The following is a 143,054-nucleotide window of genomic DNA, read 5'->3' on the forward strand; positions in this document are numbered from 1 at the left end:
GAGATATATGCATTGCTGAGAGATTTAAAATGGCTCAATCAAAAAATTGGTACCATATATACAGATTCTAAATATGCATATGGGGTGGTATTGTACGTTTGGAAAAATCTGGGTAGAGAGGGGGTTTATTAACTCAAAAGAGAAGACATTAACACATGAAAGTTTAATGAAAGAACTATCAGAAGCTGTGAAAGGCCCCTTAGAAATAGCAGTAGTACATGTATGAGGACACCAAAAAGGAAGCTCAATGGAAGTCAAAGAAAATAACCTTGCTGACCAGGTAGCAAAAAAGGCTGCCCTTGAGGATAGTGAAAGAGTCTTATATGTGACAAGTTAAGGAGATAACAATGATAAGGAAGTTCCAGTGTTTAGTAAAAAAGAGCAAGAAGAAATACAGAAACATGGAGCCGTTAAAAAAGAGAATGGAGAGTGGAGAATGTCAGATGGAAGACTAGTGTTAAATAAAATATTAACAAGAAGAGTATTAGAAAACCTTCATACCTCAACCCATTGGGGAACTCAAGCACTTTGTGATCATTTTATCTGGACTTATGTATGTATTGGAGTATTTGAAATAGCAAGAACCATAACAAAACAGAGTATGATCTGCCAAAAAATAGATAAGAAGGTAATGCAAAAAATTCCCCAAGGGGGAAGAGAATTGGCTAGGAGGCCCTTCCAGAACATACAAATAGATTTTACTGTATTACCGCAAGTGCAGAGGTTTAAGTACTTACTAGTTATAATAGATCATCTAACTCATTGGGTTGAGGCATATTCGACTACAAAGGCCACTGCAGATGTAGTTAGTAAAATCTTACTGGAACAAATTATACCAAGGTATGGAATAGTAAATAGAATTGACTCAGACAGGGGCCCACATTTTACAGCTGAAGTGTTACATCAAATAACTAGTGCCCTAAATATTACATGGAGGCTTCATACCCCATGGAGTCCCCAGAGTTCTGTGAGAGTTGAAACAATGAACTAAATGCTAAAAAAATACACTCACCAAATTAACAGAAGAGATGAAAACAAACTGGTTAAAATATCTTCTGTTGGCATTACTGAGGATCAGAACAAGACCTATAGCAGATATTGGTGTTTCTCCATACGAGACGATGTCTGGCTCACCCCTTCTAAGCACTTCTGGCAACCTTGGAACTTATGAAGAAGGTGAACAGAGTGTAAAGAAATATATACAAACCATCTCCAGCACCTTAAAAGAACTAAGAGAAAAAGGATACCTTCCCCAGACTACACCTCTTGATTTCAACATCCATAAGTTCCAACTTGGTGACTGGGTCCCAATTAAAACTTGAAAAGAACAACCTTTGACTCCAAACTGGAAAGGTCCCTTTCAGATCCTACTGACTACAGAGACTGCAGTGCAAATACAGGAGAGAGGATGGACACACGTTTCTAGAGTAAAAGGGCCAGTCCCTCCTCCAACCGAATGGGCCATGGTAAAAGCTACCAATGCCAGGTTAACCCCAAAGAGAGAACCATCTAAGAAGAAAAATTCTACCTGAGATTGTTAAAATAAGTTATTATATAGATAAAATTCTGTGCAAATTATGTATATAAAGCTTGTTCTAATGGTTAGTAGTTCTTGTTGCAGATACTACCATCTGGAAAGATAGAGCATCCTCCCATGCACGGTAGTAATCAGAATACAAAAAGGAAAGAAAGAAACAAGTTGATACAAAATGGGAAGTAAGTTCCTGCAGCAAAAAGGGTGACAGTAATTGGTAAGAATATTGCGGGAGGCAAGACCGGATCAGAATACACTCTTGCCACAGGGAGTTGCAGATCCTCTAAGGTGAACAGAGGGGAGACGTGGATGGGATAGTACCCTGTACTGGACCCCCATTAATATTGGCCCTCCTGTTGACAATAGTTACAAAAGGGAGAGCAAAGCTTTGTTACCAGTGTTACTACCCCTTGTATGCAGGAGACTCGAACGGCTGTCCTCAGAATTCATTTTAACCCAAGCCCTAATTGTGTGGACTTTTCATCATTAACAACATGTACAGAGGACAGAAAATGGTATTGGCTTTTCAAAAATATAAAAACTTTTAAACAAAAATTGTTGGGAGAATGCTCTATTAAAGAAAAATGGATCTGTTCTGAGAGGAAGCTGGTAAAACAAGTGGAAAAAGAGTCCATGAGTGTGGAGAGGATAGCTGAAAAATGGGTAGAGGATAAGGGACACAATAGCTCTCAGACTAATATTGTAACTAGAAGCTAGGACAAGGCCAGCATGAGGATGAAGGAGAGAAACTGAGATCATGAGAAAAGAGGAACTAAATGCTACAAGGCGATACAACTGTTGCAATATGCTGATATAACATGAAGTAAGCTATTGTTTAGTCACTACCAATCAGGAGCTTGGCTTTTGCAATATGTATGAACTAATTACTTAGAATATAAATGTAAGCGAGAAAACAAATAAAATCGAGCCTGATTGATCAACATCGGTTGAGTCAGTCTCCCTCTTTCCAACAAATGGTGACCCCGACGTGATACGGCACCACGGTTGGAGGAGTAGGAGTTCAGGTCCTGCAAGCAGAGGGACGGCGAAAAAGAAGCTCTTCCGCGCCCCGGTGCTCACATCAGTGGGGCCGGCTGAAAAACGGCGAAAGAAGCAATTACGCTTCCGCGCCCCAGTGCTCACATCGGTGGGGCCGGTAGAGAAACGGCGAAAGAAGCAATTACGCTTCCGCGCCCCGGTGCTCACATAGGTGGGGCCGGCTGAGGAACGGCGAAAGAAGAGCTTCCGCGCCCCGGTGCTCACATAGGTGGGGCCGGCTGATACGTGCTGCTGAGACCTCTGGGAGCTGCACAGCGCTGACTAACATGGAGAGGCAAGCAGCATATGATTTATTTGCCTGTATGCTAGAAAAATGGCAAGTCCAGGGTATAGATATTAAAAAGGAGTTGCCAGGCTTGCTAGCATATGGGTATGCTAAAGGGTGCTTTATGAACCCCCATTCAGTACATGAGCTTTCTGAATGGCGAAAATTTGGGGATAAACTATGGGATGCAAGTTTAGATGATGATAAAACAGCTAAGAAGTTAGGGAAACAGTGGCGAGCAGTACATAATGCTCTGCTGCAACACCAAGTAGAAAAACGAGCAGCTCAACAGGCAGTAGCAGCCCAGGGAATGAATCTGACATATTCATCAGAGTCAGACTTTCCCTTGCCTCCTGGATGTACAACAGTACATCTGCCTCCAGAGCAAATGGGTGCCACCAGAGGGGACACGGTAGCTGCAGACTCTGTACCATCAGCTCCCCCAATGCCTCCAGTTGCTGTGGGTCAGCTGACAGATTCATGTCCATTACCATGGACTGGGGAGAGCGATGAAACTATTCCGAAAGTTGAATCAGATTTGACAGAGGTAGTGGCCAGGAATCGGAGGGAGGCATGGAATGCACTAGCTAGAGAAGGAGTAGAACGGGGGGATGCACAGATGACAGAAGCAGGAAGCTCGATGGCATGCCCGGTAATATATAATCCTGCACCGGGAGGAGGTGTCACTGCCCAATTGACTTCCCTTGATTGGAAATTACTTTCCCAATTGTGCTCAACTGTTAACCAATATGGAGTAAACAGTGAGCCTGCTCAGCAAATGCTGAATTATATCTGGAGTACATATTTGCTGTTGCCAGCAGATTGTCGGGGTATTTCTAAGCTTGTGTTTACACCCCACCAACTTTTGTTATTTCAAGCTCACTGGCAAACCCTAGCGCAGGAGTCAGTTGCCACACAGCGACAACCTGGGGATCCTCTACATGGGGTTACCTTAGATGAATTGCCGGGAATAGGCAATTGGATAAGGACAGAGGCACAGGCTCTGTTAGAACCGGAAAAATGTTGAGAGGTCATGAAGCTCGCTAGAGCTGCTATGGATAAGGTAAAAGATCCACATGGAACCCCTATATATATATGAGAATAAAACAGAGTAGAGAAGAACCATTAGGCAAATTTGTAGATCGACTAGTAGAGGGAATAGAAAAAGCTAGAGTGCCACTCTATATGCAAGGAGCTATTTTAAAACACTGTATACTTCAAAATGGTAATCAGGCTACAAAAAACCTAGTTAACACCTTGGGAGCTAATTGGTCTGTAGAAGAGGCTCTAGAGAAAGCAGCATTTGTACCCTCTGGGCCTCAGGCATTTATTGTCGAGGCTATTAAAAGGCTAGGTGAAACATTTCAGAAACAGACAGAGAGTAGTCAGGCTCAAGTTTTTGCTGCTCTTGCTCCACTCCAAGCTGCTGTTACAGCAAGTCAGACGAAGCGAGGCGGAGGAGACCGAGGAAGGAGCCTGTCGGAGGAAATCGGGAAACGGCAAAACCAGCGCGCCATCCAGCCGCCGCGCCGGGACACAAATAGCAGCTGTACAGCAGCCAGCGACCTGCACCCCGCCACCTCCGGAAGCCTCGACCTGGACTTGGAAGCCACAGTGGACATATCTATTAAGGACAATTGCACTGTGCCAATTCCCACTGGAGTAAAGGGACCAGTAACCTATCAGGGACAGTCGGTTCCTGCTTTACTTTTGGGACGATCTTCTACTTTTTTAAAAGGATTGGACATTACTGTGGGATTTATTGATGCTGATTTCACAGGCGAGATTTGTATTTTAGCACGGACACTGTATCCTCCAGTGCTCACTCCAGCTGGCACCCGGATAGCTCAATTGTTACCATTTTCGACCTTGGCTCCGAACATCGCTCGGAAACACAAAGAGGATACTATGGTTTTGACTCTACAGGAGGATCAGCATTCTTAACACTGGACCTGCTGAAGTACAATATATTAGTTGAGGTCACATGTGTGTGCTTACACCCACAGGTCCTGTGTGGATTCCCAGCCGCTAAACACAAGCAGTGAATGACAGCACATAGCAGTCCAGCAGAACGAGAGCGGCATCGCCTGCTCCTGATCCTTCAACCTGTGATAGCTCGGCTCCAGCCACTGTGGCCTAATCCTCTAGTAGTAGAAAATAGAACTGATGTACTAACATTGTTACATGAACTACAAAGCACCCGACTACAATTAATTAAGAGTTCTAACTGTCTGCACTGCAACAAGCCTAACTGTGGTGCTTCAGTAAAAATATATTGTGGGGCTTGTTGCAGACAGTGGTGAGTCTTCCAACAGCGGCTTGCACAGCCATGGTGCCCACGCTGCTCCTTTTATTGGCATCGTTATAATTGGCAAACAGCCATAAAAAATTATACAGGGTGCAGTACTGTGCCAGAAGCAGTAAACCTTGTTCAAGATTTAGGTCAAAGAGATAGGCTGGAATTGGTATTTTTAATAGAAAGAGAGGTGTGTCGCCTGTTGGCACAAAAGGCTACTCGCATATTGCAGACAACCTGCAAATATGGGGTGGGGATACCTCATATGCATCAGGTGGATCCTGCTGATTGGGATATGTGTTGTCGCCGCTGGGCTCACAGAGCTACCAAAAATAGACAAAAGGCAAAACATGTGGGTCACTTGGGTTAATCAATCTGGTCAGGATAATTTGTGTTTATCACTTGCCACGCCTTCCAATCCATTTCGCACTTGTTTAATTGGAAAACAAGAATGTGCGAGGGAAGCGTGGAAAAGTTACGTTTCTCACTGGCAAAATAAGACAACAGCACAACGGGAATATTGCTCTTGGTTTGCTGAAATCATTCAGCAAGGCAGTACTTCTCACCGTGACCCTCTCCTGCCTATTGATTTGGCTATATGGCTCGGTAAATGCCATCTTCTTGGAGCCCTTGTTCAGCAATTAAAGAAAAGGGGGGAGAATAGGGGAGAGGAGAAAGACATTCGGGTATTAGAATGGTTACAGCCACCCATGCAACAATGTAAAACTGTTTTTCAAAAATCAGAAATGTTGGCAGTCCTTATCCATAAAGGCAGACAGCGTGCACGACAGATTACGGGGAATGAACCAGGCACTATTCTGTTGCCAATAGCTCGAGATATACTGCAATGGTACATTGAAAATCATGAGGAGGTGGGCCTTGCTCTGCTGGGAGGAGGGGCCACAGTTGTGACAACGGTAAAGTGGCCCCACCCTTGCGATGGGTGGGAGAACAACAGTGGCTGAGCAAACCTCTGCGGAGTGAACAGCCCATCCCAGAAGCAATCACAGTTTTCACAGATGCTGGGAAAAGGTCACAAAAAGCTGCTGTTACATGGCAGCAGGGAAATGAGTGGCAAGAAGTAATATTGCCTACTGAAGAGGGGGATTCTTTACAAACTTTGGAATTGTCAGCTGTTGTATGGGTCATGACAAATTTGTCAGAACCGGTGAACATCATTACAGATTCGTTATATGTTGCTGGGATAGTGCAGAGAATTGAAAGTTCAGAAATAAGACAAATAAATAACAAAAGACTAGGGAACCTTCTCATTCAATTAAAGTTGGCAATTCAGACAAGAACACACCCCTATGCAGTTATTCACATTCGCAGTCATAAGTAGGACATTGAGTTAGGCAAAGGAAACAATAGAGCTGATAAGCTGGTTGCAGTAGCAGGAACACCACCCCTGCCCCCCCAGAACCAAGCTAGGGAATCACACGCTATATTCCAGCAGAATGCCAAGGGGTTGATGCGAGCATTTAAAATAACCTCAACCAAGGCTACTAATATAGTAATAGCTTGTCCTATTTGTAGTTACCACAATGGAGGTGTCGGTATAAGAGTGAAAGTCAACCCCCGGGGACAGAAAACAAATGACATATGGCAAATAGATGTTACTCATATTCCATCATTTGGTAGACTAAAATATGTGCATTTTACAGTAGACACATATAGCAAGTATGTATGAGCTACAGCTCAGGCAGGAGAACAGGCCCTTGATAAAAATTGTAATGACAAAGTAAAGCTACAAGGTCCTGCAGCTCGTATTTTTGCGTCTATAACCCCTAGAGTTAGCACAGCTCATGCATTGGTGTCACTTAATAAACTTGCATGTTAAGCTATAAAGCAAGCCAATATTACTACAGAGGTCATTTCAGCACTCACTCAGAATGTAAACAGCCTGAGACACGCAGTCCTTCAAATCAGAGCCGCTATAAACTTTTAGTCTAACACCATAGCTAACTCAGCTTTTGAAAGAAGGGCTACAATTTTTGCTTATAATTTTAATTGTCATTCTATGTGTGAGATTAGTGTTTGCTTGCTTTTTTTTGTCGTCAGTCCCAAGTGCTTGCAACCATTAAAGAAAAAGGGGGAATTGTGGAGAGGATAGCTGAAAAATGGGTAGAGGATAAGGGACACAATAGCTCTCAGACTAATATTGTAACTAGAAGCTAGGACAAGGCCAGCATGAGGATGAAGGAGAGAAACTGAGATCATGAGAAAAGAGGAACTAAATGCTACAAGGTGATACAACTGTTGCAATATGCTGATATAACATGAAGTAAGCTATTGTGTAGTCACTACCAATCAAGAGCTTGGCTTTTGCAATATGTATGAACTAATTACTTAGAATATAAATGTAAGCGAGAAAACAAATAAAATTGAGCCTGATTGATCAACATCGGTTGAGTCAGTCTCCTGCCATCCAACATATGAGCAGGATATAGTTAAAGAAAAGGAGGTAAAAGGGATAACTAAAAAGGGACCCCAAAACTCAAGTAGGAGAGAAGAACTTGTTCTTAGCTCTAGTAGAGAAAATAAGTCATGAATTTAACATCTCCAATTGTTGGATTTGTGGAAACACTAGAATGGGAGAGATCTGGCCATGGGAGGGGATTCTGTTAAGCCCACAGAACATACTAAAAGTATCGGAGAAGGAAACGCCAGGACCAGACCCAAGACCAGAAGAAGAAGAAGAAGTGTGGAGTCTAAGGTCAGAGGTAATTGGAGAAGAGTGCTTATGGAGAAGGGGTCCCAAGTATGTGATTTATGTGGGTGAACTACCATGCAAAAGTTATTATGTAACTAATCACAAACATCAATGGTGGATCCCCCAAGCCTCTAATTTATATTGAGCCAAAAAAACAAGAAAAAGGTTGTCCTTTCATCGAAAGAGAAAAATGATACAAATGTATTACACAGCAGCCCAACCTCTTCCATAGAATATTACAAATTTCAAAGTTTAGGACTAAAAATGGTGTAAATGAAGCAAATTTTCCTAAGTACTGAAGGGCTCCAAGAGGTCTCTTCTGGCTTTGTGGGAAAACAGCCTAAGTTATTCTGCCAAAAGACTGGGCTGGGAGTTGTACACCAGGAATAATTAGACCATCCTTTTTCCTACTTCCCTATATGGAAGGACAACATCTAGGAGTACCCCTCTATGATGAATTACAACGAAAAAGAAATACAAATAGGGGGTACCCAAAAGTGGGGGGGAAGATGAATGGCCTCCAGAAAGAATCATAGCAACTTATGACCCTGCCACCTGGGCCCAAGATGGATCATGGGGGTACAGAACACCAATATACATGTTAAACAGAATTATTTGTTTACAGTCATTAGTAGAGGTTATCACCAAACAGTCAAGTCTAGCAATTGATTTATTTTCAGCCCAGTCTCATCAAATGAGAACTATGATTTACCAAAACAGATTGGCCTTGGATTATTTGCTAGCAGAAGAAGGAGGGGTTTGTGGCAAATTTAACTCTTCAGAATGCTGTGTGGAGATAGATGATCATAGTGAGGCTATTAAAAACATTACGACTAACATCAGAAAAGTAGCCCATGTACCAGTTCAGAGGTGGACTCCAATGTTTAAATCAAATTGGTGGGATGCCCTTTTTAATGGAGAATGGTGGAAGAAAGCTTTATTGATTGTTGGAATTGCTTTAACAAGTGTTATTTTTCTTCCATGTATAATCTCCTGCCTGATCCGTTTAATCATGACTATTGTGCAAAATTCAATTGAAAAATTAAGTGATGAGAAGATAGAGCAAATCAAACTAGTGAGACTCAAAGAGCAACAAAAGAACCCTGAAACAGCTGAAAAAGTACATAAGAAGTACCAGCATCTCCAAAAAATGTACCAGATGTATGAAGAGATGGTTTAGTGTTCAACAATTGATGCAGGCTAAAGCCCAGTCAAAGCTTTTAAAGGGGGGAATTGTTATAAAATGTTTTAAGAGGGGCTTCTGAAATTGTTTGTTGCTGGTTTTATCTGTTCTAAAAAAGGTGTTGATTCAAAGGTTATAAGTTGTTGCGACACTGTATGGGTATAAAATGCCACGTAGCTGTCAATCAGAGGAAAGGGGGGAAAGACTTAGTCCGTTCAGGCTACATCACCCTGAGCCGTGATTGGTGGATGCGACTGACCAACCACTCAATGCCCTCGGGACGTGATTGGTCAGGAGTGACCCTCGATAAAAACCAATCAGAACCCTGACAACGAGCCAATCAGGGAGAGGATCCAAAGCACCCCAATCAGGAGAGAGCAAAAAGGATAAAAGAGACTGTAAAAGACTGTGGGGGAGGTCCTTCTTCAGAACACTGTGGGGGTCTGAAGGAGCACCCAGTGTGACGACACTGTCTCTTGTTTTCTGGCTCGCTAGGGGGGAACCTGGGCCTATCCGAGGTTCCTGCTCCCAGTGGTTGTTTAAAGTTAAATAAACGAGTGCCCTTTTTATGGTTGCACCCAATTCCCAGCCTCATTTATAACACAGTATAAATTTTAAGCCAAATCATTCAACATCAATAGGAGGAACAGTATATTGTTACTCATTGTTTGTATGTAGGTATGGTCACAAATATTCTGTGTACAGTAAATTCACTGAAAAATTAATATTTTCATTAATTCGAGTTACACTGAGAAGTATTTTAAGCCCAACTATGGCCAACTTTTTTTTCAAGGAAAAATTCCACTGTAAAATATTGAAATACATAAAAATTTCAAAAGGAATTTTTTTTTTTTTTTTTACAAATTAGCTACTCTTTAAGGTAAAATAAAAAAAAATAAAGAAAAGAAAAAAATTAAATATAAAAAAATAAAGAAAAAAATTAAAAATAAAAAGAGAAAAAAAGAGTGAGAAAGAACCCCAGAGAACCCAAGAAGTATCATGTACAATAGATTGACAAGTAGTGTTAAAACCAAAAATACATTGGGGGAGGTTGGCTTTTGTTTTTAGGCCTTTTAGATGAAGGACCAAAATACTATTTCAGTTGAACAGAGTCTTATTTTTCAGTTTAGCAAATAGTCAGAAACATCCATTTCCCTGGTTTGTGCTTGGGAGCAATAAACACATGTGAGGAAGGCAAGGAGAAATTGAAGGGGATCAAATAAGCAAAGTAAGGGGAGTAAACAAAGGACTTACCAAAGATGACAAGCCAGATGACAAATATAATTGTTTTTGAACTCCATCTGCTGACATCAAGATACCTTATGATCAATTCCTTTCCGACTTTTCTGATAGCTCCGCTCTTTCACTAATTCCTTTTCACTGGGGTAATAGGGAACTACTTTGTTTAATGAACCTCTAAAGATCCAAGAAGGCTAAATATCCTAATAAAGCAGTTTTATTTCACAAATAGTATTGCATTCACCAATATAATTAAATTGTAATGTTTTCTGCTGTAAGTCATGTCCCTAGCAATGGGGTATGCAACATCCTAATCCACAGGTAATTTTGGCAAAACGAGCTTGTTCTTTCCCAGAGCGCAGTATCAATCAGTGGAAAATCATCAAAAAAATGGTTTACACTGAGAGAATATTTAATATCCCAAGAAAAAGAGAGAAGAACCCTGACCATTGACTTCCTTTGGAGTGAAATTCCCCATGCTCACAGTTCTGTAATAGTTTATATCATTCTTTGATTGTAGGTGCAGCCTCAGGAAACAAAATTATTCTCAAATTATCTTCCTCCTAATCAAAAGCTTATCTTCTTCATTACAAAAATATGCAGACTCTGAATCAAGGTGTCAAGGATGTCTTCTGCTTAAAAGACAGAACTTACTGATGCAGCATCAGAAAAATCTTGCAAATAATTTAATCAGCTATTCTTTCACCTACATTACTTAACAACTAAACATATAATGGAGTAGTGGCCTTTAATTTGCTGGCATTCTGGAAATGTTTTAGAACAAATCGTCTGCTTAGTGCAGGTTGTGACAAAGGAGCCAGTCACCGTAACTAGGTTAACTGGTTTTATTAAAGAAAACAATTGGAAACAGGGACCTGAGATAAGCCCAAGGTCCCCAGCAACAAAGCAGATTTGACTTGAAGAGTCAACACCCCTTCGGGATGCCCCTTAGGTCACAAGTACCTTCAGAGGACCCTGCCCTTCCCCAGGGGAGTCCTTTTATAGTCTCCAGGTGGATCTAAATGTCTCTCTTCCAATTGGCTCTTATCTAGGGGTCCTGATTGGTTCAACGTCACGGTGCATTTCTGTCCAATCATTCTGCAACTCTGTTGAGTGATTGGCTGTTGTGGTGCACCAATCTAGTCCTCCATGATGTCACTTTTCTGGTCGAAGCTCCTTCTGGAAAATTCCTGTCATGGTATCCCCTCTCAGCTCCCCGCGGTGGTCACTCATTACACCCGGTATATTCACGCAGCCCAACCCTGAACACAAACTCAGCCTGAACAACCCCACCAAACAATAGCCCACAACTGTCCTATTCAACTTAATTCACCCACAGCACAATTTACAAAAGGTTACTGCAGCAGGCACTGGCTCAAACCCTGCCAAAGTGCACTGCCACATAACATCCTGAAACAAGCACTGAGAGGTCCCACAAAAATCCTTTCATTTCTATTTCTGTGGATCCCAGTGGTTTAGAGAAAAATTAATATATGCTTTTCTCTCGGCGTTAGGACCCTCTATTCATTTGCAGAACAAAAAGCTCTCAAAGCTTTTAATATAGGTCACACTCAACTCTTCATGGTGTATCAACCAAGATGCAGGTATTAAGCTTCCCTTTAAAATATTCTAATTTCTCAAGTAAGAGCCCTGGCTCAGCACTGTAATTATAAACTGCAAGTTCCAAAATTAGTAAGTGGTAAAGGTGAAAAAGGATAGAGGCACAACACACCCATGATTCATTATTTGTTGAGTGAGGTCAAACACTGAATGGGAAAACTAACAAGGACTTTGTGCTTTTTGAGCTGACTCAACTAAACTCATGGGAAGGACAATTTTCATTGGATGCACAGTAAACAGAGCTTCCACTTGAAAAGCAAAGGTGCTCCTCTTGCATCAGTGTGGAACTCTGGTGGTTTCAGATAACAAGAGACCTCTGCCAGATGTCTGCAGGGAGAGACACTTGCAAGTGCAGGCATCAAGTGTTCAGACAACTCAAGTGTCTGGCAGAGACCAAAGCAACAATTTCACAGAAACAAAAAATTTCTGTATGTAGGAACCTGAAACGTAGTATTTTTTCACTTAAGACAGCAGTTCTTTCAGAGCAGAAGAGAAGAACTCAGGCAAAATATAACAATATATCCTTGGAAAAACTGCTGGATCTGATGGAGGCTTTTTCCTAATCCAGAAGTGAGATCTACTAATCTGAAGACCTTTCTTCTTCCACAGTAAACAGGCTTTGTTAAAACAACAAGGAAAATGCATTCATTTCATGTTTTCCTTTCTTGCTGCTTGACTGCACTCATTTGCTTTTATCATGACCAGTAATTCCCTCTCACACACCCCCTGCTTCAGCCAGCAAGTTTCCATATTACTGTCATAGGGCTTGAGTACTGTTTAGCATGGAAATAGCATCAGATTACCCATTTTAAAATAATATTTTGCCCGGGTTCAATAATTATAGTCAAAGGATGCTTTATTTGTATTTCAGGTAGTAAAGTACTAATTCTTCCTCTTTCTACTTGAAGGGAATTTTAAAATTCTGGGTTCAGAATAAGCTAAGCTTTTGTGTTTCAGGAGATCTGAAGTGTGTTTAAAAAAAACAAACAACCCAATGTGATAAATGGAAATGATTCATGCTAACTAAATTGTAACTATTTAGAAAATTATTGTTATAAAGCAATAAAAGAAATTAGTGTTATAAAGCAGATGTTCCTCTTTTGCAGATGCTACATGTAAAAATAGGATACAGGATGTAGTTTTGAAATAAGTATTGTCCCAAGACAGGATTGACCTTGGGATGGACAAAGTTGGGACAGTTTCAAGTAAAAGATCTGAAGCTATGCTTTTATCCATGAAATACAAGGCTAATTTTTTTGGAACATAATGCTTACTTATATAACACAACGTTTAGTACGCACATGCAACCTGTAAAGTTAACCAGAGAACAATGATGAAGAGTGTGAGCCTTCCTCCAAAAAAGACCACCAAAAGAAGACAGAAGAGCCCCAAGCAAGAACTGAAGTATGCACCATGAAGTATAGTGACATAGATTTTAGACATAGGAGGGAATTTATGGGAAACATTGATGAATATGTATTAGCATATGGTATATGAGTATACTCTGAATTTTTTTGTACATGAGGCAGGGTGAGAAGCCCTCCCCGTACCCTGGTCGGTTTTGCTTATGCTTTATCTGAACCGTAATCATACTTAATTAATTACTGCCAAATATATACCCAATTATATTGACTAAATTGTATTCATTTATATCAATAATTCAATTAAATTTTATATAATTCAATTAAATTAAATTTGCTGCTAACTCAATAAACCTAGTTGTTTTACATCACTTATAACACAAACATTTAGAATCTTCAAGGATCCAAGTCATACCTGTCCTGTCAGAGCTGGGCCTCAGCACAGAGAGCAGGAGGCAGCCCATAAAGGAGCTATTGTGTGGGGAGCAGTAGGACACAATCCTGAATTTATGAAGGATTGACTGTTCTCTCCATTTTTTAATCAAGCTTTGTCTCAGAGCACCATGGTCAAATATCCCAAAGGTGCTCGTTACCACAACTTTTAAAATTGGATTTTTTGAAACTGATTTTCAATCTCTGCAAATATTCTGTGATTTATGGGTAAATTTTCTTAATTCTTAATACTTCTTAATTCTACTGCCTACCTACTCATTGTATGCTTTTGAAACCACCAATTTCCACAAAGAACAAACAGTCCCTGCCCAGGTAATGCAGTTCTGCTTCTTCTGCTTCTTCTGTCTTTAACTACAGACATAAAAAGCAAAATTTCAGTCACCACTTTTTCAGAGGGTTGTGTCATGGTTTGGAAATGGGATGTGAAATGCCGGGGAAAGAACCCCACAACTAATAATAGTTGTTAGAGTGGTATGCATTTAACGACATCGAGATGTGTGGGGAATAATTTCACCAAAGACACGCATACCCACCAGGGAACTTAACCCCCTAATTATTCCCTGAGGTCTTACATATGCATGACATTCCAGGTTCCCCTTCATACATATTCATTCCCTGAGCCCATCCGTGCTCGCTTGGTCTGGCAATTAACTCCACACCCTTCTGGGCAAGCTCAGCCCGTTGTGGTGGTCTTCAGCGTGGTCTTCAGGCATTCACGTCTTCACCTTTATCTCTCCCATGTGTGCTTTGGCCCTCTTGGCACGTTTTCAAGGGAACACACCATCTTAGAGTCTGTGTCCTCTTCTTTATCTCCGCCCTTAGCCCTGTTACTCTGGTGTTTAGGATAGTTCTTCTTCTGATTATCGCTGAAGGCTCCCGATACTTGTGGTGCTTAAAAATATGCAAAAAGAGTAACAGACACAGCATTCGGTGTTCACTAAATGTCTTCTAAAATGCGATCTCATATATTCTAAAGTACTACTTGGAATACATTCTAACATACAGTATATGTTCTTCAATCTACTATAAAGCATCAGCTGGGATTTTTCAAATCTATGTCTCAGGATAGAGAGGAGAACTGGAGGCACAAAAGACAAAACTCTCAACTTTGAACTTAAATCATATTGAACATTATGCTTTTAGTTTCAGCATCAATTAAAAGAACAGTTTAAATTATATTATGAAGATACACAACGATGGCTACGTGTAATTGGCTAACACTCATGGTTTTAACTGATATTCTTCACAAAGTTTGCAATGGAAACATGAAATAATTCCAAAGGGTTCCTCTGCAGAGCCTCCCTCTCTCATAAACAAACTGTGCTTGGAAACTGGAATTACTCATTTAACACAGCTTTGTTCAAAATCCTTCCCTTGGCACCCCCATCCCCCCTCTACCTTCCAGCAGGGAGAACAAGGGTGTTTTGGCCCTGTTTCACTTAAGAATGTGCCTAATTTCATCATAGCCGGCAAAATACTTAGGCACATGCTGTTCTTTATCTTTTATTTCCTTTTTAAAGTGGCTTCTTTAACTTCATTAGCCCTGAACTAATTTTTTTCAGAAAGCAGAGGGATTTACAAGTGGTTTTCTATCCCTTAGAGTTCTGTCAAAATAGAAACGAGATTTTTACTTGTGCAAATCAGTGAAAAAACACCAACCAAAGCAAAAACCATAGATACAGTATTTTTTCTGAGGAGAAAGATTTGCACGAGATCACCACTTTTCCTAGAGCAGCTGGCACAGCAGGAGAAAAAAAAAAAATCATGGACAAGATTTCCAGCCTGTAAACCCTTCCTCAATTCTGATACAGGAGTTCTGTAGAGCACAAGGAGTTATTAAGTTCAGTTTTATTGCACCAAGCATTGAGACGCATCCTGTAATACCTTGGGAGCTCCAGGGTTTTCCATGGACCTGGAGATTTTGTGTGTGCAGAAGCTTCAGTCCTTCTCTCCCACATTACTGAAGCAAGTCCTGCAGTTCCATTTTTTCCTACGATTTGGGGAATTTTTTCCCCTTTTCCCCCATCCTTTTACTAGAAAGACAGCTCTTATGCCTTCCCTTGAACTTTTTATAATAATTTTACAGAGCTGCACTTTGGGCCAGACTCATAACTAATTCCTCCTTTCTCCTCCTGAAAAAATGAGTCATAAGTGGGACATACAAGCACCTGGTTTTCCTGAGAGAACACAAATTTTAGGTAGCTGCTGCTAATTTCACTTCCTAAAATGCAACCCTCATCAGATGCAGCTAAAGTAAATCAAGGTGCAAACGGACAGTAGAAAATAGCCTTGTTTTGACAGGAACAACTTTGGAGTGTGTTTGTTCCTGAATAAAGCAAAGGTGGCTATTGATTGAGTCCAGCTCACTGGGATGATTCAAATTAAGCACCAGATTTAGCTGTTGATGTTCAGATCTCAGTCACAGAAGTTTTTCTGAGACCTTGCATGCAAAGCTGCTTGTATCACTTGCAAATATGCATTTATGGCAACTGTTCTGCTTGTCAAAAGAGAGAAATAGCTCTGAGATAGCCCAAAGACACAAATAAAAGTTGTCAACTTTGTGTTTGAAAGATACAAATAGAAGCTATCAATTGTTTGTTTGTCTGTTTACAAGAGGGCAAACAGGGACAATACAAGCCTGGGATAAGGGTTAGAGAGAAGAGGCTGGGAGAAAAAGGCAATGAGAGGAAACTGGAAAGAGAATTGCTCAGAGGAAAAGGCATTTGTAACACTAGAGGAGATATTTTTCAGAGCTGAAGTAAATGCTGGACTCCTAAAACTCAGCAGACATTTACTGTCTGTATTTATTTATTAAACCCAGTGAGAAAAGGCACAGTTCATTTCCTGTTAAGGTCTGGGCTCACATCTATGCTGAGCAGTAAATATAAAAGCCAGAGATTCCTACTCCAGATCCTGAACTGTTAAATAATTAGAACATCCTTATTAGCAAGCATGCCCTCAAGAAGCTTACCAAAAGGTGCAGAAAGAACCTAACTTATATTTCTGTAAAAATGTTTATTTAAAAATTTATTGATTGTGGTGGCTAACAGCTGGCCTGAAGGCCTCACAATTATAATTAATCCCTGTTTTACAACTGAAAGGTAACTAATTATATAAGTACCTTGATTATATAACTTGACCAGTGTGGACGGTTGGAGAGCAGGCCTAGGCTGTTGGGAACACAAACAGCCATTGGCTGGTTGGCCAGGTGGCAATTGGTTCAGTCAAAAGGATTGACCATGCAGACTTTCAGATCTATATAAGGAGGAGAGGACTCAATAAAAGTTGGCTGTTGTGAGTGAACCCGGTGTGTCTTGTCACTCGTCTGTCTCCCAAACAACAACAGCTATTATTATTATTCAGGATGTTTTTTTCAGCATGGGTTAGATAGATAACCAAGCACACTGTAAATGGTATATTCTGTTGACATATTCTTGCAGTTGTTCCATGATCTGCTGTTCAAAATGCTCCATATTTCAAAAAGGCTACAGGATCTAAATCTCTAAGACTGGCCTTCGTAAGAAAATTTTGAATTATTGAATATTTTCAAATATATAATCTACTTTTTCCACTTTTAATTTTTGAATTCATAGACTATAAATAACAAGGAACTCTTGCTACTTTTATCTGTTTCTGTCAAAGCTTCTGTGTGGGGATTGACATAGTTACATCATTGGTGAAAGAAGGAACATGCAATCTCTTTTTCCGAGGACAGAGATCTGATGTTACCCCTGCCCTTAGAGGGGCAACACGTTGCGACGTGGGAGCAGACCTTCACAGAGGACAGCAGGCAGCAGCTTGGTGAAACATGGAAGGCTCTTGTATTATCTGACTCCAATTAGCTTATATACATTTTGTACAGAGGGCCAAGATTGGCCCAAAGAGGTTACAACCTCCTGACTCCATTGGTCAATATGACCATCAGTCAAGTTCTCTCTCAGAGAACAAGAATGCAAAACATACAGATAATTTCTAAGAATACAATATTGTTTACATGAAGCAGCGTGAGAAGCTGCTGCAAAGACTCAAACACTTGAAAGCAAGAAATGCAGGGACGACAATCCTTTCAGGGAGTTTCACTTCTCAGGAATATAACAGCTATTTTCATTCTAGAAATTATTAACTTACCCCTTCAAGTGGCAAGTATCAACTGGAAACAATTGCCTTTGGAAAGGGGAAGTTTTCAATTTTAGGATGAGTGAGCACCATCTGTAATTTTGTGCCTTCAGGCTGCCTTAACTAAAAAGTTCAATAAGTTAAAGCCAGGAAAAGGGAAGAGGGAGGAAAAATAACAAACAAACCAAGACAAAAAAATCAAACCCTTTAATTATTTCCAGAAAAACAAGTATTTTAGCCTTTTGTTTGCACACAGATACTATGCTTGTGGAATGGTTGTAAGTAGTGCTCTTTTTTTAGCATTTTCTGAGTTTGTTTGAAGTGTCAGTGCTACAGCATTGTGAGGATGAAGCCCAGATGAAATAATTTTGAAGTCTAGGGCAGATGATGGATGATCCTCAACACTGTTTATAAACAGAGGGCAAACACAGAGTCAGCATAACAGCCTGGCTTGTCTTTCATTCTAGAAACATAAAAAAAAATATAAGAGATATTGGTTCATTCAGAAGAGTTCTAGAAATTCCATTTTTTAAAAATATCATTTTACATAAGAAAAAAGCCCCGAATGTTCACATAGAAAGACTTCCCACACACATAAATGAAATGTTTCTTTTTTGATCTTCATACAAAGCATTTCAGCAACTGGCAAACTGCAAAACCTATCACTTCTGTTAGAACAAATAACTAAAATAGGCTCTTATCTGAATCTTATCCTAACTCCCAGGCAATCTCCAATCTTGCGCCATCTCATTTAAATCTGCACAGGCCAAGAGATGCCAGTGGGAAAGAGACCAAGCACAAAAGTGGAACTTTATGAATTCTAATCAGTGATTGAACCTGTTATTTTACTTAAGTTTTCAAAATATTTGGTCACAATGCATAAAACAAACCTGGCAGTTAAAGTAGAAGAGTCTTCCACACTGGGCAGATCTCCTGAGGCTAACATAATACATTATCTCTCAAATCCAGCCTCTATTTCAGGCCTCTTTTCCTGCCCTATTTCAATTCACTATTTGTATGTATTTTAATGTAGCATTTAATTTTTAATTGTGGACACTCTATTGGTTAAAACTAATTCTGTTGTTTTACTGCAATATGAGTTGATGCTGATATAATTATATCAAATGTGAGGAACAAAAAATACCATGCAAAAATAAAAGCTGTGGTAAAACGGATGAGGCAAAATAAATATTCGTAGAAGACAGATTTAACCTTTATTTCCATGGCTGTGATAGCAACATTGGCATAAATCTCACCTATGAGATGATTATTAATAAGCAAAATCCTTTGTTGATGGTTTGAGCTAATTAATTAGGAGTAAGTGAACTGATGAGGTGAATAAAGCACCTCTAAAACTAAGCTACAAATCAATGACAGAATAACCATTTGAATTTCTACTCCTCTCTGTGTAATAAAGAACAGCTGGCCCTGCCAAGGATCACAATAGATTGGTGTAATTTTAAACAATGCCAAAACGTAGCTGCAACTCAGAGCAAGATGGATGGAAGGTGCTCCAAACATAAAGAAGTTACAGAGCATTCTTTGCTCAAGGATGAAACAAAGAATTTTATAAGAAGGAAAATTCCTATAAAGAATTATAAGATAATTGTATGGGAAAGGAGAACAGAGCAATTCTGGGCCTCACTTCCAAGGTACCTGGGTACTTTGGCACTAATTCAGGCTCCAGCAACTTTCCAGAGGTTCTGAGAGCTACATCAATTTGCATCATTTGTACACGTTGTATTTTCACCTGCAAATGTCAGTGGTTTCAGGAAACAGGCAACAATCAGTAAGAAGCTCTCTATAAAAACATCACTATTAGTCCCTTACATCAATATAACCAATTATTTCTTGGTAACTGCTCAGTAGAAAATGAAAAAGGTGTGTAAGATTTTGCTTTAGATAAAGGGGAGATGTTTTAGATATAAATTATATGAGGATGATGCCAATCTCCTCGGTTTTGAAGTTTAGACTGAAATACTCTTATATGCAATTGTCACTGTTGAGGGAGCCATGACACACAGAGGGACACAGCAAAAGTTCAGAAAGGCTTTTGTTTATTATGGTGGCAGGCTTTTATACATTCCTCAACGTAATTTATACTTGATCATTGGTTACAATAAATTAAGTGTTCATTGGTACAGAGCAGTCTCCACCACTGTTTTCAGCTAACATTCACAAAACTGTTCTAAAAATACTTTCTCCAGCGGAAGGTTTCTTCTGCTTTTCTTTCTTCTCAGTCTCCATGTCAACGGCCTTGGTAAAATTCCTTTCAGAGGTACACACAGATCTTATCAGCTTCTTCTTTAGCTAACTTACACTTCAGACTCACAGGCCAGCTGTCAGCCCCTTCCACATACAATGACATCCTAATGATGCAGGGACATATAAGCCATCAGGGTGGCACTCCCTGGGACAGGCAATCTTGAGTCTATTGTATTTTCCAGGCTAAACATTTTTTAAAACTAGAGGGAAAAATTCTTTTTTAACCTCTTCATGTGTTCACAATTAAAATCTATCCAGTTTCATTTCTGTCTCCCTTAAAAGCACTTGACCTCTGCCACCTTTGCTTAGGATGAAGTGCAGTTGACTTCATTAATAGTGACAGTTATTTTCCTTACAAGTAAGACAGATTATATTGCCTGTCCTCAGCTGCACTTTGTAGTGCAGTTTTTTTTCCTCTTCTCAAATGCAAGGTGTGAATGCAGAACAATTGCTGAGTGCGCTGTTCTGTATCTTAACAAAATATAGTGAGTGACAGGAGTTTTATGGTATAAAAGGAAAATAAATAAAAGAAATATGCAGTACCTTGGAATGGAAGGAGCTATAGAGAGGCAGAGCAAGGAAAGTATCCTTTAGGAATCAACCACATAGATTGTTATGCTGTTAGTATTTAATAATATTTCTGGGGAGAAATAAAATTACATTTTTCCAGTCAGTTTGCTGGCATCTTATCTCTCCAATTAAATTTTAATAACAAATGGAGTTCCTTCAATATGCTTCAGTCAATTCCATGGGCACATGTCATTCCTTTTTTAAATTCCATGTTCTCTAATAAGACTTTTAATACATCTACTTATGGGAAATGGAGAGGAATAAGAGTTCAGATCATAAATTTGAATAACTGTCTCATCAACTTTGATGCAGTGACAACAATTGACATCACTAGTAGCTGTGTCCATGTTATTCATTATTCTACTCTGTGTGTTGGGAAAAGGGGCTGTTTCCCAATTGACTTTAGTAACCTCCTTTGCATATAAATTTTTCAGGGTTACCAGAAGTCTTCAGGTTCAGCTGCCAAAAATTGAAACCAAGCTGAAATTATGTTCAGTCCCTGTTCCAAGTCTGGCTACATTTAAGTACCTCCTTAGGAAAGAATAAATAAAACAGCTGCAGAGCTGGAGGGAGGAAGGTGGAGGACCAAAATCATGAGCAACCAGCTGCAGTACCCACTGCAAAAGTATTTAGATGAAAACTAGAGACTACCTCTCACTTCTTCCCACCTGGTTAAAAATCTTCCTTTTGCCACTGACATGTCAGACAGTCCTACAAATTATTGCCATTTTGATTTCCACTGTGTCACATTCAGCCATATCAAATAATTAATCAATCTTAATATTGAGGTGATCATGTTGAAGCACATCCCTCTTTTCAAACATGTTCTTAAGTATCGTGGCATTTTCAGACTGATAATATATTAAAATTATATCACTACATAAATATATCAGCAAAGCTTCTTCCTTTTTAATACAGATTTCCTTCTGAGAAGTCAGCATCTATTTCTGGATAAATTTCCGTAAACATAATGCTATTAATTTTAAATATCCAGAATTTTGATCATATGGACATTTTCCCTTGACGTAGTTGAAGAATTTTTAATTGTGAGGTGGGATGCTGTTATGGATTAAAAGGTGATTAAGCTGTATGAAGAACAGAGAATAAAATGTTCTGTCCTCTGCAACATGGTTTAAAAATATTTAAGTTCCTTATCAAGGTTTTTAGAGTGCTGTATTTTATACAGCATTTTGCAACATTGAAATAGCTGAGACAAATGTAGAATTTATGAGTTTTCGTGAGTCTGTGGTTATTTGTAAAAAAAGTGAAGGGAATTTTAAAAACATATAATTAAAGAATGATGAAAAAAAATTTGAAACCCAAAGATAAAAGCCACGTAAGATTTCATGTCTCCTAAAATAAAATTTAGGGGGTAATTGGATTTTGTACTGAAAGCAACTTTCTCTGAATCTGAGAATTCTTTGGTTATAAAGATATTTCCAACAGCACTGAAGGACAATGCCAGCTTAAAAACTAGCCAGGAAATATATTCTAAGTATCAATTGTCAGTGCAATAAGTATGTGATGTCACTGTCATCACAATATAAAAATAGATTAAATTTATATTGTCCTACAGCAGAAGATACAAATTGAATGGAAATATGAACAACAGTTTCCCAATGACAACAACCTAAAAAATCAAACAAAACTATTAGCAAGATACTGGCAGAAATATTGAATTGGGTAAATAGTCTCTTATCTTCTTAGCCAAGCCCCAATTTAGAGATTTGTGAATTGATACCAGAACAATTTTTTTAAAAAATTTGAATTATTAGTATAACAGACAGGAGATGTTCTGAACAACTGAAATCTGACCAAGCCAGGCACATGCTTATGTAGCCAAGAAATTTCATCACTATGTTTGCAAAAACAAATACTGACTAGCAAAATGTGGTTAAGTGAAATTAAATGATTGAGAAATAGAATGACACACACTCTGAATTACATTAGCCTCGAGTGCTTGAGCAAAAGTGGATTTAACTGAATGAACTGGTGGAGTTTGCTGTCTTAACTGCTACAGCAAGATATATTTTATTCTAATTTAAACTGCAGGACCTGGGAGCAATTCCTGCTTCCTTGATCAGGGACTCCCATCCTTACTGCCACATCAGAGTGACATCTGTTCTGAATCATCCCCCTCCTGTAACTTCATTTCCATTGAAAGATAACCTAAATACGTGTGCATGAGCTGAACCACGGCTTTATGAAATTCATCTGTCCTTCATTCTGCCCTTCCATTGCTCTTCATTTTCCTTCAGTAAGCCCCTTAACACTCACAGAAAATACCTTACAGTCAACTGTAAGTTACTCTATAACTGCAACTGACAAACACAAAGGCAGTTGTTTAGATGTTGAATATTTGGACACAGTGGAGTCTTGTCAATTTTTTTGATTTATAGATCCCCTAAATTTATCCATTGATGGAAAGAACACTGTGCAATAAATCTGATCTACTGACAATAGACTCTTGTTCCAAATTCACTGGTGGGCCACAGGTGAAACAAAATCTCATTTTTGCATAGCAGGTTCCAGAGTAATTTACAATTAACATGAGGAGCAAGCTGGACCTCCAGTGCTTGACAGGAATTTTGCCATTGCCTGCAGTTTTATGGAGAGTCAGATGTTTTCTTTTGGGGACAAATCATTCAGTAGGAGTCAAGGAAAGTTAAGTTTAAATAATATGTGTGTTTTGAGTCTAATCCTAAACACAACGATTGTCAGAGGTAGCATTTGCCACATACTCCTCTGCTAGCAAAGATAACTTTTATAAGAAGCAATTATTTTAATGGCTCAGAGTGTAAATGGATAGCATGAGGTCATAAAGGTATTTCCTTTGCCTCTCCTGCAAATCTATGCCTGCTCTTGCATGGCACAGCAGTACATATTTAGAGCCAGACAGGCTGCTCACAGAGGTGCACTGCCATTGTCTGTAACCTACAGTGGTAAGATTCAGTTTTATGTGAGAAAAGGTTTATTTAAAATTAGTAGACACGTACTGAACCCAGGAAACATCTCAGCAGACACACAACTTCATAGGAGAGGTGATGGGTTTTCTGTCTTGTAGTGACATCACACCCAGGCTGGATTTCACTGTGCACTCAGAGTGATGTAAATGTGCACTTAAATTACAGGTAATGAAGTGTGAGATATAGATATATAACCCTTCTAATTTAGATCTATTATTTAAAATTTAGAAACATGTTGCTGAAAGACTTGAGTTTCTGCTTCCTGTGAAATTATGTATTCCAACTCTGGTGAAATTAATTATTTTAATTGAACTGAAGAACAAGTGGAATGTACTGCAAAAAAAAAAAATTTTTTTTGACACTCTGTCTGTGCTATTAGAGGATGAGAGAAGGAAAAGTTATGTAATTCCTTAAGACACATAATTGAGCCTTTCCCAGCTCAGGGGTACCTGAATGCTGTGGATCTCGGTTTCCTCAGAGTATGTCAGCATCCCAACCAAATTCCATTGGTGTGCAGTGTTTTCGGCATGTAGTATGAGATCACAGGTTTTTTCTAATTTAAAAATTGCTATAAATTACCCACGAGCACCACGGCTGTTTGTTTTCTCAGTGGATGTGTTCATCCCTAAAGAATGTCTAAGAGCTATAAATAACCCTCAACCACCTCATGACTGAACTGGCAGAATGAGAACCAGCAGTCGGAAGCCAAATGCTTTCACTATACACTATAACTATTCCTTTCACTAAAATAAACTCCACATATTTCATGACTTAGGCACAGAAGCTCAAAAAATCCAACATGAGGACAGCACACTTTGATAAATAATCACATTTTGGAAAAATGCAGGATAAATTTCATGATGGGCAAAAGTGTGTTGACTTTCACAGACATTTTGCATAAGCAGCGGAATTAGACCATTGGGTGTCAGAGGGATCCAGACTTGAATATGCCTCAGGGGATGGAGCCACTGTCATTTTTGGCCTTTACTATCCCACCAGAAGATGTGAGCAATCTGCATTCCCAGAGCCTATTGGAGTAGCAGCGTGTGACAGCAGTTATTGAACAGGTTTAGCTGAGCTTGGAAAAAACACAAATCTCATCTGCTTAAGATCAGAGGAGCTGATTTTGACCACAATTACAGTGCCCACTTTAGGAATTTATCTGGCTTTTTCTAAGGCCTGACAAATGCAAGGAACAAATTTCAATCCAAACAAATGCAAAGAGCAAAGAGAACTCATGCTCATAAACCCAGCCTTTCAGGATGTTGTATCTGGGGAGTATGTATCAGCAATTTTAAGAATCCAAAGTCCCAAATTAGAACTCTACTCCCCTTTATCCCCAGATTACAGGAGCGCTAAGAGGCCAAGTTTAAGTGTGATTGTGTTTATTGGGAGCTCAACTGACCCTCAAACAGGCTCTTGAATTGAAGAGTTAACAGCTTGAGTTAAAACCAACAGCAGAACAGAGGCAGCCAGCAAAGCCAGGGAAGGAGAGATACAAGTTATTTACATAAATCAGCTCTGGAAGGAGTTAGTAGAACCTAAACCCAGAAACATTTTATGTTCCATGAAAGCAACAGGCAAAGCGAGGTCTAAACCAAAGTGGAATCCACTTTTGTTCAGCGCTTTGAGATCTAAATGGGAGATCTAGAATATGGGGGATTTTCTTCAGAAAAAATGAGAATCACCATCTACAATCAATATTAAAAAAAAACTATCACTGCCACCCTTCAGAAATATTCAAATACTATCAACACCACAACCCCCCAAGAAAGATCTTCTCTGAAGACAGACAAAACCAGGTTGTTGTTACTTTTAAAAGCTAAGTCACACCATGTGGACAGTTCTGGATTGCAGCAGACCTCTGAAGAATGAGTATTCCTCCCAGCAGAATTCTGAGATGGGATTTGAAGGCTACTAATGGTATATAACTTTTTGGGGGTTGGTGAATAAAGGACAATGTTCAAGTTTATTATTTCATAGCTTGTGGATATAAATTTAAGGTAGAATAACCATGATTTATAACTCCATATTTTTCTTATCTAATTTTCTATTTTATTTTGGGGAGGGGGTCACATAAATAAGTCCTTTGTGAAAAGAAGTGTGGCATTGCCACAGATCCTACATTCACTCAGAAAGTATAAATTGATGAATTTTTAAGAAGAAATGCCTAATTGCCTAGGGGAGCTTTTCCCTAATGCTTTAAAAAGGGGAATTGTGAAAAGCTTTCATCAGCTGGGTGATTTTTCTTGAAGACAAAAAATTCTTCCCTGTGAGGGTTGTAAGGGTATGGCATAGGTTGCCCAGAGAAGCTGTGGCTGCCCCTGGATCCCTGGAAGTGCAAGGCCAGGCTGGACAGGGCTTGGAGCAGCCTGGGGTAGTGGAAGGTGTCACTGCCCATGAGGGGAATGAGGTAAGCCTTAATATCCCCTCCACCCAAACAATTCTGGGATTCTGTGATTTAATGAAAAGACTGATAATTTACTGAGAGCATGATTTTGGAAAGTTTGATGAAATTGGATTTCCCATTTATGCTTTTTCTTCAGCATTTGATGTATTTTAAGACTCAGAACCTCTGTTAGTGTCATAGGCTTGCAAGAAGTCAGAGATGATGTTTTAAACAAACTTTCCTCCAAAGGTATTATTTAGCTTAAAGAACTCTACCCTTAATTTTTTTTCTTCTGCTCCTGCTCATCCCACAGTCAGGAATATTAAATATTTTTTCTTGTTTTTCTTAGAGCTGGAAAACCTGACTTTCAAATTAATCTATCTCAGAGCAGAGAGAAACCCTTTTTCCACCTCTGAAATTAAGGCCTTCTTACTTCAGCCTTGCTCTCTTGCTTGTTTTGCCCTTTCTAAAAGACTAATGAAATAACTGAGTGATGCAGTTTAGCTGGTGTTCAGCTGAACCCAGGGACACAGACAGAGCACGCAAGTATTCCCAAATGAAGGGAAGAGAAAGTACTTCTAGACTATAAAAATAATCATCATTAGTTGTGTTTCCTGTCAGCTGCTGGACCCAAAGGCTTCTTTCCTCAGGAAGGTGAATGAAATTCTGGAAGAGTGAGGCGCACTCTGCCAACAGTTCTAACAAGCCAAATTAATCTAAAATTATTTTGTTTTCATCTTCAAGAATTAGGCCCATAGGAGAGGTGCTGCTGTCCTATAGAATATGTCACAACATCCTAACACCTCCCTACTTCTGTCTGGAGAAAAATCTTCATCTGCAGTCTCAGAATCTTGAGATGGAGCTTCAATTTTCCTCACCTGCTTGTGAGCTTTGCACCCACAACCACAGTACACTGTTGTAGATGCGCAAAATCACTGACAGAGGACTCCATACAAAACCACTGTGCTGTAAGAGCAAAGCACAGACACATTCTGGCAAGCCAAGTGTTCTGATTTGCTAAGTAGGCCACATTTAAAAAGATTATTTTACATATTTACAAAAGGCAAGCAGATATAAGCTAATAAGCCCCAAATTCTGAAGAAAAGCAAGATTGACCACACTAGTTTGGAATCTGGCCAAAGCCCTAAATGTCATGTTGCTCTCACAAGTCTAACCATCTGGCCTTTATGAATACTCATAAAAGCAGTTCAAGCAAGTCCATAGAGCTGTGCCTAACCGATCTGGCCCTTTGATTACATTTATTTTCTCACAACTGCAAAATTCAAGAACTACTCCATGCAATTTGATAATAGGGGGAGAAAAAAAAAAAAAAATCAGCATTCAAATGGCCAGAGCATCAAGCCACAGCTTTCCAGATGGAAATCCAGCAAGACATGGGCTGGCCAAATCTTGGCAGTGCATGAGTCACACCAGAAAGCCTTGTGATGGAGTTTTTAGTCCAGCCATTCTTAGGGAAAGCTCACAGGTTCCTGTGAATATTCATGTGAATTCCAGCCTGGTTTTTTAGCCAATGAGATGAAGTACTTAAATTTACCTCATCGTGGGAATGTGGGACAGTAACGAGTTTAATGTTCCCTCACGCTACTTACAGCTGAGTAGCAGGATAGTGCTCCTAAACGTTGGCACTGCTTTTCCTATTTTTAGACTGTGCTAGGAATTTGAAGATGCCTGGAGGGAAACCTGCTCCTCTGCCATGCTCCTGTTTTGGACAGGATCAGGAGACCACCAAGAAAAGAGATGGGGTGCTGCGGAGACAAGGTTTGTGACTTAATAGCTTGGCTCCCTCTCACTTTACTAGTGCCTCTCTCCTCACACAAACCAGGCTCCATTCCCAGTCCCATTTTGTGTTCCACTGCAGACTCTGCAATCACACAAAGCTGCAAAACAGGCTTCCAAATCCAAGTGTAGGTGTTGTAAGTCATGATAAGGCTCTGGAGTTAATTTTAACTTACATAACATTTCAGGCAATCAACAAACATTTTTAAGTTGTATGGAGGAATACCATGGTGGTTTGAAGGCATGGGCACGTAGTCAATCTTCCAGACAGATTTAAGGGCACCTGCTGCTACTTGTTCAGTGCAAGAGAAAAGCACAGCCTTGTCTCTCCATATTCTTACGCGTGCTTGGCTTTCAAACACATGAACAGTGCACGCAGGCCCACTGTTTTGTCAAAGGGAAGAGAAAGGGATTCCACAAAGATTTCATGGATTGTATTAATTTCCAAACCAAGCCTATTTGATTAGAGTGAGAATGAATAGGGCAGGAAGAATAAACAACATAGGCAATGCAAAAAAAAAAAAAAATTACAAGAAAATATTCTCCCTCCCTTAAGCAAAGGCCACAAGGATCAGCCATACTACACAAATATTCCAAGCCACGCAGAAGGGAAGAGTATATTAAAATAAAAATTAGCTACACACTGCCTTTGACAGCAGACTTAAAGAAGAACCAAAAGGAATCACACTTCACCCCTCTGATCCATAAGCAGCACCCCCTGGCCCATAGAAGCAGGGCAGTGGCAGCAGCACAGCCTCCCTCTGGCACAGTGCTAAATGCTGTAAGGCAGGAGTCGAAGTCCAATAAAATAAAATGCCCAAATGGATTGATCCAGATGAAAGCTCTTCTGGGCCCAGTGTTAGTCTTGGCACCCTTGCTAATGCAACCAAAATGGAGAACTCTTCAATTCATGCTGAGTTCACAGCAGTACAGACTTACTTTAGCGTAACCACCTGCCCTACAGACCAGAGAATCACTTCAAGAGGAGTAGGAAGACAATTCAGCAGGATTTGTTTATGAAAGCAGAAGGAAGGACAGACTTCCTACAAGGAAAAAAAAAAAAAAAAGGACAGCATATGTCTGTATGGGCTCTGGGATCCTCTCCCACTGTGCAGCTCTGAGGTCTCTGCTGATGACAGTCCTATGAGAAAGAAGGGCACATCTCTTGTGTCTTACAGCTGGTGGAGGGTCTGTAAGAGCATGTGGCGAGCAAATGAACAGGAGTCAAGAGCACGGTTGGGTCTGTGAAAAGAAGGGAGAGAGAGATTTAAAATACTGAATGGCTTTGTGTCAGCCTTTGACTGAGCAAATAAACACTATTTCCACTGCATTGGGTGTGTATGCCCCCAAAACGACAAATTTTGCCCTCAGTTATCTCTTCCAAAACCATTCCATCACTGCTGCCCAGATCACTGCTTCTCATTGAGAGTTTGCTGTGGAAAATTCTCTCTCCTGAGAGTCCAAGTAAGGAAGACAGTGGCTTAGAATCAGAACACTTATTTCCATCACTATAAACAATCTGCTACTGACTTATCTCTGCAGCTCCATGTCTCATTTTGGGTATAATGATGGAGGTAGAAACCCCCTTTCCTCTCTTCTGGCAATGGGCTTTTCCATAACGTTTCACTGTTTAGAGCCCCAAAACACAGGAGATGATCCTGCAAGCACTCAAATCTTTTCTCACCAAGTCACCTGCTATCTATAATCTGATGGTGACTTTGGTCTTGGGACTTTTAAAGTCTTTAAAAAATGCAGCATAACTTCCTGTACTCTTGCCTGAGGTCAAGTAACATCTGACTGGCTTTGCTGGGCTGATGCTGTTTAGGTTTTGCCTTCCTTCCCCACATTCTCTGTATTCTTTACAGATGTATTTGCAGCTCTGTAGTCTATTGTATTAGTGACTAGTTTTCCCAGTACTTTTCCATGGCCTTTCCTTAAGCAGAAAGACAAAACTGAAGACAAATTCCAGAGCTCCAAGCTCCAGGAGGTATAAGGGTACATGCTGTCTTGGGTCTTCCTGGGAATCAGGGCTGAGAACAACTCTTTGAGATACATTTTCATGGACAAAGTACAACTAGTGCTGAAGGAGGGCTCCAGAGAAGGGGCTTGACCTGGGGGAGGAATTGTATCACCACTTGTCCTCCTAATTGGTGCTTTTTATCTATTATGTTAATTTCCTAAAACCTATAAAATGTACTCACCCCTGGGGGGGTAGGCTTTTGTGGACATCTTTCCATAACTGCCTCTGGAGGCCTTCAAATAAAGATCCTCTTTTATATAACCTCCTTACTAAAATTATCTTGAGTTTCATTTCCAGGTTGGGTAAAAGGTAACAAGGCCACCTTTCCAGGTCCCTGACAAATAGCCCACAGAACATGCAGAACATCACCTGAAAGGGCCCAAGACAGAGGTTGCAATAGCTAAGTCAGATTTACACAGAATAATCTGCTCCCTGAAATTAAAGCATGGAAATACACTTACAGCATGGTTAAGATGAGGCTAAATTTCTGTATTGTTTCCATTGCCTCCCAGTAATGCACATTAGTTTCTGCAGACTTATTACTGGCTAAGCATCACTGAAACTTTTACCAGTCTCAATCCATCTATTAGGGAACTTCCTCCAAAGAATTTTAATCCAATGTTTTCCACTATTCTGAGAATAGAAGTCATTAATTTTACCTCTCTCCCACCTTACCACAGCAAAATACCTTTTAACAATGAACAGCTGTGAAGCCTACTCAATTTGGGAAAGAAGGGTGAGCTGAAATAAAGAGTGGAGTGCCTAGAAAGGAGCAAGGAGTTCACCTCCAGGTACAGCACACAACCAATAGCTGCAGAGGTTGTTTGGTACATCTCCCCACAGCTGCTGCAGTTTAATGAAGCACATCTTGGAGAAGACTCAACCCTTTTTATTCCTCCCAAGAGCCATTCAATGCCTCATACTGAGCACACAGTGTCACAGAATTACAGCTTGGAGTTCTTTAAAGTGGCTGGGAAACATATTTCAGCCCTCATCTTTGGAAGACCCAGGCCTGTTCGCAATGAGGGAGCTGGTTCCATCCAGGCAGCTGCCCATTTTTGGAAACAGAGAACCTGGACCGCTGATGTTGATCGCAGACAAGATCCCTCAGCCCCTTCTCTTAACACTAAGCCTCCTCTAGCAATGAAATCCTCCTGATTTGCTGTGGAGTTACCTGCCTGCCACTTTGTGCTACAGACTGCTGAAAGAGACAAGTGATGTGATGCAATTCAACAGCAAAGAGCAACGTTAGAAGAAAATCCAAAAGACCAACCAAACACAAAGCCCGCTACCTCCAGCAAGTCACAAGTGAGCAGCCAGACACACACATACTTTCAGTGTTTCCATCTAAAATATTATGGAAAAGTACATGTGGATTCACAGCACCCTCTTGTGTCCAAAAAACTCAAGGCTAGACAGCAAGCAGAGTAAGATGGATGCTGTTTACAGCCTGTATCCATAATTCTGTAATTATTATTCAATAGAGAACACTGCCTACAACAACAAATTGTCACAAAATGAAAGAGGTAAGTGCGTATTCCAGAAGCCCCGTGCCGTGAAAGACAGTAGAGCTCTGGCCTAGGCAGTTACAAGAACTTTACAGCTCCAAAAGCGCTAACTGCAAACCAAAAGGAGAAAAAAAATAGAAAATACAACAAAAAAGCATACCAGTTTTCTGCAAGTGAAAGAATCATAGGTTTGACGGAGTGGAATTAGATTTGTTGCAGAAACAGAGGCAAAATGAGCTCTGAATAGTACTAGGTTAACCAGGTAGATGTTTAACTTTAGGATTGCAATTTTACTCTGACTGAATTCCAAGAAGATACAAGGGATGGAGGTTAATTAAGAAGCTGTGTGTTGGTTTTATCTGCGATAATTTTCTTCACAGGAGGGGCTATGTTTTGGATTTGTGTTGGAAGCAGTGCTGATAACACAAGATGCTTCAATTACTGCTGAGCAGGGTTTCAAGGCATTTTGTTTCTCAACCCACCCCACCAGCAAGTAGGCCGGGGTGCACAAGAAGCCAGAGAGGACGCAGCCAGCTAATCCCAACTGCCCAAAGAGATATTTCATAGAACATAGCATCATGCTTATCACACAAAGCAGAAGGAAGAAGCTAGCTATGATGGAGTTTTCCTGGAGATGGTGGAAGTGGTAAATTAATTCCTTGTTCTGCTTTGCTTGCAAATAGCTTTTGTTTTACCTATTAACCTGTCTTCACATCAACACCAAGTCTGGTCACTTTCAGTCTTCCCCATCCCACTAGGAGGGCTGTGTGGGGCTTAGGTGGCAGCTGGGGTTAAATCACAACAGGCTGTTTTAACTGGACTGTGGGGTTCTTGAACTGTTTACATTTACCCATACAGATTTAAGAGCTGTTGTCCTTGTTCCCTTAAGGAAAAGCATTGTAAGAAATGAGTACGTTCACACAACAGAGAGAAACTGCTTGTATCTAGTGTGGATTTTATTATGCAGCACAGGGCAAAAGTCTCCCTATAAAATCACAACTTGCAACAGACTTGTAAAGCAGAAAACTTAATCTCCAGACATTTCATAGCACCAGGGACAGTGGAGGCTTGGCATTAGCACTAGTACATACCACAGGAAGGCAGGAAGATCTGCCTTCCACTGAAAGAGGCTCTCAGTTCTCACTCAGCTTCTACAGAACCTATGAACAGTCTCATACTTCCACCAAGAGACTCTCCCCTCTTGCTCTTAGAGTGAAATGTTGGCCCTGGATTCAATTGGATTTTTGCTGATGAATTCATGAAGACCAAAATTTTACTTTTTGTCACATACAGCATCATTGACAGCTTAAAAACATTTTATGGGAAAAGCCTACATGCACACATACAAGAAGACAGGAGACAAGTGTCTTTCCTGAACAAAATTTGTTAGGACACTTAGAATTAAGATCCTACTCTGAGTACTGTCACCTGACAAACAATTAGGACAGTCAAAGGCCCTGAACCAAAGTCTTTCTTCTGTATTCTCAGCTTCCAGCAATTTAAATTCCATTTTGAGGGCTGGGGCTTGATCAATAAGCAAGAGCAAAGCAGCAGTGTAGGAAACAACAGAAATTACCCAGTGATATGTCTGGGTAATTTCACATGGCAAGTCCTGGTACTTCTGGCTTAAGCCTGTAATGATTGAGTTGGAGGCATATTTGTTCAGTTGGTAAAGCACATGGTCACTGGCTTGTAAGTGCCTTAACCTCATCAACACAGAGAGGAGGCAGCAAGCAAAGAGTTTCACAAGAAGGGCCTGCAGTTAGCATTTGCACAATTGTAAATAAGATATTTTATTTTCTAAAACTGACCTTAGCATGGTTGGTGTTTATGGACACAAACCGCTGCTACATATCAGTTTTGACAGCTTCAGCCACACCAATGCTTGGAAAAACTCTTTTCCCCTACCACAACTGGCCAGCTTCCAAGCCCAGCAGAACTAAGACAAACTGCCAATATTTGACTGCATTCCTTCTGTCCATGTTTCATACTGACCACAACTATGATGCCAGCACCTTTCACCAGCAGCTAATAATCCTAAGCAGCTACTGATAACCCATACCATGAAATTCAGGAAGACTTAAGCCTCATTCTGGAACCTGCTAAAAAGCTGCTCTCACCCTACACAGCACATGGTCCACACTGAGCCAGCCACCAAGCTTCCAAATGATTTCAGGCCTCTGATGTTTCGCCTAAAGTGACATTTTTGGACTGTTTTGCCTCTGACTGTTGAACAGTAGTATGCAATCCTATTGCAAATCTGTCTGGTGGTTTTATTTCCCCTAAATCCCATCAATGCTGAAGTTGATACTGACTTAATTCAGTAGAGATATGGTTTCTGTAGCCACTGAACACATTAAAAAAAGCTAAAGCTGGTGGGGGCAGGGGTTGATTCTATACCTACAGTGGAAGTGACAACATTAAGTGCAGGCAGTCAGTAAAAGCAGCCTCTTCAGTACTTATGCTCCCCATTTAGTTCTCAGAAAAATCACTAACTTTGTTGTTGTCACAGTAGGCAGTTCTATTTAAAAACAAATTCAGTCTTTGTGTTTTACAGTTTTCATGTGCTGGTGGTCCAGTGTCACACACCATGACAACTCTGGCAGAGCTCTCCTGACCTTGTTAACTCTGAAGGATGATTTAGAGGGCATAGTTAGATCCAGTGTACCCACAGTTCACTCAAGCAGCAGCCAGAAACCAACCAGGCTTCCTTAAGCTCAAAACAATTCTTCTGTGACAGGCATTAGCAGTCTCTCCTTCAGAGCCACTTCCTTACAAAGCCAACTTCCTACTTTTCCCTCTTTAGGATTTTTTTAACTCTGAACCTCACATACAGAAATAAACAAGGTAAAATAGAGGCCCATTAAGCTATTAATTCTCAATTTCAGAACAGACATTTAGTGAATGTGGGAACTGACAGTGGTCAGAACATGGATTCTTAGGCTCCAGGCAGAAGCTTGAGGCCTGTGGGAAAGCCAAGTACAGAACTCTCTCAGTCTGGCCTGGGAAGTCATAAGAAAAAACCCAAAACAATCTTGTAGATATCCTCCTGACACTTAGTGTTTTTCTAACTTGTTGTTTACCTGTAAGAAGATGGTCAAGAGGTGTTGCCCTAAATGACCAATCATATTCATTGTACCAAAACACTGTATAAAAAGAATCCGTCTTTCAATAAACTTTGCTATAAGCCCTTGGAAGAACCAGAGTCCTATGTGTCGTTGCACGAGCCATCCTGAATCATAAGGGTAAGTGGGCTTTCACAACAGCTTACATGTGGCTATTAACCCTCAAAACAGTTTCACAAGCTTCATCAGAGAAGACTACATGGCAAACACAATACTCACTTTGTAACAAAAGCTGAGAGAACTGGGACCAGGGATTTAGGGAAATAATCCTGCTGGACCATATGGTTCAAGGTCATAAGAATACCATAGAGGCTTGGAACAGTTTTGATCTTCTCTTCACTCTGAGAAATGGACAAGAAATCAGACATCAGACAATTGGGATTCGATCTAACCCGCTGTAATTCACAAAGAATTCTCTGCTGAACAAAGTGCTCCCACACATTGCAGCAGTGAAAGCTGGTCATTAGATTAAGTACAAGACATAGGTGGCCAATTCCATAGTCTCCCAGCACCCGAAACATCAGGAACATTCTAGTGCTTATCAACTGACAGTAGTACTAATAGGGAAAGGAAAGAAGTGAACCTTCAAGTGTAACAGCCAAATCTTCTCAGAGGCTGTGCCAAAGTGTTCTCCTGAGGAATTCACCGGACTTCAGTCCATAAAGAATTCAGTTGCCTTAACAATTTTTATTGTATTATTCTGTAGCTCATTTTTATACCACATCCAGCTGTTTGACAGGCTCCCTGCAGAACCTGATACAGTGCTCCCAGAACTGGTCTCACAGTTATGTACAAGATAAAGCCAATAGTCATACCCTTGCTTACATGATGCGTAATTTATTCTTACTCCTAACATGATACTACCCTACATGTCCCAACTCTTACATTGTTTTCATTTATTTCTCTATTGGCCTTTCAAGAAAGCACTTCATTCTGGAGACACTACATAGACCTGTGGTCCTGCTGTTTGACCCTGTAGTTCACAGTATTAAGAATATCCATTGCTCACATGCTTCCAGCTACATAGGACTGAAAATTGAGTATGCACCTTCTCCACATGTAGGAGACTGGTGATGAATTAGGCATCACAGATGACAATCAGTAGGTTGATTCCTCCAGGGCTTTATCAGTGCCACCTATTGGCCTGAAAGAATGCTTCAGGAGCACAGGTTTGTGCCTCATGCATACTGCTATTTTCCATACAAGCAAAATGTAGGTGGCAGTCCTCAAAACAGGCATTCTGCAGAACTAAATGCCACCTTGGGTTCCATTGACCTTTCTGGCAAGTGGGAAGCTCAGTGTTGGTCCAGTATACAATGACTAGAGGGAGAGGCTAAACTGATTTTTAGGAAATTAAGTCATATCCATGCATGCCAACAAGGGTCTGGACCCCAAGCTGGATATCACCAGAAGGAGATTGATAAACCTGTTTACTAGCAGACTGCTGTAACAGATTACAGCTTTTCTGTAGTTTAGAATTATCTTAGTCCAAGTTTATATTCTCAGCTTCCAGGTCTTGAGGCAGCAGGGAACACTCTCTCTTGCAGCACAAGCAGGCAAAGGTGTTTAAGGGTTTGCAGACAGAACCTCTCCACAGTCACCTCACTGAAAATAAAGCCACTAATTCTATGAAAATCATGGGCTTCCTACTGAGATGGGGAACATATATGGCTATGAAAATTCAGAATTTTAGAAGCATATAATAGGCCTAAGCAGGTGAAGGGGAAACAAATATATGCGGTTTGTATAATGATTTTTACAAAAGAACAACTTGTAACAGCATATAGAACATAACTTGTTATGCAGAAAGAACTGGTAGCAGCACATACAGGAATTTAGTTGTTAGGTAAAAACTACTAAGCTAAGATGTATATTGTGAAAATTCAGTAAAGCAAATCTTAGGATTGTGAAAAATCAGTAAGGCAGAAAGCTGTGGTTTGAATCCAGCAAAATCAGGCTACTAATTTTTGGCAAGAACAAAGTGACCTGAAAAATAGCCAAACCTCCACTGTGCCTGCCCAGAAGCAAAGGTCAGCCAGCAGACACCTGAGGAAGATGTTGGCCTTCTTCCCAAGAGTGCAATTTGCAACTCATGACCTACCAGGAGGTGTGGCAGCTAATTAGAATATGAAGCAAGAGAAGGTGGAGAATGGGCAGGTGGGGAGGTGTGGGACCAATGTGTATTTAAACTTGTCTTGACCAGGTATGCATATTAGGTGGAAATATCCCCTATGTGTCCCAGCTGGACTAAAACATACCTGCTTTACAATTTCTAATTGTAAAGTCCTTATTCCACAACACACTACTTGACCTTCCATCTTCTCACAATAAGTTTATTCTTTGCAACTATTTACTTAAAACTAACATTTGGCAAAGAGTTTCCAAAGCATGAAGTTGAATGCCATTTATCTGGCATGAGTAGCTGATAAGCATTCTTGAGACATGCTCTCAAGAAACACCCTTAAGGACACCAGTAACATTGACATGGCTTTTATAGGCACCATAGTCCAGCACCAGCATTACTGCCCTACCTGACCTTCCCTACCTTCAGGGAATGACTGAGAAAGCAGAGCACATTAAGCAGAAGATGTACAAAAGGTGACACATCTTTCATCCTAATGCAACCTTGCAATGTGCAGTTTCTGCTGTACCTAGAGACCTCCATTGCCCCTGGGCATCAGACATGCACAGGCATTCAGCAGCTTCCATGGCAACATAATTACCCAAAATCCTGCCTGTTTGCCCTTCAACAGCCAGAATAGACCATGACTTAACTCCTTCCTGCTTCCTCACCTTAAGTAGTCCCATGTGGACCAAGAGATTTGTGATGAATGCATCTGAATTAAATGTGGCAGAACTGAAGGCTTTTTTCATCAAGGCATCTAAAAAGAGAAGCACATGAGTTTAGGCAATATAGAAAAAGGACATTTATGGATTTTAAGTTTAAAATGGATCATACAGAAACTCAGCTGTTATATCAGTTTTGTGATATAGTATCTGTTAAGATTTCATTTTTTTCTGTAGCTATAAGCTCTGAAACACTAAGGCAGGTAAAAACTTTATACTTAAAGGAGAAAAAAACAAATAAAAAAAAAATCCAGCAAAACATACAAAGCCCACACAAGAATTCCCACACTGCCAAGCTTTAGAAGCAATACACCCCAGTCCTATGTACCACCAGATGCTCTGCTCAGTGCATTTGAGCATGCATGTTATGTGTATACATGCATATAAACATGAGTAGATGAACTAGAGGCACCAAGAGGTAGAGCCTTAACTTCTTAAAGGCCAGCAACAATTCACTTTTCATTTGAAACTACAAGAAATGAAAGAACACAATGAGAAAGTTTGTTCAGCTGTTTTCTGGGTTCCCTCAGGACCAATACTGTGCCACAAAACAGGCAAATCATGCAACCTCTCATGTGCAAGATGGACAAGGCAACCCATTTTTGACCTCTGACAATTCTGTTTTCTTAGAATGGGCAGAATTCACCAGAGTGGCTGTAGAACAGTGCCAGACATTAACCAAGGCCATCACTGTCAGCTGATGGCTGCTTTTATAGAAGGAAAGTAATTGCCAGGTTCTACCTTTCCTGCAGAAGCAGGAATAAAGATAAATATGTACACAAATACACTAGGGACAACAGTAATATCCTTTGTTCCATTTTTTACTGGAGACAACTCATAACAGGCATGAGCCGAGGTGCACTAGCTCAGTGAGGTGCCAACTATTTTTCACTGACTGGACCCATAACCAACTGCAGAGAACTATTGTGCTACTGTTTGTAAAACAACAGTTTCACCATGTTTATGAATTCCAAACAAAAAAATTCCAAACTAGGCAAATGCACAGTACATCAACTTAAGTGGTCTTCAAAATAATTGATCCAATTCTTTTGTACAATGATAGGCAGCTCATGTGTGGGAGAACTGAACTACTCAGGGATTTGAAAAAGATGAAAGGCAGTGGTCAGATGCCAATGATTGTTTTGAAATTCCTATTTCCAAGCAAAACCATGAAGGGATATACTGTTAGTCCACACACTAATCAGGCCTAACCCAAACTACTTCTCCAATATAGTGTGAGAAATGGTCCCTTGTTTGAACATTGGTTTCTGGGTCTTGCCCCATGTAGGAAATATCTGCTTCCTGAAGAAACTAAAGATTAAGAGACATCAACTAGGAGGTCTCTCTTTACAATCTTGTAACACTACACTAGGGAGGCTACTTCCTGCAAAATGCTTTTAAAATAAATGGCCATGAAAAGGTAACTGACATTAAAACACAGGACTACTGGCTATGGACAGCCCAGCATCAAGAAGATCCAGTAAGGGCAGCCCTGGCCCACTACAACAGCAGCTACAACAGAGACAGGCTTGGCAGTGCAAAATATGCCGGGTTCAGAATGAATCTTCCACTCCACATAACAGCAGGGCACAGCTTGGCACTCTGTTGTCTGCCAGGGACAAAGAGGCCCAATGGCCTGGCCTACAGAGGCCTTGTGCAACCTCACAGTGGTGTCTATGGCAATGAGTCAGGTCACAGCACAAAGTGAAGAAAGGCCCAGTCACCTGTCGTTTCATGCACTGCTGTTTTCACTGCAGCTTCATCTTTGAAAACTGAGGATATCCTTAGCAGGGTTGCAACTACTTTGTCTACATCAGATGTATCTGTCTGAAAGAAAAAAAAAAAATAAAGATCAGTTAACTGCTAGACAGCTACACAACATGAGTCTCTGCTGGGGCTGTGGCAAAAATTAGTCTTCAGCTGACTGATACCAGCTTTGCTTTGGCCATATCACAAGGCACAAGCAACACAAACAAAATTACTTTACATGGAAGCTCTGATGCCAGTTTAAGCATTAGCTGCATCATCTGCTTCCACAAGGTTCTTTGGGATCACGGGAGAAAAGATGCAAATCTAGATCAAGTTATCGCCTCTGACAATTAAACAATTTTGAAAGAAAGATCAAGCCCAGACAAGCACCAGCTCACCTACCTGTTGAGCTATCAGCACAGAGCACTTTGGTCCTAATCGCAGCAGCTTCTCTGGTGATGGGAAAGCAAGGAATGTGGCAACATCCACAGGAGGAGATGGCACTGGAGTTGAAGCCTGAAACAGGTGGAATCCATCTCAAGTTTATTCTTGGAAGTAAATAAATCAGTTCACCAAAAGCAGATGGGACAGCTCAGGGAACAGCTATACCAGGCCAGAATCTCCTCTGTTTGAAAATAGCCCAAGACTGACCTAAGGCCAGAGTTGGAATGGCTAGGATATGCACATAAGGGCATGGCACTACATGTACAAGGTCCCCATCACTTTCTGAACATGGAAGACTTTTGCTACCCATGTGTTGCTACAACCGCTACTCAGCCCTTCCCTTCACACATGTGTACAACATGCACACTTTAACAAAACACTAATTTTTTTACTAAGCCATTTTATTTCCTGAATGTTATCTCCCTGTTACAATAATGCCAGCCCATGCAGGAATGTGACTGCCTGTCAGCACTTCAAGTTCAGACTCCAGAATCTCATTTCCTCCTTTACTCTTCTCCAGCTGAAGAAACAAGAATCTGGCAGGAAGCTTACCTGTGACTCAAATATCTTCTTAGGAGTCAGTGACTCCTGTTCTTCTGCTCCTCTCTCCTTCAGCTGTTGCTGTTCATCTTCCTCCTCCTCCTCCTCTTCATCTTCCTCCTCATCATCCCCTTCATCATCACTAAGGTTTGAATGTTACACATGCCATTAATTACACACCTGGAATTCCTTACACTGGCACTCAAAACTTTTCAAGAACAGAAGAGCAGCCCCTCCTCAAAGTCCTATTGCTAGGAGCACACCAAGAGGACACTTAGACATCAGTCACCCAGCTGAGAACAGCAAGAAAAGATCAACACAATCAATTACTAATGCTTTGGTAAATCCATCAATGAAAACAAGACAAGTTTAAGACACATCCTTGGCTGTGCTCCACGCTCAGATAAACATCCACCAGCAATGAGAATTCTTATTTTAAAATTACATAGGTCAATGAAAGTGTTGATGAAAATTGTCTGAAAACTTCTGATTTAAACTCTGGTACCATGCCTACCTCAAAGATCCCAGCACTGATGCCATATTGAAGCCTTCAAGGATCTCATGGAGTTGCTCACACACCTCTTCTCCCAGACAGTTACCTAGGTTGATAGAGGAAAGGGAACAGACTTGACAGATGCACACAAGTTTGTTCTTGAGAACTTAGCTGTATATTCTTGTCTATCTCTTGTTTCTGAAATTAAACAGTTACATGCCATTTCTGCAGAACACCTTAGAGGCAGGAACACAAACTGCACTTATTACACAGAATCAAACAGTTGTTAAACAAATTTCAGCAGCATTACACGATGGTTGGAGATGAAAACCCCCTAATGCTTCAGAGTCTGAGAGACTTCTTGTTATTTCTCTAAATAGCTCTTGATCTTAGTGAATTTAAAACAAAGACACAGCATAGCACCAGTGAAATGCACTGACCCAAGGTACAAACAGCAAAAGCCAACAAAAGCCAAAGTTCTCACACTCTTCTGCAGAGTTGCACATAAAGGTTTTTTTTTTTTTTTGCAAGCATGAAGTATCTGAGATAGCACCAAATAATTAGTTTTACTGAAAACAGGTACAGATATCAGCTTATTCTTTCCATCTTATCAGGTGTACCAAAAATGCTTACTAACTAACAGAGTTTATGGTTTAAGAAAACTTTTAGGACCTAACCATTTCCTGTCCCAAGGTCATGCAAGTTCAGCTACTGAGTACTGTTTTTTATATGCTGACAACTGCAAGAACAGAATGTGTGGTTCTGTCAACATGCTTCCTAGTGGTTTCTCACTGGAATCAAACTAGACATACTTTGATCTAGCAAACTTACATACCATTGAGATCCAACTTCTCCAACTCTGTCTTATCTTCAATAGCTTCAGCAACAGTCAGAGCAGCATCTCGTTTGATCTCACAAAAAGACAAATTCAGTTCCTAAAAATGCAAGAACATTTTGTCTGCAGAATTCCTATTAACATCTATTAAATCCATAAATTTCGTGTCCTCACAAGTGTCCTGGAAAGACCGTCATTGGAAGATGATCCCAGCAAAAAAAAAAAAAAAAAAGTGTTACTAATTAAAAATAAAGCCTGACATGCTCCTACCTCACATACTTGAAAGGGGAATTTTGAAACATACTGGTGTTTAAGAGCAGCACTATTAAAGGTGGTAATATTTTAAAATACCTAGAGACCGCTGCTCATCTAAAAGGTAGCAGACATTTCAGTCCTTACCAGACTGGAGATCTTCACTTATCAAAGGTCACAAAAGCACTCCAAAACTCACACTCCAGTAAATCTAACAGAAGGGCAGCTACTGTACTAAACACATTGCACATTTCCTTTGACACCTCAGTTGCAAGTTAAGGCCTTCAAAAAAACGAGCCATGATTGGTACTACTTCTGCCAGACCCAGCCAAAAGGGAAACCATGTAACTAGTAAGAGTAATTCATCAGCAAGACATCATCCTCCACCATTCCACATTGTGCTCAATCAATCCCTTCCCGAGAAGGGACTGAACATTAACAGCCCAAGAGAAGCAGTCCTCCAGCAGAATGAATCAGCCATAATTGCTTCACGCTACCTTCCCTTAACCATTTGTGCTCTGGAAAAAACTAAGTTCTGTCTGTTCATCTCAATACCTCATTACTTAAGTTTGCTTGGGAGATTCTCACAAGTTCCAGTACAACCACCAGAAGCCCAAGTAAGGATCACACACCACAAAGAACCTACTTTCTGTACAAGGTTCATACACACAAATAGGTATTAATTTTTGTCTTTGACTGCAAGATTAGGAATCACATGTTCAGCATCTGTCTCAGGGCAGTTATGACTCATGGCAGGTGTTTCTAGACATCCTAGTTTGCTTATGTTATTATTTTGACTTTAGCCTATCCAGAATGTTGTCAGATTCAAGTCCTGTGCAAATACTGATGTAGGAAGCTGTGGTATCACCAAAAAACTAAAAATACTTAGACCCTTGATTGATGCCCTAACAAAAAAAAAAAAAAAAAAAAAATGCAGTAACTGTATGAGCCATGAAATTGTGAAGAGACAAGCTGTTAATGAAGTCCCCCTTCATGTCAGTCCCCACTCTTGAAGCTTCGGGAAGTTTTAATATCAGGTACTTTCATTGTCAGATTTCTTGAGTAGCACTTGGTAAGTTGAGCCAACAGCTGCAAAAACATCAGGCAAAGACTAAACAGGTCACTGGTACACCTCCACATAGCACAGCCCTCACTAGATGGTGGGATGCCACTGATCTATAGCACAACTTGTTGCTCTTCAGTTGTGAGCAGAGTCTGCATGGAACTGAATCCTGTTTTAAAGAAATCAGTAGCAGTAGGAGAACGAACAGAAAAACATAAAATGGAAAACTTGGCATTTTTCAAAGGAGCTGAACAGCAAGAAGACAATACCTTTAACTTATGAAGCCCTTCTTTAACAGCATCAGCAATAGCAACAGCACCTTTAGAACGCACCAGGCAGTCCCCAAAGTTAATCACTTCAATCTGCCGAAGTGCCTTCAGAGTCTGCAGAGCAAGACAGCACAGATTTGAAAAGTGGACATGCAAGTAAGTGAACATCTTGCTACTTCTGGAATGTCATCTTTCCCATTGCAGCATGACATGGTTCCACCAACCCAAAGATGCTAATGCCAACCAGACTTGAGACAAAAATCAAAACAGCTGCTTAAAACAACTCACCTCTGCCATGGCCACAGCTCCTTTCTCTGTGAAGGTGTTGTCATTCAAGTTTATAACTTTAAGCAGTGGGTTGATAGCAAAGGCCTGTGCCAGTGCTGTAATGCCAGGATGGTTAATTCCATTCTGTGGCATATGGACCTCTTCTAGAGTCCCAATGATCTGGGAAAGGATGTAAACAAAAAAACCTGATGCTTCAGCTCAAGAGTATACTGCTCCGCTCTTAGGATTTACTTAAAATTGTTTTGAGTTTCAAAACTCCATTGGTTCTTCTACAGTGCATTATTTATCAGCAATTCTGTCACAAATCTAAGTGAAATCACAGACACATGGCAAGTGTCAGATAAATACAAAGCCCTGATTCAAAGAGACACAAGTATCATTGTCCTATATGCCTACACTAAATAACTTAGAAAGAATTCTTCACCTGTGGTTCAACAACACTGAAATAAACCACACAACATCACTTAAATTTTCTAATTAAAATCTACATTTTCCCCTGAGCACAGAAGCAAACATTGAAGAAAGCTAGTACAAATATGGTTTATGGACTAAACAGCATGTCACATAGAAAAGTAGTTAACCCCATTTTGGTAGTGCCATTCAATCTTGATTCTCCATGAATCACATGGCTATACAACTCTTAAGTATTAAAAAAGTCTTATTTTTGCCATGATTACTGATTAATCAAAATCACATCTAGGCAGTTCTTCACGAAAAAAGTCAACCTGTAACCCGCAATATCCTTGTCAACATACACTTTAATTCAGAAGTCACTTTTAGCAGCAAGGGAGGTATGAAAAGGGAATTAGGTGGCCCCAATCACAGTGAATTCTCTTCCTCCCACAAAAGTGCAAGTGGGCCAGTGACAGTGGCTAGAGAAAGCCAGGCAACACTTCAAGCTCTGACCAGATGATCCTAGCAAAAACACCAGCCTGCTTTGGCCAGATGACTGAGTAAAGCAACACACAAGAGAACAAGCTGGGATACCTATCCTAGTGCCAGCTGACAACCATCAGCATTAGAGAGAGGAAAAGGACTGTTAAATTACTTAGGAGATGACTTTCTCCTTAAGGTAACTACTTTACTTGACACAGCTACTAGTTATGTGTTTGGAAATTTAGGTCACATAAACACTGTCACCAACTCTAATTCCACTAGTTGAAGACTCCAGTTTCAGCAGCAAGAAACATTGTGACTTTAGTGAACAGACCACCAGCTTCGGCCTCCAAGCTGAGGCAAACTCTGCGTGCATCATCTTTAATATTAGCACTGAATCATACCTTGCTCCAATTTGCTGTCAAAGCAGCTCTGGTTTGATACTCACCCCAAAGGCTTCAGCCAGGGCAGTGGCACCATCATTCTCCAGACGATTTCTGCCAGCCACAAATATTTTTAAAGCAAGACGCTTGCCCTGGGCAACTGATTTCCTGTGACACTCTTTCAGAGCAGCTGCCAATATCTAAAGATAAAACAAGCAGCTTACATTCCCCCAGCATATCACTCCACAGTGATATCCAACTGCATTTTGTAGATCCACCTCTAGAGAAATACTTTGGGTATCACTGAAACATACCTGTCTCTACAAAAGTGTATATAATAAACCGTCTCTACCTGCAACACTTGCACACTGTGGTCTCAGGCAAGAATTGATAATTTTGCAACACTAAAACTCAGTCATCAAGAACATTCTGCTTCTAATCAGGCAAGCATATAGGGGTAGGAAGTTGACTACGCGCTACAAATACACACTTGAAGCAAAGGAATTCCACTGGGCTGCCCTGGGAAAAAGCACTCACAGCAGGTCAGATCCTTCTGCACTTAGGCCTGTGAAATGCATCCAAGCAGTGTCCAATACCAGACTCCTATATGGATTTACTGGGGTGAGTCCAGCAAAGGGTGCCAAGGACAATTGAAGAACAGGAGAATTTTACTCACTAGGATAATACTGACCCCTGAGACTATTAAGGCTGGAGAAGAAAAGGCCCTGGGGAAGATATTATCCATATGTAAAAACAGCCAGAACAATAAGATGAGGGGAGAAGGCGGTATAAAGAAGGCAGAGTCTGAGAATTGCACCCAAAGTGCAGAGAAAACACCATTTTAACACAAACTCCCTTTTTCTACTGTGAGGATTGTTCAATACTGGGATAGACTATTCAGAGTTTGTGAAGTCTCCATATTCAAAACCTGACTAGACCAAGCTTGAAGAACCTGGTGCAGTTGTAGCTGCCTCAAGCAGGGGAGTTGGCAATCACCAAAGATTGCTTCCAACTTCATTTCCAACTTCATTCCCAAAGAGGAGATAACCCTTACCTTGCCACCACCAATGCCCATGCCACAGTTATTGAGCTTGAGTTCCTGCAGAGTGTAGCATGCGGGGCTCTTCAGCAGAGCCTCAAAGCCACGCACACCATCTGGCCCAAAGGCATTGTCACTCAAGTCCAACTCCACCAGCTGGGCTCCAGCAGCAATGAGTGCATCCCCCAAAGAGATCTGTAAGGAAACAGATGGCAGTGGGTGGGAGGAAATTGAATAATTTTTGGCAGTGGCTAGGTATGATAGTGATACTGCAAAAATTTCCACTCTGAAACCATTCTGCAAAGCTGCATGGGGAAATAAAACTTTAGTGCTAGATCCAGAGAGAGAGAGTTGCACAAATTAAGCTAAAGATAACCATAAAGCAGTTACCAAGATATCATCCCATCCCTTTAGGTCAAATACTTTTCAAAGTGAATTTCCCGCTCTACACTGCTGAAAGAAATACTGTTTCATCAATGTTGAGCTTTTGTTCTGGCTTCACAGGACTCAAGGAGATGAGGAGTTCTGTAAAGGTCTTAGAAGATACAGGCATATGATTTATCTAAAAAAGCTTAGCTCTCACTTTATCTGTCAGGTCATGAAGATGTTTTTCCCAGTGAAAAGCTCCTTCACCAGCATGGACTCGCATTTAACCTTTAACTGACTCCTCTCCATCTCGTACATGGAGAGCAAAAGAGAACCACTCCCCTATTCTGGGACATTTAGTGCTAAGGATCAGCTCTGTACCAAAATACAGACTCCCACAAAAAGCATGACAGGTGAAAATAGAGGTTATATTAGACAGAAGTCTCAGATCTTACTTACCAGAGCAGGAGGGATCTCAGACCTTAGCCTGCCTGTGAACATGTCACTCCAATGACACCTCTAAAATAAGAGGCATACAGAAAAAAAACAGCTAAAATATTTAGGTCAACACAGTTGTAATAAACATTTACACATACAAGCTGCTTTACATCACTGCAGACAGCTTAATGTTGCCTCCCTTCCCTTGAGTTGTCATTTGATTGTACTAAAAGGGCTGTAAGAATCAGTGTTACAATCATTTCACTTGCAAGGACAAAGTAACTGAAATTCACACCATAAACATTATACAAGAATTCTTGCTTGTGTTCAAGCCAGAATTCTTCTCTGCTGAAAAAATTACCACGGGAAAAAGGCAAGAGGATACAGAAGAATACATTAGCAATGCAGATTTTACTAAGGTATGAAGTTCAACAATCTGAATTTACTTGAAAAGCCACACTTGGGTGATGAATGCATATCAATATCTCATACTACTCTCCTTCAAAGGACAGTGTACTGTCTCTAGTAGCACAACATCCCCTTAACATTAGAGTAGAGCAATAATAGGAAAACATAACTGGGGCAAAGATGAACATCCTGTTGCATTTCCTCCATTATTTCCTCCCTACTCAGACATTCTCTGAAGACTCACTCTCCAGAAGATCCAACTCAGCTTTCCAGAGAATTTAATTTGAACTTAGTGTTTTGTTGCCATGACTCTTTGTTTACAGATGCTGCCTTCAATAGAGGCTCTTCCTCACACAGCTTCCCAGCTTTGAGATTGTTAGCCTTCTAAACAGGAAGTTACGAATGCAGAAGGTGTTCCCAATATCCCAAAGTCTCCAAGTTATGCTGTATTTTCATAAGGTTGCCCTTCCTCCTAGAAGAGCCACCACTTCAGGGGTAACTCAAAGCAGGTTTCTGCAGAAAGAGCCTAGACAGGCCTTCAGTATTTCCACATTATTTCTTCCCCTTGACTATTCCCCACTTAAAAATCTCACCTTCAGCTCACTTTTCTTCTCCAAGGCTTTGGCAATAACCTTTGCTGCCTCCACACCCACTGTGTTGCCTTCCAGGCGCAAGGCTTCTAGGCCATTAAATTCTTCAATTTGCTTGATCACTTCTTCAGCTGCAAGAAGCAGATAATCTAGTTGGTCTTTTAACCACTGTCTTAGTTACCACAGTAACCCACTGAGATCCAGTAATACTTGTTCAACCTCTAGCAAAAATAGCTGAGAAACACCTGAAACAGCAATGGGAACAGAGCTGAAGCATCAGGTCATCAGAAAGAACATTCTCCATTCCCTATCCCACATTCTCATAATTTTTTTCGTGTTCTATTCTGATAGCCATCCTCCTATTTGCAAAAGTAAGTTTCTTTACTTCCTAACTAAAATTCCTCTGCCATTCAATACATGGTTTGCTAGAGTGCATGTCCCTAGTGATGTGCAGAGACTAAGTTAAAAGTTGATGGGAATTGGTGTCACATCAACAGGAAAAAGTTCCCACTGACTGGCAGAAGTAATGTTGGTTTAGCAAACATGTCAGGGTGGAACAATTTAACTCTTCAGTAATCCTAAGCAAGGCAAAGGAGCAAGCTGCAGTCTCTCCTGCCAATGGACACTTGCTATTGTTCCCGAGTCCAAGGCCTTTATCCATAGTTCAGTGCCTTTGAACTACAAAACTGATGCCTTGTGAGGCTACCTGGAACAGAGGCTGAGTGTAAAGGAATAAAGTAGGTATTTATTAAAAAGGTCTTCAAAGGATACACTTTGGCAGTAGAAAAGCCTGGCTGTGACTCTACCCAAGATGGATTCTCGGTCATAAGTTTTCACACTTTTATATGTTTCTGTCCATTTACATATTAAGGTTAATTGTCCAATTACAGCTTCAGGTTATGAAGTTCCATCCTCCTAGACTGTTCTCAATTTGCTTTGTTTATACTTTTTGGGTCTGAAGCTGCAACAGTGTCCAGTGTCCTTGGTTCTTGGGCTGGAAAAGGATTGTTGCTTCTAACTACACGGTGAGGAGAATTTCCTAACACTTTATATGAAGTTCAGAGTTATATACCAAAGCAGTACAGAATCTGGAAAATATGGAACCTAAAACTTAAGGCATCAAAACCAATCTATAAGAAAGCTCTACCTTCGGCATGAGCAAAGAAAAAAAAGCACTATAGCAAATAATCTCTCTGAAAAACATGCTGTTTTTCTTGACATGGGGGAAATGTTGATCTAAGAATATATACATTTTCTCCAGATATTTACATTAGCAGCCACTGTAAGACTTATTGTGAAACACACATACAGCAACAAGACAGAAAGTAAGTGAACTATTGCAGCAGGCTTACGTATCAGCCCACTCCTCTGTGCATGTCTTGTTCCAAGAGCTGTGATGCATCTGTTTACTGTTTTTTAAAAGGAGCACTAACTTCTAATGCCCAGTGACTGTCAAAAGCACTGAGAGAGAACACCAAGAATACAACAACTGCAAACCAGGCACCCAAATTTCAGTTACAGCAGCTGCAGCAGTGCCAGGGCACCAGAAGGGAAGGAAATGTCTCTATCAGAAGCAGCTGTAGCTGACAGACCCCTGCATTACAGATATGTCATGACAACTTGTCCATGCAAGATTAGCAGGTTTACAACAAGATTTTACAATTTCAGGGAGAAGCTTCCAAAGCACAAGGGTATTTTCTCTTACCATCTTCAGCTGTGTTGAGTTTAAGGCTCTGGCCTTTGAAGCTCAACTGTCCACCACCCACTTTGGTTTTCGCAAGCGACTCTGCAAGCTTAGTGATGTCTTCTGATGCCATTTTCCCACTTTTTACAAAAGTCAAGAGCTGCCAATTAAAAGAAACTGTCATCATAAAAACTCTCTAACTACAATACATAATCTATACAAATAACCGTATTTATTTGAACATTAATATGGTTTTGCCTTACTCAGATATCTAATTGAGTTTTCAATGTCATTAATACTTTTCCCTGGAGCTCAATTAAGACAGCTAGGCTAGACTAATATTCCAAAGCCAGTCAGATGGTGCTGATTCTTCCAACACTGACAAGACTTGGGTTTTGATGGAGTTGTTATAGTTCATAAATAAACAGCAGGTAAAACTATGGATTAAGGTCACATTAATACATTATTCTTTGTGCAAGATTAACAATTACAACATAATATTCCTCTTGTTTCAAACCCCATACTTTAATTATATGTGCTGCACACTTTCCCTGCTCTCCAAAGCAAGCTAGAATGCACACAGTTGCTTTTCATTTTCAGTGATAGTCCCAGTAGTGCCCTTGCCAGCACAGTTCTAGAACCACCTAGTTGCTGAAAACATTGTGTGTGCTGCATACAAAACTCTCTCAGCAACCTGGAGCTCTTTCCTTTCAGATGTTCCACACAAATTCATCACACATTAAACAGGATCATCTTACACTTACAACATATTAGTGAACATTTAGCCTTGAGGCACAAGTTTGAAGATAGCCATGTCTGGTAACATCTACATAGCATTATTTTATGAATATTAATCACTGTCTATGGCCTCCATCCATTGAGCAGGATAAACAGAGAACATTTCTTATCCCACTACCTCCATTAGGATAAAAGGCAACATACAACTAATGCTTAGAAACCACACACTTAGACTTTAGACATCAGAAGGGATGAAATTTTATTCCTAAAACAGAAAACTGGTTCCTTGCCATTCTTGTCTGATTAAAAGTGACCCCACACTCTTGTAGCTGTTTGAGGTCAATAGTGCTGGTTTTTAAATATCCCCTATATAAAAGCTGTACACAAATACTTTCCTCCTGACACCCATCTGTGAAGCCTCCAGCTTCCCCAGACTTCTCTATGACTTCTTTTCAGGGCTCTTTAGTTTTAATATTGCTTTTGGAAACAAGGGGTGAAAATTTCCAAGGCTGAAGAACATCATTTTCCTAGGATGACTATCAGCTCAAGTAGGTGCTACCAGTAGAAAGAAACCCATGTAACTTACTCCACTCTGACCAGACCACACAGATGCAAAACTCATGGACATTCCCAGCCTCTGCAAACCCAACACTAAGGAAGAAAAACAGGACATCCTCCAAACCATGAAGGCTTTACCAGACAGGAACAGAAGTTAACATCTGCAGAAGTTAGTCTGTCCACCTAGTACAATTAATAACTTTACTCTTAAAAAACAGTTTCATACTACTAAGATTATCTTCCTTACAGATGTACTCATCCTCCTGGCTTCTCCTTCCCTTGAATCTCCTTTGTCGTTCTTCACCTTGCACACAGACTACCTCCTAATCTCAACATACAAATCCACCATCACATCCTGGAGCATGTTTCATAGCACATGTCAGCAACACCCAACTGTCAACCTACCAGAGGTCCCTTCACTGTTAATTCTTCCACAAAGAAAGCTTGGAAAAAAAAAAAAATAGTCTGTTTGGCAAACACAACCAAGATCTGGAAATGCCTGAAGTCAAGTTTCCTTTTCACTTAAAGGCTCTACGAAATTCTGCACTTCCTGATGATCAAAAAAGTTAGTTCAGACGAATACTTTAAACACAACCCTTCGCCGACCACAAGAGCCAACGCACCGCCCACCCACCGACACCCGTTGCCCCCCCAGCAACGGGAGGCCTGGTAATGCGGGGGACGCCCCGAGGCCCCGCCCCGCCAGCCCCTGACAGCCTCCCCGCCTCGTCTGCTCCAGGGAACACCGAAGGCTCCCCTCCTTCCTTCCCCGCGGGACTTGCCCAGCGCCGGCCGCTCCTCCCCAGCCTCAGAGCAGGGCCAGAGCAGCGCTTCCCGCCCCGCGCGGGGAGCGGCGGCCTGAGGAGAGACCCGCGGAGGGACACGCGTGAGGCGCGCCCATGACGGGAGACCCCCGCCTGCGCGTGGGGGAGGCAGGCGTGGGAGCGCCCCCCGCAGGCGGGGCCAAGGAGTGCGTCCGCCTGCGGGATCACCTCATCTCACGCACGCTCCCCTCCGCCGGCGGCTAACGGCGGTGGCGGCCGCCTCTCCTCTCACCTCCTCGGAGATTCCGCCGCCGGTGGCTGCCGGAGAAGGCGCGGGAGGCTCACGCCGCCGCCGCGCCGGGGCCCTTGGGTGAGGGGCAGGCGGGGGAGGCGGAGGATTTGAACGCCGGCAGTTCTACTCCCCGCTCCGGGATTGGCTGCTGCATCGTGACGTCACGGGACGCGCTCCACCGCCGCGCCGCAGCCCGGCTGGTGTCGCCACGCCGCGCGTGGGCGGGGCTGCGGGGGCGCGAGCGGCGGCGGCCGCGGTGCACGCCGGGAGCTGTAGTCCCCTGCCTGCCCTCGTCTCCGGGTGCGGCCAGAGGCCTTAACGGGCTGCGCGGGGCTGTGCCCGGGCCACGCTCACAACCCGCGTTCTTGGAAGTGTCGCTGGGGGAGCCCCCGCAAGCCCGCGGGTGCGACACGAGCACCTTCGGATGTGAAGCCTCACCGAGATAATGTCCCTGGTGTCTCCTCTTAGTACTTAACATGTAACTGTCGGACCATCCTGCTAAGGAAGGCATTTCACAAAGTCACAGAATCTGTTAGTTTGGAAAAGACCTCCGTGAAAACAGAGGTTCACTGTTTTTGGTGAATTTTAAGAAATAGGTTTAATAAAAAAATAAGGCAATTAGGAGATAGAGTACGGCTGGTTGGGTGAGTTGGCATTCAGCCAAGTCCATACTTGGCTATACCACAGACATTTTTAAAATACTATTCTTATTGCATTAGTCTGTTGCATATTCATATTCTTCTATAAACTAGTTTTTATATTTTAGGAATTATTTTGTATGGTTCTTTTTTGGGTTTGCTTTTTTAGAGCACGCGTGGTTTTTGGCTGTTTTCATTATCACCTTTAGCTCGGGCTTTGGTCCATACTTTTTTTAGATGGTAGTTGTTGATAGTTGGTATAGCAATAGCAGAGTCTTTTTTACATGTTTACTAGTTATTTCAACTAAGCAGACAGTTTAAGCATACTTATATCAACTACTACCACTATGTTTAGGTTTTTATATTAATAGCAGAAATAAAAATCTTGTATCTTTACTACAATGTTATTAATCATATAGTACACATTTTGCGAAAAGCCAGCTTTATAATATACATTTATAACACCTCTGAGGTCGAGTCCAACCTATGACCAAACAACACCTTGTCAACTAGACCATGGCAGTAAGTGCCACATCCAGTCTTTCCTTAAACACTTCCAGGGACGGTGACAACACTACTTCCCTGTCCAATCACCCTTTCTGTGGTGAAATTCTTCCTAATGGCCAACCTGAACCTCCTCTAGCACAGCATATGACTATGTCCTCTCATGTCTTGCTTTCACCTTGGAGTGCATAGTCATTCCTGCTTGAGGGTGCAAAAGAGCCTTGGTTTGTGTGACAGCTTTGTGTGCACATTGTGCATGATGTTTTCTTCCTGAGTATAAAAACAAAAGTACATTGGATGAGGCAGGGTGAGCTGTGCACAGACCTGCCTGCTACTGCAGTGGGTTTGCACACCACTTCAGTCCCTTCTCTGCAACCTGCAACCTACAGGCACCATTGTTGGTACCATTTCAGGTGGCAGATACCTGGTGAGATCACTGTTGAGGTGGGCCATAGGTAGGATTTATTCTGCTATTTAGTCCCAAAACATTGTAAGAGGCATTTTCCAGTCTCTCAAAAATTTCCCAACTGTGGTTTGAATAAACAACAGCAAATCCTTATATGGACCCAAGAAAAGAATGTCAGTAGTTGATGGTGCTGGGTAACCAGCCTCATAAATAGTAAGAGTAGTTTCTTTTGCAACTGGAGAAAATTAAGAACCACTTTGACACTAGAATATGGCTATAAATGAGAAGTGTACAGTTGCCAGAATATATAAAGCTGATGAGGAACTAAATTTCTGTGATCTCGAGAAGGAGCCTGAACCTGGAAAATATAAGCAAGAAATTTGGCACTGGATAGTAGTTCCTCACAATTTTTTAGTAATAAAGATGATCTGATGTGGTAATCCATCCCACACCTCCAGCAGGTGCTTCCAAATAGGGAAAGAATTTCAGTTTACCTTTAGACATTTTAGGGAGTTTAGCTGGAAAGTTCTGTGGGTTTCTCACTGTAATTGGCTCGGAGCCAGCACAGAAGTGTGGATTTGGCTCCGGGACTGTAACTCAAAGCCTGTTGTTCATCTCATGGGGTCAAAAACCCACCTAAACTGTTAAGTACTAAAGAGAGAGAACAAAGAAATTCCATGCTTTTAGAGGTGTTGTAGCAAGCAGGAGATTTGTCTCTGTACTGTGCTTGGCTTTGCTTTTGTTTTTGTATTATTTTCCTTCTGTATTAAAACCTTTTTGATTTTTCAAGACACACTCAATCATGCCGTCTCGCTAATTGATTTTTGCCACCTCTCTGCCAGGCTGGGTCCTTAGAGGTATGGGTAAAACCCATAATCTTATCAAATACATCAGATTCCCTTCCCTGCCGTTCTCCCAAATATTGGTTGTGCCAAAGGGGCAAGAGTAAAGGCACAGGCTATAGGTACAGCAATATTGGAATGTAGGTGTACCATGCCACTGTAGGATAGATCCATACATTCATTCTTCCTAAAAGATGGCTTTAGGAATCGAAGTAACTTCTATGACACTGTATCTGTTTTTTAGCAGGGGTTTGCAGTGTTTGACTCTTGCTGACTACCTGTACATGAGACTGAGACCTCAATAACTGCACTTGCAAACTGTGAAAATCTTCCTGTTAACTGCTAAGGAAAGATTTCACTTCATGAGAGGAGTAGTTCATCCCAAATCATGACCTTGCAGGACATCTCTCAGTCTTACAGAAAAAGGAAATTGGGATGGAAGAAACCACAAGTCATAGCCTATTTTTCATAAATTGTCAGATTATTTTGTTGACAATGCTATCAGAAGCCAATCCTACTCAGTGTAATAAAGTCTTTCCTTTTCTGATCAACATGTTTTAAATATCAAGCAAGTTTAGTACACTTCAGATGTTACCTTATATCTGCCTTTGAATTTGCACACTTGCAAAGCTCAAGATGCCATTCTTGTGGGTCACTGCAAATAGAGAAGTGAGACACTCGAGTAAACATGTCACTGATTACATTGGGAAAAAAACTGGTAATTTAAGCCAGCATCAGTCTGGAAATTATTAATCTAATAGGTGACAGACTCCTTTAGGGAGAGGGAAACTATTCTACCAGGGAGGCTATATGAGCATAAAACTCATTCCAGAGGGTTATTTGAAGTTAGTGATAGTGCAGTTGGATGCAGATGGGTGACCCCCCACCTAAGGTGGTCTGTGTATGTGGATCTTCACAACCACTGCCCATGGTAGAACATGTCCCACTCAACCTCCCTTTCCCACCAGCAGCTCTCCTCCTGGGGTTCTGCCAGCATGGATTGCTATGGAGATTCGGTCCACTTTCTGGAAATATTGAGGGATTTGGAATGAAAACAAGCCAAAAATCCAATACCAAGAAGTGTCAAAACTCACATGTGTATACATAAATATAAAAATATATATGTATTTAGATACATACAATATATATGTAGATTGTATAATACCAATCATATAAAATTTAATATTAATGTGGTTTATATATATATACACATGCTGCATATATCAATCTACATATATATATAACATATATACATACATAAGTGCATATGTATAAAATATATGTAGATTGTATAATACCAGTTGTATAAAATATAATATTAATTGAGATATAGATATAGATTTATTTGTTAGTTTTGTTCTATTTTTGTGTAAGTTGAGGGGTGTTGTTTGTGGGGTTTTTGTTTGGTTTGATTTTTTGTGTTTGGGGGTTTTTTTTTGGAGGGGGTGATTTTGTTTTCCTTTTAATTGCATACTCCTTTCCACCCAAAGATTTATGTTTTTAAACTATCTTATTTACAGGGAACCCCCTCAACAGTGCAGGGTGGAATACGTAAGGTCTGGCTGGAGCAGATAATTGCTCTGCCATCAGCGATGGCTCTGGTTCCCATCCAGCGCACAGAAATGGGTGGGCACAAGGGTCACTGCTTCACATACGTGATAATCCCGGGGGGGGGGGGGGGGGGGGGGGGGCGGGAGAGGGGGGATCTCACAATTCAGTCCCTCGCTGCCTTCGTATGCATGCAATCCTTCTGCAGAGCCAGCTTTGTTTTCTCTTGGGGTATATTTTTTTTTTTTATCAGCAAAGACGATCAGGAAGAAAAAAATGTTGCATTAAAATTAGAACGGAGAGTCGACTGCTGAAGCGCTTTATTTTTTAGATTTTTGTTTATTTAAGCCTAATTAATCTTAAAGAATCTCAAAACCAGCCACAAGGGAAAGATTTGTGAATTTTTGTAATGGAAAGCGGTAGCCTCTAGGGCCCAGAGGATATGCAGGGAGGCATTTTCTCTTGCTGGTGCAGCTGAGAACGAGCGAGAGAGAGCGAGACCTGGAAATGAAAGTAAAGAGATCAGGAGGCACATGGAGGGAGCTGCAGAGGCAGCGGATCCAGAAGCAGAATGCTGCCTTCTATCATTAAATAGCACTTACTATTATTATTACTACTAGTAATAATACATTAATAATATCTCTAGTAATATAATACCATTTATCAAGGAAAGTTTATACATAGTGTGGGGGGGAAAACCCGAGGAGAGGTGAGTTCTTTATTATTATTTTGGGGGGGTTATTTTTGTCTTAAATCAATTCTCTGTGTGTTTGTGTATGTAGAAAGGGGTGGACTTGAGAAACAAGAAATTCTGGATGTTGCTTCATTAGAAAGTAAAGGTTTGAGATAGCAACTGCATAAATGAAAGGTTGTGTAATAGGAAATAAAAAAAAAAAAATCGCCGTGAAAAATAATACGAGTGAGATTTTGAAGCTAAACCCCCTTCCACCAAAAATGCGGGGTTTGCGGGAAAAAAAAAAAATTGTCAAAGATCCTAATCCCACCCCCTGGAAAAAATGTGGTAGTAGTCTAAAATTGCATAGCCAGGAGAAAAGATCCTTGGTTTACATAAAAAACTTAGTATTAATCGCGTTCGTTCCTGTTTGTGTTTTGTACGTTCGGGATGTGTGTTCTGGTCTTCAGGCTGCAGTTTCCCGCTCTTGTTTGGTACAAACCCCATGAAACGGCAGAGAAGCCCTTCGGAATTTCTTTAGAGATGGCCCTGCCGTAGGGTCTGCTAAAGTTTATCAAATAAGAAGACTTTGTTTGGGTTTTGTTTTGGTTTTAATTCTTTAATGTTTTAGACAGTTTCTGGGTGGCAGAGGACGTTATGTGTTGGGGTTTTCTTTCTTTTTTTTTTTCCCTCTTAAAGCAGTCTCCCAGGCTCTTGGAGATGCGTGATTTTTTATTTAAGCCGGGGGGGAGCGGGGGGGGAGGAGGAGGAAGAGTATGTTTTGGTTTGTTTTCATTTTCCCTGGAAAGCGTGGACGTCTCCTGCCGCGGGAGACCCCTCCCCGCAGGGCCGCGGTGTTGGCAGTGCCGGCGTTCGGGGCTGCGGAGGCACCGCCGGCCCCGCTCCGCTCCGGCCGAGGCGGCGCCTCTCCCAGCAGCGCCCGCCACGCAAGGCCGGGGATCGGCGGCCTAGTGCCGGCAGCTGTGGGAGGAGGCTCCCGCGCCATCTCTGTGGGAACCAGCCCCTGCATTTAGTTTTTCAAATGAGGCGCGGGAATGCCAGCTCGGTGAGTAGGAAACCAAGAGCGAGTGGCTTAGGGATAGGCAGCATCACCCCGCGACTCTCTCCTTGCTCCTTGGCTGCTGCAGTGGGGGGCAGGAGGAACATGGGGGGCCTGTGGTACATGAAGGTGTTATGTGTGGAACACAAGGCTGGAGGGAGTGGAAAACGAGGTCGTGGGGGCTGATGTGGTCAATTGAGGCTTTCAGCCCCCACCACCATCCCCCTCTCAGGGAAACTTAGAGTCACTGCTTTTGTTTTCCCCGGGAGGTGAGCGGGTTGTTGCTGCCTTGCTCTGCATTCACTGAGTGCAGTGAATATTGCTGGATGCAGCTGGTGGCACCCCAATGACCCCAGTGGTGCAGCAGAGCAGCAGTGGCACTGGTGGGGTGCTGGGATATCAGACGGTGGCTGTGAAAGTACCTTGGGGCAGCTGGTGCAGGGAGGGACAGAGCAATCAGCCCTGGTGGGCACAACATAGTGCTGGGGAATCCAAGAGCAGTTGGCTGCGAGAAGCAGTGAAACCCAGGGAGTGGGGCACGGCAGAAAGCAGCTACAGGAGTGAGCAAGAGCCCGAGTTTGTGGTGGGCTCTGCAGTTTGTCCTTTGCTTGATGTGTGCCCAGTTAGCTATTCTGCTGCACCACTAAGGTGGCCAAACTGCAGGCAGTGACAGACTCCCATGTTTCAGACCACTGTATCCTTGAGCCTTTTTCCTGGGGAGCTCCAGTCTCAGTCCTACAACCTGCCACTTGCATCTGAGTGTATTTATTTCTAACTGAAATGTTACAGTCAATGCCTGGAAGTCAGTCAAGTGTCAGCTCATTGCCTTCTCAGAAATACAGTATGAAAAACTTTGCCCAAATTCAGCTCTGGCAGGGTTATCAATAAGAGCCTTGTCCTTGATAAGATAAATTCAAGTCTTTCTGTTCATCTCATGTTTCTACCATCTACCCGTCTACAGGATATCTACCCAGTTTGTGATTCAGTCACCCAGTTCACTGACTCATGCTTCCTTCTGAAGGCAAGAAACCATTTTGCCTTTTTTTTTTTTTTTTTTTTTTTTTTTTTTTTTTTTTTTTTTTTTTTTTTTTTTTTTGTTTTTTTGGGTTTTTTTTTTGTGGGTTTTTTTTGGTTTTTTTGTTTTGTTTTGTTTTGTTTTTGCTTTTGTTTTGTTTTTGCTTTTGTTTTTTGTCTGGCAAATGGTTTGTAATTTATTGACAAACTGTGAATAAAGTTCTCTTTAGATGCTGGACCAGAGAGTATAAATATCTCTGGACTGAAAGGATAAGAGCTTTGAAGTGGAGATATAAATACTCAGTATTTGAATTTTGCTGGTGATTTGAGTGGACAAGTCTGGATTGAGAGATTTGGTGGGGAGAGAAAAGGAACATTAGACACAGTGCTTTGTAAAACATTTTCTGCTGTGTTTCTAAGAATATTTGAAAGACCAAAAAACCAAAAGCTAAACAAGCTTTGCACTTAAAATTAATTATGCAGTAGCTGTGGTATAATGTGCAGCAGAACTGAAGTGTTGCTCATGTGGGTAGCTCACGGTGTGTTGGGTTTGCTGGTGTAACAAATGCATGGCTTGGTCTGAATGCTAAATGAAACACGGTAAAGAGGCTGGAACGATGAGGGGAAACAGAAATGACTGAATTTGCTGGTGAGGTGGTGGGGGAGGAGATATAAGGAGTAAAAAGAGTCTGATTGGCAGCCTCCTGCAGTGGTTGGGGCAGACAGACAGGCCAGATGAGGGGTCTGCCATACATGAAGGAGATTGCTGGTGTGGAGTCGCATCAAAGGGGAAAGAAGGCAGTTGTTTCTGCGAGATGTGCAAGAAGTTGTCGGGCAGCAGCACCTGGTGTGCACTTTGAAAGTGTTGCCATGAGGGGATGAGTCTTAATATGCAAAGTCATGACATAAGCCTGGAGGTGTGACAGACATTTAGCAGAAAAAGCTGGTCACCCACTTACAAGGAGAGAGGTACTGGGGCAGTACCAGAGAGAAAGAGTCTAGAGGGGAGATCAGGCCTGTGGTTTATGTCTAAAGAAGGCAATGAAGGGGTTTGGTTTGAAGAACATTCACTCTGGTAGATGAGGGTAAAACTGCAGAGCATAAACAGCATGCAGGGCACAGAAGGTTGCCTTTTACAAGGGTTTTTGTAGCAAGGATCAAACTGTAGCTGTGTATTGTGAGACTTACAGAGATGCAATAGGCTGGTCAGCCATCTACATGAAGCAAGGATGGGGATATTCATGCTGAATGCAGTGGCAATAGTGATGAGGAGAGAAAAAACAGAAGAGGAACTTCCGGCTGTGAGAAGGGTTGGGTAACTAGAAAGGAGACATTCTGTAGCCGTTCCAGGTAGTCCTTTGGCCGCACTCCAGGTTTGGGTCAGTAATGTTTGAATGCCCTTCTCTCTGGGCAAGCAACAGTAGTCAGTTCTCTCTGTAGCAGAAACTCACATCCTGCTGTGTAGGATGTTTTCGGCAGGGGGATCAGGGGAGCTGTGAGAACAGGTACTGATCTCTTCTTCACTCCTTGCAGAGTGTTTTAAAGGTTGAGCTCAGAAACAGAAGTAGACGTGTGTATCAGAAACTTTTCAAGGTGATGATCTGTTTTGTGAATATACACAATTGTAAAGGTGTGCTGTTGGGAAAGATGGGACAGGAAGGACTTATGAATATGACTGCATGGTAAGAAATACTGCAGATATAAGACCTGTGAGTGAAATAGAAATGGAAGCCAGTTTTGAGATGTAAGCCTGGCAGGCAGGAAGACGGTGATTAGCTGACAAAAAGACAAGAATGTTGCCTTTCCACCTTGGCAAAGACATCCGGGAACAAGTGCATAAGAAAGAAGTCTATAGAGCTTAGAAAGTAAAATGACATGATAATGTAGTAGTTCTTATAGGCTGCATGCAAAGTTTGTAGGTTTTGTATCTCACGCCGGTTGGTCAATGTGAATATTAGAATTAGAATATTCAACAGAAAAAAAGATACATTGTATTGTAACAAGAGGATCGCTCTCTTGTCCTGGCTCTCCTACCTTTTGCCCTTACCTCTCTCCTTTTCTGGCCCTCTCACCCTTCTTCCCTTACCTCTTTTGGCCCATCTCCTCTCCTCTCTCTCACCTCGCTTGCTCCTGTTTTCTCCCCACGTTTTTCCCCTGCTCCTGCCCCGTTTTTACCCCCTGGCTCTCTTCTATCTCTCTCTCCCCCATTCTCTCTTTAGGGCTTTGCTTCAGCTGAGGCTGGTGGCTGGGAGCAAAGCCTGCTTTACCCACGACCCTTGTAATAATAAAGCCACGTGTTTCTAGAGCATCTCAGGTCTACAGAATTCCTTGTCCCTGCCATCCACGGAAAAAATTGCCACAGTGTGCTAGGGCATTTTTGGAATGCGGCCATTGACTTGGTGATGACCAGCCAGTGTTCAACTGCCCTACTCACAGTCGCAAATAATCTCCCTTTTCATCAGATCTATGGGCTGCTGCTTCACTTCTCTCACTTTTGTTCCCTCTAGCATGACTCAGGGAGCAGCAGGAACAGGGCTGCACCTCCAGGCAGGACAAGTGAGTAGTTGAAGGTCATGGCAGTCCCACCACACCCAAACAGTGTAGGCAGAACTAGATGCCAATAGCAGTGGCCCATCAATAGTCCCAAAGAAGATGAGGTGATGAATCTGGTCCAGGTGATGAAGCAAGTCCAGTGGTAGGAGATGGTGCCAGAGACAGGACTGGAGACAAGCTGCCTGCAGTGGAGGTCTAAGGTTTGTCCCAGAGATAGAACTGAGGATAAGTTCATCTACAGCATAGCTCAGACAAGGCAGGACCTGGAACTCAGCTAAAATGGAGCTCCTAGACCATGGACAGAGGGGCATAGGCAAGGGTCCAAGGTGAGGCTGTTTGGAGTACTTCATGCCTTTTAGTGTATTCAGGGACCAGAATTCCAGCTAGGATTTTTACTTCCTCCCTGTGCTCTCCCTATAAGCCTTTGGGAAGGTTCACTTGATTCTTTTGTCTCCTCTTCTTCCCCACAGTTTCTCTCTTGTCATTTCCTGTGGAGACTCTTTCCTCACTCTTGTCTCTGATGGCCCTCACAGTTTCCTACAGTGCTCTAGGGTGGCTCATGTCTTTCACTGCTGCCTTTGTGGAAATCTTTCCTACTGGTCCTCTTCTGCTTCTCTGCTCTCTTACTTCCTCTGTCTTTGCAGAATTTCACACAAAGAGAAAAATTAAATTAATTACCTCTCTCTCCTTGTCTACCTCTCAAGCCTGTCTGTCTGTATCGTTAGTGATCATATTAACCTTACAATCTCCTTGTTAAATTTCCTTCTTTCTTCATGATTGTTCATTATCCAGGCTATTTATGAATCAATGCAGGCCTTCTGTTGGTGTTGTACTGAAGTGTATCAGCTCTTCTCCATCACTTCTTTTAAAAGCCTTTGTAGAGATGCTGATCAGCCCTCACCTTGTCTGTTGGCTTTCCCTTTCTTGCTGCACTGCCCATCCTGTTCCAAGTTCAGCTGCTTAAAATCTCCTACCTGCTGCTTGAACCAGATTGCTCCCAAATTTATTGTCTCATGACTTAGAAACTGCACAGTGTCACTTTCAAGCTCTTGCTTCCTTCTGCTGCCACTTTATCTCACTCTAGTTTTTCCCCCTTCCCCCAAGTCTTCTTCTTGGTAAAGGGCAGGTATCAATTGTACATTTTGTGTGGCACAGAGCACAATCAATAAGGGCTTGCTGAGTTGTCAAGATTGATTTTTATGTACCTTAAAGGCCCCTTCACCCTGTTCAGACTGAGTGTGTCGTTGATACTGCAATATATCTTAGAATTATAGGGATAGTCTTAATGTAAATGGGAGCTGGATGATAATGCTCTCCAAGTTGTTGTAGTGTAGAGGTGGAGAAATTACTTTAGTATCTTTTCAGAGGCAATCCTGGGTTGGGAAGGTACAGGGTCTTCATCTCATTTCAGCGTTTCTGTACTTACTGCCTTTGTCCCCAAGTTCCTATTCCTCAAATGCTGAGCATTATTTGTGGTCACAGCTGGTTCAAATAAAATTCATTGTCACCAACAACTCAGTTTTGCCACAAAGTACCATCCTTTCTCCCCTTCATTATTCTTTTCTTGTATGACAGACCTGTGTACCTTGGAGAAAAGTCACTGGGGAGCCATTCCAGAATTTGCTTCCAAACTGCAGAGGATGAAGTGCAGATGACTCTTGAGTCTTCCTAAGGTGCTGCCCACTCCAGTTTAAAACACTGCAGGATAGGGCTCTGTTCCCTCTCCAAAGAAGTGTTCCCCAGTCTGTACTGCTCTTGCCTGCTGATTTTCAGCATGAAATCCCCATTGCATAGATTCAGTTCTGTCTTTTTATGTGGACCACAGCAAGCAATTCCATCTCCTTCCTTTGCATTTCCCTTTGGGCTGTACCTCCATAAACTTTATGTAGATAAAGTTTGTTTCATATGCTGTGCAGTAAACCAGTTTAAATCTGTCCCAGATAAATAGTGGTCAGAATTGCTTATCATAGGAAGGTCTCAGCACAAATTCCTGAAATGATTGCCAGTGCAGGCAAAGATGGTGTTGGGTTTCTTCCCTTTCCTAGAAGGCAGTCATGGTAACAGTTGGTTCCCATTGCTTTATTTACTGGCAGCCTAAGCAGGGAGCTCAAATTGAAGTAGTTCCTTTTTGCCCATGTATCCTGTCAGTGGCATGTGAGAAAAAGCAGATACTTGGTAGTGAGCTGCTTGCCATGCTGTATCTGCAGTGTGGATAAATCATGGGCTTCACTGTTCAGGGCATCTGGTCTGGAACATTTTGTTAGTAGTAGATTCAGGCACAAACAAAATACTGTGCTGTTCAATTGCCAGCAAGACCTAAAATGACTCACTTTGTGTTGTTTCTTTTTCTTTTTCTTCCACAGCAACTATAATGGAGAGGCAGAAGAGAAAACAAGAAATAGAGAAAGGACTTCAGTTCATTCAGTAAGTGGACAACCTCAGTGTTCCCTGTGGATTTGGAGGCAGTCATCTTTCTATTGAGGATTGCAAGAACTAAGTTTTTCCTATTTACTGCTTTGAGTTGCTACATGGGAAAGAGATACTGTCCAGAGGATTTTAACTGTGATTTTTCAGGGTGTTTCTTGTCCTGTTAACTCCCTAAACTTGAAAATCTGTCATTTTAATATCCTTTGGTTTTGCCCCCCACTGCAGTTCTAGGATGATCTTTACAGTCAGCATAATGCTAATAGTACTTGGACCTTCTACATCATCTTCAGCCTGAAGATCTCAGAGTGCTCTCTCAATAAGGTTATCCCACCTTTGTTAGGAAAGGAGATAGTGTTTCAGTTCTGTAGGTGGGGAAACAAGGTACATAACTTGTTAGGCACCCTATATGGCGCCTATAGGAAAAGTAGATGACCTGGGTTTTGTTACAGTTGCCAGCCTGGTAGATGTCTCAGACTGCTTTTCTATGAATATCATGTGGCCTTGTAGAGCTTGAAGTGGTTGCTTATGTAGTAGGTACAAATCCTTAGTACTTCCTTATAAGATATTGTAGTATTTCTCCCTCCAATGTTTGGGTTAGCAGAGACCTCAAACTTAGGTCCAGGTTCCATGGTGAGTAAGGAAGTAGTAAGATTGTAATCAGATCGATGTGGGTTTTTTTAAGGTCTGCTTTGAGTCTTGCAATTATTATGCCTGAAATCTGTGCCTCTACAATAGGAAACCCCTCCAGATTTTCTATGTTACATATTTGTATCCTCTAATATGGCCACAATATTTTCATCCCAGTCTGAGACTAAATAGGGCTGATAACTCAGTTTTGGAGAGGTAATTGTGAGTTTTATATTGGTAGCACTTATAAAAATGCACAAGATTCTGGGGAAGAAAATAATTTAGAGATATGAGGTGTAGTTCACGCATCTGAGGCATATCTTGCACTCTGAACCAGGAGCTGTGCCATACTTTTTCTTGATGAGAAAAAAGGAGTCCAAGTTTGTAAACAGCATGAATGTTTCTTACAAAGCCATGACATTTCCTGTAGTTAGTTTTAAGGAGTGATTAGATGAAATCTAAAAGATGTTTATTCTGTAACCATGTAAGATGTATGCACTGTAGGTGAGAAAAGCTGTGAAAGGTGCTAAAGATTTCTCTAGAGCCTATTGATTTGTCCTTGAAGAGTAAAAATAAATATATGTGTATTGGTGATTGATGTAGAGACTGGAAGACTGATTCAGTGATCAGAATTCGATTTTGCTCAGGTTTTCCAAAAGCTTAGATACTGTTTCAGGAAGGTTAATAATTTCCACTACAATAATTAGTTTAAAAGATCATACAAACAGCTTATACATTTTACAACATTTTTCTTGCAAGGGGTTGAATGGATCTCTCCTTTTCCCGTAAGCAGGTTTAATCCCATCTTCTGTAATCTTCCGAGCTCTGTTTATTCCTGCCTGGCATCCTGGTTATCAAACCAGCCATGCTAATTAAGTCTGTCTTACTCTCTGTCTTGTGTATGCCCACATATGTGGACCAAGCGTGGATGAATTGGGTGGTCCAATTTGAAGAACAGAGCCTTTCTCTTAAGTCTCAGTGCTGTTGTGGGATAGGTGTTATCCTCACAAGCACTGCCAGTGTTTGTGGCTCTGCCTTGACCAACAAAGTTGGGAGTTAAATGGTCTCTTGAATCTGCATTGTTTTCTCCCTTCCTTTTGTGGGGTAGGCCTAAAGGCATGTAGCTAAGTTAAGGCAGAGAAAAGTGATTGCATTTATCTCTGTATGTCTCTGGTCTCACAAAGGATTTGAGGAGGTCTTGGAGTGCCACTCTGGTGCCTCTTATTAGAGCCATATGCCCATAAAATACACTTGTATTCTTCATGGCAGTCTCTCATGAGACTTTATGAAAGATGGGATTTTTAGGTGACTGTCAGAAGGCACATTACAGAGGACCGTGTATGCACAGAAAATAAACGAGAATAAGATTCCTCTAGTCTCTCTATTCCTCTTAGATGTGACCATCACTTGACAGCACTGTGACTGTCACTGAGCATAATGCTCCCTAACTGTGTTCTCTTTGCCTCAGCTGCAGTTGCAGTAATAACTAACTGAGATCACCAATACAGGACCAGAAAAATTATCTCTTCATCAGACTAAAGCCTTTGTTTGCATGGATGCCTCTTTCATGAGTATTTTTTCTTCTTTTTCTTCAGGTCCACATTACCCCTAAGCCAAGAAGATTATGAGGTAATGGAGATTTTGTTTGTTGAAACTGGGAGCCCTCTGGTTCGCAAGATCTGTTCTGTTGCACAGCCATAAGTTTATGTGCTAAAAGTGAAGAATGTGGGATGGTCTGTCACAATTTGCCTGTGACTTAAAGTTTTAAGGTTCTGACGATGACAACTTTCAGGGAAAGGAGAAGACACTTGAGTGTTCAAGAAGAATGGGGATTTGACTATATTATTCTTCCCTACCAAAACCCTGATGCTTTACAGGAGAGTAGCAGAGTAGAAAGATACAGGAGTATCTTAGTGGGCAAGCAGTTTGCTAAAAGATATGGAAAGGAATGGGAAATTGGGAAGTCTGTCCTGTCTCTGAATATCCACTTGAGTGTATTTGTTCTCTCCCTGCTGCCCAGGTCTTTTTGCAGAAGCTGGTGAGAAACTTGTTTGCAGAGGGCAATGATTTGTTCCGAGAGAAGGATTTCAAGCTTTCCCTGGTACAGTATGTAGAAGGGCTGAACATAGCAGATTATGCAGCCTCCGACGAGGTGACCATCCCAAAGGAACTCCTCTGCAAGCTCCATGTCAACCGAGCTGCCTGCTACTTTGCCATGGTGCGTGCTTTCCCAAGTCATCCCCAGGAGCTAGGGTTGCAGTGCTGTGCAGTTGGAAAAGATGGCAAGAGGCATTTCAGCTGGTTTTGTCCACTCCCTGTTCAAACACTGGAGGAGACAACAACACACAGAAAAGTCTGCAATCTCCTCACAATTACACTGTGTCTTGCTAGACCACAGGAAGGATGTGAGGAGAGGGGGCCAGGCCAAAGGTACTGACAATGCCTGGTGGTGAGGAGTTAGTATCATCCAGTGTCTTCCAGTATTGAGTAAGTATTTTTCTGCAATACTGTTTATTGCTCTGGAGGCTCTTGCCTCCTCCTTTGAGACACTGGAAGATAGTAGGAAGGTTTCGAGTCTTGAAGGAACTTGCAGCATACACATGGAAAAGGATTGTGAAATACCCAGGCTTAAAAGGCTGCATATGTCCATTTTACTAAGGCATGTAAAAGCTTTCCTTTATGGCATAACCGCGGAGCAGGCCCATCCTGTTTGTAAGGACACAGAGTCCCTTGAAAATTAGCAAGCAGTCACATAATTAAAGACTTTCAAGTGTAACATGCTCAGGGTAGAAGGGGAGACAAGATAAGGTTGCTCAAGCAGTCTTAGTTTTATCATTCCTTGACTTGAAATGTTTTGAGTTTTGCGAGATTTAACAAAATGTTCTGTTAATGTAGGTGCGTTTGCATGCTGGTCTGTGCATGAGGTAACATATGTATTTCCACCTGCCGCTTGTATTCCTATTTTCTGCTGAGAGATAGAACATTTGCGCCCACAGAGAAGGACAAGTTAGTCTGCTGTGCCTCAGCTGACTCCAGATGGTCTGTTCCATGCAGGGGTTGTATGAAAAGGCGCTGGAAGACAGTGAGAAAGCTTTAAGTCTCGACAAGGAGAACATCCGAGCACTATTCCGGAAAGCCTGTTCCTTAAATGAACTCGGAAGACACAAAGAAGCATATGAGTGCAACAGCCGATGTTTGCTGTCCCTCCCACATGTAAGTTTTTGACGCACAACTCATCTTGGTTTTTGTGTCTCACAACCTTCCTTTCCTCAACATGCTTGGTGTGAGGCCAGAGAATAGTGGAAGAGAAATCTTGGCTGTTCCCAAGAATGTGCTTATGCCCAGAAATTCTGTCTCTCTGACTCAAAGATGTTTGTTCTCACATGTTTCTTCAGGTCAAGTTACCTCTTACAGATAGTGCCAGCCAGGGTCACCAGTTAGTGACAGCAGGTTCATGGTCTCTTTGTGAAGAGCAAACCCCTACTCTAACCAACAGTGAACAAAAGCCATGAGAATGTTTTAATTGGCTACTTATGTATCTCTAATGGAAGTGACTAGGAGCATGGGATAAATGGCAACTGGAGCTCTGAAAGGAAAACATGTATAGTTTTCCTGTGTTAGATACAAATGTCTCACATTTCACTTACTGATTGCTAAGGCAAAGTGATCAAGCTTTTTATTTCTTGAGGAATATTTAAAGGTGTCCTTGACATCACATGGCATAGTTATTTTTGTGTTCAAGGGTGTGTAAATTTTTGCATGTGGAGAGGACTATCTGCATATACTAGGAACTAAATATTTTCCTGATAGTGCTTTTGAGCATCCTCTTATCCTCTTATTGATCAGGAGAGCAAGCTATGATTACATGAGTTCAAGTGAGCACTGTGCTGATCTTTGTTCTGATCCATCACAGTAATGTTATTACAAAAAAAATGCATTCACCTCAGTAGAAGAAGTTAACTTTCCTTTATTATTAGTGTTATAGAAGCAATCTTTGAAAGCCTTATTAGCAGTTAATTATTCTTTTTGTATAGCTTGTAAATTCTAGCTTCTTTGACTTGGCAGAACAGAGGGACCAAAACATATTAAAGATACCATGTTTGGGGAGTCCCAAGGAACTGTTTTATAAACAAACCCTTTGATTAACATAAGCATCTCATGTAGGTGTTCTTGTAGAGCTATATGTGGCTTTATTTCATATTGCAGTTTAGCCACTTAATTTAATTTATATTTTAACTACATAGTTATGTTTACATAGCTCCCATTATTATCATTACTTTATCGAATTTCTCAGTGCCAGGAAAGTTCAGCCTAAAAAACTCCATCTTGAGTGGTCTGTGTTTCCTATTCTAAACAATTCAGCCTTGTAAATTAAAGTACCCCATTGTCTTATTACCTGCTTAACAGAAATCATAACCCTTCTCTGAATGAAAGGGTTTCATACTATCCATCATTTCACTCCTGTTTCCATTACCCTCTGGAACACATGGGTACTTCTGTCTTTGCATTGCTGTAATTGCTGAGAACTTTGTTGTGGTCAAAACAGAGCCTGTCTTAAAACTTCTGGTGATGAAGGATCTGCCACTCATTTGGCTCACTGTCTATCAGAGTTATTTCTGGGTGCAGATACTCAGTGCTGCTAGTTTGCAGAAGTTCTCAGTATGGTGAAGTTAATACTTCTCTGTGGTATGCTTCTGTTTGGTATGTCATGGGGTATTTTAGAAGAGGAAGTGGACAAGCTAGATTCTGTTTTCACTGAGTTCAATGAAGATGGTGCCAAGACTAATGTTAAGGGTGTAGAGGAGAGAGTACAATCAAAAAATGGCACTCCAGATTGAAGGGAAAAGTTACCGATATGGTGGGCTGAGGTTTCTCAGCTGTTGAAAGGGAAAGGACTCAAACTGCAGGGAGAAGGAGATTGGAATGACTGGCATGGCAAGCTTCAAGACTGAAGATGAGGGGGGGAATGTTGGAAGATTCAGGAGGGCTATCACAACAGGTTGGGCAGATACTTTTTATTTTCTTTGAAAAAACTGTTAAAGTACTCTGATATTTTTGCAAACAGGGAGAGAAAGGAAAACAGAAGGAAACAATTGCTGGTGATATAGAAGTGTAGAAGACTATGGCAGGTTGTAGTCTGGGCAGAAAGCCCATGATGTGTGAGTGGGCATGGACACTGGGCAGGGAGGATGGTAAAATGCCACACAACAGGGAAAGCTGAACGATATACTTGACTAAGCTGAGGCAGGTTAACTGGAGCTGGAGACAGTCAAAGTGCCTTTTAGCTAGTAGGTTGAAAACTGAGACTTGGTTTCAGCTTTAAAAACAAACAAGCAATATAGGCTAGTGGGTACTGTCTGCCTATCTGAAAACTGGTTATTAACTCTGCAGCTGGGAGAGAGGGAAGACGTGTAGGCTCCTTCGCAGGCATGGAGATCTTGCAGAAGCTGTATCAGCAGCCAGCCTTCAGCTGGCTGAAGGTGTGCAACATGGACCTCCTTCAGCCAACTTGCCAGCAGGACTCCTGAATCCTGTTTTTGCAGAGTGGGTGCTTTGTTGGAAGCAGATATTTGATTCTGATTTTCTGCAGCATTGAATGAGTGTAGGGCAAAACTCCTGATGCAACTGCAGCATCTTGGCAGGACTAGTGACAAGAATGCTGAAGTCTGTCTGGACTCTTCTGGGGCTGTTCTGGAAATTATCTACCTGCTGCTGTCTGAAGTTGAGGATTCTTGGTGCAGCTCTATGTGTATAACTGCATTCCTCTTTATTTCATTCTGTGTGCCACAAAGGAAAAACTGAAAGTGTCCCATCAATGGTTTTGTCCCCAGGATGAAAGTGTCACGCAACTGGGACAAGAGCTTGCCCAGAAGCTGGGACTGAGGGTTCGAAAAGCATACAAAAGACCTCAGGTATGACTTCTTTTGTCTTGGAGGCTATCCATTGCTTTACATATTACTTTGCAGAAGTGGTAGGTGCTGCTCTGCAGTTACAGACATGTGTACACAACCCTGAAAACTCTAGCAGGCTGCTGGCAACCCTCCTTGTCCTGACCCTCTGACTCACTTTGCCTTGATCCATTTCTAACCCCATTGCTGCTCTGTGTCTACTGCCAAAATGTTTTCTGAGTTCCCAGCTGGTGCTACAGGAGAAATTTCCGATGCAGTAGATGCTTACTGTGTTTTTTGCAGGAGAGGAACGTGTGGCCTGATCCCAAAGCAACCCTCTCCCTGTTATGCAATGAGGAGGATGGCATCCCCTGCTGCATTGGAGGCATGCCTGGTTTTGTAGTGCAGTGGATCATGAAGGGTTCCTGCCCCATTTCTAGGTGTACACTTCTTTGTGGTAGGGGAAAGGCTTGGCTTTGGGAAAACAACAGGTACACACCTGGTCAGAAGCTAATTGACATCAGTGGCTAGATCCATAACTTGGCTCTGCAAGGAAGTGCTGTAGGTATTTAGAAGTGTACCCTGTGGTGGAGCTAAAGGGTGTTAGGCCACTGCGAGCCATAAAGCTGCTCTCCCATAAAGCTGCCTTGGTCACGCATTTTGTTCTCAGGAGCAGAGAACGTGAGCTAGTAGTGGTGGCTGAGATTTGAATTTGCATCCTTGGGCCCAAGCACGGGGGTGTGCTAAACAAACAGCATGTTCATCTGCAGAGGGGCACCTTAGTAGCATGAGGTAGGCATCCGGTTTGCAGAGAGCTTTTAGGGTAAATCTGGCTGTAACATATTAATCATCTCCCCAACAAACCTAATGCGTGATTTGCCCGCCCTAAGAAAACTCCTTGATCTTGTAGCAGCTTTCCACACTCCCAAATTATTCTGTCTCAAAGAAAGGGAAGTTTATGTGGAAATACTTTTTGTAGCTGTTCACTGTGTTGGCCTTGCCACCTTTTTTGCTGCTGTCATGTTGCTCAGGTGAGATGGGCTTAAACCACCTGTATGTTAGAAATATAAAAATTAAACACTCCTGAATGCTTTTTATTATTTGAAATTCTGTGACTGGTATTTTGTTAACACTTTGCGATCTCATGTTGAGTTCCAGCTTTCACTCCAGTGTGGTAATGCCTTCCCAAAGTAGTAATTTCTTAATTAAAAGCAAGCCCATGTGTTTCTCAAGGAAGTTTTGTGCCTTCAGGTTGTGGGTTGGATGTTCTGAGGTGTACAGAACAATTAAATCTCCCTTTTCAGTGTTGACAAATGCATACTCCTGTGTTGTCACAGTGGGGTAACCTTTTGGGGTGGCTTTTATTTTTGGGTAGTGCTTAGAAGGAAACTATATTGTAACCCAGCTTTAACTAGTTAATGAGCATTCACGGGCTGAATTCTGCTCTAAGACTTCTCTCTTCCTTGCAGCAGGAATTGGAAACATTCTCACTACTCAGTAATGGCACATCAGTCAATTCATCAAACCAGGTAGAGTTTGCATCCTGTTGTTGTTACTGTTTATGGATTGTGCTACTACAGTGCTTTAAAGTTTTATTTACATGCAAATTTATAACTGTCTTTTAGGCTTTAACTGTTTTAATTAGGGTTTTCTGCTTTTAAGAGATATTGCCAAGAAATTAATTTCTTTGAAAATATTTCTACTGACATAATTTTTGTGAGTAATTAGATCACCAAAGAGGGTTATTTTTCTTAGTTATTGTTAATGTTGCTTTCTCTTGCATTTTAAATAAATTTTTGTTTTCAAGTTTTGCATATCTAACAACAATGCTAAAAAAAGTAAAAGTCAGAAAGTACAACTGCTGAAGAAACATATAAAATTAAATCCTGTGGTGTACTGAGCAAGATACATGCACAGTTTATGTATTGTTTGTATAATCCTGGGAGATCCAGCTGGGCAGGGCAGTGTACGAATACTAAGGTAAAGTAGAAGAAATTGCTGGTTTCCTTGTTCTACCTCTGGGGAAAAAAACATCCCAAAAAACAAACACTTGCTGTTTTTACAGGCTGTTTTGTACTTCAGAATGCTTCTTAAAGCAAATAAACAATGAAACTGTAAACATTGTAATCTCGTACAACAGGGTGGGATATTAAAGAACTATTTTACCTCTCACTGTTTAGTGATTTGGCTTCACACCTTTCTAGGAAGGCCAGTCAGCTTTCTTTAATAGTTGTTCCTAGTTTTTAATTTGAAAATATTTTCCTTTTATAAGAATTAAAAATAGTGCAAAACCCACTGTAGTATATGTAATATCAAAAGGCAGATGCTTTACTTGTGCCTTTTTAAGATTAAGCTAAAGGCACACATACTTACCTCTATTTATGGTTCTGTAAAATATGGATTCAATTTATTTCTTGCCTTCAGCTCCAAGTCATCAGTTGTCTTGGTGGAAACATTTTCCTGTTTTGAATTTTCTGTAGAAGTTTGTGGTTGTTAGATTGCAAAATACGTGAACTAAGAAAAGGAACGTCGTGTAAGATCAGGCTAATCAGATCTCCCATGCAGTGGGCTGATTGGTGTATCCTGGAACTTGGGACACAGTGTTCTTATCCACACATGAAATACCCTATTTGATGTATGGAGTTGCTCACATGGTTGGATATTGTGCAGGCGTGGTTTTCCTTTGCAGCAAACGGGTTTGTCTGCTGCTGAAGGTAAACATGAATAGGTTCCTTGGATCAATGGCCTCCTAAAGTTCATTGGTTTTACTGTTCCAGCACAGAAAGAGTTCATAAAGGAAATGAAAGACTCATATACATTTAGGACTAGTAAAGAGTCTCTTGTGTGAAGTGTGGTTGTCTTTGTAAAGATTGATTTCTCACAATATTTTTCCTCTCCCTTTTCCTACATCCTCTTTGCAGACTACTTCTAATGGATTTGGCTCAATAGATGACATCGAAACAGGTAAAGATATCTCTCTCCTCAGACTTTTGTGGCTTCAGTATGATATGTGACCAGGCTGGCAGGCTTGAGAGGTTCATCACCTACATTTGTGCTTCTTCTGCACGCTCCCAGCTTTGGTAACTAGGAGAAGGAGAAAGTGGTGCAAAGCAGGAGTGTTTTTCTTGCAAAAACAACTTTTTGTCCAGGCCCAGTGAGAGATGGATCTGGGAGTTAAAAGGGTCTGCTGAGGTACATAGCTCTCTCCAGTTGTGCTTTCTTAAAGCTGCTCTTTGGCAAAGCTTCTGAAACTCTGCTCCAAGGCAAAACAGTCCAGATAAAGTGAAGTTAAGGTTGTTTGTGCTCTAAGTGCATATGGTCCTCCAAGACATTGAGGTGGAGGAATTGAAAACAAAGGAGTTGTGAGGGACCTAGGGAGAGCCGAGTTCAGGGTTAGACACCCAGGAGGAGAAGAAGGAAGATTAACAGGGTTGCTTTTCTCATGCTGAGAAACAGGTGACCTTAACTCTGCCCTTGTAGAAAGGCTTGCTACCTTGTGGAGCACTGAACTTCTGCCTCTGAGCACATCAATCTTTATACCTTCGTAAGGTAGCTGTGTGTGTGTGAAGGTAAAGGTGAGGACATACCACCACGAGTAGCAATTGCTCTTTTTATAGAAAGAAACTAATTTCATGATTAGAGTGCTTTGGAAAGCATGATAGCTCTCTGTTGAATGCTAATTTAGTATCTGCTTGCTACATGAGATCATGAGACTCAGTTCTGTGAATTAAGGAGAGTTTTTCACATTATCTTGCTGTGCTAAAATTAACTGGACTCCTGCTACAGACTAAACAAATGACCCGCATCCAGTAAGCTCTTTATCTAATCTGGATTTGGTGTAAGGGCAGCATGCCACCTTTGCTGCAGATCAGGCAGACAGAGCCTTTACTGCTAGGAAATCTTTGCAAAAGATTGCTAGGAAATCTTGCTAGGAAATCTTTGCAAAACCATTAGAATTATGTGTTATCCAATTGCCCTGAGAGTGGTGTGCCACCAGGACGGCTATGGGTGCTGGATATCCTGAGAGTTTCAGATTCAAAGGGGGTTTTTAGCAAGGGTTTTTGTGGTTGTTGTTTTGTTTTATGATGCAAATTCTTGAAGCCCTTTCCTCCATGTTTTGGTTGAAGTCATCCAATTAACTCAGCCCAGTCCTGCAGAGAGATCCTGGCTCAGATCTGGCTCAGTATGGCCATTGGTCAGCTAATGCACCAGGGAACCACTGCTGTTTTTTGGAGAGTGGACATAGAAACAGTACTTTTAAAAGCTCTGTACTTGCCCCTTGGGGACAGGCAGGTGTATGGCCAGAGAAGCTACCAGCTAGGGGAGGGGGGTTGGTATGGGAGACTTGGTTTGTGGGGATGTATGGACAAGTCACTTGTTGACCTTATAATAATATATTGCAGGAGCAGAAATCAGCAGGTGTGAGTGTGCCTGTGAGCTACTCATCAAATAAAGCTGTTTTATTCTTTTAAGATGGAGCAAGCATTAGGGGAATGCAGAGGATGCATGAGCATTTTGTATGGAGAGTATGTGAGATGTGGGTATCACAGCTGGTGAGTGAGGTCAGCAGATCTGGTGTCCTGAGGAAAGGAGGAATGGGAAAGGAGAGATAGAAAAAAAGATTGGACAGAGTGGGAGGAAGTGACTGAAGGAATGACAGGGTTTGGGTGGTCAGGAAGAGGGGAGTGGACATCTTCCTTCCTCCACTTGCAAGTAGTGGAATCTGTTGGTCCCTGCTCTTTTCCATGCCCTTCACATGCACTGAGCTGTGGGAATTTCATGTTATTGTCTGCCTTTTGGTCATGCATTCAGCATTTTTGGGTTTGGGGCCTCTTAGGATGTGTGGGCGCCTCTTGAGGTGTGTGAGGGCCTCTTTTCTTTGCTTCCCAGTCTAAGTGGGAAATGCAGGGCCTCAATCATTCCTCAGAGAAGGTCTAAACTGTTGGATCCTTTGAGGCCCTGTCACTGTGCACCCTTTTGCTCCCCACTGCATGTGTCCCTATCCCTTCCAGCATGGTCTGAACTTCTTGTTGGCCTCTGTAGGGATCTTGACAGTACTCCAGATTTAAATATCTGAAAAATGGGAAGGCACAAGCCATCCCTTTGTACTACAGGGAATCTGGCCAATCTTCCAGCCATGAGAAAAGCTGGATAGCTCGCTCCCTGATGGCTGGGGGTTCTACACCAAAGGGAGATGAGAGAAGTCATTGCAAAGGGGGCATGGGGTTGGAGATGAGCCTGATTGGTGGGCCAGCTGCAAAACTAAGGACATGCACAGCCTTCAAGTCGCTGCCTGTGGGAAATACATTCAGCTGCAGCACCGAAATCCTGTGTTAGATCCCATAAGGTACAACATGTTTTTGCCTTCAATGGCATGCTTGAGGATGTGGAGAGGGACCTGTGTCTGTTCCTTGCCACTTCCCCTGCTTCCCTGTCTTTTGTCATGGCTTAGCCTCCAGTGCCTTGCACAGTGACCTTTGCTGTGGTCCATCCACGTCGACCATTCACAACAAATACTGGAGGAAAGGTTGCAGGGTTGGTGCTGTGCTCCTGGTAAGGTTAGAGATAAGGGGGCATGCCTATGTTTGTCATCTCTCCTGTTGTTTTGTTCAAAACTTGGGTGTTTGCTGGAATTGCTAATTTGCTGAGCTCTCTGAGAAGGCGCCAGCACATTCCTGGGCCAGCAAATGAGCTGTTTGCAGCTGTTACTACAGCCCTGCAGTAACAGGGCTCACTCGTCTGATCCCTGATGTAGAGGGATGGCCAAGTTCTTGTGGAGGCTGAGTGAACAGACCTGGTACAGACAGGATGCATCATTTCTTGCTGGATCAAATTTTGTGTCTCTGAAGCTTGTCTAGTTTCTTTCCCAATTTTATCAGTCTTTCTAATAAAAACTATTGTCTCTCCTTCCAAACTTTGCCTTGCTTTTATAGCCGTAGTCTGTTGCAGCTACAGTGCAACCAATGGAATGTGGCTGGAAAAGGTAGCATCTTTGTCTTGTTTCTTTTCTTTTATTCCAGGATATCTGCACAGGGGCAGAACTAAGGTAGTTTGGGTGCTTGGTTTGAGAACTGCAAACGTAACGCTGCATTTTCCAAGTTTCTAACATTTGAACTTTATTTTTTAACCTTTAATATTTTGAGAATAAAATGCTCTTCTGTGAAAAACATGTGCTTGTAACCTTAACTTCACTTAACAGAGGTTTATACTGCATGATGGAAACATCTTACTACTTCAGTAATGTACACAAGAAGGGAAGAAACCTTAGGGAAAACCACTGCCTCTTTCCTGCCTCCACCCCGCCTCACATGAATTCCCAAAGGCATGTTTGCTGATCAGATATTGAGGGGGAAAATGGGTAGCAGCCTCCCACTTTTGGACATCAGGAGAGACTCAAAAGCAGGGAAATTACTTGGGTAAAGACAGCTGAGTGAGTCTGATGGGGACTTTTGGCACACATTGTTAGCACAACCTGATCTGAGCACTCAATCTCTGACTCTTCTCCCAACAGGGCCTTCTGTTTTTTATCTTCTTCCACTTAGAATGCCTGGGGTTTAAGAGTGGGTGTGCAAGTAAGCAGGCTTTCAGCTGGGATATCAAAGCTCCAAGGAGTAGAGAAGGCAGTAATCTCTGCCAAATGCATTAGTGAGGAACATTAAAGAAAACACCAGGTGGTGGGTTAAGACAAATATGTGCCCCTGGCTTTTAGTCCTGTCCATAGTGAATTTGCGGTAACTGCTCAGCCACAGATTTTGTGTTGTTCCTGGGTGCTGTACGTGCTTGCCCAATCCTGACAGTTAACTGGGCACTGGCCCTTAGAATTTCAGCTATTGGTGAGCTATTGGAGAGTGGGAACAAAAATGAAAGGGTAAGTACTCCTCAGACTAGAGCCTCTCCTCTCAGAAAATTGGCATACTTGATTTTTGTGATTTGATGGAATTGTACAATATTGGTTTTGCCATGTTGTGCTCTATTTGCCTCCTGCAAGAGGCTCTCCTGGTGACTCGCTCTGTTTCTCTCTCATCACAGACTGCTCTATGGACCTGCAGTGCCTCCCAGCTCCTGTGGCCATCCCTGTGAATGAGGGGCTGGCCCCTTTGCCCTCTGACTCAGATGCAAAGGACCTGCCCACCTCGCTTCCTGCTTCCAGCTTGCTCCCGTCCCCTGACTGTGTACCCTTGCCAGTTCCTGAGAACACGGAGGACTTCACAGATGGGGAGATCATTGGGGAAGAACTAGACTCCCTCCTGGATTCCCTTGCTGAAGGGTCACCATACCCTCTAGTAAGAGTGGGCACTATGTGGGGTTTGCTGCTTCTTAGTTCCAAATAGGTCCCTGGCGCTTCTTGGAGCATGAGGATGTGCATGCTGCCTCTCATTTTCTTTCTGTAATTCTTTTCTCTTATTTCTTCCTCTGGCAAAACTCACTCATTCTTTCCTTTATTTCTGCTACTGTGAGGATGTAGTGTCCTCCTCCAAGCCTGTTTTGCTGTGTGCAGCTTCAGGGAGCTGCCTCTCAAAATATACCCAAGGTAGCCCTCCCTTGACATCTCCTTCCACCTGGCCTCCCATGTCCATGAAGTTGAAGTCAGTCTGAAAGTAGAAATGAGTGTGGTGAAGCAGGAATGATGGATTTATTTTATACAGTGGGCATGCTCTAATCTCCTTGTATTTTGTGCAGGTTTCACTTAGGCTAAGCTTGTTGAACAGGTCTGGGAGCTGCATAGACAATATGTATTCATACTTATGTTGCCAGTGTTGCTTATGTGAGCCACCTTGGGTCTGGAGACAGTATAGTGATTTTCATGTTGGAAAAGCCCTGATTAGAGGTGCCGTGGGTTGTCATCATTACCCTGACCTTTGCACTGTGTATACTCTGCTGCTTTGTTTCTCGACCTGAGCTGGTTTAAGTGCCCAGTGCAGGGCACTGCCTTGCAGACTGATAAACTCAGGTATCCCAACACCTCCTCAGAGGTCCTGATCCAGACTGTTTGCAGTACAGAAAAATTTTAAGGTCTGTGGGAAGTCTGTGGGTGGATTGAGCTGCCTTTTGCTCCAGCTAGTACAACACACCCTTCACTGGGAGCCGTTGCTCTCTGTTGCTCTCTGTTGTCATGGTTTGATTCCAGTCAGCAACTAAGTACCAGATAGCTGTTCACTCATTTTCTTCCTGCCCCTTCCCCAGTGAGGAGGATAACTGAAAAAACCCTAAACTTGTGGCTTAAGATAAGAACAGTTTAATAATTGAAACAAAATAAAATACAAGATTAACAACAACAATAATAATAATAATAGAAGAGAGAGAGAGAGGAATAAAACGCAAGAGAACCAAGTGATGCACAGTACAATTGCTCACCACTTGCTGACCAATACCCAGCCTTCCTTGAGCAGCAGTCAGTGACCCTGACCAACTTCCCCCAGTTTATATCCTGATGTTATGTGGTATGGAATATCCCCTTGGCTTGTACAGATCAGCTGTCCTGTCTCCCCCATCCTCTTGTGCACCTGCTTGCAGAACATGGGAAATGGAAAGTCCTTGACTTGGAGTAAGCACAACTTAGCAATAACCAAAACATCAGTGTGTTATCAACATTATTCTCAGGCAAAATCCAAAACACATGCTGTACCAGCTACTAAGAAGAAAATTAACTCTGTGCTGGCCAAAAGCAGGACATCTCTTTTCAGTCTTTGTTCCTCAATACTAATTTGCTGTTTATTCTCCTTCCTGCTCCCCTGAAGTCCCTGGTCCAGGGCACCATTCCTGCCAACTTGCCAACAGAGATGCCCCAGCTGATTCCTGTGTTTCCGGGGGGAACTCCGCTGCTGCCTCCAGTTGTGACAGCCAGCATCCCTGTCTCCACACCTCTGCCACCTGCCTCCTTTGGCCTGGTGATGAATCCCACCAAGCAGCTCTCCTCCTCTTCTGTCCTGGATGCCTTTGAGGCCCCACCAGGAGGAAGTGGCGGCTCCACTTTAGATTCGCTGGATTCCCTGGATCTGCTTCCATACACAGATACACGGCTTGATGCCCTGGACTCCTTTGGAACAAGCAGGGGTTCGCTGGATACTTTGGATTCCTTTGCCATTGGTAGGTGTGAGGTGATGTTTTTTTGTGTTGCCTTAGCTGTGAATGCATGTCAAAATTATTTCCTTCAATGTTGAAGACATCTGTCTTGTAGCTTTCTCTGCTGGTGTGGCAGAACAGGAATATAAATGTAGAAGAGAGCAGGGAATTGTCTTGGACAGAGTAACTGATTATGTTTAGCTCAAAAGTAATGAGAAAAGCTATAGGTATGTAATCCCAGATAACCAATACCTGCATGGAGTGAAATCTAAAGAGGAGAAATGAACACAAAGGTGTATAATGACAACTGATGAGATTTAAGCTTGGCTTGCTGTCCAGAATTCCTCCCTTGGCACAATTTTCTGGACTATAGCATGATTCCTCCACTTTCCTCCTCAATGACTCTTTGACATTTTGCACAAAGTAAGCAGAATGATGATGACTGCTTTAGATGTTACAGGACTTTGTTGTGCTGGGCAGAATGGTAGAGGCCAAGGTAGGTCTTCTCCATCTCTAGATTCAGGACAATCCTCTTGAATGGGGCTCTGAACTCTCATGTCACAAAGAGAAAAGCTGTGGAGAATAGTGGGCAAAGACTAAGTCCCCTCCTGTTCAGGAGGGAAGTGGGCTTCTTCTTGGTTAACTTGTTCCCAGTATTGCAGTATACTGGCAGCATAAGTATTTTGAGAACAGTAAAGATTGGCGAGTCAGCACTTGCACACTCACATTCACCTCAGCTTTGGGTTGCCACCTTAGGAATGCCAGTTCTCAGCAGCATAGAGTTGGGTTCAGTAGGATTTCTGGGACACGAAGGCCTTTGCTGGAGTTTTTCCGAATCTAGACAGATACTTTGGGAAGAAAGTATTAAAGCATTATGAAATAAATAAAATTAATTTAATAAGCCGTTGTTTGTCCTTTTGTGAGTAGAACTGCCTCTGAGAATTAAATGATTGTTTTTGTTTTGTGGGGCTCTTTTCCCCTTCTTTTGCCCAGAAGAAACTAGCTCTCAGGAACTGCGACACCCACCTGGCAGCCAAAAACCAGCCCCAGTGGTGAGTGAGCTACTGCCCCGTGCTGACGTCCCAGAGTGCTCTGGAGCCAAGGTAGTGGTGGTGGTAGTGGTCACTTGGGTGATGTAGGTAATTTGGGCCCCTCTTCTTACCCTGTCCTGGTGAGTCTTGCCTCCCATTTGTGGCAAGGCAGGTAAAGATTCCCACAGTAGGAAGACATTTGTTCCATCTTTGTTTTTATCTGTAACTCCGTATTGCCAAGGTAAACATGGTGTGTAGAGTTGTAGGGTCAGCAGGAGATCATAGAGGGCAGGGTCCCACTGTATCTGGCAGCCACATAATGCTCAAAGATGGGGCAGAGTAAGCCAAGTTTGACTTCAGGCTACTGAAGTTCTTTTCTGCTCTATGCCCCTGTCAGCAGGCTTCTCCAGATGCTCTGCCTCTGCCCTATGTTTCCAGTCTTGGAGAAAAAGGGGAGGATTAGTAAGCTTGGAACAAAAGTTATTCTTGAGTTCCTGTCACCTGATGGCCCTGCTAACATCAATGTGAATATTCCTGAAGATTGACTGATAAGCAGTTTGGGTTTTTTCTTGGGTTGAATAAGGTTGATTTAAAAGTCGTCAGTTGCAGAGTAGATTGTGATGGAAGGAATGGGAAGGAGTGAGGAGGGCATTTTGTTCTGTGGCTTGTGATAGAAAACTGAGGTCTCTTACCAGTAGGAAGAAGGCCTGTCTTTGAAGTGAACATACCACAGTGTTCATTCTCTTTGAAGAAGTTGCATGCATCTCTTCTGGAAATGTCATTTCAGATGTGAACATTTTGATGAGAGAAGAAACAAGACAAGGTTTTGATAGACTAGAGTGGGGCAGGGGGTTAGAAATGCACACCGCAACACTTGCCCATGTGGTTGCAGAGCTGAAGAGAGAGGTGTGTGTGTTTTCTCTCAGGTCAGCCTTGGTGGAGTGAGTCACCCAGCTGTGCCTAAGGCCACCGAGCACCTGCTGTCCCAGCCAGAACCAGTAATGCCCAACACAGCTCTGCTGGTGAAGAACCCCCTGGCGTCTACTCACGTTTTCAAACAAGCCTGTCATATCTGCTACCCCAAAACAGGTGATGCATTTGCTCTGCCACCAGAGCACTGGCACAGACTAGGAATTGGTTTTCCCCAGGCTGATGGGATTATTCTTTCTGGCAGGGCCCAAGGCTGGCGATTACATCTATCGGGAAGGCTTGGAGCACAAGTGCAAGCGGGACATCCTGCTGGGCAGGCTGAGGAACTCAGAAGACAAGACCTGGAAGAGGATCCGTCCTCGCCCAACCAAAACCAACTTTGTAGGATCCTATTATCTGTGCAAAGGTGATCTGCAGTGGTTGGTCACTGGGAAGGGGCTGTGCCAGGAGAGACTGAGAGGGAAATTCTGTTTGATATTACCTGCTGGCTGTAGGCTACTGTTCCATCAGTAGCCTGTGGGCGGGATGACTCAGTACAGAGAAGGGCAATGAGCTGCCATGTTGTGGAGAGCAGGCAGCTTCTGAAGTGGTGGAGCAGAAGAGTTCCAAAGGCTCAATGAGCTGCTGCACACAGCTGAACGCTCAGAGCTGCTCTGCTGACGTGGGCTTTACTGAGAACCTGCCTCCTGTACATGTACTCACATTAGTTCCACTCAACCCAACTGCCCTGTGGCAGGGCTGTGTTTCTGCCTAGGGAAAAGCATTCTCTGCCTGTTCCTTTGTTCCAACCCATCCCACAGTACATGCAGACAATGTGACCAGACTGGTATCCCAAGGCAGTGTCCTTACAAAGTACCTAATGAGGTGGGAAGATTGGAAGAGCCAAGCTAAAATGGCTCCTTACTGCTAGGCTTATGGGAGAAAATCTGTATTGGCTTTAAAAGAGATTATTTAAGTCATGATCTGTCCCTGGGCAGGCACTGAATTAAAGCTGGCCTCTTGTTTTAAGATGGTTTCCCCCATAGGAGCATTACTGAAGATTGTCACCATTCAGTAGTTTGCATTACCTCCTGAATATCTTGATGTAGGTGAACTGGGAGGAGATGTCTTTTTCTTTTAGTTCTTGGTTTTCTTGCTTTCAGTTCCATGTGAAATGTGGGCAGTAGGAGAAGATGAGAGAGAGATTAGTTTCTGACCGGGTCACCCTTTCTGTGTGGTGATGTGTGCTGTTTGTTGCTTTGTAGATATGCTTAACAAGCAGGACTGTAAGTACGGGGATAACTGCACCTTCGCCTACCACCAGGAAGAGATTGACGTGTGGACAGAGGAGAGGAAGGGGACCCTCAACCGTGACCTCCTCTTTGACCCGCTAGGTGGGATCAAGCAGAGCAGCCTCACAATTGCCAAGCTCCTCAAGGAACATCAGGGCATCTTCACCTTCCTCTGTGAGGTACAGAACTGGTGGGAGGGGACAGGCATCCATCATCTCTTCAGTATGTGTCCGGACCACCAATATGTTGATAGTTGCCACCACAAAAATATGGTGGGATGACTTGCACAACTGGAGTGCTTGCAATGGATATCTGTAAACTCTTCAGGAGAGACAAGTGAGGAAGGAGAGGCAGGGGGAGGGCCCTGTGTGTTAGGGAGTGTTTTGACTGCCTAGAGTTTAACGATGACGATGATAGGGTTGAGTGGTTATGGGTAGGAACTGGGGAAAGGCCAACAACAAGATGGGAGTCCATTATAGACCACACAGCCAGGGTGAAGAGGCAGACAAAATATTCTATAGGCAGATGGGATAAATCTTGTAATTGTTGGCTGTTTTTCTTGTGGGAGACTTCAATTTACCAAGTGTCTGCTGTAAATACAACATAGCAGAGAGGAAACAGTCCAGGAGGTTCCTGGAGTGTGTGGAAGATAACTCCTGAGACAGCTGGTGAGGGAGACAGCTAGGGAAGGCATCCACCAGATCTGGTGTTTGTGAACAGAGAAAGACTGGTGGGTGATACAATGGTTGGAAGCCATCCTGGGCCCAGCGATCATGAGTTTTCAGTTCTTTGAGAAATAAGGAGAGGGGTCAGCAGAACTGCCACATTGCCACTTCACCTTCTGAAGGGCAGACTTTAGCCTCTTTAGGAGCCTGGTTGACAGAGTACCTTGGGAGATAGTCCTGAAGGGAAGAGCAGTCCAGGAATGTTGGACATTCTTCAAGAAGGAAATCTTAAACGTGCAGGAGAAGACCACCTGTAACTCTGCGTGTCCTAGCCAGTGCCCTGCTCCCAGAAGGACAGTGAGCATTGTATGCAGATATGTAGGAGAAAGGAGTAGTTTTCCTCCTTAGCCCTGTACCTGAACCAGGTGTTCACAGCCTTATGGGATCACTCATCTCTTCCTCCATCTTGACATGTAGCTTTGAATTGTAATTTAGTCCCAGTTACTTTAGAAATTGGAATTCCATAATGCAACAAATTCCCATTTGACGTCTGTGCAGAGCTACTGAGTCAGTCAGTTGAGAATTGCCTCATATCATCTTAATGCTCTGCAGCACAGAGTTTCCCATGTTGGCAGTGCATGTAAAGTGATGTGTTCTTTGCTGTGAAGTGGTTGTTCTTTTATTTCTCCTTTGTTCTTGTTCTATTGGCTAACAAGGAAAGAATATGCGGCTCTGACCAAAATTTTTCCAACCACAATGGAAAATACTGTTGAGAATAAGACAAAAAATGTTGTCCAGAAGCTTTTTCAGAGATTGACTTGCTTTATTTTAAAGTCCTACCACAAAGTTTTCACCACACTTCTTTCTAACTTGGAACATTAGAATAGGCTGGCTCTGGTTCTTCTTCCTCTTCTAAGCAAAGTCGCTCTGGTTCACTGCTCCTTAAGATTTTCCCAGTACACTAATTCTTCTCTTCTCAGATTTGCTTTGACAGCAAACCCCGGATTATCAGCAAAGGGACCAAGGACACACCATCTGTCTGCTCCAACCTTTCTGCAAAACACAGTTTCCATGACAACAAGTGAGTGAACAATTTTTTCTCCTGATGGGAACAATCTCTTGCAAGTCCAGCCAGTTTAACTCCAGAACTCTGGTCTCTTTCTTCCTTTCCTCCCTACGGGTTCCAATCTTAGGACAGCTCAAAACATGATAAATAGCACTATGAGCTTCACCCAGCATGTTTGCTCCTGGTACTGAGGGATTTGAGGCATCAGCAAAGCAGGTCCCTTTGGAGTCAGTCTGTTAAATTTTCCATTGACTTAATTTGCCTTTCAGTTTGGCCTTTGCAAAAAGGTTAAAACAAAGATCCTCTAGCTCAGGATCCTGCCTCTGACTCTCTGGCAATGAATATTTAGGAAAACAAGTGTAACAAACATGTCAAGTACACAGTCATACAATTCCTTCAGGTTCCTGGCAGCCTGAGATGCCATGGGGAGATGCTGAACCAGAGGAGTTGGTATCTTCGCTGCATATTTTGAAATGTGTCTGATCTCTGAACTTAGGCAGAGCATCAACCATGTGCTGAGAGTGAAAATAACTATGCAGGCTTGATAGGGTAGGATGGCAGGGGTTTGCTTTTCCCAGAGAGAATCTGTCTTTCACTGAGTCGATTTCCTTATGTCCGTTGCCTGCCCAGTCAAATGTCTGGATGTCATATGTAAGGAGGAGGAGGTGGGGGAGGGTTTGATCCTGTGGTGCTTTGTATTTTTCTGCAGGTGTCTGGTCCACATTGTGCGTTCCACCTCCCTGAAATACTCCAAGATCCGTCAGTTCCAGGAGCACTTCCAGTTTGATGTGTGCCGACATGAGGTGCGTTATGGCTGCCTGCGTGAGGACAGCTGCCACTTTGCTCACAGTTTCATTGAGCTCAAGGTCTGGCTGCTGCAGCAATATTCAGGTGAGTATGACTTGGCTGGTGTTGTTTATACCTGAGTTTCTTCCAGTGTGTACTCAGGGCCAGTTGAGAGGGGAAGAAGGTGATTTTGGAGTACTGAGAAGGTGTCACTTTCTCCTGCATATTACTTACTCCCTCCTCAGGGAGTAAGTAATTATTACTGCCTCATCAGGGACACAAAAAAGAGGACTGAGGTGTTCTGTGAAGTGATTTGGCTCTTGTCCATTTACAGGAACAGGGCTATTATACTTTGCAAACCAGAAAGCCTTTCCCTTGGGACCAGCTGAATAAATTAAAATTATAATTAGGTAGAGCTGAATCCCAAGAAGCATTTGGTGCATTTAGATCTTGTACAAACAGTAGTTGGACCCCTGAGTGAACATGTCTTGCAGTGAGAATGGCAGCATGCACAGGTGACAAAGCAGTTGGTTATGTAAAGAAAGCTATGGATCTCCAGTTTCTCAAAACAAATTGACCAACAGCAGGAACTTGCAAGATACTTGATGTTTCCCAAAAAGCCTTTGATGACATGCCTCAGGAGAGGGTTTTACAGAGATTATACTCAGGGAATTCATATAGTGACAGCGTCACATCTGGCACTTTCAGTTCTGTCTCTGTCTGATATATTGGAGGTTTTCTCTGGCTGCTGTCCTGTTGGCTGTGTAGATATTAGTCCACCCACAGTGCTACCTACATGTCTTTTCGCCACAAGGTCTCATTTAGTGTGACACCCAGTCTGGTAATGGGAGTACTTCAGAGAGGAAGCACATTATGGATGTTTCTCACCATTCTTTGATATCATAATTGATGTTCAGTGCAGTCCTTGGCCTTGGCTTCAGCTCAAGAGGGACAGTGATGAACAAGTAGCACACTGTGGCAAATGCCATCTTTAATCTTTCTGTTTTCCCTTATTTACTTGTGACCTCAGGAAATTAAAAAATTGCAGCTCTGGAGTTTCTAAGAGAGCACATTGCCTGTGAGTCATGGGCCACCATTGCTGCCCTACATGCTTGTGGTGCTGCTCATTGTACTCTGGGAACTAATATTCAAGTGCCTTGCGTTTTTCCCTATCCCATGGTTGGTTTATTTTTGTTGTTTTGGTCTGGTTTTGTTATTTGAAAAGTTTTTTTGCTCCTTTCTTCCTTCCCTCTATGTTCCTTCCTCTTCATCCTGCAGAAGAAATAAACTGGTTTTTTCTTGCCTTCTTTACTTGAAGAAATTATTTCAGAGGGAAAACTGAGGAGATGAAACAAGCCATGAGTTAACCTGCAGAGCTGATCATTAAGCCTTGTGCTTACTTCCACCTTTTCCAATAATAGGAGAGACATTATCATGTGGGGGTTTTTTTCTGCAGGGCTGTATATATGAGCCTGCTTTCTTTGTGAGTTTGCCTCTCTCAAGTGTAGCCTTCATTATGGAAACTGAGATTAAAGGTAGTTGTTGCCATTCTCTAGGAATGCTTTAGCTTTGGAGCAAGAAGTTTCATTTGGGAACTATTTGCTCAGCAAGAATAGGAAGAGGGCAGCTTACTTTTGAAACACTTCACAGCCATTTGAACATTTACAGAGCTTTTGGCTTTGTTTATGGGGATAAAGGATTGTATTAGTGGAATAAAGATTCCCAAGATCTGAAAATTTGACAGGCAGGACTGTTTTCTTGTTCACTGTGGCTCTTCACAGACCTTTCTTGGTATCTTCTTCAACCAGTGGTAATAACAGACTCTTCATCTTCACTAATGATGTTGCAAAAGATGCTGAAATATTATAAATAATCAACCCATGGGCCTTTTGGTCCCCAGCTCAATTTTTTTGTGATGGTTCATGTTTTGAAAAGCTGGTAGATTGTAAACCATCCTTTCACATTTGGGAAGGTTTTTCTTTCCCAACCACCAAATTTCTAGACTGTGTTGTTAAGATAGCTCAGAATTCTGGAACTGGAAGAAGGCAGTCACAAGAACTACATTTGAAATACAGTCTTTTGACAAGACCTGCATATGCTTCTCCCTTTGGTTCTGCACCCCAAGAATCACAGGTGTGCAGAACGGAGAAGGTGGGAGCTGCTTCAACCCTTTCCCTCCCAGGTCCAGTGCAGCATGCTAACTTTTTGTTGTGGTTTTCCCAGTTTTAGAGCTTTTGTCCCCAAAATACAAATCATCATTGTGTCCAACCCTGGAATACTTGGACATGGAAGAGGTCTTTTGGGATTAATGGTTAAGAGGTAGAATATTCACCAACAGCTCTGACCTGAGCAGTACCAGTTATGCAGTAGCTGCCATTTTAATGACCTGAGCAAATGTTCTTGAAGAATGGTGAAGTTTTCTGAGTGCTTTTCATCCTGTTCAAGCCCTGGGTAAATGGCAGTAGTGTTGCCTGATGGGGACATGAACAGCTGAAATCAAAGTCAGGAAAACAGAGGTCAGGATTTCTGTGACTTACCCAAGCTACACACAGCCTAAGCTGAGATGAAAACTTTGGTGGCCGTTAAGTTTGGAACATGCTGTCTCCCAGATCAATGATTGTATTTATGTAATTCTCCTGGGGAACACCTCACTTCAGTAATAAAAGCTGTAGGCATTAGCAAAGAATAAATTTGCAATGTCTGTGTCCTGGGGATGCTGCATCAAGGCTATCCTCAGCACCCCCCTTGCTGCAATCAGCTGCCTGTGGAAGATATTTGCTTCAGTTTGCTTTGGCAGCTGTCTTGGGTCTTTAGAGCACTTAATAACTTGAATGCCCATCGAGCTGGCTGGTGCTAACAGCTGGCTGTTCCCTCACCACTTGAGCTTGTCAGGAGCTAATTCCTTAGATAAGGTCTGACCAGTACTTTTTCTCATTGTCTGATGTTGTATTTCTGATATCTTGAGACTTTGCAGATCTTTCTTCGCTGATTATTTACTAGCAGCTGTTCCTTGGTTGGTTTTGAACTGCTGGTCTTTCCTTGCTGCTTTGGTCGGGCTTCATGTCTCTGTGTTGAATTTCAACTTTACTCTTTGTCTATTGATTGATGGGGAGCCGTCTCAACTTGAAGGTGTAACAGGTTAATTAATCCCAGCAGGTAATAGGTGAGAATTCTGGGGTCTTGGAGATGCTAGATGTCTCAGTGGGTATCTGTGATCTTCCAAGCTAGAAGCAAAAACTCTATATAGAGTAGATCAATAGTAACAAAGCATTGCCTTTAGGACCTTGGTAGAACCTGCTGGTATGGGGTTGGCAGACAGCCTTGGTCAAGCTCTTGACTCTTGGGAAAATTATTGGCTTGGAAGCAGTGTCTGGGTTCTTTGCAGACTGCCTTAGCAGAAAGGTAGGTCTGAACAAGCCCAGGAGACCAAACTCTTCTCCTTTTGTTTGGCTCATGTAGAGAGGAGCTTCCTTAGCAAGGGATTAGACATGTTCTGTTGGTGAGTTCTGTTGCAGCTCAGTCCTGACATTACCAGGGGGACTGTTGAGAGCTGTCAGCTACCCAGAGGTTACTAAGCCCAAATGAAGAAGCCCTGCAACCTCTCACTCTCTTCTCTTGGCCAAAGGAGTGTAGCTCAGTTCTGTCTCCTTTCTGTTCCCAGGAATGACCCATGAAGATATCGTGCAGGAGTCTAAGAAGTACTGGCAGCAGATGGAGGCACATGCCAGCAAACCAGCCAACAGCGTGGTAAGTAAGGGCCATCTAGGGCTTGGAGCTAGATTTTGCTCCCAGTGGTTCCAGCTCTTTCTCTCTTTTCCTCCCACTACTGTGCCTGACAGGTCCCAGGCAGACCAGGCTGGCCATTGAGGAGAGCTGAGAGCTTTCCCAGATGCAGTGCTGGTGTTGAGCATTGTGTTTTTGCAGTGTTATTTTCTGCTCTGTTCCCTGGTACGGTGAAGCCTCCAGGTCACTGAGAGCAACATACACAAGAATGGTGTTTCCTGTGACACCTTGCTGGTGAAAGTGGGAGATTTTGGGGCAGTGGCCACACAGTGGCCAAATGTCTCCTGCTTCCATTTAGTGGCCGAGGGATGGTAGAGCAGTTTGAAGGACTTCTAAGGAATGACTCATGACCTATAGGACTGATCTAAATGCAGAAGTGGGTGGAACTGGCAGCCCAGGTGCTGTTGAGGCTGACAGACCTTAGTGGTGCTTTACCAGGAGGAGGCTGGGAGCTTTGCCTTTTTTTTGCCACCAGTCTCTCAGTGTGGAGGCTGCACCCTCCAGCACTACCAAGAGTATACCAGAGTAGTTTGAGAGGGGTTACAAGCAAAGGGCTCTTCTTTGTTTACTTTCCTCTGTCTTGTTGGCTATGGACAGTGCTGTCCTACTCTTTTTTTTTTTTACTCCAGAGAGGATTTCTGTACTGTGGGAGCAGAGCCCACCCAGAGAGGCCAATTCCCAGCCTGGTCCTGAGGTTGAACTAAAGCAGTTTTTGCCATTAGAATAGGAGAACGGTGAGGAAAGTGGTGTAAATCCTTTTTGTTCGCACTTAACAGCTTTCTTTAACCTTGGCGAACCTGAGCTTGTCATCCCTTGGCCTGTGCCTTACTGTCCAAGCAAGAGTTTTTCACCTTTGTGTGGGATCTGTCACCCAGGAGTTCCTCTGCAGAGACCAGTGCTGAGTGCAGTCTGTGAGCACCCTGTGGAGGAGATTTTTAATAGGAGAGGAATCTGAGTCACTTGTAATGTTTAGCCACTGTTTTTTATCTTGGTTGTGGGCCAACAGAAATGTTCTGAAGGCTGTAGGGCACTGATGCTGGGGAATTATCTGTGGGAAGGTCTGATGGGCATAGTTTAGCCTAACAGAAAAGATGCAGGTGACTGCACTGACACTTGCAATGGGCTCCGTGTCCATCTATAGACTGGTTATGCTGCATGAGATAGATTCATCTTTGAGAGGATGCTCAGCAATAAACCTGTGCGGTTGTTTTGGTCTGAAACAGTTGGATGAGAGGAATGGGAACCAGCAGTGCAGAATAACCAAGGTCTCTAGTTCCCAGAACTGTTTGACTTGCTTAAGGAATATGTTCTAGCCTCTCAGGAAGCTGAGCAGGACAAGTTTCTACATCCTGTATTATATGAGAAGTGGATGATCTGAATGGTCCCTGCAACCAGAGCTGGCTGTGATCTCTTTCTGCCTGGTGTGGGGACAGAGGCAGTGGCCTGCATCTCCACATGGGAGGAAGCTAAATGTGAATTTGCAGCAGTTTGTGACAGCAGTTGGATTTATATCACCAATCCCTCCTCCATATGTGCCTTGCCCCAAGAGCACAGTCCAGAGATTGGTTTTGTCCTGCCTGCTGTGAATTTACCTGCATTTTCAAGAAAGCTCTGCCTTGCCATTCTCTGTGCATAATGAGGGGATTAAAAATATATATAAAGAGACAGCTGTTTTCCTGTAAGTCTTGCAGCTTTAAGTTCACCTTTGTCTGGTGGTGCTGCTGCTGGAAGAATAAGCTGTACAGCAGACATTGTCAGAGCATGTCCACTGAAGCACATGGGATCTGGATGCTAAGCGAAGGTTCCATTTCTGGCTGCTGGGGCTTGCAGGGGGCAGAGGATCAGGAAATGGAATACCAGAGCCTGCTACATCAGGGAATGGGCAGAGAGCTACTGTTTATGGGGCCTGTGGGCAGTGCTAGGGCTAATGACCAGTGGCAAAGTTTGGCTGTGCCCCACAAATGCCTGTCACAGAGCTGGACTCAAACCACCACCCTTCCAGATGCAGAGACAAAGCAGCAGCCATGTTAGTACAGTGAGAAAATGCCTACCAGCAGCATCACTAGCTGTCTGTAAGGATTGGCAGCCTGGCACTGTGCAGGGAGACAGTCAAGTCAGTCAGATGTATATGTTTGCAGTAGGACACCATGGCTTTGGCAACAATATGTCCTCAGCCAGAGGGCTGTGCTTTGGGATGAGACTCTGGCTTGCTGCTGAGGACCCTGCAGGCAGGACTAGCTATCTGTTAAGAGAGGTTTACTTTTGCCATTGTTTCTTCTGTCTAAGCAGGCTAATGTGATTCAGTTTTCTCAGCATCCTTCCAGCTTTCAAAGTGGGCTGCTGGGCAAAGACAACTTCACAGAAGTGCTTTAAAAACAGACCCCTCCTTCCCACCATCCTGTGTGATCCCCTCTCACTCCAGTGCCCTCTGGTCAGTGGAAGCAAAGTCGCTCTGGGGGATTTTGCTGCAGTTTTGTCACAGCTGCCAGCTGGACAGCACCCAGGGCTGTCCAGTTGTGGAGAAAAGAGGCAGGCAGCAAAATAGAGAAAAGAGGCAGGCAGGAAGTAGCTGCGACAGTGAAGGTCAGGAGGCTTAGTAAGAAATAAAAAATGAAGATACACTGCCTGCCAAGCACCTGATGTGAATCTTGCACTTGGCCCCACAAATTTGGCCTCACAGCAGCTGCTGTAGGAGTAAACCCAGTGGCGACAGATTGAAGAGCCAGTCAGCAGGAGGGGCTGTTTTAGGGAGCTGGGCATCCTCTCATTGCATCCCTGCAAACTGAGGGGTTGTAGCCCTCATTTTTTCTGTTTTTCAAGAGCTGTCTTGTTTTTATTCCCCTAGCCAGCACCAGAACCCCCATGAAAGTTGACTGCAGAATTATCAATTTGAGCATGGAGAGGGAAAAAAGGTCTCCATTAAGGAGTACTTGCACTTAAGTACTGCTCACTCAGGTGACTGAGTAACCTGGGCTCCGCATATAGTCCCTGAGGCAAGTGGCTCCTCCAGAGAACATTTTAGTGTCGCTAAGAGGAGTTCCTGAAGCTGGGAGACATGAGTGGCCATGCAGGGTCTGTTGCTTTCTGCAAAGCCTGAAGTGAGAGCTATCGTGCCAGACTTGTATTTATTTGGTTGCCATGGTGCATAGCTAGCACTATATTGTCTGGCTCCATAGCAAGGAGTGGTGCCATAGCCCATGGCACTTTTGCCTGGCTTCGTCTGCTATAGCCTCATGTGATATAATTTCCACACTGTTGGTTATCAGCAGCCTGCCAGGTATGTGCCTTGCCTTTACAAATACAGTCATGTAACATTAACAGCAGCTGCTTTGGTTTTTTGCTTGGCTCCTAATCCCCTGGGAGCATACATGCCCACTGGATTGACCAGCAGTGTGCATGACTCAGATGAAGAAATGCAGAGGGCTTCTTTTGGTTAAGAATTTGTGGAAAAAGCAGCCCAGAATACCAGAACTACCTGAGAGATATTTTCTAACTCTCTAATCTCTTGTCCCTTCTGGAGACACTCAGTGTTTAGTTTTGCTGGGTCAGTAGGTTTAAGCAAAGTTTTCTGGCTGTGCTGAAAGATATGTCACCAGCAGGATAGCATGGGATTGATAAAAGGAAATATGCCACCTTTTTGTCATCATAGGCCTACAGGTTTGATGGGTCAGTAGTGAGCTGTAGTGGAATTTCCTTTGGAGACCAAGTGGAGATTAAAGCTACTGTTCAAAGGCCACATATCTGAGAGGGAGGCATCTTACTGCCTTCCATGGTAGCCCAGATCTCAACTCTGCTCTTCACAGTGACAGAGAACCCTTTATATGTGAGCTCTGGTTCTCCAAAAGACTAGGTCTGGAGGATGCAGAGTGGTAGTTGACAGCTGATGTGGCATCTCCTGGGAAATGCTTTGATTCTGTGTTGTCTGTGCTTGCTGTTTTCCCTTCACCAAGGGATGCAGCCAGGCTCCATGCTACTGCTAATCAATTGCTAGCAGAAACCTGCTCTTCGGAGACCACACCTTGTATGTCTGGTTATTGTGAGATGCTTGGGGTTAAAGTCAAGGCATGGCAGGTGGGATGGGCTGCTGATGTGGCTGACAGTCAGAGAATTGTTTTGCTGGTGCATGACCTTTGTGCTTCATGGCCAGCTCGATGACCAGAGTGTTCTCTTGTACTCTCATATACTCCCATGCCCAGGGCCACTGGCATACAGTCAGGTTTGTTCTTCAGTTTGGAAATGAACTGGAGACACCAGCCTCATCTTCCAGTGGTGATACAGAATGCAAACAGTTTTCCAAAGATTTGCTCAGAAAACATGAGGCAGCAGTGATATGAGATTGGCTCCAATTTTTTTTCCTTCCCCACAATCTGTTAGTCATAATCCCAATCCAACCTTCTCAGGTGGGGTGAGGGCAGTAAGTGCAATGGCTTAGAAGATAATGAAATATGTGCATTGTACCTCTGTCCAGAGACTGTGATTTAACTGCATGTGAAACAGTGCAGAGGAACTGTGAGAGGACTACCCAGAAAATTATATCAACAAGAGTTGAATGATATCAACAAGAGGACCCAGCTCTGACTTCATTGTGTCAAATGCTGGGTGTGACACAAGGTTCTTGGTCCAAAAGCAGGAGTTTTGGGTCCTGCATTTTGATATTGGGTCCAGCTTTCTCCCAAGGGGCTGTCTCGGCTGTGCCACCAAGCACTCTCCAACAGGCAGAGTAGGACATGGATTGCCCTTCCTGCAGGGAAGTGGGGATTAAGCTCTGGAGCAGGTCTCACAGAGCTTGTCTGTACACAGATATATGCTGCAGGGATTTCACAGGCGGGCCTGGTCAGTGCTGGAAGCTTGCCAGGCTGTCTGTGCATTTGGCCAGATGTCAACGCCCAGAAAATCATGCTGAAGCAAGCAGTGGTTTTGCTCTTGTCTAGTATCTCATCAGGCCATCAGCTAATACTGGCAAAGGAGAGCTGATTTAATCTGGCTTGTCACTGGAACACAGGCATGCGGGGAGCTGCCAGCATCTTTGTGGCAGGATTTGGGGTGCATTTTGCCTCTGTTCGCCTGAGGCTATTGTTCTTTTCCCCAGGCTTCTCCCCGGACTCCCACGTCAAGCACCTTTGACCTCCAGATGAAATTTGTGTGTGGCCAGTGCTGGAGGAACGGGCAGCTGGTGGAGCCAGATAAAGACCTCAAGTACTGTAGTGCCAAAGCCCCCCACTGGTGAGCAATTCAACTTTCTCTTCCCTCTACCCCTCTTCAAGGGCAGGAATTTTCATCCTACCTTCTCCATTTGGCTTCATTTGGCATCTTCAGAGGAGGCTATAGGGTTTCCTAGCAGCCTCTCACTGCTTGGGGTGTTTGTCACTACAGCAGGCATTGCAGATAGCTGTTTTCTAGCTTCCTTCTCTCTTTATTTGCTGCCAGTGTATTCACTGCCGGCATTGTACAGACTGTTACTCCTGGCACAGACAGTCCAGCTCCCACAATTCCCTTTTCTCCCGGTTCCTATCATTTCTTCTTACTGAGGGCACCAACAGAGTTCTTCTCTGCACATGTTTATATTCTTAGCTGTTTGCAGATGTTTGTCATGTCACAATTAGCAATGATTTGAGATATTCTGCTTCCTTTTAAATTAGTTTCCCTTGGCTCTTTCATTGCTTTGATTGCTCCTCTGTGATGCATGTGATGTCTGTTTGCACCTCTTGACTCCTTACAGCCCATGAGAATGTTTGGTGTGAAAGAAGCATGAATCATAGAACAGTTTGGACTGGGAGAGACCTTTAAAAGTCATCTAATCCAGCCATCCTGCAATGAGCAGGCACATCTTCAACTAGATCAGTTGCTCAGCCTGACCTTGAATGTTTCCAGGGATGGGGCATCCACTACCTCTCTGGGTTGTGCCACCTTCATCATAAAAAATTCCTTCCTTATATCTTGCCTGAATCTACCCTCTTTTAGTTTCAAGACACTACCCCTTGTCACAACACTACAGGCTCTACTAAAAAAAATTGTCCCCATCTGTCTTATAAGCCCCCTAAAGAGAAATACTGGCTGGGAAGTCACTGTTCATGGAAACTGTGGCCTGTCTCACGCAGGCAGCCTGCAGGGATAGGATGGAAGGGTTTATAAAACTTCTCTTCCTATAACACAAGCCACAAAGGCACAGTCTTGCTTCCTATTGTAAATACAAGACTTTTGTTGAAGAAGAGACAGAAGCAGCAGTTTCTGGAGGAAGTATGCAGGTGAGGATTGCTTCCTGGGATGGGAAAAATAACACCTCTTTGTGCACCTGCTGAATAGAGCTGGGGTTTTTGCTCAGGGTATCTCCTGGTGATCCCTTGCTGGAGCTGCAGGAGAATAAATACTTCTGGGAACTGTTCATAAGGCGGTGCTTGTAATGACTTGCATTTCTATTGCACCTTTCAAGCAGAAAATATTCCCAAGTGTTTTTTATGGTTCTGATTGCACAAGAATTGGCTGTGTCAAAGAGTGGATAAGAGTCAATAATCTGTGGTGATGCCATATGAGATTTGGGGGAGATTTTTGTGGCTTTATGAAAAGAAGTACCCCAGGAAATAGGTAATATGTACAGGGAGAAGTCCTCGTAAAACAGCCTTCTTGTGGCTTCTCCATAACAGATGTACATGTCTAGGAACAGCCAGATAGTTCAGGGACAAGCTGGACAGGAGGGTCTGCTCATGTCTCAATATTTAAGTGTCTCTGAGGTAAAGAACCCTTGTTCTCCTCTTCCTTATGCCTCTCTTGATTTATTCTCTCTTCTTCAGTTGGACTAAGGAACGCCGTGTCCTGCTGGTGATGTCCAAAGCTAAGAAGAAGTGGGTGTCAGTCCGACCACTGCCTTCCATACGTAACTTCCCACAGCAATATGATGTAAGCCCTGTGCCCGGCATGGCCAGGTGCCCCATCCCTTTCCCTTCCACCATGGTGCAGTGCCTTGAGGGCTGCTCCCTTGAAGCCCTGTCAGAGAGGCAAGCACATGATGGCTGAGTTGGGAGGTAAGGACAGATTGATGGCAGCAAAACACATACAGCAAAAAGATGGAGCAGAAGAAGGAGCAGCACCCATTTAAATCACTCTAGGCACAAATGCAAGTTTCCAGTGTTGCTGTTAATGCGTAACAAGAACTGTTAATGCATCTCTGGCTGGCAAAGGGTTTGGGAATGAAATTTAAGACTCCTCTTACGTCAGGGTTTTTCAATGTGGGTGAGAGGCAAGATGCTTAGGAGAAGCCTACCCCTGCTTCGCTGTGACTGTGCCACTGTGAAACTTGTTCACAATAGGTTTTGAAAGCAAAACTAAGAACTCAGCAAAAAAGCCACGTGCTATGAGGAAAATTAGAGATATCCAGACTCCAACCCCAGGCCCAAATGTGGTGATATTTTCTCTCTCCCTCTCCTTCCCTTTTTCCCTGAAAGGAGAAAACTCCTTCCCCCTACCCTATTATAGATCCTCCTTTTGTCCCAGGACAGGGGAGAAAAGATGATCAGTAAATATGATGTTTAGAAAGCTTCTCATTTTCTCAGGCAATGATGCTGTTGATAGTTGTGTGTGCACCAGTGTGGTCTAAGCAATCCGTAAGGCCACTCTTCACCCATTCAGAGATGGCTGGAGAATGAGTCACCTTTGGGGACCAGCAGCTTGATCAGCAGGAGACACTATTGGGTCAATCCAGGATGCTCCTTGCTGTCACCCTGTACCTGCATCCAGTCACCTATGGAAATGGCAACAGCTGGTGACCTGCCTGTGTGTTTATGTCATCAGGAGACTGAGAAAAAGAATCATGAGTTAATGATATATAAAGTGTCCTGTTTGCAAGCTCTCCTGTGCAATTTAATGCCCTGGCTGGTTACCAAACCTACTTTCCCCTCTAGCAAGGACTGATTGAGCAGATGCTAAATTTTTCTCTCTGTCTTTTAACAGTTGTGTATCCATGCACAGAATGGCAGGAAATGCCAGTATGTGGGCAACTGCTCCTTTGCTCACAGCCCTGAGGAGAGAGACATGTGGACCTTCATGAAGGAAAATAAAAGTGAGTGGGAGAAATGTGGGCCAAAGAGTTTGGGAAGAGGGAAGAGAACATTTGGGCCTCTGGAGAGTCTGTTAAGACATATTCATGACAACAGAGATAGAACTGGACAAGGCTGCTGCCATGAGTTTAAGTGGGATTGTAGGTCAGGTCTGTCTACAGCTGCTTTTTTCTGAAATATGGATATATCTCTCGAGTCCCTTGCGGTGGGACTAGTGCACAATAGTTTTATGTCTTACATTGCTTCACTACTGCCCTCTCTTTTTCATCACTTTTGAATCCACCTTGTACTGTCCCTCCAATTGCCTGTATTGCCTGTCCAATGGCTCTGTATTGAGCCTTGCCAAAGCACCATCCTAGCCTGTAGCTGCTTGTATATCTTCCTTGTCTGTCTTCTATCTGCCTTGGCTATCTTACCTATTTCTGCTCATATTCCTTGGTCCTGGGCTATGGCACTCCTTGCTCATGGCATTGCATTCAAAGGAATGGAATTTAGGTCCTGAATGAGAACATTGTTGGATGGTGCCTTTGTGGAAGAACTTGTCTGTATTTAATTCTGCAGGCTTACCTTTTGAGCGATAGTTGGGGGGGGTGCCCATATCCTAGACAGCCAGCTCTGTGGCAGAAATCCTTGTTTATTCAGATCAACAGGAAGCTGGGAAAAAAAGGGCCAACTGTCCAGGTGTCACCTCCCTCTCTTGGAGCTGCTGGAAAGCCTGAGGGATTTCAGGCCTGCCCTGAGCCTTTTTGGTTGGTACGGTTCTGTGGAGAGGCCTTCTCTCTGCTGAGCCAAACTGTTACTTTTTGCAGTTAAAAGCATTTTATTGCTGAGGCCTTTAAAGCACATCAGACTGGGTGTGTTTCCTCAAGCACAAAGGTGAATCTGGAGGAATTTGCATTCATTCTCCCAGTTGCCTCAACTTCCTCAATTACCCATTTAGCAAGGAGTAAATCACTAATGCATCATATTTAGAGCATCATTTCCATGTCTGCAAACATTTATGTTTCCATAGCCTCTCTCAGGAGCTGATCTTGCAAAGGCAGATGTCTAGTTAAAGCTTCCACCTCAAATTTCCCTTACCAGAAATATGCTGAGTGGCTTTGAAATCAAAAGCCATGAGGGACACTGACTGCAGTTTTCTGGGCAGGTTTTGAACTTAGAGCAAGATATCATTAGGTCCTCCTCCCCTCTGCAGTACTTCCTGTGGCCAGCTTGCTTAGGGGCTCTCCTCCCCCTCTAGTGCTGAGGGTAAGGCTTGGGCTTAGAAGGAAGAGATGGATCTGAAACCAGCCCTGCCTTAGGTTCCTGGCTGGATGAGATGTCTTCTGAGGGCAAGCAGAATCATCTTGTTGGTGAATCATCTTGTGAGGTGAATTCCAAGGAGATCTTGTGGCACTTTGCCACCTTTCTGAAAAGTTTGTGTGGCTGTAGTCACAGTTGTTCCTTGACTGATAGAAGACACCCCCCATCCCCAGGTGGTGTTGTGTGAATTTCGCTCCTCTCCCCAGGGGTCTTATCTGAGGAGGTGACATGGGGCACAGGCCTTCAGTGCTGTTGCACAGACGAGGGGAGGAAAGGGCTGCCCCAGCATTTGTCCTTTTCTCATAGTTTGTGCATAGGGCGGGAGAGTGTCTGAGTGGCTTCATGTGTCACCTTTGTGCAGTACTAGATATGCAGCAGACCTATGACATGTGGCTAAAGAAACACAATCCTGGGAAGCCTGGAGAGGGAACACCACTCACCTCGCGAGAAGGGGAGAAACAGATCCAGATGCCCACTGACTATGCGGACATTATGGTAATAAGCTGATCTCTTGTCCTTCATTCCTCCTCCTCAGTGCCACCAGACTGCCTCTCTTCTGTGCTCCAGGTGTGGCTAGCAGGGACTGCATTGCTCTAGTGGAACAGAGCCTGTATTAACATATGTTAAATGGACAGCTTGGAGCAGCACAGCAGGGGCAGCACAACTGAAGTGAGAAGAGATCAACCTGGCTCTACAAGGGCATTTCTGTTAATCCTCAAGTCATTAGGAGTTTACCTTAGGTTCCCTTTTGCATGAGTTCAGCCTCTTTCCAGGATTCCTGCCTGCTCCTGGGCAAGCTGGCAAAACCATTGCAGGCTTGTCAGAAGAGGCAGAAGCTTGGAGAAGAGCTGGCACATAAACCTTGGAAAACTAGAGGCAAACGTGTCTCTTTTTGCCAAGGGTGGTACTGGTGTAAGGGTCTGTGCTGCTGAAGAATTCTGCATTGCCTGTGAACCTGGGGACCTTGCAGCGAAAGCCCACTGGGGCCATCAGCAGGGGCAGGGGGACCATGTCAATGAACTGAGCTGCCCTGCTCCCTAAGCCTGTTTGAGCCATAGATAAACTCTGACAGAGCATCTCCTCTGTTCCCCTTTAGTGTCAGCACCATTCCCTAAAGATGATATGGCAGAGAAGTGTGGGTAGTCACAGACTGAGTGGAGCATCCAGGATGCTCTGGAAGGAGAGGGGGAGAAGTAGTGCCAGCACAGGGAAAGCCAATGGATGTGAATGTTATTGCACTGACTCTTTTTCCCTGTCTGCACTGGTTAGATGGGCTACCACTGCTGGCTCTGTGGGAAAAACAGCAACAGCAAGAAGCAATGGCAGCAGCACATCCAGTCGGAGAAGCACAAGGAGAAGGTCTTCACCTCAGACAGCGACTCCAGCTGCTGGAGCTACCGCTTCCCCATGGGCGAGTTCCGGCTCTGCGAGAGGTACCATTGTCTCTCTTCCCTCCTGTGTCTCTGCTGCAGGGATGGGGTAACAGGCCCAGGGCCTCTGTCATCCCTCCTCATCCTCTCACAGAGTTCTCGGAGACTTCTGCATGAAGGAGGAGTGGGATGAGATGAAAGGTCTGGGTGACAGTGAGGCAGCTGTTGGATCACAGAAGTGCTCAGCCACAATACTGAGGGGTAAAAACACATTCCTGAGCATTTGTCTTTAGAAAAGGAGAGCTTCCTGTCTGTACTTGTGCCCTTCATAGCCAGGATGCTGTCAGCGCTCAGGCTCCTTGGCCCAGTGCTTGGGGGGATCCCAGGTGCCTTATTAAATGGTTTGAATGTCTCACACCCTCTGAATCAGCACCTTAAGATGCCTTCAGAAAGCTTGTAATGGTTAAGAATGCCACTTTAGTTAGCAGGAAGGTTCTTGCCTTTCATGCTGGTTACATGGCATTTCCTCTCTTGTGCATTGGTTTTTCCTCATCCCTGCTGATCCAGTTCCAGCTCACTTTTTTTTTGTGCTCTTGACTAAATCCCTTTGTAGCCACTGCTCTTTTTGCTGCTCTGTTTTTTTCCCAGCCTTGATGTCTTTCCCACCTGCATGTGGGTTTGTAGAACAATCAGCTCACCCTTAAAAAGGAGAGTTCACAGCATGTTTCAGTGGGTCCTGATCAAGTATCCCAGACTGGGAGCTCAAACCCTTGTACTGGGGGTGCCCCTCCTGACTGTGCTTCTTGTACTGGCAGATTCCAGAAGAACAAGGCCTGTCCTGAGGGAGAGGAGTGTCGCTATGCCCATGGTCAGGATGAGCTGACGGAGTGGCTAGACCGGAGGGAAGTGCTGAAACAGAAACTGGCCAAAGCTCGCAAGGACATGCTGCTCTGCCCCAGGGATGACGACTTTGGGAAATACAACTTCCTACTGCGGGATGACGTATAGTATGAGCTGGCGGAAGTCTGTCAGCTGCAGAAATACGGGATGGGTTTTCCGAGTGGCAGTAGCAGGGAGAGCGAAATCTGTGTCTTGCAAAGAGAACTTTTTCTTTTCTTTTGTTTTAAAATATGAGACAATGATTTATTAGTGGTGAATGAATTTGTAAATTTGATTCTTGTTGGCCAGCAACACCATGCTCCCTGAGTTTGTGATCCATCGTTTCTCTCTTTCCCCCAAATTCTCCTTCCACTTCATCTTTTTCTTTTCACTGTCCTTCATTCAAAGTAATTAGTTCAGTCTGTATTGGGCTGCAAATCAGAGAATTTTTCCTTGTGTCATACCTCTCTTTCAATTCAGAGTATGACTGCAGAGGTCTGGAGGACAAAGCTGAGAGAGAGGGACAGAAAAGTTGTGGATGCCCCATCCCTGGAACTGTTCAAGGCTAGGTTGGATAGAGCTCTGAGCAATGTGGTCCAGTGGAGGTGTCCTTCTAAATGACAGGGAGATTGAAACTAGATCATCTTAAGGTCCCTTCCAGCCCAGACCATTCTATGATTTTATGAAATCTGGTGAAAAAGTGACCATGAACTTCATATGTTCCTTTTCTCAGTGCTGCAGACTAAGCCCCACTTACTCTGTTGCAGCCCTCCTGCTCTTCTGGGAGTTTGGTACCAGAAGAAATAGGAATTGTGATGCAAAGAAGGAAAACCACTAGATTTGGCTTAAAACATCTAGGCTTATGCTCCAGCTGTCTATATTGCCCTGAGGCCTTGGCACTGAAGAGAATAACAGCTGTGTGGTATGAGGAGTGCAAGGTGAAAGCAGCAAAGTAATAAAATTGCTTGCAGCAGCAGGAACCGGATTGCAGGTGACTTCAAACTTCAGCTGACTGTAAGCAAGTTGGTGACTTCTCATTAGATGTGTTTTTCTGTGTGTGGCAGGTATTCAGGGCAGATAGTTTGGTGGGATTTTTTGGCTGGTGTGACTGATACAAATAAAACAGAACCCATCTAGGAGGTATAGTGGAGTCTGTGACACAGTGTGTGTTTCTGAAGTCCACACAGCCATCAGAAGGGAGGTGGTCACCAAAAGGAGCCTGTGTTTCTGTGTTGCATTGTGTCCTGAAGAGAGAGAGGGAGGGAGAGAGGTAGTACGTTGTTCCTTTCTTGCTCTTTAAATGGCATGTGTTTCTGGTTACATAGAGCTGCATTTTATCCCTCCACTGCCAGAAGATCTGGGTGGGGACCGATTTAAAAGGACACCATTGCAGAGCATGGGCAATGTTTAGCTAATGGAATCCAGCTGGAAGCACTTACCAGTACCTCCTCCTCCCAGAGCCAGGGCAGGGAGATTGCGGATTGCTTGTGCAACCAGGATGCGACCGAGAGCAGGGACAGTGGTGGAGAGTGAGTGGCACAGCGGGATCCAGCCGTAGCCTGCTCCTGTGCTGCCTGGTGTGTGCTTCGATGAGGTAACCAGGAATGCTGAGCTCTGGGACAGGAGTTTTCCTTTTATAAGTGGCAGCGGTGAAAGCAGTACTGCTCTGAATGTCAGCCTTGTCCTTTCTATCAGTCTCATCCTGCAACCAATAAACGTGTCCCCTGTCCTGAGCTTCCCTCTCCTTCTATCTTCTGCAGTCCAGCTGTGCTCTGCCATTTTGCATGCATGGAATGCACCATCCACTCAGACACAAACATATCTTCCTCCCAGCCTTCATCAGGGATGTCTTTTTCATACAGAGTCTCCCAGGAGAGCAGTCTCAGAGCCCTTGGGGCTGCTAGGGCTGTATCCATGGTAAATACAATCTGGCCATGAACTGTTTGGTGCTTTGGCATTGCTGTGTCTTCCCATTCCTCTCTGCTCACATATCCTTGGGGTTCAGAGCTTCAGGAGAGATGGGATGTGAAAACTGGGAGATGTGGAGATGGTGTGGGGCAGCTGTCACCTTTTTAAACCAGTCTTCAGGAGGGTGCTTCAGCTCCAAGGGGATAAGATCCAGTTATGGAGCAGAGAGTGCCCTGCATACTGGTCTGGAATCTTTCCGGAGACATGGTGTGCTCTAAGTAAACTGAAGGTGCCTCTGCACTTGGAATCATTAAGTTGAAAAAGACCTCAGAGATCATTAAGTCCAAAACTAAACCATGTCCCAAAGTGCCACATCTACATGTATTTTTAAATACCTCTAGGGGTGGTGACTCAGCCTCTTTCCTGGGCAACTTAACAACTTTTCTGCTAAGCTTTTTTCCCTCTCCCTTAAATTTTGGTTGGTAGTCTCTGATTTGCTATGAGCAGTATCAGACATGGCAGATTTTTGAGCAGTCAGGTGCTATATTTTCTCCTGTTCTTCGTGGTAGCTGTGGTACCTTCTCCTGTTCATCCTTGTGCTCAAGTGGTCACCTTCAGAGATGGGAGAAGACAGGCATCAGCTCCTGGGTTATCTTGTTCTGCTCTTCTTGAGCAGAGATGCCAAGGAAGGAAATATGGATTGGGGGACACCGGAATGTGTTTTTTATTTTTAAAACAAACCTGCATCTCTAGTGTGACTCTAGCATTCACTGAGCCATGATTTCTCATGCAATGACTTGTTTAGGTTACAGAGTGGGTCGCTGTCTCTTCTCCCTCTCTCTGCAATGAGAGCTGAGCTGTTCAGTGGGGCTTCAGAGGTTCAGGCTGGGGCTGAGATGGGGAGAGGGTGAGAGTCAGGTGAGGTGAGGTAGGCCCATGGTCACAGGGGGTTGCATCAAGTGTCTCTTGTTTTCCCTGATATGATAACCTGATCTGTGGTATTGCAGTACTTTGTCATCAGACTTGTATTAGTGTGTATATATGTGACCCCTCCCATGAAGCATATATACACAGGTATTAAATATATTGCTCTATATAATATTATATGTGTGTGGTATCAAAGGAATCTTTTAGATGAGGGTAAAGGAAAAGGACTCAGGCCAGGAAATGCAGCAGCTCCAGTTTAAATATGAAGCCTTTTATTTGGGATAGGGAAAGGGAAATAACAAAAGAGGGGAGGGTTTTATATAGATAGGTATAAACTTTGAGATGGGACAGGTTTCCCTGTTCGCATTTTTGAAACCCTTTAGGATGTTCTTGCAGTCCCATCTCAGAGAGAGAGTATTATACTGCTAACTAGTGAGTACAGTTTTAATATAAGACTCTGCTTATATTATTTAAATGGACATTGTAAAGGCAGGAAGATTCACACTCAACTTCCCAGGCTTGCTTTATCAAGCCAAGAGGGTTTTCTTCAGCATATTATATGCTCTCAGCAGAAATGCTCAGTGCTCGCAGCTCTACAGCAGATAAACCACAAGTTGCAGGGGCTGCTTTAGTGGTGTGTTCACAAGACCCTGTGATAACACTCTCATCTTATTTGTCTGAGAGAAGAAGAAGAAAATTCTGCAGCACAGAACCAAATTTGAGGGTTATTAACAAAGGAAGAGATGTTTAAATTTTATAACATTAGAAGAAAATCTCTTTATCTTGTAAAATAACCACAGACATTCACACAGAGCAGAAACTTATTAAATGCTGAAAGACTTAGTGAAAATATTTTCCTAAATTCTTTGGTAGGGGCAAGGATATAGGTGACACTGGCATTGGAGTTTACCTGGCCTTTACAGGGAGAAGTAAAAAAAAAAAAAAAAAAACAAAAAAAAACAAACCAACAAGCAAATCCAAAAATACCCTACTTGGCTTGTATGAAACTGTATGTGAAAAATGGATGGGTTTTAGCAAGTGAAAGGAAAAGACAGCAAGGGGAGCTGCAGTTCTGAGCTGGGTAGTAATGATTTTGAGTCCTTTAATATGTATTTGTATTAATATAATTTAAGAATACCACGCTTTACTATTAAAAAAGAACTTAGTATCTTTCATAAGGTCTAGTATCAGGATAATTACTTAGATGTTTTAACAACATTTTTGTTTTTGTTCTTAAATAAAGAAAGAAAAACCAAATTTGCTTCTTCTATCCTTTGTAAAAGAAAATAAAAGTGTGCACTTTAAACCCTCTCCTAATCCAGAGTGTGTTTGTGTTTTTCAAATAGCCTGCAAAGGATTTATCTTGCTTTCAGGTTTTCCTGCTGTGAGGAGGGAAGCAAAAGAAGCACGTCAAGGATTGGACCACTGGGGCTTTCTCCCATCTTTTAGTATAATCAGCTGCTCTGCTTGTTAAGTGGAAGATTGCCTATGTGTGTATTAACAGTTGATGCAGTTCTTCATCAGACACACAGTTCTTGTGTAGGTGTATTTAAGATGTTTTGCTTTGCCCCTAGTGCCTAGAATCCATGTGCTCTGCATTAACATATAGTTTCTGGTGTTCAGGTAACCTGCGTTTTGAAACCTCCAGTAATCGGGTGCTGTAAACACCTTCATCTAGAGATTCTTCTGTGTAGGCTGCTCTGTTCAACAGGGTTGGCCAGTTCTTTTGCTTGGCAGTGTGCACCCTGCTAGGGAACATGCCCTTAGCCTTACCCACCAAGTTGCACACAGCTTGGGCCATGGGAGGCGCCTGTGCACTTACTTTCCCCCTGGAGAGGATGCTGTGTGAGGAAACTGCATTGGGGAAAGAGGTCAGTGTGAAAACATTTATTAATAAAGCCAGCTTCTTTATTTTTTTAATCCATCATGATGCAGATTAATCTAGATTATTGATAAAATCAAAACTGGAGATGTGGTGAAGACAGGGGAGTCACATGGATGTGCCCTGGTACTGCTGTATAAACTGGTAGTGACCAGAAGGTCATAGTCCAGTGAGGCCTGAAGAGACAAGATTTGTCACACATCTCCTTGATGTTCCTTCATACAGACATAAGAATTCATGTCCTTCTGGTCAAAGAAGAGGCCTGAATGCATTCTTGTACTGCAGGGGGAATGAGGAGCCCTGTGCACTTTCAAGGTGCATCAGTTGAGTACATCCAATGTGAGAGGTGTTAGTTGTACATTCCAAAGATTGTTGAGGCCATGCTGGCAAGAGTTGAGGGTAGCTTTTCCAGTACAGTTTGAACCAAAATTGTCAAATTGTGAGACAGACAAAATATCTGGAGCAAAACACCTTTTTCCTTGCAAGTTTGAGCCTCAGCTGTAAACTGGTGTTTCTTCACTGAAATAAACTTGTATTTTGGAGAGGAAGAAAAGGAGTGGTGATTTCAGTAATTAGATCTTCCTAGGAACTTTAGCAGATACAAAGACAAGGCAGAGAGACCCAGGTCAGCCAGGAAAAATCCACGTTCCATGGGAGATTGAGAGGAGCAGGGTAGAAACCCCTGAGAGGTGGGAGGAAGGCTTTGTATTGAAGATGGTTAATGCCATCACACAGCAGTCTGGCAGAGGGAGTTTGCTGCAGATCAGAATCCTAAGCAATGCTGTAACTGAGTCTGCCTACCACACTATAGTGAAACATTTCTGGGCAGTGACAGCAGATGATGCAAATGCTGTCATCCTCTTCATTGGGTTTGCTGCTGCCACTGCAAACAGGAAAAAGGTCATGTTGTGTTGTGTCCTGTGCACAGTGGGCAGCAGAGGGTTCCTGACATGAATGAGCTGGGGAGGTGTGTTGGTCACTGGGCACAGAGGACGTAACCATGTAGGGCAGCTGGGGGAAAAAAGATGAGGTAGAAAATAGTAAAAGAGGCCTTTTGGCCTCTTTTGGATGGGAGTGACTAGTTAGAGGGAAGTGGAGGAGGAAAGGCTGTGGGCATGCCAGCTGAAGCACACAGCTGTATGGTATGCAGTGGAGGAAGGCACTGAACAGACTTGGTTGGGTGCTATGGGATGGCTCTGGGCAGAGGTCCTGTGGACACACAGCTCTTGGGGCTTCCTGGAAACCTGAAGGCTCTGGTCAGGAGCTGAGCCATGTCTCATTCAGCCTCATCCCTTTCTTCCCAGGATGGGAGTGGACAGGACAGGACAAGACATGTCCATTCCACATAACCTCTCTCCCTTCTCAGATTGATTGTCACCTCCTGTTCTCTGTCATTCCCCTGCCAGGCAAGAGCAGTGTGTGTCCTGGTGCTACTGGGACAGGAGTGGTGTTTCCTGAAAACAGATCCAGGTGCAGCAAAGACAAGAGCAGGGACCAGACCAGATGACAGCTCCAGCTGACTCATTTCCCACCTAAACAGTCCTGTCCCTGGCAGCTCCCAAGATTTCCCCTTTCAGTGATGCTCGTCTCTGCAGTTTATCTTACGGATATCTGTGCCCCGGAAAACTACTACTTTTCCAGAGAGCCTTAGGAGGCACAGACATAGCAGAGACCCAGTAAATAGGGTCATTCATAACCATCTGGATTAATCCTCAAAAAAATTACATTTACAGAGGGGTGATAGAAGTCTCTAAACCTAGAAGCCAGAGAAGATTTGGCGTGCTTTGAACTGGAAAAACATTTGGCTCTGGAGGTGCTCTTTGGCATATTTCCTTTGTTCTCAGTGGATTTCCTATGTCTGCCTTAGCTGTGGGCTTCCAATAGTGCTGCAGCCCTCCAGGCAGATGGTTGGGAAGGATGAAGAGCTGCATAGTTTCGCTAATCGAATACCAAGGCATGTGCCCTCATCTGTACCTCAGCCAAGCTCTGAGACAGAGAGAGAAAGTCCTACTCCCATGGGAGTTAAGATGGCCTCAGCTTTCCTCAGCAAAATTGCTTGAGAATAACTGCAACACAGCTGGGCATTGCCCCTGGGAGCTGTGGTGGGGATTCAACACAGCGGCAGGGTTTCAAAAGAAGCTCTAGGCAGTCTGGAGCTTCTCCTGTTCAAGACAATTCATGTCTTGGTTTTGGGGTGTCAGTGGTAGCCAAACTGTCCAAGCTTTTTAAGGGTCATTTGTTTTCTTTCAGCCCACATGCCTTCCCCATGCTCAGCTGACTCCTTTATCTTTCCATCAAGCTCAGACCTCTTGTGCTATGATGCTGCAGGATCCCTGCTCTTGCTGGAGACTACATTGTCCTTAGCAGGTGTGAGTAGGAAGAGACGGCTGAGAGACAGCACAGGTCCTTACAGACAGCCTTGGTTTGGAGAGCGAAGCAGGCACAGGAATGTCTCTTGCTGTCCTACCCAATGATCCACCATGGCACAACATCACCGGCCTTGGATTTCCCCATACTGCTTTCAACCCCTTGGTTTATTGCTGCTCTTGGCACCTCCTGGATTCTGCCTCCTGCCAAGGCTTGTTCCAAGAACTCCCAAAGCTGTCTCTGCCCAGGCTGCCAGACTGTTTTCAGATCAGGAAAATGCAAAAAGGAGCTCTAGGTGTCCTTCCTGCCCAGGAAGTACAACTTCTGATGATCCCAAGGCCCTTTCTCACGTTTTCTCCCTGCCTAGGACCTAGTTCTCTGGCAAATGACACCTCACGAGGGAAGGCCGTGTGCAGAGAAGCAGAGCTGTGGTGAGCCCAGCTGCCATGTGAGCACCCAAGAAGGGGGAGTTGTCTTGGTGGGGGTAGTGGGGAAACAAAGCTCATTAACTTTTTGGCACTCATTTTGGGGAATTAGATTTTAGAAATTCTTTTGTCTCAGGCAGGAGGTGCAGGCACTTCCTTCCACTGAACTTCACTGCTTCGTTGGGAGATCCCAGCACTGCTCCTCCGCACAGGGGGACAGGCACATATGTACACATACATAGGCACGTGTATGGATGCCATACCCTGCCAGGGAAAGAAGCCCTTTCACAGGTAGGAAGGGAGCTCTGAGGAGTAAGGCCTCATCAAGCCTGCATCTGTGTCACATGTTGCTACCATCGAAAGTACCCAGAGGGTTGCACGCCCATGTTGCAGGCACCAGTCAGGGTCTTTAGCCAATACAGAGCCCTAGTCCCACTTTTCCCTCATTTTTCTGCCCTCCAATTCTGACTTCATCACTCCTTCTCTCACCTCCTTTTTTTCAAAGTAATCTGCTGTGGTCTGGCCACGGCCTTCCCTGCTGCTGATGTTCTGGACACCCCTGCAGCTCCGTGGATGGCTGTTGGCACTAGCAGCATCTCAACCCAGAAGAAGACAAGTTTCTGGGATGTGGTGCAAGTGTCTTTTCAGAATGGCCATGGTGAAACTCAGTCTGCAGAACACTGCCAAGGTGAGGTCCCTACCAAGCCAAATGCACCATACAAATAAATAGTTAAGTCTGGAAGCTCTAAGGGGAATGTACAGTTGTCCTAGGAACTAGTACAAGAACAAAAAATTGTAAGGATATCTGTAAAGAGGCAGTGATTGACCTCTGGCAAAGGGTTTGCTTGGATAAAAGAAAGAGGTAACCACTTACCAAGCTGGGTTTGGTGTGAGAATCAAACACTACAGGTGGGCCTGGAGCCTCCACACAGACTTTGAGGAATAGGCTTGATTTGTGGGATGTGCAAGAGAAGACGTCTCATGAGGAGGTATAGAAATTTCCAAGTAATGGTTGCACTGCCAATGTGAATGGTCTTGGGTGACTGAAAGAAATGGAGAAAAAGAAAAAGGAAAATACTCTTGCATCAAGAACAGCAGAATTTGCAAATCTCCTAGAGGTTTCTACACATTTTTATCTTTTTTTCCATATTCACTTCAGGGTAGTGTCATCTTGTATGTCACCACAAAGTCCCTTCAGTACTGCTGCCTTCTGCCTGTCCTTTGTCACTGCCAATGGGCCCCATATCATACAGAACACGTAACAGCAGGTTTTATCTGTGGGGAGTCATTGTCTCTCCTTGTCTTGAGTTGCAATACAAGATGTAACCAAAAGTATGTATTCTATTGCCATCTGTTGAAACCGGTTGGGGAGGTGTTTTCTTTATCTCTTCTATGACTCATTCCTCATAACTCCAGGGCGGGGAGGGGAAGGTGTCTTTCTGTTAATGGGCCAGCTGTTAAAAGCATGTGGGGCAGTGTTTCTTTATCTCTTCCACAATCCATCCTCTCTCCAGGGGGTTATCTGCTGTTAATGGGCCATTAAGGTTCACCCAATGACTGATAAAATTACATCATCCCATTGTGAGATGCTCCACCCAGTGGGAGGAGCCAAGCATTCCTATCTGGATAAAATATGAGATTCAGAACAACAGGACAGCCTGTTTCCACTGGATTCCCAGAGGAAGACTGTTACTAGATGAACACAAAGAACCACACTCACCTGTCAGGTTGAGAAGCGAGAAAAGAAAGAGGAAGTTTATTTTGGTTTGGGGTTTAAGTAGAGTTTGGATTTTGACCAGCGATTGAGGGACGAGGTTGACACCTCTCTGACCCCACTGGTCAAGCCAGAAGTCCATCACGGAGAGGAATGTGAAAACAATCTACTTTGTTTATGTTACAATGTGTGAGAACTCTCCAGTCCAAGAAGGAAAACATCAGAAGGCTGAAAAATCAGGGTGACAGAAGACTAGACCCATCTCACCACCAATGGACCTTCAGAGGAAAACTACACCCTTCTGCAGGATCATCTCTGCTCCAAAAGAACTACATCTGTCACTCCAGGAGAACTTAACTGGACTGCTACCAACATCCTGACCAACAGGGTGTCAGGCTGTTTTCTGACTGTCAAGTGTTTTCTTTTTTTGTTTGTTTGCTATTTTTGTACTACTACATTTTTATTTTTAATATTCCTAGTAAAGAACTGTTATTCCTATTCCCATATCTTTGCCTGAAAGCCTCTTAGTTTCAAAATTGTAGTAATTTGGAAGGAGGTGGGTTACATTCTCCATTCCAAAGAAGGCTCTGGCTTTTCCTGGCAGACACCTGTCTTTCCAAAACAAGACACTCCTCTTCCTAGCTTATCTTTCAAACAGAATATTTAAATGTATTTATCCCTTTGCCAGGTGGGTAGCATGCTCTGGGGATGGACTGGATGGCTGGCTGGCCGGCTGGCTGGCTGGCTGGATGATACTGTTGCATAAGCTTTGTGTCCTTAGAAAATCAGACAAAAAGTATTTATTTTCAAAGAGGATCCATTCCATTAGATTGCCAAGCCAAACTTGCACCTTATTGGAGAAAGCTGAGATAACAGCAATTAGTAATAATAATCACTAATCCCTGCCTTTGGTCAAATGTCATTGCTGCTTTCAGACACACCTGAGAAACAATTAAATTCCCTCTTGTACTGATGGTCTCATAAATCAACAAGCAGCCAGGTGCCACTACCAAGGACAAGACCCACTGTCACCCTGACTTTTCAGCCTTCTGATGTTTACATTTCTGTACTGGAGTTCTGATGCATTGTAACATAAACAAAAAGTGACGTTTTGAAAACTGTGCATTCCTTCCTGGGGGAAGAACAAATTGAGGGACTTCTAGTTTGACCAGTAGGGTCAGAGAGGTGTCAACCTCATGGCCCAATCACTGATCAAACTCCAAAAACTATTTAAACCCTAATCCCCAAATAAACTTACTTCCTTTTGCTCACACAACCTGACGGTGTGAGTGTGGTTTTCTCGTGTCTGTCTGGCGACAGGCTCACAGCATTAATCTGCAGGAGTTTCTGATGAGAAGGCACACGAATGTGCCACTGGATCTTGTTTTGGGTCTGAGAGTGGCTGCAAGACATTGGCAGGAACAGAAACATGGGAAAGAGTGCTCCTGAAGGGCTGTGAAAGTGGCCCTGTGGAGGAGTTGAGGGAATAGTCCTGGGGCTTAGGGAAAGATGGCAACTTGGAGACATGCACAGTGAACCCACTTACCCAGCTCCTTGTAAATGAGCAGGGTTGTATCAGAGGTCTGAATGTCTGAAAAGATTCTTCAGGGTCTCAAACTGTCAGCAAGGCTTTACCTACGAGTAACACCTCAGTAGTGTTGCTCTACAGTTCACTTTGGGCATGATGACACACCTCTCTAGACAGGTCCCATTAGAGACGGGAGTAGAATAGAAGTTTTAAAAGAAACATTTACATGTTTTAGTGCCAGCAGAAGCACCTGAGCACTGCAGAAAGGCAAAGGGGTCAGGGGAAGGTACAAGGATTGGTTGCTTAAAAAAAGAACAACTCTTTTGAATAAAGATGGTAAAGGAGAGAGAGTATGAACCAAATCAAAATTAGAGGACCCACAATCCTCTCCTCAGGACTGCTGAACACACTCCGTGGGCAAATGTGCCAAGAGGTTCAGTCAGAACAGCTGGGTGGTGTGGGAAGCTGCCACAAGAGACCTGCAGAAAATACAATGAAGTTAGTCCTGGTCTCTGCCATTTAAATTGGTGTTCCCAGAGTTTGGCCTTTTCCATCACATTAGGTGCCTCCTTTCGTGTGCCATCCACTTAGGGCCAGTATAAGTTGACTATGGCTGGTTGCATTTGTGAGAAAATGTGCTGTTAAGGGCTGACTGGGCTTCTGAGTGACAGCTGGAGCAGATCTGCCAGCACCTCCACTAAAATGGGATCAAAAAACCAATAAAAACATATCTGATCTGACAACAGTACAGCCAACACAAGTGATGCAATCTGTGGACATGCCTGCATCTTTCCAGAGATATTTCAACTTCATTTACCTAAGCAGCTCAAATGCTCTGCTCTCCATGGCAGGGATATGGGGGCGGTCAGAAATTCCCTACTGCTATGACTCTACTCCATAGTATAGCTTCTGATTCCCTTTGGCTTGAAGCCATGGTCGTGTTGATGCATCCAGCTAATGATGTTATCCAAGCTCTTGTGGGCAGGAGTTCATTGTTCAGGGATTCTGAATCAAGTGGAACATACAGTGTTGGTAGGAGACTTTGTAGACATGGCAAATGCCAGATGAGATGTGTACTTTGTCACTCTCAGATCTCTAGACAAAAACTTACAGATCTCCATTGTAGGCTAATAATTCAAACTGCTAAGTGACAATTTAGATGATCTTTAAGGTACTTTCCAACCCAAACCATTCTATGATTCTATGAATTTTCTCTGAATTAATGTCTTTGTTTTTCGAAGCCATAAATATCAGCAGCAGCTGCTATGAAGTTCTTGGGTCCCTCTAGATATGTGGTCAGATATTCAACTTTCATAACAAGTTTGAGCCTGGGACAAAACCAGGGGGTCCAACCACAGCTGGCACTAGACAGCTACCATGTTCCCAGTCACCTTCCCTTGCCAGCCTGTGATAAGAAGCAAAACTAGGACAGTAGTTGTCCCAAACATCGGTGATGTCTGGAATGACTGAATGACTCCAGTCTTCCAGAATGGAATGGAAGATTTCAGGAAAGGACATGGATCTCCTGGCTGGCAGGCTGTGCTCCAGGAAGGAGAGATGTGATTATGTCTCTTGCTCACAGGAGCCAGAATACTGTGACCATCTGCAGACTCTGCTGGCTCCAGCTTTGGGTGGGTGGAGAACACTGTAACAGCCCAGGGTTAGTATGGGACTGTTCTCCCTGAATGGCTTCACTACTGATGGTTATGACTGGCTCAGCATCTGAAGAGGCTGTATTATAATTACAAATTCTACTAAACCAACTATTGTGATTTCTGAGCCTGATTAGATTGGGATCTAGATCACAAGGCTTCTCCAGCTAAACTGAAATTCTCAACCACCCAACCTGGCTGGTAATTCTTTCTTTTTGGTTTCTATTGGGTTAAATCAAATGCATTTCCTTATGGAACCAAACACCATGCATGGTTTTGCTGGGCTGTGTCCAACTGCTGTGGCTCACAGACCAGTGTTGGAATACCTGGTTTCTATCGACTCACATTGGCACTGTCAGGCTGAACCTGGCAAAATGGACAGGAACAAACTGAGAAATAAAGGCACTTCTGTTGAAATATCACACTCAGCAAAAGAAAAGACCTCAGCACTTGTAAGACGCTACTTCCCATGCCAGGTTCTGAAAAAAAAGGATCAGACCTTTATCCTCCTGTCTCCAGTCTTTTTCTCCATGATAAAAATTTCACTGACAGGAGAGGAGGGGCTTTGTGTGCTCAAGATCTTACTTAACCAGCTGTTACCAGGGTATTTGCAGGGTTCATGAACTCTCTTCCCGCACATCACTGCTCTGAGAGGAAGCTGCTTGCTTTCTGATAAAATTCTGTGTCACTTAAGAAGAAAAATCCTATATTTTGGGGATGCTGCACACTTTATAAGAAAGAAGCTTTGTACTATTATCAATTTAGAAGGGACACACAATAACTGTTGCATTACATACAAATAATGTCACTATCTTCATCTCAGCTAAAAAGTTAGCAGGCAGATGCAGAGAGTATGTGCATCTCCCTACAGCAGCCTACACAGCTTGGAGCTCCTCAGAGCCTCCCAAGAACTCGTCAGAGGATACCTCTCCTGTGTTGTGTTTGCAGCCAGCGTGTACCCCTGACAGCACACTTGCTTTTTTTCCTCTTCAGACACATGTATTTGTTATAACACCTTGGGATGAAAAAGGGCGCTGCCTTTGCAAAGTTAGATAACTGGCCCAGTTCTTTGCTGCCGGATTGGCTGGGAGAGGCCCTGTAAAACCACGCTGGCCAGGCGCCCGGCCCAGCCCTGCAAGGCTGCGAGCTATTTCCACAATTGGCCACTTCAGAGTGGGAGAGGGGGAGGTGAAGGCAGCCGGGCAAGCTCAATCTCCGCCAGGCTGTTTCCCTGTCTCCTTGTTTTTTCTCAGCCAGAGTAGTTCGGCAAATCCGCTCCGGGTGCCTTCGAGCCCATCTCACAGCGCCCAGGAGAGTGGGGTGTAACGCTGGTGGCCCGGCACCTGGCCCTCCCTTGGCCCTGCTGGCACAGTCCCAGAACAGGACATGTCAAGCTGCAAAAGCCCTGGGGGCCCCACTGCCCTGGACTTTCCGGAAGTCCTGAAGTCCCTACTGGAGTATTCCTTGCCCTGGACCAACAAGATGACAGGTAGGATTGAGGAATATGTACTGGGGGTTCTGTTTTGATTTCGCCTTCCCCTCCCTCAGTTGCAAGGTGAGAAATGGGCAGATCTTGTTTGCTGCAAGCCCTTCATGGGTGTGTTTCCCCAAAGTGTCCGAGTCAGGGAGCTCTGGCACTGTGTATGTTGTGCAGCTAGGAGGAAAAACAGCAGCAACGGATTGATTATAAAATCAGTCAAGAGTGCTGAGCTCCTGATCCTTTTAACCTCTGTGCTCAGCTGCTTCTTGGAAACCCTCAACGATTCATGCACAGAAAAGGCTTGGGCACAAATCTTCATGCTCACATAGAAGCGACTTCCAGGACTGCCATTCATTGTTGTCCTATGGTTAATAACCACTAAGCCTCCAGACACTGCCTCTTCCCAGACTGAGACTGTCTGGAGAGCCCAGCCTGCATGGGACAAGCTGACTCTGTGCAAACTTTGTTTGATGGTGCAATTGTTTATCAGTGAAAAGCTGGGGTAGAGAACACAGCAAATGCTGCATTTTCTTTGCAAGAGAACTTCTGTACCCCTAGGGTTTCTCACTCTCTGTGCAGCATCCTAAAAAAAAAATGGAAAGGACCCAGGAGGTTATTTCATTTGGAGTTTTGCTGTGCTGAACACTTTGCTCACGCTGTACTGATGGCTTTGCTGAGTTTGCTCCAAGCACCCATCACACAGCTTGAGTACTCTCAAGTTTTGTTGGATAGGATGCTACAGATCCTTGACAAGCGGCTTTTTGATTGTTGTGTTTTAACATTTGCTGCTGAGCACTGGGCAAATGTGTGGGAACACCTCAGCTCAACAAGCCTATGTCTGGGCATGAGTGAGTTGAGGTCACAGAAACAAGCAAGCACAGAGCTTGCTCTTCGCTAGGGAATTGCTACCAGGATATCCAGGCAGCTCTGCAGTGTTGAGGGGCAGCAGGACCCAGGAACAGAAAAGCCAGACACACAGTGTGGAGAGAGACCTTGCTCTCACTCCAGGGTCAATGAGAGAAAAGGCTGCTGCTGTGACAGTAAAGCATTTATGTCGGGAAAGGCAGCTGCCTACACCTGCTGTAATACAGTGAGCCCTATGGCACATGCACAGCTCCCTGTGGGAAAGGGAAATAGGGCAAGGGGAATTGTCCCACTCCTAAGGGGCTCATTCTGTCACATTGCTCTGCTGCTGCCTCCTGTGAATTATCTCTCTTCTTGGCTGAAACTGCCCACTAACAGGTGTGTTTAAATACCATACTACATGAAGTCCCGTTGGTTGTGTGGGCCAGGGCATGTTTTCCCAGCTGACAGTACCCAGGTAGAAAGTGGAACTGTCTGGGAGGAGGCAGTAACAGCCAAGGGCTCATGTGGTGCCGAGCCTTGCTGTGGCTAAGCTGAGTTTGTCTGCTTTTCTGGGATTTCTGCTCTCCACAGCCAAGTGGATTCAACTAATCCAAAGGAGGGGTCCTGGCAAGACTGTTTAGAGTAGGGGGTAGAGGAGAGATCTATCTGAAGAGAGAATAATTAATCTTAACTCAATGTGACTTATTTGGCAGCTGAGAGTGCTGTTTTGTGACAGCTTTCTTCCTCACCTCCAGGCCCACCCTGCCTCTCCACATCACTTCTCATAGTCCTCAGAACTGTCTTTATTATGCTGCCTCCCTCTCTAGACCACAATTCTCATCATGGCCCTCTTCCCTCTTCAGTTTTCTCCTCCTGGGTCACCATACTTGGAAAGCACTCATCTGGATTTGCTAGCTCTGAGACCTCTCTCTGAAATCCTCTATTCTGCTATTCAAACCTCCCGGTGGGGCTTGCTGTATATCTCCCCCTGACATCCTTTGCCCAGCAGTGAGCTGCTTGTCACTTGCTTCCCTCCCTGCTGCACCCCAGAATTGGGCTGTTCTCTATCATCTGGTGCTGACAAGACTCCCCACAGTAACAGCCAAGGCCACTGCGTTCCTCACATCTCATTGTCCTCCACTCTTCCTTCTCAGCTGCAGAGTGAAAACAAATGTAAAAATCTCAGGCAGATCTCAGTTTAACCAAGAAGGTACAGCTTGTGGTACAGTGCCTGCTTTCTGCTGGCAATTGCTTGAGCGCTGAATCCCCAGAGGCAGTGAGGAAAAGCTCTTAGGGCAGCCTCCCTCCTAGCTGGCAGGGAGTGCTAATGGTGGAGCAGGGTGATGGGAGAGGCAACCCACAGCAGTGTTCCTCAAGAACTCACTCCCTCCTGCCTTTGGGAAGAGCAGCTAACATTATGTAGTCTAGACCCTCTCCAAAAGTCACAACTTATGGTGGTGCAGAACAAACCTTAGCACAGTGGAGGACGGGTGGAAATGCGCTGTAGGAAGAACATGGTCAAGCTAAAGGGAGTAAAAGCTGCTGAGTGGTTTTAATAACCTCCCTTTATACAGACATTACCCAGCAGAGCAGCTGCCATTGAGCTCTGCAGGGGTGATGTGTGCAGACCTTGCTCCTTGAAGGAGTGTTCTACAGTACTGAGACACAGCATCATCCTTGGGGGCCACCAGTGTTGACAACAATGGAACAAAATTACCATGAGAGCCATAACTGAATTGGAAGCCTGCAGCCTGCCCCACTTTGGCCTCATCCATTTGCCTAAAAGCTGCTCCTTTGTGACTTCACTTGTTCTCTATCTACCACCTATCAGTAGCTGTTTCCTAGACAAAAGCACCTCTGCAGGCTTGCTGCCCCTTGCCAAGCTGTATGTGCTGCCTCTGTTGTGTGTGGTCTGACATCTGTCTCATTACCCTCTGTGAAGTGGCATCTCCCTTTCACACATGTGCCTTTTCTTCCTGCCAGCTGAGCTTGGCAAGGCAGAGGGAGTCTGTGGAGGGCACGTAGCAGCCCTGAAGCACACTGGGCAGTGGAGCATGACCTGCTCTGCCTGCTTCTTACAACTAGATTTATCAGCCTTGATAAATGATGCATTAACCTGCGCCATTCCAGCCTATATTAACAGGGTGTCCTTATTCAAGCTTCCCGTTGGGCAGCACGTCTGCAGGAGTTGCATCAGGAGTCTCACCAGTTCCCTGTGAAGGAGGGAACAGATTGGGCCTCCCAGCCCACACAGCAGAAGTAGCTGCTGGGTAGGGCAGCTCCACATCTGCCCAGGCGGGGTGGACACGTCCCCTGGTCCTCAATGCAGTAAGACAGTGGAGGAAAACACCTGCCTGCCCTGTGGGACTTCAAATCTGTTCCTTTTCCTGGGGCCTAATCGTGCCTTGCCAATTAAATTAAATGTCTGAGGTTTGTGGCAGGGAGTTCAACCAAGCAGATGCCCAAGTGCGTACCTGAGAGGAAAATGTCTTTTTTCTGCTGGCATCCATTGGGAATGGCTGCGCTCTCCCTCCCGCGGCTGTTGGATGCAGCCAGGCCGATCCCAGTGGAGCGCACCCCTCCCTCCCCCGGCCCGCAGCACTGTATGGTAGGTTCGCTGCAGCCCATCCTGCCGAGGCAAGAGCAGCCACTGCTGACAGGAGAGGCCTGTGGCTGCAGCATCTGACACTTGTGTGAATTCATTCATTCCGTGGGAGATGCTCCTCAGTATCCTCCTGTGCTCTCAGGAACGAACTCGGCAGTATTTGCTCGCTTCGTGTGTTCAGAAGCTTAAATCCCAGCACGGCATCGCTGCTGCTAGAGCACGGGGGCCGCCGGGAGAATCAAAAGAATTTCTTGCAATCGTGACAGTCTGGAAAGGCGACCTGTCCTCCCTTCCCGCAGCAGCCCGCCCATGCCAGCCCTGCAGTGAGCTCCCTCTCCCTGCCCGTGTTATGTAGGGCACGCCGCTGCGGGCACCGGCTGGGACGGAGGGACATTAAATCCAGGGCACGCGCCGAAGGTGATTTCGGGACCCTAAACGGGGATATGCAAGGGCGGGCTGGAGTGCTGGCGCCGGGAAGGGGCGGGGAGGAAGCTCGCAGGCGTGCGCTGTGGACAGGGCCCTCACGGAGCCCGGCGGGTGCGGCCCCCTCAGGCGCGGCCGGGCGCGGGGACAGGCGGGAGCGGAGGCGGCGCGCGGGCCTGGCTGCCCATGCGCGCGCTGCCGCCCTCCGCCTCCTCCGCTCTCCTGACGGTGACGCAGCGCCCGCGAGAGGAGCAGGAAGGGGCGGGCTCCCAATGCTAATGATCCGGCTGAGGCTCCGCCCCTGCACGTGCCCTGGCGGGCGGAGGGCGCGTGCCCGCGCCGGCCAGGGGGAGGGGGAGGCGGGGCCTGCCCGCGCGGGGCCACCCCCTCGGCAGGCACGGGCCAATCCCGGGGCACGGAGAGGCCGGGGCGGGGCGGGGCCCCGTAGCTCATGAATACTGAAGCACGCGACGGGCGTCAGCCGGCCGCGCCTGCGCCGTTAGCTCGGGGCTTCGCCGCCGCCGGGTCCCGGGGAGTCGCCGCCGCCGCCGCAGCCCCGCGCCGCCGGTGACCGCTGACAGCCCGCCCGCCCACCCGCGGGGAGTATGCCCGGCCGCGCCGCGCACCAGGAGGCGGCGGCGGCGGCGGCGGCGGGAGGACCAGAGCCCACTGCAGCCGGGGAGAGCGCGGGGGCCGCCGCGCAGCAGGAGCGGCGGGGCCTGGCGGGCGCGTTCCCGCTGGTGCTGAAGAAGCTGATGGAGAACCCGCCGCGGGAGGCGCGCCTGGGTGAGCGTGGGGGCGCGCTCGGGGGCGGCGGGAGCGCGCGGCACCCCCCGGTTATCCCCCTCCGCCGCCCTGCGGCTCGGAGACCGGGACCGGCCGCGGGAGGAGCGGCCGCGGGAGAGGCCGCACGGCCCGGCCCCGTCACTCTGCCCCGTCCCTCCCTCCCTCCGCCCCCTGGCCGGCCGAGCCAAGAGCCGGCAGCGCGGGATCGGTCTCTCCGGAGCGTGTAGGTACCTGCGCTGGACAGAACCGAGCGCTGCGGGAGGCGGGAGCCCAGACGTGATCTGCCGGGTTTAGTCCCTCGGCTCTCCGCAGCCTGCCCGCTCCTACAGACGCGTAGCTTGGGAGCAGCATTGAGAAGGTTTAGAGTCTTGCTTGACCTTAATTGCTGGGAAGTTGCCCGATGACACGACTAAACAGCAGATCTCCTCAGATTAGGTTCGGTGATAATCCATAAGGGTATGAGTGACTGCCTGCACATGCAGTCCTGCACGGGCTGGAGCTGCCTCTCTGCAGTTGTGATGCCAACAGCAGCTGTGTAAATAACAGAGCTAGTGCTTATAGTCTTCAGTGCTGATGGCACACTTTTTTTTTCTATTGGATTTCTTGTTCGGGTTTTTTTTTTTTTTTCCCTTCTCATCTGGCAGTATTATTGCTTTTCTGAGTGTCAGTTTCATTTCGAGGAAGGCTCAGGATTATCTGCGCTGCTGTAATGCCCAGTGTACTGGTGTATACTAAAAGAAGTCCTTACACTTATGAATTTTGAGATTAAAAATAATTTTTTGAAACAGTAGACAACATCCAGGGTAAACCACAGCGTAAGCAAGGTTGTCAAGATTGTTGCCAGTGAGGATCCTACCTACTTTGCATGCCTAATATTGCACAATACCCTGTAAATCCGTTTTGCGATTCTGGAGACTATCTTTTTCTCCTTTCTGCTAAAAAAAAAAAAAAATCAGCTTGTGATACAGGTTTTAGTTATGTTGCTATGGTGCAGGATGCTGCAGCACACAGAATCTTGAATCTACAAAATCATGGGATTTATTAAGATATGCCTGTACCCAGTCCTTTTTAAAGTCATTAGTGCCAGCAAGAGCAATTTCAGTTCATGTATGGTTGCTGATAGGGATTTGGTGATTTTGTCTTTGGGGTGATTTTTGTGTTCAGAATCATGTGACGTGGCCTATGGAGATGTAGAATTCTGAAATTAATAAGATTGTGAGAGATAGTGCATTTTTTTAAAATTAGAAACATTTGATACTAGATTGATTACTAGATGACCCCATTCCAGCTCATGAAGGTGTTCAGCTGCAACCTTTAAAGCTTGCTAGTGAGTCCTTTCCATCTTGATTATCCCTCTCTGTTCATGGTGTGATAAAGTTCAGGTTGTTCTTGTTCTTAAAATTTCTCCATAGATTTCTTAGTTCACCTTGTTCTGTTTCACTTCACACTTTGTGGAACTTGTTGCTTTCTGTTTATTTTGGTATCTGATACTTTTCTTGTTTGCATATTCAAGATGAAAGAATGCCTTCATTGTCAGCAGGTAGTTACTCCTAATTTACAAAAGGTTTGTCTTTACAAAAGACTTCTGACTCAACTGACTTCAGTGGATCCGTGATTATTTTCTGTTCTTTTAACAATGATACACTCAAAATGTTAAAAAATTACTCATTCACTTAATCCAGTGGTGCAGTTTCAGCAGACTTCCTGAGAAAAGACCCTGCACTTTTGTCTGGAATGCCTATTGACAAAAACACAATTTTCTATCTTATTCTGTAAGAAATTATATCTGCTAGCTGCAGTGTGTATCCATTTATAGTCTCTGCAAGCTACCTGTGGGTTTTCCAGCCACTGTGGGTAATTTCACTACCCAGTCAAAGCAAGCAGCTTTCTAGTCTTCCTGAGCAACAGAAGAGGGAGGTCAGCCAGTTCCAGCAGAATACCATCCCCTTGAACACCCTGCCATGTACCAGGTACAGCTCACCAGCCTTGCTGGGAGTTGTTTGTGCATGTTGTAAGGATTAAATAAATTAAAATAATAGTATTTTTATAAAATATGAAAAGTCCTATGTGTTAAGGGAAGGCAACTAATATTCTGGAGCAGGAGTGTAGGTCTCTTCCATTAGTAACAAGCTGCAGCATACTCTCCAAAGGGTGCCTTAATCACTAGTTGCATGCTGCTGTGGCAGGAGAAATGCCTCAGCAAACATCACAGCAATGGGCATTAGAGATAGGGAACCCTATAACCTGCCTTGTTGCATCCTCCTCACAAGTGGGACTAAAGATTTATGGAGCAATCAGCCTGTATATACATGTAGTGGTTTCAGTATAATTTGACAATTTCTTTTTAGTGAACAAGAGGAAGTTTGTCAAATAAGTACTTGTTCTGTCTGTGGCTGGGATAGCTCATGACAGCATGGTGGCCAAAATCTTAGGACAGGGACTAAAGCTCTTTTCAGGCTGCTGCTTTTGGTTAAAACATCAGTATTTCCAACAGTTCAGTAACTGGAATGGGTCCACTTAAGTCACTGAGCATAAACTGGTGTCCTCACTGTTAACAGCAGGTGTACAGCCCAGTTAACAGGTCATGGTAGTAGAATGAAGGGGCTAAATCGGATATGAACCACCATCTGCAGAAGTACAGTCCAGGTTTATCAGGATGACCTTGAATCGCTGCAAATGGAGCCTCTTAGGATACTGCAGCTCTCTTGTCAGGTAATACCTGTTTACACTATAAATATCTTGAAAGAATTAATCTTTCAGGTTCCTGCGCTGAGGTAGGCAGAAACTTCCCCCTCAAGATGCAAGAAGTTAATTAGTGTTTCATTAGATATTGTGCACCCAGGCAGGGTGTTGTGTGGCAGAAAAAAAAGATTAAACAAATTGAAAGAAAGCCTGTGGGAAAACATCAATGTAAAAATGATCATACAAAGTTTTTACCATGTTATGTATCACCTTTGAAATAGATGGGCTCCCAATATGTGTATTAACTTCTGCTGTTTTATTTCAGATACTGTTAGAAGTGAGGGAGGAGAGAGAGACACCATAGCTAAACAGAGACAGCAGTGGGGGCCCAGTGGTTGCTAAGTTGTCAGCTTGGTAGCAAAAGGACAAAAATATCAGATGCTTTTCTTACCTTGAGGAAGGATCTAATCTGGTGTGAGCCAGGGACAATCACAAGAGGAAACTGGAGGAACCACAGTTTTTCCAGGTTACTGCCAAACGTCGGGATCATCATGCATATCCAAAAGGCATTAAAAGATCTGAGAAGAGCCACATATGCCAATAGTGTAATCTTTTTACCATCTACCTTCTGAAAAATATTTTAAGCCTTATATTCAGTCTGACAATCACTTAATGATTTTTTTTTCTCCTCTCTTGGAGGTGTTGTACTAGATGTAGCAAAACAAAAGCACTGCTGGTTTGTATTAAAACTGGCAGAACTTATAATGATGTACTGTAGTTTTCAAGAGTAAAGAATTTTTTTCTTTTTAGTTGACATTTTGACTTGACATTCCACAAGCTCTTTATCATGCTAATTAAAAATAGTTATTTACAAAAAGTTCATTATTGTTGCTTGGATTTGTTTTGTGCTATCTTTACTAGGATATATCATCCACAGCATCCAGTGCAAATCTGGGTTTGGTTGTGCTGGGCACTATGAAATGTTGGGGAATACACAATCTCTATTCACAGGTGAAATGTTGGTTCCAGTTTGGTAGGGTGTGCTCCAGTAGTAAGGCAAATCCTCCTTATTTAGAGAGTAGATGTTGTTTCTTTACTGGCTTCAAGTAGGAGCTGTTTAGAGACATTCTGGTTATTTGCGTCATTACTGTTAACCTGCCTATTTGCCCAAGCAAAAGGTAGGAAAGTTGCAAAACTCCCTGTGAAAAGGAGTCTATAGCAGAAGTAGGAGCTGGAAGATGGCAGTTTGGAGGCAGCAGTGTCAAGTGGCAAAGAGAAGGCCAAAAGCTGCAGGGTGATGCTACCAAAGCGTGGGTCCAGGAGCCACTGGTACGAATTTAATGTGCCTTTTAGGTATTTGCTCCCAAGCAGGTGGCTGGTGAATACTTTCTCAGCTGCTTGGTTTAAAATCAATATCTTTTTTTGGTATAAAATATTCACAATACGGTAGATAATTTACTTTGTATGGCAGCACTGTTCTTTAAGCCATAAAAAGTTCTTTGAGTCTCAGTGCCGCAACAGTGGAAGGAATGCCACTTCTATCAGAATAGGTTTTATATAAATAGGTTTTTCTGATTTAAAGTCGACTTTCACCCCCACTTCCACTCCCAATAAAGAAAAATGGTCCTTTAGCTTATTGTAGCCAGTCTAGAAAACCCTAGTGCCAAAGACTGATGCATTTTATTGGGCTAATCTCTGTTAATACTGGAGATCCAAATGTCCAGTGTATGTCTTTGGAGTCCCTGTTCTATTGAACTGAGTATTTGTTGGCTTCCATGATAATGCCCAGTTTGTAGATGGTTAGGGTACAAATGGTGACAGTCCCTTCCTTTTGACAGCAGTGCTGCCTCAGTGCTGGCAGTACTAGCACTGCTCCTGGAATGCCTCCTTCACTGCTGATAGAATTCTGTGGCTGCATGGAGAACTGGATCAGGAAAATCACTTGGATTTTTAATTTTTTTTTCTGCCAGCTTATTTTTATCTCTTAAATTATGTAATTATTCCACAACTTGAGTTTTTTGCTTGGATTCTGTCCCAGACAATTGTTAAGATTCAGTAGCTATGGGAAACATAGAAACAGCCATTTTTCTGTAATATGTGCACTGTAGCACAGTAAATGGAGAAAAATTCATCAGTCTCTTGTGACTTGGGGGTAGGATGTGGGAGTGTGCCTTATTAGACATCTCCCCAAAGAGTGAAAATTGTATGTAGGTATTTTGAGCTATTTATAGTGAGCAGCACTTGGAGCTATTGCTTTCTGTGGACATGCTGAGTCATTTCAGAGAGAAATGCTTCTGAAATGCTGAACAATAGGCATCCAGGTCTCTGTTGTTCTATGGACCTTTTGACTGATTTTCAAATGTAATCTGAAAACCCATATTCCTTTCTGGTTAGTAATTAATGTTCTGCACCTTCCTTTTTTGTACATAGAATAAGCTGCTTTGCTTCCTCAAAATTTTCATGTTGGTTTCCCATATAATCCTGCTTAGGGTCACTCACTTTTATTACCTTCTGACAGAGTATGTGAAAACCAGGCTGTTTTGCAGTGATTGGTTAATAAGCTCCATGCAGCACTTCATCACACCTTGGTAAGCCATCACAGCAAAGATGCTGGTCTCCAAGGCTGCTCAGCTGTCTGTGATCCAGCCATCACAGCTGGTTAGAGGAATCCCTACGTAAATGCTGCTTTTCAGCATCTGGTTTTCCAGATCATGTGATGAGGCAGCACCATGACCTTACTGAATTTCCTTTCATGAGGATTTTGTTGGACTCTTAAACCTTGAGTCTCTCCCATGTTTCAGCTTTCACACTGACTTACTTGTATCTTTCAGATAAAGAGAAGGAGAAAATAAAGCTTGAAGAAGATGAGGCAGCAGCTGCTAGCACTATGGCAGTCTCGGCTTCCCTCATGCCACCCATCTGGGACAAAACTATTCCCTATGATGGCGAGTCTTTCCACCTGGAGTATATGGATCTGGATGAGTTTCTGCTTGAGAATGGAATTCCTTCCAGCCCTACTCACCTGGATTTGAACCAGAATCCACTCTTGCCTGTGGCTGAGCTGGAAGGGAAGGAATCTGCTGGTGCTTCCACTGGTTCTCCTGCATCATCCTCTTCCACTGCAGTTTACCAATCTGAATCAGCCTCCAGCACAGGTAGATGGAGTAATATGGGGTTCTGAGGGACTTCTTTCTGTTGTTCTCATATTAAAAGGTGCCTCTTTAGATCAAAGAGGAGACATGCTAACCCTGTCAGTTTCCAGTGGCAGCTTAAACAGTACAAACATGCTCAATGTAGAGCTTTAGTTCATGTGTCAATTCATGAAGATGCTACCTGTCCTTTTCCCCTCTTCCCATTCTGTGAAGAGTGTCTATCAATGTGCAGTCTGTTTGTCTATCAGTGTGCAGTCTGTTTTGCTTTTGAAATTACAGGAAACAACAACATAAAGTATTTGCTTTTTTGGTATTGCTAATACCAAGAAAATGAGAAGCTGGACATATTGTGAAAGTATTTTCTCAGGTTATTTTACAACAGATTTGATAGCTTGTCACAAGTCATTTTTACTACCTTGTTCTGCATGAGTGAACTTATGTGAACTTAATATACCTCAAATAACAATGTTAAATATAAGAACAATGGAGCAATCTTTTTTGTGGTAGCCTGGGGATTATGAAAACAGACAATTGGAAAAGATGCTTTAATGATGCAGTTTGATGTTCTGTGATGCCTTGAAGTGGGAATGGAGGAACAGAAAACCCCAACACTGCTTAAATGGTACTAGGAAACTTTATGGAGATCTTCTCTATTAAAGAATTCAGCTGCTCAGTTTGCCCTAGATTTGGAGTTCAAACATGATAGCCATCACAGTACTATTTTATGAGCAAGCTTTACAGAAAGCATTTTGCTCTGGACCTCTTTTATGAATCTGTGGGAAAGATAACGTGGAACTCCTTCCATAAGTTACAAGGTGTAGTTTTTTTTCTAGGTGGTATATACAAAACTTATTTATTGATCACTACTGCACATTGCAGTGACATGCAGTTTTGCAGCTCATGTATATGAAGTTTTGTAAACAATACATTAATATGATAAAGTATGAACACTACTAGTGTCAGACATTCTGTTGGAGTGTTTGTTTCTATGTGGCAAAGAAGAATACTGTTGCATTTGTAACAAACCTCCTTCATTTATTTAGTTGTTTGGAAGTCTACTTGTCTGACCTTTAAAGTTCCCAGGGCCTGGGGTTCTTTGGGCAGGCTTGTTTCTGTAAGAATTTGCATGGTACAAAACTCAGGCTGATACAAATTTCTCCCTTCTTACTGGTGTTGAAGGTGCTTTTTATGTGTGCAAAGCATGTAATTTTTGCCAAGAAAGTATTAACTCCTGTCCTGCATCTGTCTACTCATGTCTGTTATTCTGGCATATGTTCCTAGAGTAATATTAGAGACTGGACTATGAACTCTTTCTCTGTACCAGCAGCAGTACGGCACCCACCACACCTCAGGAAAGACCAACTAATACTATTAAATGTTTCTCACCATAGGGCAATAAAGTTGGCTTCTATTTTGATTCTCTTCATCCTGCTGAATATATTGTAATTTCTCCTGTTGTTGCCAGAGTCCCCACCACAAAATGAGAGAAATACACCCAGCCCCATTGATCCTGACTGCGTAGAAGTTGAGGTGAATTTTAACCCTGATCCTGCTGATTTAGTGTTGTCCAGTGTGCCTGGTGGTGAGCTCTTCAATCCTCGCAAACACAAGTTTACTGAAGAGGACCTGAAACCACAACCTATGATTAAAAAAGCCAAGAAGGTTTTTGTCCCAGATGAGCAAAAGGTAACAGATTTATTGTTGCAAACTCTTCTAGACCCTGATAAAAGTTTCTGACTCTTTGTCCAAACACTTTGACAGAACTAATACAGAACTAATGCAGTTTACCTACATGGCTGGGCAGAAGCACTGCCAAGAATAGAATTGGCAAGCCAGCTCCTGTGCTTGCTGTTTTGCAGGTGTTGGTATCATGACCTAATTACTGACAAGGAGCAACTGATCATGCCATACACAGAAATTAGAAGAACTATGGAGTCAAATCCTCATCATCTGTGCTTTTGAAGGCCAATGTCTGTATTTGCCCAGTATTGTGTCTGATCTGGATTTAAGCAACCCAGACAACAGAACAGGTGGTTTTATGTAAAATTTCACTCCTGAATTGAAACTAAGTAAAGGAAGCATTTCAGATAGACAGCTTCTTAATACCCAAGTCTCTAAATCTCCTTAGTTCCAGCAATGCACTTGGTTTATCCTAAAGAACCACTTGTGTAAAGATGAAATCTTACAGTACTGCGTGGTCTCCATTTTGATGTCAGAGCCCTGCAAACCTATGGAGGAGATTCCTCAATATAGCAGTCCATGTGAATATCATTATACAATAAAGAATGTCTCTGAAACAGTTGTCAGTTTGGCATCTTCTTTTTACTACAGGATGAAAAATATTGGACAAGGCGAAAGAAGAACAACGTGGCAGCAAAGCGTTCCCGTGATGCTCGGCGATTAAAGGAGAATCAGATCACAATTCGGGCAGCCTTTCTTGAGAAAGAAAATACAGCCCTGAGGACGGAGGTGGCAGAGCTGCGCAAGGAAGTGGGACGATGCAAGAACATTGTTTCTAAATACGAGACCAGATACGGACCCTTGTAAGCACACCCTTTTCCTTGTTAGGGCTCTTTGTTTTAGCTTCTTAGACTTCTCTGCCATCTGTAGAGACTCCCAGAAATAAAGTTTATGGAGGCTTTGCCATTTTGCATCTACACTAGGAAAAAAACAACAAAACACAAATGAAGCCTTTTTCTGTTGACACAACTCATTCAGGCCCTTTCCTGATCATTCTGTTGTCGAAAATCTTAGTGTCCATATGTACAACCTTGTTTTCAACACAGATAAAACATTTTCCGATGTCATACAATTGAACAGATACACCTGTCTGGAGGAATAAATGTGGATCCCTCCAGATTGGACAGAGCTTTTGCTGTCTGTTCTAACCTTCATTTTTAAGAGCAGAAAGAGTCCAAGAGACTCTTGTCTCTCTGTGTTTTGTTTAATTTTCGAACACTTGCTCTTTTCTCCCCTCCATTCCACCTCCCCCTCCCAGTAAAAGTGTAAAATGTAATTTTAGGATATAAGTAGATGTTGCTGGGCAGCATCATGAAATTGTTTCCTCTCCCATTCAGAGGCACTAGAAAGTATCTGTTGTATAGAACTCTGTTCCTGTTGAAGAGGAATAGGGGAACCTTTAGGACAGGAAGACAGGAAAATATTCAATCTCTTGTAAAAACAGAAGTATTGCCAGGTTAATCTATGAATGTTATGCAGAATGGAGTCAGTGCAGTTTTGATTACAATACTGTCTATATGTCTTGATAGGTTCTAATCCTGGATAACTTGCAGAAACCAAGGCAAGAGAACAGTAGTGAATCACTTGCTTTACATATGTGGACAAAATAACTTGATGTGGTTTCTAGATTATATTTCTACTACCACTCCTCCTTTTTTTCCTTAGAGGGTCTCCCCTCTTGAACTGCTGATAAAGCAGCATGTTGCGCTAAACTGAGAACTAAGGGAGATTTGATAAAAGAGATCTGGCTCATTAGGCTGAACCTTGAGTCCCATCTGTTAAAAAATGGTCAGCACATTATGCTTTGAAAGAAGGGGCTTTTTTAAAGAAGTAAATAAGCCACTGTTATTTTACTGCACCTTACCTGTTGTGCAAGAGATTGAGAAAGAGTTTTGGTCCTTTGCCTCGTGAACACACTATGGGATAAGCTATACCCACTATAAACATGAACAGTTTACCTCACTATCTCCTGTGTAGGACTGTATCTGGTCTCTCCATGCTCGCTGGTTCTACCTCCAGCGTGTTTCCTGATAGAAAATTAGCCCACAAGACTTGCCCTCTTGGAAGTAATCCATTCTCAGCATCAAGCACTGCTTCAACAATATGTGGTGTTAAAAGAAAAATATGCTGTGTATGATGTTGAGACTTTCTACACGATCCACAACTGCAAGAACTAGAAGCTTCACCAGAAGTGTATGTCTAGAAGTCCTCTTAACAAGCAAAGCTGTCTTAAGATAGTGGCTGTCAGACTTCTCAGGCTATACTTCCTGGGATAATTATATTATGGAATAAATGTGGGATGATGATGTTGAGGGTAGTTGCAGTTCCTCTATTGAAAAATGAAAATACATTAAAAAAGCATTAGGGTTTATTTTCTATGCTAAAGACTAGCTTGTTTTTTAAACATAATGTGGAAATTATGATTCAGAGCAATTTTGTGTTGACTCCTTAAGGAAGTGGAGAAGCAGGCTAATCCCCAACACTTAATGTATGCTTTGAACTATTCCCTCTCTCTGTTATGCTCTTAATTTGATGAGTGGCTCTTGATGCAGTGTTGATCTAATTTCTTTCAAACATACTAAAAATTGTCACCCTTTCAGCAGGGGTTTTTTCTTTCACAGGGTGGTTTGTGGTGGTGATGGTGGGAAGTATGTTATAAATAAATTGTCACACTTAACACTTTGCTTTGTTTAAAGTGACTTATCTGATTCCGAGTGATGCAACTTTAAAGACTTTTAAAAACAAAGAAACTAAAAAGCACACATGAATCGCCAGAGTTCCAGTGTGCCAGTCTTCAGAGTGAGCAGTGAAATCTATGAGGTGTCCCAACACAAACAACTGATGATGACCCTGCCTGCCTCCTTGCCTGCAAGTACCCCATCTGACTACCCAGGGCGCTGGGCATGATGAAAAGTCCAAAGTCTCCTTAATTCTGTATATGGCTTTCTTCTCTGTCTTTCTCACTGTAACTATGAACTACAATAAGCTTGCCTACTGGGGTTTTGTCAAGACACTCAAAGTTCATGTCTCAAAGTCTGTTGACAGCCTGTGTGAATAGTGACTCTTCATTTTGGCACTTGAGTGGAAGAAGAGAGGGAGTTTTAAATGAAAGTGTCTGTATATATAAAGAACTGCTATGTTTTAAGACTCTTCCCTGCAGTATAATGAATTTTATTTAATACTGTCATTCACTTCTGGTGCAGTGTAGCGTATTGTGGAGTACTGTGAGTGCAGAACTAAAGACACCAGAACGACAGTAGCCTGTACTGTGTGAGACTTCAGTGCAGGCGATTACAGCAGATGTACTGAAATAATCCAGAGATCACCACAGTGTGCCACACAGAGAGTAATAAACCTCTATCAAATGACCCATGTAATAGTAAACCACGTCGGTTGCTTTCCCGCTCCACAGCTACACTGCTGTAACCTGTCTTTTCTTTTATTTCATTTATGAGGCTTACTTTATTTTATGGTATCTTGCTGAAACAGGATCTGTTCTTCTGCTAAAGACTTGGCAATCATGGAAAAGGTGCTATTCTGAGTTACTGATCTCCACGTCTTTTGCCAGTCTGAAACTACCAAATGAGTATTAGCTCCAGGAAAACAATGGCTATTAGCTGCCATATTACAATTTTCTGACTCTTGACTGCAGTGCTGAAGATGAAACAGCTAATGATATCCCACAGTTATGATGGGCAGCTTAAGTGTGAGGACCCTTGTGCCAGTGTGGGAGGGTAGATGAAAGCTTGGATGGATTTGTTGAGATGTTTATTGTGTTTCAAAGATGGGGGAAGTAGGTGGAAGTTCCATTGTAAGAGTTTCATCAGCATAACAATAATCTGCTCTTATATTAAGGGAGCTTGAGAGCTTAAATCTATGTGGAAAGAACAAGAGTACTTACTTTCTAGGAAAGGAGTACAGGGCCATGCTTGTAGCCAAAATGGAGCTGTGTGATCATGCCTGGAGATTGATGAATAGCATACACCTCAAGAAGAATAATCTTAAAAGCTTTCTGAAGCACAAGTGCCAAAATTATGAGGCATGACCAGCACAGCTCAGTGTTATCATACTGAACAATTATTTTGACTTTGTGTTTACCCAAGAGATTCCACCCCTAATTTCAGAACAGAAACCTATAGAGAAAAATGTGAGAAGCAGCAGCTAATATTGTAAGCTTAATAAAAACAAAAAAGAAATTCAAAAGTCAGGATTCATAACCAGTGTTTGACAGCATAACCTTTGTGCAGAGCTTATATAATAAATGTAGTTTTTGATCTGTCATTTTTAATGGACAATGTACTGAAGTCAAGAAAGTGCTTTTAACTTTTTGCTGATTACCAAAGTGTACCTATGAGTGTATTATTATAATTTGGGATTATAAAGCTCTGAGATAATCTTGGTATATTTCTATCAAATAGATAAATATCTTAGTTCCATGTTGCTGAAATGGCAGCGTATATCTCTACCTGTATTGAGTATTGCTGATTTGGACTGATATTTTTTGTATGTACTGTTTTTTTTGCTTTATTTTGGTGATAAAGACCCAAACCATGGATAAAAAAAAAAACAAACCAGCAACAAAACAACCATGACAGCATGTAAATGTAGCAACTTTTTTCATTTATAATTTCTAAATTTTCAGTTAGCCCTGGCTGTTCTTAAATTTCATGCTTTCTGTTTAAATCACAAAGCCAAAAGCTAAATAACCGAGTAAGGAGTTGCTTCATTTGGATCCTACTGTGCTTAGGAATATCTTTTAAATACTTACATATTCCGTACAGGATTTGGTTTTGCAGTATGTCATGACATTTTAACAGCAAAATATTCAATCAGTGAGATGAGTGTGCAATTCTATTGTTTTATTTCTGTTACCTGAAAAGCTTACACAATGGAAACTAGCAGTGAATGTTCATTAGATCTTTCTTTCAGAGAAGACTGTTAGCAAACACTTGTGCTTCCCTGTAGGAAAATGCAGATTTGCACAATCTGTGATTCACGTATCTACGGGTTGCAAAACTGAAAAATTGCACTTTAGGGTGAGTGGGGCTCAACTTTTGTAGCCGGAGAATTTGTTGTTGTTGGTAAGAAGCCGTATCTTTAAAGATAGTTGAGAAGTTAATAACTATTTAAAGGAGTGCAGATATTGCCAGACAAAAAGTACTGTGCAATGCTGAATTCCTTTCTCAGTTTTTGCAGTCTCAGGAAGTTAAGTTTATTGCTCCAGATCTCTCTGCTCCTCTGGGAATAATTCGCTACATCATTTTGTTTCTCTGACTAGAATGACAGTCCTATCTGTAAGTGATAACTTGGGTATGTTTTCTTAGTGATCATAAGAAGACCAATATTCTTTTAGCTCAATTTGAATATTAAAAGATGCTGAACTGACACTGTTAGGGTTTGAAGTTCTCTAGCCTTGGAACATGCTCTGTAGAGGCCATAAGTGTGCCTGATGCCAACCTGCCCCATTCCAGCCACAAAGGCTGGAATTCTCTCCCCCTCTCCAAGGGGAGAGAATAAAGGGCATGTGCACCTTTCAGCATCACTGCAGGGATTGCCAGGAAAGAGAGACAGAGCTGTACTTTCACTGGGAAGTGGATTGACACCATATGGCCATTTCATAGTTCCTAACTTTGAAAATATGCAAACTGTGGATGAGATTTGTGGACAATGAGTGTTGTTTTACTCTACAGAAGACAGCAGCTATGAATAAATGACATGCAATATTCAATACAGTATTGCTTTCATACGTGATGATCTAATCTACATGTAATGGGTTTGTGTCTAAAAATTCCAAGAATCCTAATCTTTCACCTGTTGCCAAGATCTGCTCCCGCTGAAGCTAATAACAAAGATCTCATTAACTCCCACAGGAAAAAGTCTTTACTCTTATATGGTTATTGTAAAGTTTTAGCAAGTGCTGGAGTCATGGGTGTCTTTGCTTTATTCTGAAGTATTCTGTGCTGGGATCAGGTGAATACATCTTAGATTGCAGGTCTAGTGTTGGTGAACTGGTCCTGATAGTTTTGATATCCAGATAATCTGAATTCTGCTCTTTTTTTTGAGTCCTTCATGGAGAGAGTGAAAAAGTAGCATACTGTAAACTTGTGTTGGAGAAGAAATGTTTTTGGGTTGTTTGGTTTTTTGCTAAGCGGCTTTTTGCAGTAACATTTTATGTCTTTTCTGACAATTCTCCATTTAATTTCCTTGCTCTGCTGTTTGAAAGCCCCAAGGTGTTCTAACTAGAAATCACTTTCAACATTATCTGCAGGCCTGATACTAATTGTACCAAATCAATTTCAAGTTGGGAGGTGTGGTGGAAGGCCAGCAGCTTTGGGAATACTGTAATAAAACCACTTATGCGGAAAAAAAAATCATAGATAGCAAAAATAATGGACTTGCACAGAGGAGAATATTGCTGCTTCAGTATTGAAAGCCACCTGAGCATAAAAAGGCTTTGTTCCTTGTGATCAGGTGCTTTAATTTTTAGTGAGAGAGAAGGTATCTTGCACCTTTGTAAAATCCAGATAGGCTTTTATTTACTATTCTAGTTTTAGCTGCTAAACACAAGATGAGAAATAAAAATTTATCTTAGTGCATAAATCTCATATTTTTGGTAACATACACCTAAATCCATAAACAGCAAAATCATTTGTTAGTGTTAGTGTTTTGCCCTTGCAGCACTACAAGACTGACTGGCTGTCTAGATGTTCAGATAATTACTCTGGTTTGTATATCTGCCACTGTAACATGGTGAAGATAGATAAACTCACAATTGAAGACTGGGAGAAAGGTAGAAAGAATAGGCTTAACTAAATATCTATGGAGATGCTAACATACTAATTGAGAAATTAGAGTGATTTAACTCATGATAATGCATATTGTCATATAGATGTAATTTGTTTGTTTGATAGTCTGCTGTCCTTCATGAGTCACTTTTGGAATGCAAACTTCTTAAGTTCAGACAGCTACAGGGAAAAAGGAGTCCTTTGAGGAAGATACATATATAGAAAGACATAGATACTTGGCAAGGAGAGCAAAGAATGAAAGAGGAAGAAGAGAGTAATGCAAGAGTCTGACCTGAGTGAGATTGCTAAAACTGACACCTCACTGTTTATAATTTTAGGCCAATTTGGATCCCCTCAGTTTAGCATCATACTGAAGATAAGTACTTGTTTAAGTCTTGGGGATCTCCTTGTCTTGGTCCAACTTCCACAGTCCAGAAGGAAGTGAAAGGAATATACAAATAGGGAGGAGAGTTACTGCAGAAAGGCCTGAAAAAATAGCTGTTGCTTCAATTAAGTGTGCTGTTGCACTGGGACTTGACCTGCCAATGTGAACTGGTCAGTGCTGTCTCATGAGGAACCTACCGTCTGAGGCCCCAGTCTTTTAAGGCCTCAGTTCTGCTGCCATTTCTGCATGGGAAGAGCCCTATGTCTATAGAGAACCATGTGGACTTCACAGGATCTGTTCTTGAATATGAAGCTCTGCCCAGGCAGTCAGCTACAGAATTGTGTCCTTAACACACTATCCAGTTGTAGTTACAGGGCTGTTGATATTAAGTGTATTTTGGGTGCCTGTTATATAGCCAAAACCCTTGTTACTTCATTTTCCTAACTAAGGCATGAGCAGAAGCCCTTTGCTGTACAACATCTGTAAAAAACTTTAAAATGTGCTCCACATACATCTAGTAAATTAAGGCATGTGATTTTGGTCTGTGGGTCTCAACAAACCTTGCTTGTGTACCTGCCTGAATGTTTTCCTAGATCTGCAGCTATGTTTCAGTGAGAAGGGATGGTGGGATTTGTTTTCCCAACAGGGAACAATAGCAGCTCTCACCTGTCACACTGGGGTGACCGCTTGCTACTGGCCAGGATCAGGGATGGATGCATCCTCCATACTTTTATGTGAAGTTGTCTGAAATATGGTGATAAACATGATTATTGGAATACTGTATTTTGTATAACTTAGAACATGTAAATACACTTTTAAAAGTAATCTGTTCTATGAAGTAATAAATAAGTGCTTCCATTGTAATATCTCAATATTGTTAATGCTTCATGTAGCTTGATTTGGGATTATTTCTTTCCTAGAGAACTACAGAAATCAAAACAAAGATTGATGTTGTGGAATTCTAGTCTAGTTGTGATGCTTTCTATCAACAAAAAATGTTTTTAAAATAATATAATGAGCTACTTAAGCAGAGAAACTAAGATTTTGACAGAACTGATTCCCTTCCAGTCTTTCTTTAACAGTAGTCACTGATTACATTCATAATTGTACTATTCCCATCCTGTTAGCTGGACAGTTGATTTGTTTGTGAGTAGCATTTGGGAAGTAGCAATATTAAATTATTTGTAAACTTTAGTGACTGAGGAAAACTAAAGCTGAGTGATTTTGTTGGGTGTGGTTTTTTTAACTATTCTCTCTTTTGGCTCAAACAGATCTGTCTCCACCCTTCAGCCAGTCTGCAGCAAGCTGCAGTGCAACAGTGAGTGACTGTTACTGGAGCTCATTTGTGACCTAGATAGTCTACATCTTTATTAGTTCCATTATGTACATAGATGACACAGGTTTCCTGTTGTGGTGTGGAGAGAAAGTGATTAATGACTTGTGGTTTTGCTGAGTACACATTCACTGGATGCTGCACAGCTGGACCTTTCATCAGCTTTAATGACCTTTTCTATCTTGTGTTAAAAAGAAAAAAATAGAAAACAGTGGAGTGAGAATCATGAACACTCTGCTAGGAAATCTGAACACTTGGGTTTTGAGGAGGTGAGATTAATCCATCAGCCTTCATGTAAAGAGATTAGTCTGCAATGACACTTTCTCCAGCCATAATGTAACTTTGTCTTTAATGCTGTACTGGAGCAGTCTCCTTTCTGGTAACAGCTGTGTCTGCAGTGTTTCATAAATGACAAAGCCACATCTGTCATAGTGGGTAGAGAGACAACAGCATCTCTTTTTATTTTCTTCTATTTTTTTTCTTCCTCTCTCAGTGTCTCTAGGCTGTAAAATAGCTATGAAACAGCTAAGCAAATGTGCAAGTTATTCTGAAAACTCTGTTCTTGTAAAGCTTTTTCAGACAAAGTTTTTAACTAATTTGAGGAAACTCCTATCTGCTATATTTAGCCTGAAATTCTGTTGCCTCTTGGACGAAAGTATTTTTTTGTCTTCAGATACGACAGTGATGTGTCCCATTCACTCAGTGGGATGGATGATAAATCTGCACAGTATTTATATAAGATAACAACCTGATCTTACCTTTACTGCATGTTAAGTTGTTTAGTCTCTTGGATGTCTATTCCTTGAGGTTGTCTATATAACCCCTGTATATGTAGCTGCTTTTTGAAGCAGTCCATCAAGTGCATTTGAGATCATCCTAACTGAAAAAATCCACCGAAGTGAAAAAGATAATAAAGCTTGTAAAGCAGCTGGGTTAAAACTGTATTGCCATAAATGGTTTAATTTATATATGAATCTCCTGTCCCAAACTGCTTATTTTGTACATAAACCTAAACACCCCTGGCAGCTGATGGGTGAAAATAAAGGTGCTTAAACAGCAATCTAATGAGGAAAGGGCATTTCACTATTACAGAGTTGGTATTATTTTATATTTCCATTTATTACACTTTTTTAAATGTATAAACCACAGATTTGAATTCTCAAAGTCTTTGGCTTGGATTTTGTGAGTAGTTTAAGTCCTCTCACTTCTCTGCTTGTAACTGGTTTTTAAGAAACAGAAAAGCTTTTGTTTAAAATGTAAGATTTTGACTGTATTAAATTCTGTTAGTACCCTTCCTTTTTAAGAAATAAAATGTATATTCCACTATGCTGAGATCCAGTAATTTTGTTCTCTAGATAGCATACTGTGCAGTGTACATCTCCACTGCCAGCATTACACCTGCAATTTGCAATGAAATTGGTGGACTCTAAAGCAGCTGTTCACCTGCTGGGAGCAGGTCCTTGATGTGTATTCTCCATGTGTTAAGTGTGCTGGTGACAGGTATACAGTTCCCTGCTTTTATTTTCTGGATTTACTGACTTCAAAAGCATTGGAAGGCTTTGTGATTGTCCTGCAGTGATTCTTGGTTGAATTCTCTCAGGTAGGGGGAGAAGTCTGAGAACAAATCAGCCAGAGACACTTGGACCGTGCTTTGTCTGTTATGTTGGGGTTGAGAACATCCACAAAGTAATCAGAATTTTACTTTGTCATGGGAAGAAGTAAAGGGGTTTTTTTGTTTTGGTTTTGTTGTGTTGTTTTTTTTACTAAACCTCGGTTGGTTGCTTGATTGATTTGATGGGGGTTTTGGTTGGTTCATTGTTTTTTCCATTGGTGGTTGGGTTTGTTTTGTTTTCCAAAAGCTGGTAATGGAAGATCAACCTGTAAGAAATTTATGCCTTCTATATATTCACTGCATCTCACACATGCTTTCAAGGTAGACAAGATCACTGGTGCTTCAGTATAATCTCTAGATAAACTGCAGTAAGGATCTTTGTTGGATCTTCACTTTTGTAAAAGGTACCTTGTATGATTAGTGATGGAGGGTGGTAGGAGGGAACAAATGTAAGCATCAGTGAATTATCTCATGGCTGTCTTCCAGAGCCATGGCAGGATTAGTGACCCCGGCAATTTGTTTATGAAAGCAAAAAACCTTCCTCTTCAGAGGGAGGGGCCTGACTTCTACCACATACCAAAGGCCAAGGACTTCTCATGGCCAAGCCAAGAATTTGCCCTAGAGACTAAGTGGATGTAAAGCTGTGCTGGATGTATCCCTCTAGCATTACATGGCCTTAACAGAGTGGAGGGTATTTGGAATTTTTTCCTAGTTGGGATATCAGCTGGCAGCAGCACCAATGTTTGTTACACTGCCTTCTTTTCAGGGAGCTTGAATGTTCTCTTGGGTGGGTGGGGAGTGAGTTTATAAATGTACTAACTCTGCACATTATATTACTAGTTCCCTTTGGAAAATGTTGCTGCTATTAGTGATCTGAAAAATGGCAACTGCTTACTCAGCCTCCTTCCTGTCATGTATTGGGAAGATCTGCTGATCTTGGGACCTTAGATACATTGGTACTCAGTTTTGCTCCTGCTGGCTACACCAGATCCACAGAAGAGCAGAAAGGATCTGTCTCCAGTTGGGTCTGTAGCACTCTGTAGTGGCAAATGGAATGCTGTGGTTGAGAAATGCACAAGGGCTGCATCCACCAAGCACCTTGGGGTTTTCACTTGCTCTTGGCTGTGGCTGTTGGCTGGACATGACCATTGAGAAAGTGTGTCTTAGGTTTCTGAGGAAATTGAGAGCAAACTGACAATAAGGGAGTAAAGCCAGAAGCTGATGGTATGAGAGCAAACTGACAATAAGGGAGTAAAGCCAGAAGCTGATGGTATAGCTGTGATATAGACTTGTAGGTGGATGGGGTGTCACTGGGAAATAATTGCAAGAGTAATATGGGACTAGCCTTCCTCCCAAGAGAGGAGGTGAAAGAGGCTGGCTTGGGAGGTAAAGTCGAAAGTTGCTGGCAGTATTCCAGATGCTGCAAGAGGTGAGATAATATACCTTATCCCTCTGTGCTTGATCACAGTTTTTATGATCAAAACTGGGCCTTGTACACTTTATTCCCAAAACATGCTTCCAGCCTGCAAGAGGAGGCTGAGGACCTGCCCCAGCCCCGGCTGAAGGCTGGAGCAGCGTGGCTTTGAGGCAGATCCATGTGCGTGTTTGGCGGTGGGGCTGCGGCTGGGCCCCCCCGCCCCGGGCCGTGGCCGCACCTTGTGCCGCGGGGCTGCTCAGCCCGTCTGTGCTGGAGAAGGGTGGCTCCCCGCTGCTGCTTCAGTCCTGCCTCGTCTGCTGGGGGATTCATTTTATCTGCTGATCGCTTGTTTGTTCCTAAAGCTTTATAGGGTGTAAAATGTAAAATACATCATTTGAGGAGAAGTAACTTCTCCTAAGTTTGCATACTGCCTCAGTCCATCAGATCATGGTTGCTCCTGTGTCCCGCTCCTGCACGCTGCTTGCAGCCCGGAATAAGCTGCCGTTCCAAATCTTTACCCTGAAGGAAAGGCTGGATTCATCCAGCCCTACGGCAGTCGTGCCGCAGGGCCCATCCCGCGGTGTGACAGCCCGGGGGCGCAGGACGGGGCGCCGCCGTCCCTCCCCTCACGGCCCCGGCGCCGCCGGAAATGGCGGCCGGGGCGCGCCCACCGCGGCGCCGCCAGGGGGCGCTGCCGCAACGCACAGCGCCCCGTCCGGGCCCGGCCCGCCCCGGGGGCTCCGGCGGCACACCGGGGATTCCGGCACACCGGGGATTCCGGCACACCGGGGGCTCCGGCGGCACACCGGGGATTCCGGCACACCGGGGGCTCCGGCGGCACACCGGGGATTCCGGCACACCGGGGATTCCGGCACACCGGGGGCTCCGGCGGCACACCGGGGATTCCGGCACACCGGGGGCTCCGGCGGCACACCGGGGATTCCGGCACACCGGGGATTCCGGCGGCACACCGGGGGCTCCGGCGGCACACCGGGGGCTCCGGGGCCGGCAGCGCTCGGTTGGAGCAGGTTAAGGAGCAGCCTCCTGCTCCGGCCCGTGCCGGGCTCAGACGGCTGTCCGAAGTCCCCCGAGCTGAATCCCCGCAGGCCTCGCCGAGGCTCCCGCGTCAGGGCGGATGTGCCCTGCAGCCCCAGCGCTGAGGGGGACAAGGGGCGGGCAGGTGGCCAAGGCTGAGGGTCTTGTGACGGTGCAGGCTCCCTGCCGCGCTGAAACGCAGGGCTGCGGCTTTGGACTCTTTTTGGGCCTGCCCGAAACAAAACACACGGGGACCATCCAGGGAACGTCCTGAGTGCCTAAAGGCATCCTCTCCCTTCCCGTGGCCAAGGTCCACAGAAACCTGAGGATGCGAAGAGCAGCAGGAGCGAGTGGTAGAGAGCAAAAATGTCTCTAGTGTTACTCAAATTCCTGCGATAGGGAAAATGCAGCCAGGGAGTCCCAGAAGGGCATTGCCTGCCGTGGTAAACAACACCTCAAGCTCCCCAGGTTGCCACAGCACACCAACCAAGCCCAAAGGAAATGCTTCCCCAGCCGTAGAGCTGGCTTTGTCCTGAGCCTGTGAGCAAGGCAAACCAGCACACTCTAAGTGTGATTAAGAGCAGCAGGAGTGACCCTATTCTCCTCCCTGCCTTCCCAGCCCTGTGGCTACTGTGGCCAGAGAGGTTAAAGAAATGAAGGAAATTAATTTCCTAAAAACCCAGAAGGAAAAGAGGTGACCTCTTTCTTGACTCTTTAAAGATCTGGGAGGATCCTGAAGCACAACATTAATGATATGTAACCAACCTACAGAGGATGCAACACACTGTACCAACACACTGTTCAGCTCTGTACCAATCCTTCTGGGGACCAGTCTGGGGACATGATTGTAAGCTTCATTTCAGACCTATGCATGACTAATTCTGGGCTCCCTCCTCTCCTGCCATGCAGTGACTACCAGCCTGCTGAGTCTCTTACCAAATTAGGCTTCTTCTACCCACCTTCCAGCCTGACAGGCTGTCATAGAAGTTTATGCCATGGCTGACTAAGAATTTTTTTCTAATTTTAAGTTTAAATGTATTTATGATCCAGATGAGCTTCTAAGAGAACAAATTAGACTTTTGCCCTAGCATATCTTTTTGATGCATGGATGCTGTCCCCTCTCCAACTCTCCTGTTTTAGATTAAACTAGCTCCACACTCAAAATGGCCACTCACAAGCCTTCTCTGTACCTGCTGCAGGTCAGCTCCATCTTTCCTGAGGAGGGGTGTCGAGAGCAGCATCTGCAATGCCAGGTGAAGGGGTACCTCACACTTGCTGGTCTCTCTAGACAATTCTTTGATGGGAAAACCCTTAAACTGAGTGTCTTTATTCAGAGCCAAATTGGCAGCACATGGGCAGTGTCCACCTCCTGCATGCCTTTCTCCAGTGCTGTGACTTGAGGGGTGCCTTGTTTACAGCATTCTGGGGCAAAACACTGCTGGTTTTGACAACTCCTCCTATGACTGTCAGAGCCCTTTCTTAGACAGCTTCTCACCCACCTTGCCTCTTCCCTACTGGTCCCCGTGCCAACAGCACTCAGTGGGAGATGGGACAATTATGCAGGTCCCTGCTCCAGACCATCTGTCTCTTGCTCTCACTCTGAGGGACAGGGTGGTGCTGGGGCATCATGTTTCCGCAGTAGAAGGTAGGTTTTCCCCCCTCTAGATAGCTTCTGTTCTTCTCCAAGGAACTGTGAGAACCCTGTGGCTCAAGGAGGAGGGAATGACCTTTCTAAAGTTACAGAGAGAGGCTGGGGGATAGAAAGGAACACTGCTGGTCCTGCCGACAAGCAGGGCTCTGAGAGGTGAAGGAGAGGATGCCAGGGGAGTGTTGATGGCCAAAGAGGGCTGGAAGAGGACATGTCCTCTGGGTACCACCAGCCCTGTGCTGAGGTGGTGCATGTCCCTCTGTGGTTATACAAAGAATTATTCAGGACCTGTTCAGCAGAACCCAGCAGGACCAGTTGCCCCCATGGGCTGGACATCCACACAGCCTGGCGGAGCTTTGGAGAAAAGAGCTGGAGAAGGAGGGCAGGGGAAGGTTTAAAAATAGTTCCCTTCTCATTTTTGGAGCTGTCATTCATGGCACACAAGCCAGCCCAAGGCCTCCCAGGTTCCATCCACATTATGCCTTACGTAATGGGAGACACGCGGGCATTGCTTCGGGCTGGGAACAGGCATCAGGCTGGGAACAGGCAGGGATGTGACATTTACACTACCCTGCCAAAGCCAATGAGCAGCTCCAGGGTGTCCCGGCCCTAAAAACAGCCTGTAGGTTGAGGAAGGCAGCTTGCATGGCTGTCAAGGGCAACCCAGCCACAGCCACAGCCTGGAGAGGAGGCAAGGGAGAGCAGGATGCAACCCAAGATGAAGGCTGACCTCAGTATGGGCTGCTGAAAGAAAGCTGGTCCAGCCTGCCAAGCCACTGTGGTGCTTGTGGAGCAAACAGCTGTGGGAAGGGGTTGGAGGCTGTGGGGAGGTCTGTGGGAAAATGGTCCTGAGGTGTGACCATTTGCCAGAGGGGAAGACGTGGTCCCAGGCAGCAGACAAGGAGAGAAGGGTGCAGAGATGGCAAAGAGAAGCAGAGAACAGGGATTGCAGAGCAGCCCTCCAGGAAGGGGAGCTGGAAAAGTGCAGGAGATGTGGAAGGATAGGTCTAGGGAAGGAGGAAAGGGACAGGCAATGAAGGATGGGACATGATGAGGGGAGCTGGTGTGAGAAGGAGGCTAAGTGGATGGAGAGAGTTTTGAGAGTGAGGCAGAGTGGGAAGGGCAGTTCTGGAACTGTTGGAGGCTGGGGAAATGGAGGTTGATTGAAGTGCTAGAGGGAAAGGTGAAGGTCCACCAGAACCACCAGAACTGCCTATCCTTTTCTGCCACCTCAGTGCTATGGGACAAATGTTTCAAAGGGCAAAAGAGCATTCCACATCCCCCCATGTCAGCCACACTGAGCTCAGGCACTATTCCTGTATTTTTTCCCTACCCCCCCAAGCCTCCTCAGCTTGGAAAACTGCTAACTCAGGGAAATTCCAGAGACAAGGGGCTGTGCATGTGGCAGCAGGTCAGGAGGACAGAGCTGGGCAGCACTGGGGAGGCCACTGCTCTGCACCTGCAAGCCTCAGCCTCCCAGCCCATCTCATTTAGAAATGCTTCCACCCCTCCCACCTTCTGGGCAGGAACTGAGCCATATGTCTGCTCACTGTAGGATCCTCTCTTCTTCCAAAGATTACTCGCTTTCATGTTTTATATGCCAGCAGCCAGGCTGCCTTGGGTGAAGCATGAGTCACTGTGCTATGGTTATTTAAAGTGTGTCTCCTTAGTGCCAGCCATGTGCCTGTGCTCTGCAGGCTGAGAAGGAAACACTGCTGGACCCCAGAGTTTGCACACAGAGAGCCAACCACTGAAAGAAAGGCTAAGACTGGGTTAGCTTCTCCCAGAGCAAATTTCTCAGCAGCCCCCTGTCAGTGGGGAGAACAGTGTGGCTCGTCCCAGCCTCAGACCATCAGACCACACTGGATCCACAAACCAACCATACTTTACAGGAGATGACTGTGTTGCCTGGGAGCTTGGCAGATCTGGGGCTGGTATGGCAGCCCTGCAGTCACCTTCTGCACAGGAGGCATGACCTGGACTCACCAGGATGGTGCCGGGATGGTGCTTAGGTTCTTCTGATGCTGGAACAGAGGATGGAGTCCAATCCTGAGATTTGAAGCCATCTAAGGACTTCTAACAACTGTTGTGGAGATGGATGCCTTAGCTAGTAAATATTTATGGCATGTTCTAACTCCTCACTGATGTTTTCCATTAGGACTGACATCCCAGAGCAGTGAGTAAGTCCCACTGTATGTCCTCCCTGCCTCTGCATCATTCAGCTGGACCCGCTGCAAGGCTGCTGGCCTGTGAATCAGTCCAGGCACTGGGGAAGCTTGTTCTCCCCCTGCATCCCACTGGCACCAAGATCCTGGGCACACACTCGGCTTAGGTCGAGCCAAATCGTCGTGCCCCACTGAGGCAAAGTGGTAAATAACAGTCAGTTTTGGCAGGAGGTTTGAGGACCTGCTGCTGGCAAAGCTGAGGCAAGACTGGGCATTTCTAGCATATGGAAAAGGAGGTGTCTCTGGTGATCGTGACATCTGTGTTGTCAGTCAGCATGAGGAGCTGAGAGAGCAGAGCAGAGTTTTGCAGGGGCACCATGTGCAGGCCAGCTAGATGGAAGGTCTCATCTGGTTTCCTTGCACAAGTGATTTTCTCTGGCCCAGAGCAGACAGTGTGCCTCTGATCACCCAGTCTGGGGCAGCAAAAGCTCAGAAATGTTGTCACTGGTTGCAGGGCACAGAGATGCCAGGATGTCTCCACATCTTTGTCTTCTTTTGGACCAGGCCCCTCAGGACCAAAACAGCCCTTCCCCAAAGCCTGGCTGCTTCTGCTCCCTCTTGTGCAGGCCTGGACCCAAATTAGCCTTTCAGGAAGGGTCTTTTCACAGGGGTGAGATGCCTCATTGAGTCCATACAAGATCACTTTTTCTCTCCTGTAACATACGTAATTTAGATTCACAGTGTCACAGAATGTATCTGGAAAGGTATTTATGGTAATTGCTCAC

General features: G+C 43.6%; 3 protein-coding genes across 16 annotated transcripts; 2 read left to right on the forward strand and 1 right to left on the reverse strand.

Moving 5' to 3' along the window:
* Positions 1-19,879: 19,879 nt before the first annotated feature.
* Positions 19,880-51,484, reverse strand: RANGAP1 (Ran GTPase activating protein 1). Of its 3 annotated transcripts, none has more exons than XM_083859228.1 (16): positions 51,396-51,484; positions 49,065-49,203; positions 47,363-47,490; positions 46,383-46,442; positions 45,573-45,752; positions 44,584-44,718; positions 43,260-43,418; positions 42,972-43,085; positions 41,388-41,487; positions 40,574-40,658; positions 40,072-40,201; positions 39,478-39,591; positions 39,051-39,153; positions 37,273-37,361; positions 34,699-34,820; positions 19,880-29,068 (listed from the first exon to the last, which is right to left on the reverse strand). In XM_083859228.1, the coding sequence occupies exons 2-16, from the start codon at positions 49,174-49,176 to the stop codon at positions 28,999-29,001; spliced, it is 1,701 nt and encodes a 566-aa protein (XP_083715354.1). In that variant the 5' UTR covers positions 49,177-49,203; positions 51,396-51,484; the 3' UTR covers positions 19,880-28,998. The 3 variants fall into 3 exon arrangements, with proteins under 3 accessions (XP_083715354.1, XP_083715356.1, XP_083715355.1); XM_083859230.1 differs by lacking the exon at positions 51,396-51,484 and adding an exon at positions 50,974-51,088; XM_083859229.1 differs by lacking the exon at positions 51,396-51,484 and adding an exon at positions 50,745-50,963.
* Positions 51,485-55,483: 3,999 nt separating this feature from the next.
* Positions 55,484-103,578, forward strand: ZC3H7B (zinc finger CCCH-type containing 7B). 11 transcript variants are annotated; one of them, XM_083859236.1, is made up of 24 exons: positions 55,484-55,564; positions 62,997-63,057; positions 65,283-65,316; positions 65,708-65,905; positions 66,742-66,900; positions 69,519-69,599; positions 71,045-71,104; positions 72,497-72,539; positions 76,605-76,858; positions 78,314-78,662; positions 79,632-79,741; positions 80,596-80,758; positions 80,844-81,005; positions 81,844-82,049; positions 83,516-83,616; positions 84,311-84,492; positions 88,049-88,134; positions 93,260-93,393; positions 94,959-95,064; positions 96,115-96,223; positions 97,885-98,018; positions 98,793-98,956; positions 99,048-99,154; positions 99,709-99,891. In XM_083859236.1, the coding sequence occupies exons 1-24, from the start codon at positions 55,525-55,527 to the stop codon at positions 99,774-99,776; spliced, it is 3,111 nt and encodes a 1,036-aa protein (XP_083715362.1). In that variant the 5' UTR covers positions 55,484-55,524; the 3' UTR covers positions 99,777-99,891. The 11 variants fall into 11 exon arrangements, with proteins under 11 accessions (XP_083715362.1, XP_083715357.1, XP_083715358.1 ...); XM_083859239.1 differs by lacking the exon at positions 99,048-99,154 and adding an exon at positions 62,209-62,306 and having other exon boundaries at positions 55,502-55,564; positions 99,709-103,578; XM_083859238.1 differs by lacking the exons at positions 55,484-55,564; positions 99,048-99,154 and adding exons at positions 55,575-56,042; positions 62,209-62,306 and having other exon boundaries at positions 99,709-103,578.
* Positions 103,579-113,351: 9,773 nt separating this feature from the next.
* TEF (TEF transcription factor, PAR bZIP family member) lies at positions 113,352-135,710 on the forward strand. 2 transcript variants are annotated; one of them, XM_083860211.1, is made up of 5 exons: positions 113,352-113,664; positions 123,829-124,152; positions 125,615-125,835; positions 126,481-126,692; positions 128,586-135,710. In XM_083860211.1, the coding sequence occupies exons 1-5, from the start codon at positions 113,562-113,564 to the stop codon at positions 128,605-128,607; spliced, it is 882 nt and encodes a 293-aa protein (XP_083716337.1). In that variant the 5' UTR covers positions 113,352-113,561; the 3' UTR covers positions 128,608-135,710. The 2 variants fall into 2 exon arrangements, with proteins under 2 accessions (XP_083716337.1, XP_083716338.1); XM_083860212.1 differs by lacking the exon at positions 113,352-113,664 and adding an exon at positions 118,117-118,315.
* Positions 135,711-143,054: the final 7,344 nt, after the last annotated feature.

This window comes from Zosterops lateralis (assembly GCF_965231275.1).
Source record: "Zosterops lateralis genome assembly, chromosome: 4".
Taxonomy (NCBI): Eukaryota; Metazoa; Chordata; class Aves; order Passeriformes; family Zosteropidae; genus Zosterops; species Zosterops lateralis.

Coding starts and splice junctions, on each gene's coding strand:
- RANGAP1 (XM_083859228.1), bottom strand. CDS start 49,176: ATGGCATCAGAAGACATCACTAAGCTTGCAGAGTCGCTTGCGAAAACC. Junction 46,443..47,362: donor AGAAGAAAAGTGAGCTGAAG/GTGAGATTTTTA, acceptor CTCTTATTTTAG/AGGTGTCATTGGAGTGACAT. Junction 37,362..39,050: donor AGCAGTGCATGAAACGACAG/GTGACTGGGCCT, acceptor TTCTCTTTTTAG/ATGCCTTGATGAAAAAAGCC.
- TEF (XM_083860212.1), top strand. CDS start 118,135: ATGCCCGGCCGCGCCGCGCACCAGGAGGCGGCGGCGGCGGCGGCGGCG. Junction 118,316..123,828: donor GCCGCGGGAGGCGCGCCTGG/GTGAGCGTGGGG, acceptor TGTATCTTTCAG/ATAAAGAGAAGGAGAAAATA. Junction 126,693..128,585: donor GAGACCAGATACGGACCCTT/GTAAGCACACCC, acceptor CTTTGTTTAAAG/TGACTTATCTGATTCCGAGT.
- ZC3H7B (XM_083859231.1), top strand. CDS start 55,525: ATGCAATCCTTCTGCAGAGCCAGCTTTGTTTTCTCTTGGG. Junction 71,105..72,496: donor CAGTCAATTCATCAAACCAG/GTAGAGTTTGCA, acceptor TCCTCTTTGCAG/ACTACTTCTAATGGATTTGG. Junction 84,493..88,048: donor GCTGCTGCAGCAATATTCAG/GTGAGTATGACT, acceptor TTCTGTTCCCAG/GAATGACCCATGAAGATATC.